Genomic DNA, 144,179 nt, shown 5'->3' on the forward strand with positions numbered 1-144,179 from the left:
AACCCGGACTCTAGAGGAAACCGTCCAAGTGAATCAAGAAGGAGTTCCGGGGCAGCATGAGCCAAGAGAAGATGGCCACTATAAACACTTTGCCGCGCCATGACGGGCTGGGGCCGACTACCATCCAGGCCTCAAGCAAGCCTACCAGCACTATAGGCATACACGAAAAAAAAAAAAAAGAAAATGATATATATATTACAAACTTTTCAAATTTTATCCCGAGAGCGACATTTTCCGCCTCTTCATGGCCAAGTAAAAGATTCCCATATTATTTTCATTTATACTGTGTCTGTATGTTTAAGGGAGATAGTATTAAGCTATGATGCATGATGCAACACTTAATTATAACAATATGTATGCTTAAGTTACAGTTAACCTTTATATGCACACACACACACACACACACACACACACACACATACACACTCATTGGATACAAGCAAGAGGGATTGGAGGAATTGGACAGAATAGTAGTGACAGAAGTGTGACAGAAGTGTGGTAAGACAGAATTGAAGAAATTGAAGAGGCGACTGGGAGAGACATCAAGAAATACAGTTTTTCCACACAGAAGCACAACAACATGGAGCGGACTTACTACCGTCAAACAGGCTAAACTATGATAAGACAGACATGGAAAACCTTGGGAGACTTTGAAATTTGGAATGGGATGAGTTACTGAGAAAAGAAATAAAGTACAGAAAAGTATGATCATCTTTATGGGAAGCCTATAACACTGGTGTAAAATAATATTACTTGTCATAATTTAGTTGAGTAAAGTTTTAATACCATTTAAATACAAAAGAAAAAGGATAGCGCAGAAGGCTAAAAAGGAAGAATCAAGAAACAAAAGACTTCAGAATGGTGAGAAATGAATGGCGAAAATATAAGGAAAAGAAAGAAGAAAGGGATATGAGAGGATATTGTGAAAAATAAAGAGAGAACAGCCCAAGTTGTTTTATAGATTTATAAATGGGAAGACTAAACCGAAAGAAACAATAGAAAAGACTGAGAGACAGGAATATGAAGTCAGCATTCGAGTAGCAGGGGGTTACTAAATAAGAAAATTCCAACCTGAAGTCTTTACCAAAGAAACAATATTTAATGCGCCACAAGAGAATGAAGCCAGAACATGATTATGGCAAAGAAAGTCCATGAAGAGGAAAAGAAATAGTGAGGACCGGATGGAGTTTTGATATATTTCAATGAGATGATTAATTCAATAATAAACATCATTAGATGCTCCAGTAACAAATTGTACGGTGCCCAATAGTGGAGAAGGGCTGGTGAATATATGGAAGGAAGATGAACAGACTACAGACCTTATCTGACAGATGTTTTGATATATTGAAAATAATAAAAAAGAAACCGTGGGATAATTTCTAGAAGAGCATAAGTTAATTACCAACTGAAGCAATATATGGATTTCAAAAGGTGATGTTTATGATTTTACTCAAAATATAGATGAAGAACTCAGGAAAGGATGGGTGGTTTATCCTAGATTTGAAAGGTAGCTGACAAAGTTCACCACACCACAAGACTATTATGGAAACTGGAAGGAAGATTGAAGGAAATATACTAGAAAAAATGGATGGCAAGCTACCTAACGGAAGGAGATGAGCGTCAAGACTCAAACTCCAGAATGGAGAAATGGCAAACTGAGTACCACAGGTTGTGTGCTGAAATAAATACTTCCTGGTATATGTAAATGACATGGCTGAAGGTTAATAGCTACATGACATTTGCTGACGACGCTAAGTGCAAAACATATAAGAAACAAAGAAGATTGTGAAATATTGCAGGAGCCTATAAGGCGATATGGATTGGAGATGGAATTTAATATGAAAATGTATTATGGAAATGGGTAAAGTGAAACAAGACCAGTCTGGATGCCCAAGGTAGGAAGTAATTGTCAAAAATTCATGAAGAGGCAGGAGTGAAATGGTGAGGTAAATGTTAACCCGAAGTCATATAAATCAGATGCAGGACACATAACTGGTGAAATATTGGGTAGCATTTAGCTACATGATAAAGGACATGATGAAGGCAATACTACCATTGATTAGACCAAAATTAGAATATATACGAAGTGATGTGAATTTACTTGAAGAAGCATATAAAAAACTAGAAAAGAATACAGAAGGGTGGCATCCAAAAAATGGTCCCAGAGTTGGAGGAAGTTAATATACGAGGAAAATTAAAATGAACTAACAGACAAAGAAGAGAAAGGGGCTAATCCAAATTTATAAATTATTAAACCAATAGATGAAGTAGATATTAGAAGAACTACTGCTAACAGAAGGAAACATAACAGAAATACAAGAGGACTGATAAAAAAAAATTGAGAAAGGGAGATGCTTAGAGACACAAGAAGTATGGCCCTGCAAAAGAAATGCAGAGGTTTGGAACAGTCTGAGCGAGACATTATCAGCGAGGGTGTGCAAAGCTTTAAGATAAGTTGGATAAATGCAGACACGGAGACAGGACCACACAGGCATAATGCCCAGGCCCTGTAAAACTAAAACTAGGTAAATAAAACTATGTAAATACACACACACACACACACACACACACACACACACACACACACACACACACACACACATGCATACGGACACACACACCAGGGTGGTTTGGGAATTCTATTTTCATCAGCTTCCCTGTCTATCCCCTGTACCTGTAGCACCAGTAGGCCCTCTTGGATGGCCCCAGCCCGTGTGGTCTTAGCCAGGTCTTTTCTCTGCCTCTGTAATTGGATAGTGGGAGTGTTTCCATGTGAATGACCCAATTATTAGCAGATGTCCCTTCACTGGTAGCCTGGCAGCACTTATACACTCAGGTCTCTCTCTCTGTGGATAGTGGAGTGTTTCCCATGTGGTGATACAATTGGCTGGATGTCCCACACTGGTAACCTGGTAACATACACTCCCAGGTCTCTCTGGCTCTATGGTGGATAGTGGAGTGTTTATGGTATTGGTATGCTGGTATATCACTGGTAGCCTGGTCACACATACACTCCCAGGGTCTTCCTCTGCCTCTGTGGTGGATGGTGTTTCCCATGTGGTATTGTTATGGATGTCCTTCTTTGTTAGCTTCAGTCACACCTCCCAGGATGCCCTCTGCCTCTGTGGTGGATAATTAGAGTGTTTCCCGGTGTGATAGTGTGCTGGATATCCCTTCACTGGCCTGTGCCACTCCCAGGTCTTTCTCTGTTCTCCTGTGGTGGATAGTGGAGTGTTTCCCATGGTATTAGTGTGCTGGATCCCCACTCAGGTGCAGGACTTAACATTTTTCATCATTGCATTGTAGCAGCCACTTTTGTTCCCTCCCACCAGCTTTTGATGTCTTCTTGAAATCACAGTCAAGGGGGTTAAAAATAGGCCTTTCTGACAAACTATTGCAATTTTATAACACTCTTATTTCCCTTATAGATTATTACATAGGTGAGAGTTAGGGAAGTTATAAAAAGGTTAATGGAGGGGGTCCAGGAAGGATTCAAATTTAAGAGATTTGGGTTTTAGGGAGGTTAGGTAAGGTTAGGTTATAGAGTTATGTGAACTTTATCTTTTAGAGTTCAAGGCAATAAAACAAAAAAGCATAAAAAACACTAGGTCCTCAACGTGAACCGAGAGAAGGAAACAACGGGGCATATTAGAAAAGTACGAGACTTACGTAGGTCAGTTGAAGTGTACTTATAATTTTAAAGCAAATCGCCTCGGCTGGTTGAAACCTTCACATAAAGAAGCTTCACCTTGTATGAATCAGACTTTGACATGTACGAACCCACATGGAAATAAAATTATCTGAATGCTTGAGTTAATGGCGTAATTAATGAGTGTAATTAGTAGCGAAGGGTGGGAAGGAGGGCATGTGAGGCTTGTAGCCGAACGACACTCACTGAAATATAAGTACTAATCAATCGCCGTTCAATGGAGGTCCTCCACTTGGAAAAAAACTTTGAAGCCATGTGGGTGTCATGCCTTATGTGTATTGTGAATTTTTGGGTATGTGTACTTATTGGAAACAGATATATATATGACTATGCAGAAATTTATTACATGTATGAGCATGTACATATCACAAATAAACAACTTGACCTGTTGAGGACTATGCAATTGGAACAATTTATGTGTCCATCATCTGAAATAAAACCTTAAAATATTAATCCATGTCATATGACTCCCAGTGATCTCTGTAACTTGGGCTCACTGTTACCTTGTGTAAACATAACATATTTATTAATGTATGTACATAAAGATTTGCATGTAACATGTAAACATAATCTTAAACCTAACTTTAAGGTAAACATGCATTAGAGAGTCAAACATGGGCATCAAGCTGCTGTCCCGCTGATGTACTTATGCCCTGCCTCCTGAAATGCATCATCCCTGTGACAATGTGCTTGTCATAATAAATTTGAAATTGGTTTCCCTTAGCCATCCCTACTTTACCATTATGCATTCAATTGGTACAGCCATAGCTTTGGCTTTGATGCCATGGCTGGCCTCACACTACCTGCTGTGAGGTGTTGGTGTTTTGCACCCCAGGCATAATAAGCGTAGTTCTAAGCCAACGTGCAATAGTGTCTTTAGACTGCTTTATGTGGTTTGATGAAACCCTTAGATATTTAATATCGGTGAGTTGGTGATTTGGTGTTCTTGTGGCTAATGGCAGCATTTCAAGGTTTCACACACACGCAAACTGGTGTCCTTTGGATAAGCCTGAAACCCAATGCTACGAATGTTGTAGCTAGGCCTACCCTGTAGGGAATTCCCCAAAGGCACAGAAATGAAGTCATCTCCTATAGTAATGCCATTTAATACCATGAAATTAAGCGTCCTGGCCACTCTAATGACGATAGCAGTGCACATCAACATCACGAGGATTTAATGTGACTTCTTTAAGTGACAGGTTTTTTCAGTAAATTTTTTATCGTTCTCAGTTTCTCTGCCAAAACAGGCTTAACATCCCAAGTTTCTGTGTACCTGGGTTTGATTTGGTCTCAAAATTGAACCTCACAGCGGATCACCAGAGGAACGTTTACCCTACAACCGTGACTACAATGCCCAATGAAGATAGAGCACCTCTTGCTGTGTTGATGCTGTCGCCCACGTTCGGTGGAATGTTTCCCGTTAAAAGTTTATTATTTCTGGTGCAGTGGGATTAACGGGATCAGTGCCATCTATGACAAAACTGGAATTTTCTTCTGATGTGTGGCTATGCTGCTTCTCTGTGCCAGGTTTCGGATGCCATAATGATTTCTGCGCCCTCTGCAGGTCGCCCTGTTCTCGTAGGATTCCCTGATAGAAGGCGCGCCATGAGACTCGTGTGTGTTTCAATAGCGGGTGGTTCACCTTGCCGTAGATGGTGCGTCAACACGTCTTCCCCATGATCAGACGAGGGGTGATCGACCAGCAACTGGAGGAGAGTGCCCATCCAAGGCTGCGAAGTCCATGATGGCACCACCATCCACCCTTTCGCTACCTCTGCTTTTAAGCACGGGCACCTAGTAATTAATGAAAACGGAGGAAAGATGTAACAAGTTGAAACTGGCGTATTTAATGAAGAACGCATCAAAATATTTTGCCTCTGGGTCTGGTTTCCACACCAGACGAACATAGCAATAATTCTGAAACCGTGAATCCAATGGAGGAGTACCAAACGCGAGATAACTCCTGAAGATATTTTTCACCCAGTTTCCATTCGTGTCTGTCATTAATTTGAAGCTATGTCTGCAGTAACGTTGTCTTTGCAATGTGTGCGAACTGGATGATCCACGAGTTGACTTACACCAGTCCCAAATTTCAATAGATGTGTTGTTGCAAGTTTGTGATTGAGAACCCCCCATTTCGTTGACACTACGATGACCGCTGATGGAGTATTGTCACAGAAAACCTTTATGTGCCTGTTTCTGGTTCAAGTGAATGTTTGCAGTGTCAGGAGAATGGCTTTGAGCTCGAGGCATTTATGTGTAATGTTTTCACTCCTTGACCAATTACCACTCACTGTCTGTTGGTCTGGGGCAGCCACCCAACTTCCTAGGCGAGATACATCGTGTACAATTCAATATCTGGTCCTGTTCTGAAGATTTGTCTGTCTGAATTGAAACGTTATTTATCCACCAATTCAAAATCTTCTCTCATGTCATTAGTGATAGTCATTTTTCCTGTTAAGTCACCTTTCTCTTCCCTTTAAAGGCAGCGTCTTTTGCTGCCTCTAATTCCTGTAATGAAACTTACCGGTTCCACTGCTTTAGAATTGCCTTCTAGCATGCCTATCACTAGCGCTACCCTCTGATGGTGTGTCGTTCTGCTCAGAAGGGCCTTACAACCTTGTCTTTATCCAGCCTGCAGTTCCAGAGCAGTAAATTTCCTTCTCTCCGAGTCAACATTACCCAAGTACTCTATATGCACTTCATGAGAATCGGACAATTTCTCTTCATTATTTCAAACCCCAAACTCCCCTCAACAAAGTGATTGTATCATTTGTACTTTCAGACAACATTTTGCCTTAAGATGATAAGCATGTCATCAATAAAACTGATCACCATGCTTCCTTCTTTCTTAGGTAGTGGGGTTTTGTTAATTTGTTGTTCAGTCTTGGCCCCTCTACCAAATTCATTGGCAAACATGTAAATTTATGTAAACAGTGCACCGGGCCAGGTGAAACAAAGAAATTTTGTTGTTCCTCTGCAGCCTTCACTGAAGTAGTAAACTGCCTAAGGTCCACTGAAGCCAAATAGTCTCACCCCGCATGAATAAGTTTGATTGCCTGCTCCATTCCATTTGAAATGTTTGTATGGGATGTAGGTTTAACTCTTTCAAATTAAGCAGGTCTGCTATTCACCATTTGGCTGTATCCAAGAATATGGGGAAATAATTTGATCGTCAGTCCTTTGAGTAACCCTGAATGACCTTGAGTTGCAGGCTTGCTAATTTCCTTAGAAATGCATTGTTGCTGTTCCTTATTAAATGGGTATTCAACCTCTTTAAAGTAAAAGATGTTCTATGTCCTCTACTTCTGATATTAAGGTGGCAATACTGAACAATGTCCAAAAACAAATGGGTCTTGTGTAAATTTCTGCCACTCAGAAACAAAAATAGTGCAGTCTACCTGCTTCAAAGTCCTTACTTGCCTCAGTACTGACCCAAACACTTATGCCCCCCCGGCCTTTCATTTTGGATCACCTCCCCTGCCTCCGCCTGGGTCGTTGATTGCCCTGTAGCCTGTCCTCAACCAAACCAAGGCTGAACTGGATGAGAAGCTCTGTTTGGTGCTACTCCAAAGAACTCCTCCGTCCTCCCCAAGTGTAAATAAAGACTTCTTGGTGGTAATCTTATTAGCCAAAACTACTCCCGCGTCTTCAATATTGCCAGCCGACTGTGACACGTCATCTCCAAAAGAGGAAGCGGAGTCATAGGCACCTGTCTGAGCAAAGTTGCAGTACACGGTTTATCTCCCGTTTCATGACCAACCGCCTTGCTAGAGTTGTTCCTGGTTTTGCATGGCCCAACAAGCAGTGCGCTGTTAATCATTCATTGCAAGCACCACAGCCCTCGTGATAGCTACCTTGTCAAGCACCCAAGGATTTTCAGCAATGTGGTCGCCGCTCTCAGGATGTCCTTGTTGTTGACTTTCTTTGGGCGACAGTCTGCTCCTTCCTAGCTATCTACTCTGAGGGCTTCAAACACCTGCGTGTTACATTCCACAGGTGCTTGAGTGCGTGACAGTTAGCCGGCCTCTTCACCCAAATGTCGTCCTCACAGATGTCCTTAGCGGTCCTCCCTCCCTCATGCCGTTGCTTGAACCACGTAATTCACCATGTCCACCAACCTGTGTGTCAATATCCTCCCATTTTAACTCCTGTGGATCCAAAGATTTGGCCCCAGCAGGAGAGCACTACTGCCTGGGGCAAACACTCTAATCTCCTGTCATCTCACTGCCTGAATCCATAAACCCTGAGAAAGAGGCCAGGAGGAGGAGACCTTGAAGACCCGGCACGCATCACGTGATGTACCACGCACCCTGGATTCCTACAGGAGCCACACACGAGGCAGGCTGCCTGTCCTCCTTTGGCTATTCCTTACCTCGTAGCTCGAAATGGCCTCCAGAAACCATATTTCAGGGGGCAGGTGGGGACAGAGAGGCGCAGCTGGCCGAGCACGCCTGTGGGGCCAGAAGTGGTTTATAGGTGCCTATCAGCAGTACAGGCACTTGCTACCACCATGACTGTTACCAAGGAGCATGTGGCCTCATCTCGTCCTGCGACGTTGAGCCCCCTGAGGGGCAAGGTATGGATTCCTCCTCGACTCCGAGAACGTGGCCAGTAGGGACATCTGTTGAGGGCCCCTTTGGGACTGATCAGACATGGCCGGCGGCCGGCGCAGCCTGCCAGATGCCTAACACAAATAGTCCTTGTAGCCCACAATATTGAAAACAGCCACTTGCAAGGCCCTGCCCGCTCCCCAACATGGGATGATGGGCAGGAGGCTCTAACTGCCTGCATGTGTACCTTTCGGTTGGTTGAAAACCTGGGGCCCTGCCAGCGTCCTTCCGGCGTGGCAACTGTGAAGCAACTAGTGCTGGCGGCGGCGCTGAGCTTTCTCATGTGGAAGTTCCTCAATGAACGGCAGTTGATGAAGTAAAATTGCAGTGAGGGGCGGAGTCTCTCAAACTTGTCTTTGGTCAGTGATTGTACCTGGCGAACAGCATCATGAGGGCCAAGACCAGGTTGGCAAACTGCTTCACACGCTCTGAAGACACAGAAACTGCTCAGCAGGACCGTAAGCGGGGCATCTCAACACTTCCCCATCATCACTCTCCAAAATTAAAAATTATCAGTGCATTCTAATGACGTGAGGTAATCCAGCTTGATGAGCAGTCGTGAGCAGCTTCATGTGGAAAGGAAGCATTGTAGTTTGAAAGGCTATAAGAAAATCCAGCTTTCCAGACAGACAACAAATTCCATGGTGGCTTCTTAGAGGAAGGATTAATTTGAGGCTATAAGAAAATAAACTTGAACAGACAACAGATCAAAAATAGACAAACTATGTAGAGGAAGCATTCAGTTGAAGGCTATGAAAATCAGCTTTCCAGACGGACAACAGATCAAAAATAGACAAACTATCAGACATCTTTTCCCCAGAACAAATTATATTACCCTGCCTCAGAGTCCCCGCCTGAGAGAGACATCTACTATGATCCAATAGTTTAAGCCTGTAAAGTGTGGCTATGCAATGATGGGTTCTGGTCTGATTCCTCCCTTCCCTTCCCTTCCATCCTTTATCTTTCTCTCCCTTCCTTCCTGTTCCTTTTCCCTTCCCTTCCTTCTTGACCTTCCTTCCTTCTTGACCCTTCCCTTCTCTTCCCTTTCTCCTTCTTCCTTCCTTTCCTCTCCTTCCTTCACCCTTTCCTCCTTCCCCTGTTCCCTTCCCTCCTCCCACCTCATCACTGGTTGGTCAAGTTACACACAAGCTCAGGAGGTGGAAGATGCACTGGTGAGGAGCTGGAAGACATCTGAGGGGCACCAGGCTCACCGATGGGCAGGAGGTACACGTGGGTTGCTCTGCGGAGAAAGTGCGCATCAAGTTACCTATTCAATTTTTGTTTTTTCAGAAGAACTATCTTACAAGCTACAGAAACCTTAGAGACAGAGAGACAGACAGGGTAAGTAAAGAGGAAATAGACATAAAGAGCAATAGTATCAAGACACCTCCTCACCTGATTAATTCCCTGGCCTCTTGCCGTCTATTATGGCAGCCGTGCGATGGCGGGCCTTTTTTTCTATACTTTTTGTTGCCCTTCAGGCCGTCTCCTTTGTTGTAGTAAATAAATAAATAAAGCTGCAGAAATCCAGAGGAGCCAGACACAGAGAAAATGGTAGCAAGAAGAAGAAAGAAATGAAAAGGAAAACTAAGACAAAGGAGAGGAAGAGAGAAATAGAAAAGAAAAGAATGAAAGGAAAACAGTGAAAAAAATAAGACGCAGAAGACAGAAAAGAGACAAAAGAAAATGAGAACAGAGGAAAATGAAACAGGGATAAGTGAAGAGAGAGGAAAGCAATACTACCAAAGAACGAACTAAGAGAAAATAAGTAGATAAAACAACCATTAGCACTAAGCTAGAAATCAGAGAAGCAATTTTAAACAGACAGACTGGCTAACATGACAGACACAGAGACACGAACCAGACACAGAGCACAGACAGACACAGGACACAGAAAAACAGAATTGAACAAAGACATAGATTGAACTGGAGAAAATAAACAGAAAAAACTAATATCACAGCTACAGAAATCCAGAGAGAAATTGAGGACGAACTTGAGAACTGAGAGACAGACAAACCAGACAGACAGAAAATGATAATAAAACATCAGAAGACAGGAACACACGGAGAAAATGAAACAGAGACAGACAAAAGACAAAGAGACCCAGACAGAGAGAGAGAGAGAAAATGAGAAGCAAATAAAACATCAGAGACACAGACATGAACAGACCCACATCAATTAAAAGCCACAACCAAGAATACGAGACAGAAAGACTTTGAACAAAAGAAAAAAGTGATTGCCCAACTCACCAATCAACTCAGGGACAGGGTTGAGGAGACCGTACTCAAGCCTCATAATGATGTCACCGTCTGGGTCCTGCTTGTCCTTCTGCAACACCATAACAGCAGGTAAAAAGTCCCAGGTCCGTCCTGCCACACCACCACACAGCCACACACACACCATACCCAGCTACTGCCACGCACCACATGACCACCACACCACCACCATACCCAGCCACACACACACCACCACCATACCAGCCACACCACCATACCACCACACCACACACCACCACACCACACCATGCAGCCACACCACCATACCACCACACACACACACACAACCACCATGCCAACACTGCACCACCAATACCACCATACCACCACACACACCATGCCCAGCCACCACACACATACCACACACCACACACCACACACACCATGTGGCCACACCACCATACACACCACACCACACCATGCCCATGCACACACACACACACACACACCATACCCAGCCACCACACCATGCCCACCACACACACACACCACACACATGTAGCCACACCACACACACACCAGCTGCCACACCAAACCCAGCCACTGCACCACACACACCACACCTGACACACCATGCCAGCCACACCACACACACACCATACCAGCCCACACACACCAGCCACCACACACACACACACACACACACCATTCACACCACACCATGTGCCCCACACACCACACATACAGCACCCTACAAACACACCCAGTCTGCCACACACCATGCTGTGCAACACACACCACATTACTCTCCCTTTTCCTTCATAGGTTCCTTCCCTTGCTCTGCCCTTTCCTTCCCTTCCCGTTCTTGGGCTGTCTTCCTTCCTCTTCCTCCACCTTCCTCTCCCTCCATCCTCTTCCCACACAGCAGGTCCATCTCTTCTGTGGCAGACACACTCAAGTGGATCTTGCCTTAGTTATATCATCCCTTGTCTTCCAAAGAGCTTTTTCCTAAACATCACACTTGAACTCTCTAAGGCCATGATGCCTGAAGACATGTCAGTTAGTGCCTGCTTCACACTAGACCTCTTCCCACACCCCACTCTTTCCCTCATGGCTTTACACCAGTGTGGCGCTGGTGTGTATCAAGGAGTACTCTTTGATTTTTATTCCTTACATTCATTCTTTACAGCAGTGTGTGTATGGTGTGTCTATCAAAGTCACTCTTCTGGATGAATTTTTCCCCTTCCTTGTTCATAGTTCACTTCACACCAGTGTGTAAAGAATTATTAATGTCAAGAGTTACCCCTTGTGGATGAATTGTTTCCCACATTCCTTACATTCATAGTTCTTCACCAGTGTGTGTAGATTGTGATATCTGAGGCCATGCCTTGTGGTTAGTCTTACACTCCCAGACACACTGACTTTCCTCTCTCCTTTGTTGCTGGAGTTGCCAGCAACCAGTTGCTTCATCTGGTGACCCACTGACCTCCACCCCCTGCAGCAGTCTGCTCTTGCTTGTCCTGGCCCTCATGCTGCTGTCCAGCCCTGCAGGTAGAGGCTGCCCCAACCTTAGTGGAAGCTGGGTCTTCATTGTTTATTTGTCCTCGTTCTTTCCTTCTCTTTTCGGCCAGCCACCGGCAACCTAGGGTCCGTGGTCGTGGTCGAGATGGTCGACTGCCCGTGAGAGCTCTGTAAAGTGAAGGAATCTCCAATAAGCATGATGGCTGGTAAAGAACATCAAGGTTCGAAGAATAAAATCCGTCTAGTAAGCAGGCGGAAGCAACAAAAACCAAGGATACTGCTGGGATCCTGGCATAACAAGCTGCTTTAGACTGAGGGACGGGGTGACTCAGCTGACAGGGCGAGACGATAGCGACGCAGATAAACAAAAACAGACACATGCCTGTAGTCTGTAAGGTTACACAGATGTTGGGGAAAGACAAGGCTCTAGGCTGTGAACTATGTGAAATGTGGCACCACATAAAGTGTGAGGAGGTCGAGGCAGTGTATAATTTCTGAGCAGCAATCAAGCAAGTAAGATTCACTGGTATTGTACCAAATGCGATATTGTTGCGGGGAAATTGTTCAAACAAGTAACCAACACATCCGAAGAGACAGGATAAAGTAGAAAGACGTATGGATGCTCTGGAAACTAAAACCACTGGAGGCCTTAGAGGAGATCAAAGATGATGCTGAAGAATCTGGAAGGAGGAAATTAGAGATGAGCATCAGGTCTCAAGTGAAATAAAGTGAGTTCAAATCTAGGATTGATGAAGTCAAGCAGAAAGTTGGGGAGGAAGTCAAAAGTGTGATTAATGAAGCAGTGGAAAGCAAAACAGTTGATATAAACGTAGTCGACACGAGGAACAAAAGTGAGTGCAGAGGTAAGAAGGAAGATTTGGCAAAATCTCTACAGGGATGTCTTTGGAAGACAGAGGCAGATTAAAGGTTTGCAGTGGAAGTCTAGTACTGAAGGAGCTACTAAGCTTGGGCTCCTCAATGCGCTCATAACAATGGTAAAGAACTGCTGGATAAAACTACCAATCAAGTAAAAAAATAGATTAGACAGGAAAATAAACATTGTCTTGTAGTGGTATCCCAGAGAAGGTGAAAGAGGGCAATAGCTTGGCAGGATTAGGGTCTGAAAAATTTTGAGCATGACAAGCTAATTTTCAGCAGAATTATGCAGTGAGATGGGCTTGACATGTTTGGACAGTGATATTGAGGAGATAAGACGAATTGGAAGATACAAGGAGAAATGAAGAACAGAGTAGCCTACCAAGGCTCATAGTGGTGTACTCTGAGAGGATCCTTGAAAGAAAGGATTATGAGACAGCTAAAGGTGAAATATTTAGGAAGGTTGGTGTGTCTCATGATATGACCATTGAGGAAAGGAAAGAGAGAGAAGGAACTCAGGGGAGCAAAAAAATGCCGGTTAGAAAAACGTCGAGGAGAAAGATTCGGGAAACTACCATGTTTAGGTCCAGTAAGTTTTGATAGTGTCTGTAATAGGTTAGGAGAAAGCTGAAAGTAACAATGTCAACAGAAGTAAAGTGACGGTTTGTGAGCGAAGGTAGAAGTGAGGTTGTAGATTTTGTATGCCCACATAGAGTAAGTGGGAATTGGAATGAAAAAAGAATGCAAAATAATTCTGAATGGTGAAGAACAAGAGGAGGTCAATGATGTTTACGTACCTTGGATCAGCAGTGTATGTAAGCAGCATGGTGGTATGGAGGGGAGAGATAAGAGAAAGGCGGCTGCGGGGAAGAAGGTGGTAGGGCCTTTGGGATGAATCATGAAATGGCAGAAGGTGAGACATGGAAGAAGAGAGATTGCTGGAGATACACAATAGGTACCAACCTCACATATGCAAGTGAAAAACATGGGCCTGGAAAATGAAAGTCAGAGGTCTAGAGTGCAGGTGGGAAATGAGTTATTTGAGGAGTGTCATAGGTGTGAGTAGAATGGATGGAATGAGTAGCTGAAAGTGTGTACGAGCATTTTGGAATGTACGTCACAGGGGTGAAGGAAGAAGTGTGGAGGGTGGGAAGAAGTGAAGGACAGACCTTAGCGGTTTGGCCACATGGAGGAATGGAGGAGATAAGATGACCAGAAGGGTGTAAGGAGATAGAGGAGAGGGAATGTTAGAGGACGACCTCCAGTGAAATGGAGTGGGATAGGGTGTAAGAGCACAAGTTGGGGAGAGAGGGGGGGAAAGATCTTTGAGAAACTTTGGAGCAGGCAAGGAGGGAGTGTCCTGATAGAGAAAAGTTGAAAGTTTCTGCCGTGGGCTATCCCTGGTGTGGGAGCCCTAGAGCAGGCGTCGATGAAATGATGAACGATGATGAAGAGGAAGTCCCTAGAGACCAGCATATACCGAAGAGTAAAAGTGGAGGGAAGGAGACAGAGGAACCACAATAATCCAAATAAAATATGTACATCTGGTCAAGTAAAAAGACTTTCATGTGTTACTTTGTAATGTCGATGTATTAAACTAATGATAAGATAGTGGAGCTAAGCAAAAAGTTGAAGAGTTACAGACACCCCCTCATGTGATAGCGTTACAGGAAGTCAAAACCAAAAAATCATCGTATTGATAGAGACATTATCAGGAGTATAATAACTTTGAAGGGTATGAGAGCATTGGGAAAAATTTGCACTTGAGGATAAGGAAGAGGACTGTTAGTATATATAAATAAGGATATAGCCTATGACATTATCCAGATGAAAGAGGAAGCTTGCAAGTATATAGAAGTTAAGATCAAATGTAAAAATGAGGAACTATTGACATTGCCCATTTATAGGGCCCAAAGTAGTGATAATGAAAATAACGAGAAAATACTGAAGTTACTACAAGAAAACTGAAGAAGGAATACAGTGCAAGGCACCACAAAATTATTGTTGATTTCAACTTGCCTAACAAGCAGAATGGGGACACTTCTAACATGCAAATCTGGGAGGACAGCCTTAGCCTGGAGTCTCTAGAAAGGTCCGGATTGTTTTTACACTCAGCACATACAGGAGAGAGATCACCAGATTCAGAGGACCAAAGCAAAGGGGAACATATTAGCTCTGGTATTCACTGATGATGACACACAACGTTGAGGGACTTAGAGACAACAAGCCCACTTGGGAAGTTAGCAACGCCGACAAGAATGTGTTAGTTGTAAATGTGATATAGAATCACAGGACAGGAAGTGCAAAGTAAAATTTATCTTTATGAAAAGCGGATTTTGGATCAATTAAAAAGGACTGTTATCAATTGATTGGGAATGTATACCTTGATACTCACGACATTACGTATGAAATGTGGAGGAGATTTAAGCCGAAGCTTACTAGAGGCTGTCAAAGTGTGTATTCCTCAAAGGGAATTCAGAGGTAAGATACACTCAGGAAGAGACAAATAAAGGCTTGGAAATAAACAGAAGACTGTGGCCAAAGATCAAGAAGAAAAAAACGATATTGAAATAGATTGAGAAGAATGTGCAGGATGGTGGCATACATGGGGTCAAGGGAATATATATACAAATGCAAGAGGATTACCGGGAGATTAAGTAATCAAATTTACAAAGGAGACTATAAATGCTATATGACACCGAGAAGATCTAGGCTGTTCAGAAATGTCCAAACAAAACCCTAAGGATATTCTGGAAGTACGTACAGTCAAAGACTAAGTCATCAGTGGGCGAATGACCTTATGCTGAAATACTGAAAAACAGCCAAAACACAAAGCGATTTAGAACAAAAAAGGCGAGGGAATTTTGGCGAACTTCTATAGTACTGTTTTTACCGAGGAACTGGATGGGATGACACCCAACGTTGATATTAAGAATGTTTCTTCCCTACCAGTCAGTAGAATTTACAGCGTGATGCTATAGAAAGAGTGATCGTGATAAAATGCAACGTCATAACTCCTTGTTACCGAGCCCAGAGGGGTTGCACCTTAATGCGATAAAAGAGGTGAAGTGGGAATAATTTCCGCCACCAGGAAGATATTCATGTTGTCGCTGCAGAGCAATGAGTTACCTGAAGACTGGAAAATCGCGAACATCACACCGATCTATAAGAAGGGCGACAGAAATGAACCAGGTAATTACAGACCTGTGAGTTTGACCTGTGTCATATGAAAAATAATGGAAACCATAATAACAGAAATTTTTTTAAAGCATTTGAAGAATTATCAACTACTCAGCAGAAAACAATACGGATTCATGACGGGCAGATCAACGGTGCTGCAGCTTATTACCGTGCTAGACAAATGGACGCAGTATCTGGATGAAGGTAGCGCTGTGGATGTTGCATATTGTGATTTTGTTAAAGCATTTGATAAAGTTCACATTGGAGATTAATTGAGAAAATAAAAGTTATAACATCAGGGCAACATTTTTAAACTGGATAGCAGCATTCTTGACAGAGAAAACACAGAGTTATAGTAAATGGAGAAGAATCAGACTGGCAAATGGTTACTAGTGGAGTGCCCCAAGGCTCAGTGCTTGGACCACTGTTGTTCATTATGTACATAAATGATCTACCAGATGTAGTACTCAACAGCGAATTATTTTTGTACGCTGACGATACAAAGGTCTTCAGACAAACTGGTAAGAGAGAGGACTGTGTTAGACTGCAGGAAGATCTCTACAGGATGCAACATTGGTCGGGGAAGTGGTTGTTGGAGTTCCACCCTGAAAAGTGCAGTGCTATGAGGCTAGGAACATCAAATGGCTGTTCGTCGACAATTGGGACCTCTTCTTTGGCAACGACGCCCTCTACGCCCGTGACGGGATACACTTGACGTTCAAGGGTGTTGAGGCTCTCTCAGACTCCCTTGAGCGAGCACTTGGTACCCTGAGGGATTTTTTAGTATAGGCGAGGGGGGAAGGAGTAATGGGAGCAATGGGAGGAGTAATGGAAGAGGACATCTAGCTCATAATACATCCAGGCAGCTTAGAAGATTTTTATAGGGGAGGGCGGGCTAAGAATCTTCTATACTAACAGCAGGAGCCTCAGAAACAAGATAGACTTACTAAGGGGTGAAGCTTGTTCAGAAAATTTTGACATAATAGCAATTACTGAGACATGAATAGACACTGCCAATAGAAATTTTAGATCAGAATTTGAAATAACGGGTTATCAGATGTTTCACAAAGACAGAAGGGGCAGAATGGGAGGCAGAGTTGCGCTATATGTTAAAGACTCACTTAAATGTTTAGTTGACAATTCAGTCAAAACTAACATGGATTCAGAATCAGTTCGGGTGGACGTTTACAAAGGGAAAGAAAAACTAACTCTAGGAGTTATGTACAGGCCACCCAGCCTTAACAGGCAGGACACGAGTATATTTCTACAGGAGATTGGCAGGGCGAGTAGGAGTAGAAATGTCTGCATAATGGGGGACTTTAATTATAGGAATATAGACTAGGAAGACCTAGTGGGTGACCTGGAAGCCGAGGACTTTCTTGAAGTTATACAAGATAATTTCCTTAAGCAGGTAGTTACTGAGCCTACCAGAGGAGATAACATATTAGACTTAGTCCTAACCAATAATGGGAACTTGCTACGTGAGTTGGAAGTGGGCGGAGAGTTAGGAAATAGTGACCACAGAACGATTCGTTTTAGCTTAGACTGGGCGGTAACCCGCGAACCAAACCCAGTGTTAGTGCCAGATTTCAGAAGAGCAAATTACGAGGGGCTTCGAAGACATCTTGAAGGGGTAAACTGGGATAATTTAGGGATTCATGAGGGCCAGAACTGCGGATTGGAGAGCCAGGAGAACCAGGTAGAAATGTCTTACAATAATTTAGTTAGAGTAATAGTAGAGGGGCAAGGACAGCATATACCACAGCGAATACTTAGAAAAGAAAACATTGACATGATCGAGGTTTATAAATGGATGAAGGGCTTTAATAAGGGAGACATTCAAAAGGTTTTGTTGGTAAAAGAACCGGGTAGGACACGAAGTAATGGGTTTAAACTGGATAAATTCAGATTCAACAGGGACACAGGCAAAAATTGGTTTACAAACAGGGTGCTGGATGAGTGGAATAGGCTTAGCAGTCACGTGGTGAGTGCCAATACAATTGTCACATTCAAATATAGACTAGATAAATTCATTGACAGCGATATTAGGTGGGGTTAGATACACACGGGACCTTAGGGTCAAAGGAGCTGCCTCTACAGAATGGACATCAACTTGCTAGAATCAGTTCAGAGGAGGATGACCAAGATGATTCAGGGGCTGAGGAACCTCCCATATCAAAATAGGCTGAAACATCTAAACTTACATTCACTAGAGAGCTGAAGAGTGTGGGAGATCTGATAGAAGTATTCAAATGGGTCAAGGGTTACAACAAAGGCGATATAAGTAAAGTACTGAGAATTAGCCAGCAGGATAGAACTCGCAGTAATGGATTTAAATTAGAAAAGTATAGATTTAGGGAGATATAGGCAAGCATTGGTTTAGTAATAGGGTGGTGGGGAATGGAATAGACTCAGCAATCACATAGTCAGTGCAGGGACGATAGCTTGTTTTATGAGTAGACTGGATAGGGTAAAGATTTTATTAGGCGTGCCAGTATCTCATAATCTACTTTAAGAAACCTCAGTATCTTCTTCATATATCTTTTCTACAAACCTTCAACAGTCATGGAATGCTTTGAAATCCAATTCAAGGACTTTTTTTACTCTTGAAAATAGGATAATGTTTACGGAAGGCGCGTCGCCTCCTGGTGCTGGCCGCGGCGACGCTCCAGCCGCCGCAGCCTTAAAATAGCTCGCAGAGGGTTTAGGGTCGGGGAGCATATTTAAACTACTCCAACCAAACTTTACGACCTACTAACGTAACTAATGTGACTTATTTCAGCGAGGAGGTATTTATTGCAACACCGGCTGCACCGTCGCCAGAGGAGGTGACGCGCTTCCGTAAACATTATCCCTGATTTCAAGAGAAAAAAGTCCTGGAAATGGATTTTGAAAGCGTTTCCAGGACTGTTGCAGTTTTGTAGACAAGATATGAAGAGATACTGATGTTTCAAGGTAATGAATACTGGCACGGACCTAAAACGAATCTTAACCCTGGATAGCTACATGGACGAGGACGACAGGTGGCAGTGAGGTGTGGGTGCAGTAGGGTGACGGGGTACTGGATGCGTGCCTAGTACCGCCGGTATAACGAGGATCAAGCCTCTACCTGTAACCCCTGTAACTACACCTCACCCATCGTGAGTAGTGGGGGGGATTCTGGAGCTGCCCTGTGTAGGCCACCCGGCCTCTTGCAGTTTCCCTATGTTCTTATGTTCTTATGAGTGGAGGGCGGCCTGTCTTGTGCAGGACAGCTTACCTACTTCTGCTGCATGAGAAGGTTAAGACTTCCCGGCGGTGGTGGAGGTGTTGTCCTGGCAGTGTTGGGCTGAGGTGTCGCTGGCCAGCAGGTCCCCAGCGCTGGCCTGTGGTGTGGAGCCTTCGTCGTCTTCTTCTTGTGGGGTGTTTTAGGGGGCTGGTTGTTGTTGTTGTTGTTTAGGGCCGCGGCGATCTAGTCGCTCACATGAGCCCTGGTGTCGTCCTGTGAGGGCTTCACAGGCGCGTCAGCTGCCCCGTCTTCCAAGGAAGGCGCAGGTGAGGCAGGCGTCATCAACAGGAACATTGTGGTTCTCAGCAGAAAGATCCTCCTCCCACTCTACTCAGCCCTGGTCCGCCTGGATCCTGATTACGGCGCCCAAGTGTGGTCCCCACACCAGATAGGAGACATTCAGACCCTAGAAAAGGTGCAGAGGAGGGCGACAAAGCTGGTCCCGGAACTGTCCCACCTTCCATATGAAGAAAGGTGCAGCCAACTCGGTATCCAGACACTCAAGGACAGAAGAACTCGGGGGGACATGAAAGAGACCTATAAGCACCTGCACGGCTTTGAAGATGTCCCCTACAACCAATTCTTCCACCTTAACACCAATAACCTCAGGGACACAGCCTTAAATTAGTGAGACCCGACCACTGGACAACCACCACCAAGGGAAATTGGTTTGATTAGAACCATCGACCACTGGAACGCCCTCCCTGAGAGCGTAGTAACAGCCCCACGATAGCCACTTTTTAAAGCACGATATGACAGACACATAAACAGACCCTAACACTGGCTGACTTGACATAGAGGTGGGGATCACTACAAGAAGTTCTCTTCTTATTTCCCCACTACCATTTCATAGGTAAGCATTCATAGGTAAGCGATGGGTGGACGCCTGCCGCCGCCAGCAGCGTGGGCAGGTCAAAGGTGGGCACGTTCAGGGCGCGGAGTTGGTGCCGGAGCAACACTCGCTGGGAGTGGTGGCGCGGGCAGTGCAGCAGCAGGTGCTCAATGGTGTCCTCGACGGTCCTGCACCAGGGGCAGTGAGGGTCGGGGACGAGGCGCAGGCGGTGGAGGTGAGCGCCGAGGCGTGTGTGGCCCAGCCGCCCAGGCGGAGGCGCGTCAAGGCCACGTCTAGGACGCGGGACTTTTTTCTCACCCACGGCTGTGGGGAGGAGTTGGTGCGGTATTGGCCCATGGTTGTGGTGCGGAGGGTGTTGGCGAGCGTGTCATCCCAGGAGGCGCGGCAGGTGCGGGAGATAAGGCATTTGGCCGTGGAGAGTGGTAGTGGGAGCGGCGTGATGTTTACCTCCGCAAGGGCCATCTTGGCGGCGGCGTCTGCTATAGTGTTGCCTCGTATGCCGGAGTGCGAGGGCACCCACTGCAGGGTGACCTCCCACCCCTCGGATGTCAGGAGGAGGAGGGCTCGCTGGATGGTGTGGGCTAGGGCCGTCGATGATGTTGGGTGGCGGGAGCGGAGGAGGTGGAGTGAGGAGAGGGAGTCAGTGTAAATGACAGCCTTGCCCTTGGTATGGGTAGTGTGAAGGTATGCGATGGCCTGGTGCAGGGCGTAGAGCTCAGCCGTCAGGACGTCTGTCTCTGGGGGTAGTCTCCACGTCCTGCAGGTGCTGGTGCTGGGGTCATATATGGCTGAGGCAGTGGAGGGGGGGAGCCATCGGTGAAGATTTTCAAGTGGTGGTGGTAGAGGGATCTGTCCATCTTGAGGAAGTGTGTGGCCGCCACGATGCTGGAGGTTGGTCTGTGTGGGAGGTCGTGGATGTACAGGGACATCGTGTGGGAGATATCTAGCCAGGGTGGGATAGGGGAGTGTGGGCTGATGGGTTGTGGTGGTGGTGGAGTGAGATGGAGTAGTAGGTGGACCAGTAATGCCCTCACAATCAGGGGTTGGTGGGCCGCGGGGAGCCAGACTGGAGCGTGCTGGTCGACTCCTGAGGTGCTGTAGAGCTCTGAGAGTGGGTGGGAAGGTGGCAGGCTCAAGATGCGGTGGTAGTGGTGGCTGGCACTTCTCTTCTGTGGGTGGCGAGCGGGGCGATGCCGCTTTCTGCATGGAGGGAGACAACTGGGGAGGACCTCATGGCCCCCATTGCGATCCTCAGTGCAGCGTTTTGGGTGGTGTCTAGCTTAGCTAGGTTGGAGGGGGCCGCTGCCCCATAGATGCTGCTGCCATATGATAGGCGCGCTCTGATGGTGGTGCAGTAGTATTGAAGGAGCATGTCTCGGCCTGCCCCCCAGCGAACACCTGCAAGCCTCTTCATGATGTCCAGGTGCTTGTTGCAGGAGGTGTGTAGGTATTCAATGTGGCTGGCCCAGGTGAGGCGAGGCCCATCCAGCCGCAGCCCCAGGAGGTTGTGTGTCCTGACATAGGGGACGGGTGTTCCATTTAGGGACACTGTAGGTGGTATTGGCAGTCTTTTGAGGGTGAAACACATAAGGGCGCTTTTGTGTGGATTGATGGTGAGGCCCCAGGTGGTCACCCAGGCTGCGATGGCTGTGGCAGCCTCCTGGAGGTGTTGTTGTGACTCCACCAGTGTCGGTGCCCTGCTTAGGATGGTTATGTCATCTGCAAACATGAGGAGGTGTGAGTGGGGAGGTACCTGGATGTCAGACATGAGTATGTTGAATAGCAAGGGGCTGAGGCAGAACCCTGTGGCACTCCTCTTCGGATGGGGTGTGGTGATGACTTGGAGGCTCCCACCGCCACCTGGAAGGAGCGGCCAGAGAGGAAGTCTCTAACCCAGGCAAGGGTAGTGCCAGTGATCCCCATGCCGGCCAGCTTGTACACGACTCCCTCGTGTGGCGATGTGTCGAAGGCCCCCTCCAGGTCCACAAAGAGGGCCGACATGACTTGTCGCTGGCGGTAAGTGTCACAGATGTGGAAGTCCATCTGCGCCAAGACATCCAGGGTGCTCCTGTGTGGTCGGAAGCCGCACTGCTCCCTCCTCAGCAGTCCTTCTCCTCCACCCACCAGGATAAACGGGTCGCAACCAGGCGCTCCAACAGCTTTCCAATGAATGATATGAGGGCAATTGGCCTATAAGCTGATGGCAGCGATGGGTCCTTGCCTGGGTTGAGTATAGGAATGATGGTGGCCATCTTCCAGCAGGAAGGGGAATCCTCCTGTCTGCCAGCTGATGTTGAGTATATGCAGGAGGTGGTCATGGATGTCGGGGGGGTGAGGTGAGGAGGAAGTCATACGGGATGATATCATGGCCTGCAGCTTTCCCTGGCCTTAGGGAGGCCATTGCTTGGGTTGCTTCAGTTGGGGTGAAGAGCTGGATGAGCTCTGGGATGCCCGGGGAGTTGACAGCGTTGACTATGGCGTTGTGGGTGTTCTGGGACGGATGGATGGTGGGTGTGGTGCCTATCCTTGTGTGGTAAAAATTGGCCAGGACTTCCGCCTTCTGCTGGTCATCTAACTGGGCATGGGTGTTATTGGTGATGGGAGGGGACTGGCGCACCTTCCTGCCTTCCATGGCATGCAGGAAGTCCCATGTCCTTTTGGTGGAAGTGGAGAATGAGAGGGAGGAGCAGTGGGTTCCCCATGCCTTCCTCTTGGCCTGGAGGATGGTCCTCCCACAGATGGCGTCGAGTCGTCGGTATTCCTGGCCTGCCAGAACGGTCGGTGTCTTGCGCCACTGGTTCCAGGCCCGGCGACGGGCTCTTACTGCCTGCTGACATGTGTCGTCCCACCATGCCTTCCCCGGACGGCGGGGGGTGCGGCGGGTAATGAGGTGGAATGCCGCTCGCCCAGCTCCCTCCAGTGTTTGGTGTAGGCCACTTGTTGCCTCCCCCAGTGGGCGGGTGGAGAGGTCAGGGGAGCAGTGTAGGGCCTGCTGGAATTTTGGCCACCCAGTCGCTGTTATTTTCCACCGTGGCAGGCATCCCGGGTGAGGCCTGGGGGTGACCTGGGGGAGAGAGGCTAAGATGGGAAGGTGGTCGCTCCCCATGTAAGGGCCCGTGGAAAACTCTAAAGTGTTGAGCGCCGGGTCACCGAGGAACAGGTCCAACACTGATGCTGCCCCTGTGTGGGGGTGGTACCTAGTTGCCAATCCTGGAGGGCTGAGGAGGCTCAGGTGCGGCGAACCCTGGAGGACCCGGAATAAGTTGTTGCCTGGGGTGTGCCTGTGGAGTGGAGGCAGGTTAGGGTCCCAGCAGTGGTGGTGGGCATTAAAGTTCCCCATGACTAGCAATGGGAGTGGGAGGGTAGAAAGGTAGTGTTCTAGCTCTTGATAGGTTGCTGCTCCACCTGGATTGTAGCACACTGCCACTGTGAGCCAGCCCCCATGGAGCCCTATCCTGGCGGCAGCTATCTCCAGGCAACCATCCGGCCACCTAGGAAGCCTGAGCTCTGAGTGTACCAGTTCCTCCCGGAGAGCAAGGAGGACTCCACCGCCTCGTCCCTGCTGGCGATCTTTCCTGATGATGGTGTACCCGGGTAAGGTGAGATGGAGATGGGGGGGGAGCCAGGTCTCACATAACCCAGCTACCGAGGGCAGTGTGTCCTTGAGGAAGATGTGGAGCTCCTGTGATTTGAAGGAGAGACCGGGCATTCCAGAGCATGAAGGAAAGAGCCATCACTGGAGGAGGGTAGACATTAACATGGAGACAGTGGGCCACAGGGACTTGAGTATGTCTATGAAAGACAGGCCCTGCTGGAAAAGATGGTAGCCCCTCGTGAGGAGGGTAAATAAACCTGGGATAAAATCGTCCCTGTTGGGAGGGGAGGAGGAGTAGTAGGTAGGTTGAGGCGGATCCTGCAGTGGGTGTACAGGCCTGGGGGGTCTGGCAGAGTGTGAGGGTGGATGGGTTGTATTGTGAGGGGGGCTTGTGATCGCTTGTGGGCTCAGCGTGTGAGCACTGGCGTCTGCCGAAGCCTCAGGCGATGAGTGTGGGCTCCTGTGGTGGGGGGGGGAAGGAGGGTGGTGAACTTCTACTTCGGCGGTGGTGTGGGTGATTCCGGTGTGGTGGCGTGGGGTGACTGTGGGGTGTCGATGTTGGTGCCGTCGTTGGTTGGGGCGCAGTGGGGTGAATGGTGCTGGGTTGTGGATGCTGGGCCAGGCCCTCCAGGTGCTCATCCTCCAAAGTCTCCAGGGGAGGCATACCTGTTGCCGGTGATGCAGGCGAAGGAGACCCCCTCCTGGACTGGTCTCGCTGGGAGTCGTGGGGGCTGCGTTGTTGGCCTAGGGGTAGGCCGGGGCCAGACCGGCCTAAGGTCCCGGAGTTGGTTGTTGGGCAATGTTGGCCTCATGGAGCGTCTTTCCTTCGTCCATCAGTCTGGTGTAGAGCTGCTGGGCCTCTGATGGGGGCATTTAATGGACCTGGTCCATGTGGGCCCCACACTGAAAACAGTGGTAAGGCTGGAGCAGGTGGAGTCCCCCTGCTTGGAGGGGTGGGGTCCGCTGCACCTAGCACAGCGCACTGGTAGCCGGCAGGTAATGGCGCTGTGTCCGATCTTTAGGCACACCGGACAGTGTAAGAGTGGGAGGAGGAAGGGCCTCGGCCAGAACGTGAGCCCAGAAATGGCGACCCTCTTAGGGATTATCCCTCTCACTTTGAGGCGTAGCCATTTCCCTGTGGTGGTCCTTGGGAGAAGGTGCGGTGGAATCCAGGCGAGTTCCAGACACTCACCTCCATCTAGGGTCTTGAATCCGGCCTGGATTTCTTCCATCGTGGTGTCTTCAGCCAGCGGCCCTACCCTGGCGTAGTTGTATTTGTCGTCTTCCTTCTCCGCTCTCCTGCAGGTAACCTCCCATTCTCCCAGGAGGAAGGAGGGCTTGGAGAGATCCGGAACCTTAAGTAGGTTGCGGGCAAAGACGACGATGACGAGGGCCGTACCGTTACCCAGGGCACGGGTTTCCCCTTCCAGGATATACTTCCCCACTGGAGAGGAGGTGAGGGCTTGCGACACCTTCCTGGGGTTGTTGAATATCTGCGCTCCATTCTTGGTCCGCAGGAGGAAGGATGCTCTGGTGTATGACGGCAAAGTTGGTGTAGCGGAAGGAGTAGGGGGCTGCTGGCCCGGCTGGGCCTCCGCCGGGGACGGGGACGTCTTCTGACGTTTGGCCTGCTGGTGGGGGTCCTCGCCAAGAGACGGGTCTGTCATGTTGACGTCTTCTAGGGTCTCGGCCTCGGTGTGGATGAGTTCTAGGGGCGGCCCACCTGACTGGCTGGCCATGGTGGAGGCCGTGTCGCCTCGCACAGCCGTGGAACTGAGCAGCTGGTAGCCGGCAGACAAGGAGAGATATCCTGCACGTCTACCTTGTGCGGCTGTCACGACCGCACTCAGGGGGCTGGTTGGGCAGGGCCAGAAGGGATGCGGCGTGTGCTCTCTTGCTCTTGCTGTACAGGTGACCCGTTGGAGAGTCAGGCCTTCGCATCGACACAACCTGTAAAAATAAAACAAAACAAGCAGTATCCATTACACATCTTCCAATTCCCTATTCCTTGCACACCACATCTTTTCCAGAAAACTCTTCATGGCTTCTATAATTCTATCATTTGCTTCATCACTCAGTCCCAGCAGCAGCAGCATCCATTCCCTCTCTGTTCCTGCAATCCTCCCATTCACATCCCAGCCCATCTCACTCAGTGCCACCCTCATCATCTCCGTCCTTTCTCTCCGGTACCTCCCACACACCAGTATCACATGCACGACAGTTTCATCCACACCCCTGTCACACATCTGACACACTTTGCTGCGGGACTCAGACCACCTGTAATTTCTTGCATTCACATTCATACACTGCGCGCGAGCTTGGAAGAGAAGATCACCACCCCCAGGCTTCCATCATACCAGCTGACACACTGCGGGGCTTCCTTTTCCCTGTACCACTCCAAAGTAGTCTTTCGCTCCATCGCATGCTTCCACCTCCTCAGACCGTCACCTTTCACTGCACTGTCTATCTCTCTCTTCCACTTTCTCGCATCCCATTCTAGATCCTCACTATTTCTGTCAGTCACCTTCCATTCAAAGAAACGCCTCCCTTCCTCTCTGCTCACCCACCTGACTCGCATACCACTGTCACCAACCATTCTCATGCAGTTCTTAATCCAAGGCAAGACAGACGGCCCCTGACCACAGGAAGGCCCCATGACGGCAACACACCTGCCCTGACGGCCCCATGCACACGCCTGCCCTGGCAGCCCCACACCTGCCCTGATGGCCCCACACCTGCCCTGACGGCCCCAATCCTGCCCTGATGGCCCCACACCTGCCCTGATGGCCCCACACCTGCCCTGATGGCCCCACACCTGCCCTGATGGCCCCACACCTGCCCTGACGGCCCCAATCCTGCCCTGATGGCCCCACACCTGCCCTGATGGCCCCAATCCTGCCCTGATGGCCCCACACCTGCCCTGATGGCCCTACACCTGCCCTGATGGCCCCACACCTGCCCTGACGGCCCCAATCTTGCCCTGATGGCCCCACACCTGCCCTGATGGCCCCACACCTGCCCTGATGGCCCCACACCTGCCCTGACGGCCCCAATCCTGCCCTGATGGCCCCACGCCTGCCCTGATGGACCCACACCTGCCCTGACGATCACACCTGCCCTGATGGCCCCACACTTGCCCTGATGGCCCCACACCTGCCCTGACGATCACACACCTGCCCTGATGGCCCCACACTTCCCCTGATGGCCCCACACTTCCCCTGATGTCCCCACACCTGCCCTGACGGCCCCACACCTGCCCTGACGATTGCACACTTGCCCTGACGATCGTATACTTGCCCTGACGATTGTATACTTGCCCTGATGGCCCCACACCTGCCCTGACGATCTCACACCTGCCGTGATGGCCCCACACCTAGCTGCCCTGACGATCGCACACTTGCCCTGATGGCCCAACACCTGCCCTGACAGTCCCACACCTGCCATGACGGCCCCACACCTGCCCTGATGCCCCCACACCTGCGCTGACGATCGCACACCTGCCCCGATGGCCCCACACCTGCCATGACCGCCCAACACGTACCTGCCCTGACAGTCACACACCTGCCATGACGGCCCCACACCTGCCTGGACAGCCACACCATACCATACCCAGCTGCACCACACACCACACCATACCCAGCCGTACCACACACCACACCATACCCAGCCGCACCACACACCACACCACACCATACCATACCCATCCGCACCACACACCACACTATACCATACCCATCCGCATAACACCACACCATACCCAGCCACACCACATTACCCTCCCTCTCCTTCCCTTCCCTTTCTCAGACTAGCTTTCCCTTCCCTTCCCTTTTCCTTCCTTGCTCTGCCTTCCCTTCCCTTTTCCTTCGATTCCCTTCCTTGCCTTTTCTTCCCTTCCCTACTGCAGCCTTGCCTTCCTCTCTCTTCCCTTCCTCTCCCTCCCATCCCCTTCCCTACCCTGGTCACTATAACTACTGTAGGCAGACACACTTCAGAAGTGGATCTTCATGTGCCTGGCAATGTCTCTCTTTGTCTTAAAGAGCTTTCCACAAACATCACACTTGAACTCTCTAAGGCCATAGTGCCTGAAGACATGTCGATCGAGTGCCTGCTTCACACTGAACCTCTTCCCGCACTCTTCACACTCATGACTTTTTACACCAGTGTGTGTAAGGGTGTGTGTATCAAGGTTACCCTTCTGGATGAATTTTTTCCCACATTCCTTACATTCATAGTTCTTCACACCAGTGTGTGTAAGGGTGTGTCTATCAAGGTCACTCTTCTGGATGAATTTTTTCCCACATTCCTTACATTCATAGTTCTTCACACCAGTGTGTGTAAGGGTGTGTGTATCAAGGGTACTCTTCAGGATGAATTTTTTCCCACATTCCTTACATTCATAGTTCTTCACACCAGTGTGTGTAAGGGTGTGTGTATCAAGGTGACTCTTCTGGATGAATAGTTTCCCACATTCCTTACATTCATAGTTCTTCACACCAGTGTGTGTAAGGGTGTGTGTATCAAGGTGACCCTTCAGGGTGAATAGTTTCCCACATTCCTTACATTCATAGTTCTTCACACCAGTGTGTGAAAGGGTGTGTGTATCAAGGTGACTCTTCTGGATGAATTGTTTCCCACATTCCTTACATTCATAGTTCTTCACACCAGTGTGTGTAAGGGTGTGATATCTGAGGCCTTGCCTTGTGGTTAATTCTTTTCCACACTCCAGACACACAAACTTCCTCTCTCCTTTGTTGCTGGAGTTGCCAGCAGCCAGTTGCTTCATCTGGTGACCACTGACCCTCCTGCCCCCTGCAGCAGTCTGCTCCTGCTTGTCCTGGCCACTCATGCTGCTGTCCAGCCCTGCAGATGAGGCGGCCCCAACCTTTGCGGAAGCTGAGTGTGTTGTTGTTGTCCTCGTTCTTTCCTTGTTCTCTTTTCCTCCACACACCGGCAGCCTAGGGTCCGTGGTCGTGGTCGAGGGTGGACGTGCCCGTGAGAGCTCTGTAAAAGTGAAGGAATTCTCCAATAGTAATATTGCCAGAAGAATGAATCGTTCGAAGAATAATCCGTCTAGTAAGCAGGCGGGCACAAAAACCAAGGATACTGTTGGATCTGGCAAAACAAGCCTTGCGGCTGGGGGCGGGGATGATCAGCTGACAGGGGCAGACGATAGCGACGCAGATAAACAAACAGACACATGCCCAGTCTGTAAGGTTAAGGTTGGTGAGGAAGACAAGGCTCTAGGCTGTGAACTATGTGAAATGTGGCACCACATAAAGTGTGAGGAGGTCACTGAGGCAGTGTATAATTTCCTGAGCAGCAATCAAGTAAGTAAGATTCACTGGTATTGTACCAAATGCGATATTGTTGCGGGGAAATTGTTCAAACAAGTAACCAACACATCCAAGAGACAGGATAAAGTAGAAAGACGTATGGATGCCCTGGAAACTAAAACCACTGAGGCCTTAGAGGAGATCAAGAGTGATGTCAAGAATCTGAAGGAGGAAATTAGAGATGATATCAGGTCTCAAGTGAACAGTGAGTTCAAATCTAGGATTGATGAAGTCAAGCAGAAAGTTGGGGAGGAAGTCAAGAGTGTGATTAATGAAGCAGTGGAAAGCAAAACAGTTGATATAACAGTTGACACGAGGAACAAAGCAAGGCGGATCCAGAAAATCAATTTTGGGGAGCCCGCTGGTAAAATTTCATAAGTTAGCGACAGCCTCAAACAGTGAAGACCAATGGATAGTGATGGCGGTTCTTTGCTTAAAATCCGCAGCTCCCGAGCAATCAACGTATATGTGACAAATGAATTTTTCTTGTATCTATATATGAAGTGCAATCAATATTAAGCTGGCAAGCAATAACAAGAAACAATTCAAATTGCACATCCGACCCGTAAAAAGGCAGATCTGAACAGGTAGAAATCATCACCATACGATCACTCGAAGAAAACTAAATGTTTATTTCGCTATGTAAGCAGCAAGGGTGATCATAATACAGGTCATATATAAATTACAAACCTGACCTTTACAAAAAAGAGCTAATATGTGAAATTAGACGCAGCTGAAGATAAAAAGGAATTCTTATAGGGCTTCTTTTACATGGGATTGAGGTAACACATTTGCAAAGATTGGCTGATCTAAAGAAATATATTTACAAATTCCCAAGTATTCAACAAGTGCCTCACCAAGCAAAGAGTAGTCGGGGGCTTTTTTCGCCGAATTTGCTTTTCACTCTCTCGACTGAAATGGGGATATCATGGTGGACACAGAGGAGGGCAAGCCCGTTCAGGCGCTCTTGGCCGACGGTACTCCTCAGATAGGTTTTCAGCCTTTTCAATGCTGAGAAAGACCTCTCTGCCTCCGCGTTGGAGACTGGAAGCGTCAACAGAGTTTTCAAGAGAATGGCGAGATTGGGGAACATGCTGATGCTGGCGTGTGCCTGGGCTTCTTTGATAGTTTGGAAGACCGGAACAGATAATGCCCAGCGCTCCGCTTCCACCTTCACGAGTGTCAGGGATTCAATGTCGAGCTCGTAGAGCTTTGCCACTTGAAGCACAACCGCATGCAACATCCGTTTCAGGGCCTTTGAGGAGTTGCTTGAGCTGAAGTGCGACAGGAACTGTGTCGTCACCGAACTTGGCTGAGGCCAAGACGTGGTCCACGAACGGAACGTACACCGCCCGGTGGTAGTACTCCTCAGCATTCTCGCACGGAACATTTGATCACTGGGTTTGTCGTCCACAGAGTCGTGGCACAGGGATGGTGATCATGGTTTCATGCAATGACCCCACCTCGACCAAAAGCTCTTCCGCTTTCATGTACACATCGTGAAAATGATTCTCCGCATCTGCTCTGAACTTGGCAAAAATGGTCTCGATGCCACGGCATCGGCTGACACCAGGTCGCCATCTTTTCTCTGAAGTTTGGCTCGGCTCGAGAGTATGTGCCAATATACACTCCACTACAACCAGTCCAACGAGAAAGCAGGAAACACGTATGGCGATGAGAAGGAGCCCAGCGGTGGCGTCAAGTTCCTCCTCGAGAAAAACAGCGATGACAGGCAGAAATTCAACGAAAACCATCATTCTGTCATGCCTCTCAATCCACCTGGTGGGGCACAGGGGAACAAGCTTTTCGCGCTTGGCCGAGGTAACCTTGACAACCTCTGTGAAGCGGAGAGAGCGCACACTCAAAGAATGAACGAATTTGTACACCTGGGTAAGTGTTGTACACCTGGGTCAGTGTTGTACACCTGGGTCAGTGTTGTACACCTGGGTCAGTGTTGTACACCTGGGTCAGTGTTGTACACCTGGGTCAGTGTTGTACACCTGGGTCAGGTTGTACACCTGGGTCAGTGTTGTACACCTGGGTCAGTGTTGTACACCTGGGTCAGTGTTGTACACCTGGGTCAGGTTGTACACCTGGGTCAGTGTTGTACACCTGGGTCAGTGTTGTACACCTGGGTCAGTGTTGTACACCTGGGTCAGGTTGTACACCTGGGTCAGTGTTGTACACCTGGGTCAGTGTTGTACACCTGGGTCAGGTTGTACACCTGGGTCAGTGTTGTACACCTGGGTCAGTGTTGTACACCTGGGTCAGTGTTGTACACCTGGGTCAGTGTTGTACACCTGGGTCAGGTTGTACACCTGGGTCAGTGTTGTACACCTGGGTCAGTGTTGTACACCTGGGTCAGGTTGTACACCTGGGTCAGGTTGTACACCTGGGTCAGTGTTGTACACCTGGGTCAGTGTTGTACACCTGGGTCAGGTTGTACACCTGGGTCAGGTTGTACACCTGGGTCAGTGTTGTACACCTGGGTCAGTGTTGTACACCTGGGTCAGGTTGTACACCTGGGTCAGTGTTTGAAGAGCGATCTTCACTTCCTTGACGTCACACGCCTTCGTCAGTACAAGATTCTGCCGGTGGCTAAAGCAGTGGATTGGCTTGGCCAGGGTGTACTTCTTCATGAGTACTGCGGCACACCCTTTGAATGTTCCCACCATGGCACTTGCTCCATCGAAACCAAGTCCCCTGCACTTGGCCATGTTCAATCCGAGGTCTTCAACGGTGCACAAAAGGAGCCAGGCTAAACCTTTACCGGTGAGGTCATGAGCACGCACAAAGGCAAGGAAGTCTTCCCTTATTTCCTCTTCCAAGTGCCGAATGATGATAGTGGCCTGCACTAAAATTCACTTTCTGCTTGCATGTGAGGAATGAGGTCGCACATATTTTTTCCTAGGCCTTTAAATCTTACTCTATAATATTCAATATATGATTCCAGAACTTAAATACTGAAAATAAATAAAGAAAATCCTGAGTTCTCCAGAAATGCAACAGAAAGGTACCAGTTTTCGTTTTGACTCTCTCAGAAAGTGGACATTTTAGCAGATGGGGGGGGGGGGGGGTCATCCAACACCCCCCGCCCGTCCCCCCCCATGGAACGGCGTACTACGGCCCTGTACAAGTATATAGATTGTTAGATGAGTGCGGGGCCATAAAAGCACATTGCCCATTGTGCCCTGGCCCTGCAGGAGTGAAAAATTACATCAGACACCGAAAAAATTTAAATCTTGCCTGAGCATCCCGTCCACCTCCGCATAGTAAAGCCCAAGGAACCATAGAGGAGGAATTTTTTAAAGTTTGGAGGACAGCGTCCAGAGCTATCTAGCGGCGGCCGGCTTCGCTCCCCAGCTCTCTAGCTTTTTAGGGGTATCTTAGATATATTTTATGTTTTCTCAATTCATGGGTATTTCAAATATTTTAGTTATCCTAATATTTTTTGGGGGGGGACCCGGGTCATCTGGCTCCCCACCCCCATATCCGTGCCTGCATATGCCTACAGCCGACGACACATTCTGTATTATACAGTAGAGCCCCATTTAGCGCGAGAATTAGGTGGATGAACGCGGTCGCGCTAACTGAATTCGCGCTAATTGAATAAAGTAACCAATATGAAAAAAGTTATTTGGTGCAGACGTGGGTCTGACTTTTGGGTTTGATAATTACTCAAAATACGCAGTCATCAGTTATCGAGACAAACTGGTAAAAGAGAGGACTGTGTTAGACTGCAGGAAGATCTCTACAGGATGCAACATTGGTCGGGGAAGTGGTTGTTGGAGTTCCACCCTGAAAAGTGCAGTGCTATGAGGCTAGGAACATCAAATGAAGAAAAGGTCACATGCAACATGAGGGAGGAGCTAAGGGACATCACAGTGGAAGAGGACCTGGGAGTTTGGACTGATTGAGCTGAAGTTTAAAGAACACCGTGCAAGGAAAATCAATAAGGCTAACGGATTGGTCGGACTGATCCGACGTACATTTGTGACACTGGATGAGTCAGAACTCAAGTTATTGTTTATTGCCTTAGTTCGACCACACCTAGAGTATGCAAACCAAGCCTGGTCCCCGAGCAAGAAGATGGACATTGAGGCAGTGGAGGCAGTTCAAAGAAGAGCCACCAAATTGGTACCAACCTTGAAGAACTTGTCATATCCAGAACCACTACAGAAATTAGGCCTCCCAACCCTGTCATACAGACGATCAAGAGGTGATATGATAGAATTGTTCAAGATCATGAATGGAGTGTACGACAGTGACATATGCAGCGGCCTCTTCATGGATCAAAATTATCAAGCTACACGGGGACATAGTAAGAAGATATATAAACAACGTGCCAGGTTAGATATAAGAAAATATTCATTCTGTAATAGAGTGGTGGATATCTGGAACGGCCTCCCTGAAGCAGTAGTGAGTGCACCATCAGTTAAAACCTTTGAAAATAGGTTGGATAAGGCATGGAGATCACAGAGACAAAAACTTGAGCACATGGTAGCCATTGATATTGGGCACGGGTCCAGACAACTCGACCACGGAGACCACCCGAACGGAGACACAGAGACCGGAGACACAGGCTTTGTTAGCCTCTTCCGGAATTCTCCTGTGAGTTTCTGTGACCGTCGGGTTCTTGTTGTTGGTGATAGTCAGGTTCGTTATGTTGACAGGTATTTTTGCTCCAAGGATAAGAACAGGACGAGGGTGTGTTTCCCAGGGGCAGGGGTGGGCCATATATCAGACAGGATTGAGGCGTGTATGGCAAGCGAGGGATCGAACCCCATTGTCTTTCTCAGCTGTGGCAGAAACGGTTTCTCGTGTGCCAAGCGAGGACCTTCTCAGGTGTTTTAGAGAATTGTTAGGCAGGATACGTGACGCTGGTGGGTCGCCAGTAGTGTGTGGCGTCCTGCCATGGCGATGGATGGCTGTCCAGGGCAATAGCAGTGAACAGCAGACTTGCTGAGCACTGCGAGCGCAATGGGTGGCTGTTCGTCGACAATTGGGACCTCTTCTTTGGCAACGACGCCCTCTACGCCCGTGACAGGATACACTTGACGTTCAAGGGTGTTGAGGCTCTCTCAGACTCCCTTGAGCGAGCACTTGGAACCCTGAGGGATTTTTTAGTATAGGCGAGGGGGGAAGGAGTAATGGGAGCAATGGGAGGAGTAATGGAAGAGGACATCTAGCTCATAATATAACCAGGCAGCTTAGAAGTAATTATAGGGGAGTAACAGAGGGCGGGCTAAGAATCTTCTATACTAACAGCAGGAGCCTCAGAAACAAGATAGACTTACTAAGGGGTGAAGCTTGTTCAGAAAATTTTGACATAATAGCGATCACTGAGACATGGATAGACACTGCCAATAGAAATTTTAGATCAGAATTTGAAATAACAGGTTATCAGATGTTTCACAAAGACAGAAGGGGCAGAAAGGGGGCGGAGTTGCGCTATATGTTAAAGACTCACTTAAATGTTTAGTTGACAATTCAGTCAAAGCTAACATGGATTCAGAATCAGTTTGGGTGGACGTTTACAAAGGGAAAGAAAAACTAACTCTAGGAGTTATGTACAGGCCACTCAGCCTTAACAGGCAGGACACGAGTATATTTCTACAGGAGATTGGCAGGGCGAGTAGGAGTAGAAATGTCTGCGTAATGGGGGACTTTATTTATAGGAATATAGACGGGGAAGACCTAGTGGGTGACCTGGAAGCCGAGGACTTTCTTGAAGTTATACAAGATAATTTCCTTAACCCGTAAGCTGCGGGACTGAGATTCTGAGTGCGTCGCCTAGTGCGGCTATATCAGCGAGAGATTGACCTTCAATAAATGATATCTAAGTTACATAAACGTGTCATAAATATTACAATAGCTCGAAATGTGTTGTATCCTGCATATTTCTTAGATTTTTCTATCACAAAAATGTTTTTCTGGCAGTATCTGAAGCCGCGGCGGAAACTTTTTGGCGCCTGTTTGAAAAGCCCGCTTCCAGAAGGCTTACAGCAGCTTACCGCTCAGCCGCCCAGAAGGCGTACAGCAGTTTGCGGGTTAAGCAGGTAGTTACTGAGCCTACCAGAGGAGATAACATATTAGACTTAGTCCTAACCAATAATGGGAACTTGCTACGTGAGTTGGAGGTGGGCGGAGAGTTAGGAAATAGTGACCACAGAACGGTTCGTTTTAGCTTAGACTGGGCGGTAACCATAGCTGGGCGTTATCGCGATACTTTATCGCAGATAACAAAATCGGATTATCGACCATCCGCTACTTATTTAAATATATATCGGTATCTTCGTTACTTTTGTAACCAAACTAGCTATAATCGCTACTTTTTTTCAGCCTCTCAGAAAAAAACGTTGTCTCCTCCCTACTGCGCATGCGTGGCCCGGTGTTGTATGAAAAAACTTCGGGGTATGAAATATCTTCGGTGATGAGAGTTCATACTTAGATCATGAAAATTAAAACACTAGGTTATTTTTTTATGCTACTCAAAAATCAATATATCATAGAGAAAAATCATTTAACTTTGCCCCAAAAATGATTATTCACTGCCTCAAATTTGATATTCCAAATTCGTTTGTGACCATGCCATGGTATTGAAGGCACCCGGTGTTGTGTTATTTGGTGTCCCATCGTCAAAAGCTGGCGCTTTTGTTTACAAACACTGGTCGAGATCTCGTGAACTGCGCATGCTCAGACCATTAAGTTTAGACCTGTACAGTCTCACAATGTTTTTTTAACCCATTAAGAGTTGTTGGAAAGCTGAATCAAACATACAGTACCACCATCCTCGCTGTTTCTAGAACGACGTACACTCTGTACATATAAATACAACTCGTACAGAGTGCCGTTCTAGTAACAGCGAGGACGGTGGTAGTGGTACTATATGTCTGATTCAGCCTTCCAGCAACTCCTTATTACGGTTTAAAAGCTTTGTGAGACTGTACAGGTCTACGCTTGCTGGTCTGAGCATGCACCGTTCATGAGAGACCAGTGTTTGTAAACAATTTTTGACGGTGGGGACGCCAAATAACACAACACCGGTTCAGGCATTTCTAGTATTACCGTCCATATGTACGTGTCAACGTGTGGTTTTAAGGTTCTGTAAGTTTCCTAAAATACAGATAACGAAAATTTGAATTCATCAATGTTCTATCTGAAATATCAATATAGTATCGTTTTTGCCTATCGGACTTATCGCTAGCTAGTATCGGAATTGTGGATTTATATCGGGTATCGGTTATCGCCTATATTTGTGTCTCTAGTTAACGAATATCGGTTATCGCCGTTAAGGTTTTTCATTATCAGTTATCGGGAATAAGGTTTTCTGTTATCGTGCCCAGCTATGGCGGTAACCAGCGAACCAAACCCAGTGTTAGTGCCAGATTTCAGAAGAGCAAATTACAAGGGGCTTCGAAGACATCTTGAAAGGGTAAACTGGGATAATTTAGGAATTCATGAGGGCCAGAACTGCAGATTGGAGAGCCAGGAGAACCAGGTAGAAATGTCTTACAATAATTTAGTTAGAGTAATAGTAGAGGGGCAATGACAGCATATACCACAGTGAACACTTAGAAAAGAAAACAATGATCCTAAGTGGATGACTCGTGGACTAAAACACGAGATCCATTTATCGAATATCGGTTATCACCGTTAAGGTTTTTCATTATCAGTTATCGGTTATCGGGAATAAGGTTTTCTGTTATCGTGCCCAGCTATGGTAGTGATGTTAGTAAATTTGCAGATGATACCAAGATTGGTAGAGTAATTGAGTCGGATCAGGACGCTAGTATTCTCCAGGGTGAACTCAACAGATTGTATGACTGGGTGGATAAATGGCAGATGGAGTTCAATGTAGGGAAGTGCAGTATTCTGACTGTAGGTAGGAACAACCCCTCACATAACTATTGCTTAAATGACACTCTCAAAAGCAGGTCTGGGTGCGAGAGGGATTTAGGGGTCTTAGTGAGCTCTGATCTCCGTCCAAGGGCACAATGCATTCAAGCTAGAAATCGAGCAAATAGGGTACTGGGATTTATTTCAAGGAGCGTAAGCAACAAAAGCCCCGAAGTCTTCCTCAAACTATATTTAGCATTAGTTAGACCTCATCTTGACTATGCGGTTCAGTTCTGGTCACCTTACTATAGAATGGATATCAAAATGTTAGAATCGGTGCAGAGGAGGATGACTAAGATGATTCAGGGGTTGAGAAACTTGCCATACGAGGGAAGACTCAAACAGTTAAACTTGCATTCTCTAGAAAGGCGAAGGGTGCATGGAGACATGATCGAGGTTTATAAATGGATGAAGGGCTTTAATAAAGGAGACATTCATAAGGTTTTGTTGGTAAGAGAACCGGGTAGGACACGAAGTAATGGGTTTAAACTGGATAAATTCAGATTCAACAGGGACACAGGCAAAAATTGGTTTACAAACAGGGTGGTGGATGAGTGGAATAGGCTTACCAGTCACGTGGTGAGTGCCAATACAATTGTCACATTCAAAAATAGACTAGATAAATTCATGGACAGCAATATTAGGTGGGGTTAGATACACGGGAGCTTAGGGTCAAAGGAGCTGCCTCTACAGAATGGACATCAACTTGCTAGAATCAGTTCAGAGGAGGATGACCAAGATGATTCAGGGGCTGAGGAACCTCCCATATCAAAATAGGCTGAAACATCTAAACTTACATTCACTAGAGAGCCGAAGAGTGCGGGGAGATCTGATAGAAGTATTCAAATGGGTCAAGGGTTACAATAAAGGCGATATAAGTAAAGTACTGAGAATTAGCCAGCAGGATAGAACTCGCAGTAATGGATTTAAATTAGAAAAGTATAGATTTAGGAGATATAGGCAAGCATTGGTTTAGTAATAGGGTGGTGGGGGAATGGAATAGACTCAGCAATCACATAGTTAGTGCAGGGACGATAGCTTGTTTTAAGAGTAGACTGGATAGGGTAAAGATTCGTATTAGGTCCGTGCCAGTATCTCATAATCTACTTTAAGAAACCTCAGTATCTCTTCATATATCTTTTCTACAAACATTCAACAGTCATGGAAACGCTTTGAAAATCCAATTTAAGGACTTTTTTTTTTACTCTTGAAAATAGGGGATAATGTTTACGGAAGCGCGTCGCCTCCTGGTGCTGGCCGCGGCGACGCTCCAGCCGCCGCAGCCGTAAAATAGCTCGCAGAGGGTTTAGGGTCGGGGAGCATATTTAAACTAGGTAAATCTTAAGAATCACCACTCCTGTTGAAGGTTTGTAGAAAAGATATATGAAGAGATACTGAGGTTTCTTAAAGTAGATTATGAGATACTGGCACGGACCTAATACGAATCGGTAAATCTTAAGAATCACCACTCCACCCCCTCCACCACCCCAGCCCCCCCAATCCCCCAAGACAAGCCTGGGGAACTGTGGGGAACCGGGGTATTGGGGGGGGGGAGCCCATATCACTGAAAAATGGCCTTCCAAAATTTCCCTAGAAAAATCCCTATATCAGGAAAAATTCCCTAGTCTCGAAAGTAAGGAAAATCCCTACCGTATACTGTATACTCACATGCGTGGGCTAATCGCTAACCAATCATACCATCGCTAACCACCCCAAAACAGCCCTGAACCATGACTCAAGGTCATCCGGGACTCGGGCTGAACAGGCCCAGGATATACCCGGCCCTCAGCACGGCAGCCGTTGGGCTGCGTGTTCTAAAAAAAATTAAAAAAAACACGCGTGGTGGACCTGGTCTCACATGCGTGGGCTAGTCGCTAACCAAGCATACCATCGCTAACCAAGCGTACCATCGCTAACCAAGCGTACCATCGCTAACCAAGCGTACCATCGCTAACCAAGCGTACCATCGCTAACCAAGCATACCAACGCTAACCAAGCGCACCGTTGCTAACCAAGCGTACCGTCGCTAACCAAACGTTTGTAGAAAAAAAATATATGAAGACCTAGTGATGCTTCATACGGCAGGTAATGAATGCGAGCTATTTTGCGGCGGCGGCATTAGCTCGATTAATCCCTTTAGGGAGCTGTGGTTTTGGTGGTCGTTAGCTCGATTAATCCCTGTAGGGAACAGTGGTTTTGGTGGTGGACGGCCAAATCACTGAAAAATGGGCTTTCAAAATGTCCCTACAAAAATCCCCAAAATCGGGAAAAATCCCTAGTCTCTAAAGAAAGGAAATTCCCTAACGTATACTCTTTTAATCTATTCCTATATAACGTAGCAGCCGCCGCAGCGGGTCTGTTGACGAGTGTAGGGCGTGCAATTGGATGGTCAGCGTAGTTGAACCCCCACCCCACCACCCCAATCGTAGTCGAGCAACTCTTGGGAAATGTCATGTTTCATAATTACATATGGTACAATACTGATGGTTAACCCGTCCACTTCTTGTAAGTTGATGCTAGATAATTTTTACCGAGTAGTTTAAGGTACAAAATAAAACAGATTTGTGACAGCTGTCATCCAGATCGAACTGACGCTCCTGCTGTTAATTGACGCGGGAGTGACTTACCGACTGCTACGTATGACCCTGGCCTCCATTTTACTCAAACTCCACTAAAAGTATCTCGCATTGAACAATATCCGTTTGTTTTCTGACACGTGCTTGTCACACCATATGTGACACATGACACGCCCGTGTCTTTGTTGGACCCGGTACTGGGATAGTAATCGGTCCTTTTGTCAACCTACATGCACACCAATAAAGAGGTTAAATACTCAGTTAACACTTACCGAAAGGTAAAGTAGACTGATATTTTGAGGGAGTGAGTGTCGGGCCTTCCATCCATTATGGCGGCTTGAAAACAACTGACTTCAGGAACCCACCGTTAGGTGCCGCCGCTGATACCCTCGCTTAGTAATATTTTACGAATGTATTAGAAAATACAAATAGCTGCGGCATTAGTTGCTTTAATATAGAGAAAAAAATAACGTAAAACTCTTAAAAGACCGTTTTTTTGTCCGAAATTGTTATAATCCATGCGCATTTTGGATATTACTGACTTAGGAACTAGTTTGTAGGGTGCACTGCAAGGCAGGTATGAGGCTCAGTCTGTGTATAGAGGCGGTTGTGAAACAATAACAATGGACTTAGAAAATCCAAGCCACCTAACTCTATAATTAAAGAGGCTTGCCCCCCTGGCCCCTCCCCAAGGTAAAACGTATACGAAAATGCATTATAATGATAATTCTTTCACGTGCTAAATTACTACGAATATTGGTTTGTAGTGGTTATTCTTAAGTTTTGCCGAAAGGATATATGAAGAGATACTGATGTTTCATAAGGTAGGTAATGAGATACTGGCACGGACCTAAAACGAATCTTAACCCTGGATAGCTACATGGACGAGGACGACAGGTGGCAGTGAGGTGGGTGCAGTAGGGTGACGGGGTACTGGATGCGTGCCTAGTACCGCCGGTATAACGAGGATCAAGCCTCTACCTGTAACCCCTGTAACTACACCTCACCCATCGTGAGTAGTGGGGGGGATTCTGGAGCTGCCCTGTGTAGGCCACCCGGCCTCTTGCAGTTTCCCTATGTTCTTATGTTCTTATGAGTGGAGGGCGGCCTGTCTTGTGCAGGACAGCTTACCTACTTCTGCTGCATGAGAAGGTTAAGACTTCCCGGCGGCGGTGGTGGAGGTGTTGTCCTGGCAGTGTTGGGGCTGAGGGTGTCGCTGGCCAGCAGGTCCCCAGCGCTGGCCCGTGGGTGTGGAGCCTTCGTCGTCTTCTTCTTCTGGGGTGTTTTAGGGGGCTGGTTGGGCAGGGCCAGAAGGGATGCTGCTCGGGCCTCGGCGCGTGCTGTTGTTGTCACCTGGCAGTGTTGCCAACTGGAACTTTCCGCTACACGCACGAGCCTCAAACACGCTACATTGGACCACAAACGATACAACTTGTAAATATATTTCCACATCAGACGAAATAATGTTATCTGCTGGTTACTGTATAGCCAGGTACCCAAGGCAACACGAATCTGGCAGTGCAGTGCATTATACGGGTATAAGGGTACGTAAGGTTGGGGGGGTCGTCATTTCCTGCGTACAATACACACACATGTTTTGGCAGCACAATGCCTTACACGGGTGTGTGTCATAGGTAAGGTTGGGGCGGAATTATGGGCAAGACAGACGGCCCCTGACCACAGGAAGGCCCCATGACGGCAACACACCTGCCCTGACGGCCCCATGCACACGCCTGCCCTGGCAGCCCCACACCTGCCCTGACAGTCCCACACCTGCCATGACGGCCCAATACCTGCCCTGACAGTCCCACACCTGCCATGACGGCCCCACACCTGCCATGGCAGTCCCACACCTGCCGTGACGGCCCAACACCTGCCCTGACAGTCCCACACCTGCCGTGACGGCCCAACACCTGCCCTGACAGTCCCACGCCTGCCCTGACAGTCCCACACCTGCCATGATGGCCCAACACCTGCCCTGACAGTCCCACACCTGCCATGATGGCTCCACACCTGCCATGACAGTCCCACACCTGCCATGACAGTCCCACACCTGCCATGATCGCTCACCACCTGCCATGATGGCCCAACACCTGCTCTAACAGTCCCACACCAGCAATGATGGCCCCACACCTGCTCTAACAGTCCCACACCAGCAATGATGGCCCCACACCTGCCATGACAATCGCGCGCACCTGCCCTGACAACCTCGATCACACCTGCCCTGACAGTCCCACACCTGCCATGACGGCCCCACACCTGCCCTGACGATCCCACACTTGCCCTGATCGACAGCCCCACACCTGCCTTGACAGTCCCACACCTGCCCTGACAGTCCCACACCTGCCTTGACAGCCCCACACCTGCCGTGATGTACGGCCCCACACCTGCCTTGACAACCCACACCTGCATTGACGTATGGCCCCACATATCTGCCCTCACAGTCCCACACCTGCCATGACGGCCCCACACCTGCCGTGACGATCCAACACCTCCCATGATGGGCCCACACCTACCGTGACGACCCCAAACCTGCACTGATGACACAACACCAGCCCTGACACACCCACACTTGCCTTGACGAGACCACACCTGCCCTGACAGCCCCAAACCTGCTCTGACAATCCCACACCTGCCCTGAAATCCTCACACCTGCTTTGAAAGCCCCACACCTGCCCTGACGATCCAACACCTTCCATGATGGCCCCACACCTACCCTGACGACCCCAAACCTGCACTGATGACACCACACCTGCCCTGACAGCCCCACACCTGGCCTGACAATCCCACACCTGCCCTGACATCCTCACACCTGCCCTGAAAATCCCACACCTGCCATGACAGCCCCACACCTGTCCTGACAATAATCCTTGATGGGCCCACACCTGCCCTGCCAACCCTACACCTGCTCTGATGACCCCACACCTGTACTGATGACCCCACATATCATTGCCCTATTTCGTGACAATCTATCGTCTGGTGCAGTGGTTCCCAATCTGGGGGGCATGCCTCCTTGGGGGGCGTGAGCTAGGTAAAGAGAGGGCGTGATTCCATCTGCCAAAAATTGCAGTTTTGCAAGAAATAAACACACACACACACACACACACACGAAGGAGTAACAAATGATGTGGGGCGTGAGGATTTCTTATAAATCAATAGGGGGCATCATGTGAAAAGTTTGGGAGCCACTGGTCTAGTGTCTTTATTTTTTTGGCATTAGCTTATGTGTCTCTATTCAGGGGAAGGGACAGTTAGTTCATGTATTATTTTCCCATTTCATAACATAATCTATCACCTTGCATCCATTTCTTTCCCAGTAGTTCTTTGTATTTTTCCAACAGTTTGTCATTTTCTTTTCAGTTCCTGTCCAAGAGATTTTGCCATAATTCAGAGGAAGGAGGAAGCACGCTGGTCTGTTGTGTTTCATCTCGTAATGTCCTTTTCGTAATTTCCAGCAGCAGCTTCCAATTATGTTTTCACTTTGTGTCACTTTGTATCTTCCAGAGGTTTGCGATTATGCTGTTACTTACTGTCTGGAAATGCTGCCTTCGTTGTGAGGATGGAAGAAGTAGCTACATATTATCCTCTGTATTAGTATAGCTACACACTATTATTCCATGATGTAATCTATTGCAATGTATCTTTTTGTACTTTCCAGCAGCCTGCAATCATGCCTTTCCTTCCTGTATTAATTGTGAGGATGGAAGAAGTAGCTACATATCATCCTCTGTATATACTATTAGAAGTAGCTACACTATTATCCCATATTGTAATCTATTGCAATGTATCTTTTTGTACTTTCCAGCAGCCTGCAATCATGCCCTTCCTTCCTGTATTAATTGTGAGGATGGAAGAAGTAGCTACATATCATCCTCAGTATGTACTATTAGAGGCAGGTACATACTTTCCATACTGTAATCTATCGTAATGTATTGTATTGTATTTTCCAGCAGCCTGCAATCATGCCCTTCCTTCCTGTCTTGATCTTCCAACACTCAGTTCTAAGCACACAAGCACATGTTATCTTATTCCACCCCTTTGTTCTTCCTCCCTTCCTCAGTATCTAACCTTTCCTTGTTGGTTTCCATGAATAAGTTTTTTCCTTATTGAGTATGTCTTCCTAATGTAACTATTGGTCTATGTTTTTTGTTTGTTTGTTCTAGTCCACACACACACACACACACACACACACACACATGCATACAGACACACACCAGAATTGGTTTGGGAATTCTATTTTCTCATCAGCTTCCTGTCTATCCCCTGTCTGCCTGTAGCACCAGTAGGCCCTCTTGGACGGCCCCAGCCCACTAGCGGAACAGGCGAATTTTATTTATAGTGGCTGCCGTGATGTGACTCCTGCTTCATTTACTGCCCTCAGCTGTTTCCTTTACCATAAAAAAAAATGTAGGCATACATTCAGGGGAGGCAGTGGCTGAGTGGTTAGCGTGCCAGCCTCGCATTCGGTGCGTTGTCCATGATGGTTCGAATCCGCCGCTAACCACCTGGGATTTTTCAGTCACCGCCGAGTGGCCTAAGACTACCCACATGCTGTCCTGAAGACCACCTATCAACCCAGACTCTAGAAGAAGCTCTGCAGCACAAGTGGAATCAAGAATGAGCTCCGGGGGGCAGCATGAGCCAATAATAATAATGGCACCACTATAAACAATTGCCTGTGCCATGACGGGCTAGGGCCGACCATCAGGCTCATATGGATTAGCCTACCGGCACTATAGGCCACATGTAAAAAAAAAAAAAAAAAAAAAAAAAAAAAAAAATCTAACTCTTCAAAATGCTATATGTATATATATTTCTAACTCGTCCGCTGCAATTGGCACGGATTTTGCCTTCACTGGTAGCCTGGTAACATAATTATACTCCCAGGCCTTTCTCTGCCTCTGTGGTGGATAGTGGAGTGTTTCCCATGTGGTATTGGCGTGCTGGATATCCCTTCACTGGTAGCCTGGTAACATATACTCACAGGACTTTCTCTGCCTCTGTGGTGGATAGTGGAGTGTTTCGCATGTGGTATTGGTGTGCTGGATATCCCTTCACTGGTAGCCTGGTAACATACACTCCCAGGTCTTTCTCTGCCTCTGTGGTGGATAGTGGAGTGTTTCCCATGTGGTATTGGTGTGCTGGATATCCCTTCACTGGTAGCCTGGTAACATACACTCCCAGGCCTTTCTCTGCCTCTCTGGTGGATAGTGGAGTGTTTCGCATGTGGTATTGGTGTGCTGGATATCCCTTCACTGGTAGCCTGGTCACTGGTAGCCTGGTAACATACACTCCCAGGTCTTTCTCTGCCTCTGTGGTGGATAGTGGAGTGTTCCTATGTGGTATTGGTGTGCTGGATATCCCTTCACTGGTAGCCTGGTAACATACACTCTCAGGTCTTTCTCTGCCTCTGTGGTGGATATTGGCGTGTTTCCCATGTGGTATTGGTGTGCTGGATATCCCTTCACTGGTAACCTGGTAACATACACTCCCAGGTCTTTCTCTGCCTCTGTGGTGGATAGTGGAGTGTTTCCCATGTGGTATTGGTGTGCTGCATATCCCTTCACTGGTAGCCTGGTAACATACACTCCCAGGTCTTTCTCTGCCTCTGTGGTGGATAGTGGAGTGTTCCCATGTGCTATTGGTGTGCTGGATATCCCTTCACTGGTAGCCTGGTAACATACACTCCCAGGTCTTTCTCTGCCTCTGTGGTGGATAGTGGAGTGTTCCCATGTGGTATTGGTGTGCTGGATATCCCTTCACTGGTAGCCTGGTAACATACACTCCCAGGTCTTTCCCTGCCTCTGTGGTGGATAGTGGAGTGTTCCCATGTGGTATTGGTGTGCTGGATATCCCTTCCCAAGGTGCAGAACTTTACATTTTTCATCATTGCATTGTAGCAGCCACTTTTTGTTCCACTCCTACAGCTTGGTGATGTCTTCTTGTAGGAAATCCACAGTCAAGGGGTTAAAAATAGGCCTTTCTGACAAACTGTTGCAATTTTTATAACACTCTTACTTCCCTTATAAGATTATATTACGTTGTTTGTCTGTCCACAACACAAGTCCTATAGCAATACTTCCTCTCCACAACACAAGTCCTACAGCAATACTTCCTCTCCACAACACATGTCCTACAGCAATACTTCCTCTCCACAACACAAGTCCTACAGCAATACTTCCTCTCCACAACACAAGTCCTACAGCAATACTTCCTCTCCACAACACAAGTCCTATAGCAATACTTCCTCTCCACAACACAAGTCCTACAGCAATACTTCCTCTCCACAACACATGTCCTACAGCAATACTTCCTCTCCACAACACAAGTCCTACAGCAATACTTCCTCCACAACACAAGTCCTACAGCAATACTTCCTCTCCACAACACATGTCCCACAGCAATACTTCCTCCACAACACAAGTCCTTCAGCAATACTTACTCTCCACAACACAAGTCCTACAGCAATACTTCCTCTCCACAACACAAGTCCTACAGCAATACTTCCTCTCCACAACACAAGTCCTACAGCAATACTTCCTCTCTGCAACACAAGTCCTACAGCAATATTTCCTCTCCACAACACAAGTCCTACAGCAATACTTCCTCTCCACAACACAAGTCCTACAGCAATACTTCCTCTCCACAACACAAGTCCTACAGCAATACTTCCTCTCCGCAACACAAGTCCTACAGCAATACTTCCTCTCCACAACACAAGTCCTATAGCAATACTTCCTCTCCACAACACAAGTCCTACAGCAATACTTCCTCTCCACAACACAAGTCCTACATTAATACTTCCTCTCCACAACACAAGTCCTATAGCAATACTTCCTCTCCACAACACAAGTCCTACAGCAATACTTCCTCTCCACAACACAAGTCCTACAGCAATACTTCCACAACACAAGTCCAACAGCAATACTTCCTCTCCACAACACAAGTCCTACAGCAATACTTCCTCTCCACAACACAAGTCCTGCAGCAATACTTCCTCTCCACAGCACAAGTCCTACAGCAATACTTCCTCTCCATAACACAAGTCCTACAGCAATACTTCCTCTCCACAGCACAAGTCCTACAGCAATACTTCCTCTCCATAACACAAGTCCTACAGCAATACTTCCTCTCCACAACACAAGTCCTACAGCAATACTTCCTCTCCACAACACAAGTCCTGCAGCAATACTTCCTCTCCATAACACAAGTCCTACAGCAATACTTCCTCTCCACAATACAAGTCCTACAACAATATAAGGATCGTAATGTTACGTCTACGTAAAGACGAGAAATAAGCAAACAGTGAGTGCTGGGCTGACGTAACCTTGCCTCGACGTACAGAGATCAAAGTGTGAATTGAAGTTACTTATAGAAACATCTCGTAAGTAAGGTTGACAAATTATATTCCATCGGTTTAAATAACGTAATCTTCCCTATACATACAGATCAAGGTAACATATGAAATGAAATGAGGTTATTTATACAAACATCTCGTAGGTAAGGTTGGCGTAACTTATATTTTGCTAGTTTAAAGGATGTAATCTTCCCTATACATACAGAGATCACTGTAACATACAACATATGAAATGAATTGAGGTTACTTAAACAAACATACCAGTGAATTGAGGTTACTTATACAAACATACCAGTGAATTGAGGTTACTTATACAAACATACCAGTGAATTGAGGTTACTTATACAAACACCTCGCAGGTTAAGGTTGACATAACTTATATATCGTTAGTTTAAGAGACGTAATCTTGCCTATACGTACAGAGATCAAAATAACATATCTCGAGGGTAGGATTCACGTAACTTGTATTTCATTAGTTTAAGGTTACGTATACTTACAATAACGTTGTAAAGAGGGAAAGAATAAAGGAAAGAAAGAAGGTGTGTTGAAAGGTCATCTTATCACCTACAAACACCTAGAGACAAACATTGGGGTGAGGGAGGGAGGGAAGGGTAGCACACACACACACACACACACACACACAAATGAAATTATAAACACCAACCAAACATCCTTTTTCGACCGTCCATGTTGAGAGAGGAGGAGGAGGAGGAGGAGGAGACGAGAGTAGACGTGGAGCCGCCAGCGATGGAGTTGGCGGCTGTTCCTCTGTCCTTCCCTTCGGCGGCTGCGGCGGGTGACTTCTTGGCTAGGGTAAGGGAGGATAGGTTAAGTTAGGAGATGTTAGGTAAGGCTAGGTGAGGTTAAGTTAGGGGAGGTCATGTAGTTTTATCTTTTAGAGTTCAAGGGCAATAAAACAAAAAAGGCATAAAAAACACTAGGTCCTGCCCCTGAACAGAGAGAAGGAAAAATGACAACGGGGCATAATTACCAGTGAGGGGGCGAGTCTCTCAAACTTGTCGCCCACCATCCAGTGATTGTACCTGGCGAACAGCATCATGAGGGCCAGGACCAGGTTGGCAAACTGCTTCACACGCTCTGAAAGACACAGAAACTGCTCAGCAAGGACTGTAGGCGGGCATCCTCAACACTTCCCCTCACATCAACTCTTTCCAAAGGCCAAGAAAAGGTATCAATTGCATTCTAATGATGTGAGGTAATCCAGCTTTCCAGACAGACAACAGATCAAAAATAGACAAACTATGTAGAGGAAGCATTAGTTTGAGAAGGCTATAAGAAAATCCAGCTTTCCAGACAGAGCAACAGATCAAAAATAGACAAACTATGTAGACATCTTTTCCAAAATTTCAAAATGGCGCACCTTCACCCTGCCTCGGAGTCCCCGCCTGGGGGGGGGGGGACCACTCTATATACTATGATCAATAGTTTTAAGCCTGTAAAGAATAACCATTGTATAAAATGGATATAAAGTTTCTGATTCTGATTCCTCTCCCTTCCCTTCCCTATCCTTTCCCTTTCCTTCCCTTCGGTTCCCTTTCCTTCCTTGACCTTCCCTTCCCTTTCCTTTCCTCTCTCTTCCCTTCCCTTCCTTGACCTTTCCTTCCCTTCCCTTCCCTTCCCTTCCCTTCTCTTCCCCTCCCTTTCTCAGCCTTCCCTTCCTTTCCTCTCCCTTCCCTTCCCTCACTCACCTCAGCACTGCTCTTCAGAGGGTTGGTCAAGTTATACACAAGCTCGGAGGAGTGGAAGATGCACTGGTGAGGAGGCTGGAAGACCACGAGGGGCGGCGCCAGGCTCACCATTAGGCTGGGGAGGTACACGTGTTCCCCCTTGTTGCTTGCTGTCACCTCAAGCCGGTTGATCTTGCCTATGATGACCGAACTGTTATTGCTGGAAAGTGAGGTTATGATAAGATTACAAGTGAAGTTTGAGGACTTGAAAAGAACTTGAGAACTTTGACGCAGCTTAACTTATCGCATCTTAACACACATTCGCATCCCATCCCCCTCAGAGCGAACTGTTATTGCTGGAAAGTGAGGTTAAGACAAGAGTTACAAGTGAAGTTTGAGGAATTGAACAGAGCTTGAGAACTTTGCGCAGCTTAACTGATCATACATTAGCATTCCATCCCCCTCAGAGCGAACTGTTATTCCTGGAAAGTGAGGTTAAGACAAGATTACAAGTGAAGTTTGAGGATGGAAGACTTGAACAGAGCTTGAGAACTTTGACACAGCTGAACCAATCGCATCTTAACACACATTCTCCTCCCATCCCCCTCGGACTCACCCATCCAGGAACGCCACCTCGGTCTGCATGTCCACTTTGCAAGCCTCCTCCTCGCACCCCTTGGCTATGCTCACCACCGTCTCCGCGCTGTTGAGAGCGTACGGGTCGGTGATGGGTTGCTCTGCGGAGAAAGTGCGCACCAGGTTACCTACTCAATTTGTTTTTCCAGAAGAGAGAGAGAGAGAGAGAGAGAGAGAGAGAGAGAGAGAGAGAGAGAGAGAGAGAGAGAGAGAGAGAGAGAGAGAGAGAGAGAGAGAGAGAGAGAGAGAGAGAGAGAGAGAGAGAGAGAGAGAGAGAGAGAGAGAGAGAGAGAGAGAGAGAGAGAGAGAGAGAGAGAGAGAGAGAGAGAGAGAGAGAGAGAGAGAGAGAGAGAGAGAGAGAGAGAGAGAGAGAGAGAGAGAGAGAGAGAGAGAGAGAGAGAGAGAGAGAGAGAGAGAGAGAGAGAGAGAGAGAGAGAGAGAGAGAGAGAGAGAGAGAGAGAGAGAGAGAGAGAGAGAGAGAGAGAGAGAGAGAGAGAGAGAGAGAGAGAGAGAGAGAGAGAGAGAGAGAGAGAGAGAGAGAGAGAGAGAGAGAGAGAGAGAGAGAGAGAGAGAGAGAGAGAGAGAGAGAGAGAAGAGAGAGAGAGAGAGAGAGAGAGAGAGAGAGAGAGAGAGAGAGAGAGAGAGAGAGAGAGAGAGAGAGAACTATCACTACAAGCTACAGAAACCCAGAGATAGAGACAGACAGAGACCAAATGAGAAGTAGACATAAAACAGCCATTATCAAGACACCTCTCCACCACAAATTGACCTCTCTCTTGGCCACTCTTTACTTTCGTCTATTATGGCAGCGGTGAGTAGCGGGCCTTTTTTTTCTATGCACTTTTTGTTGCCCTTGAGCCGTCTCCTTTGTTGTAAAAATAAATAAATAAATAAAAGCTACAGAAATCCAGAGAGCCAGACACAGAGAAAATGAGACAGCAAAAGGAAGAAGAAGAAATGAAAATGGAAAACTAAGACAAGGAGAGGAAGAGAGAAATGAAATAGGAAAAGAATGAAAGGAAAACGGTGAAAAATAAGACATAAGAACAGAAAGAGAACAAAAATGAGAACGGAGGAAAATGAAACAGGGATAAGTAGAGAAAGAGAAGGAAAGCAATACTACCAAAGAGACAGACACAGAGAAAATGAGAAGTAGATAAAACAACCATTAGCACTAAAAGCTACAGAAATCCAGAGAGAGACAGAGACAGACAAAGACAGAGACACAGAGACAGAGACAGACACAGAGACACAGACAGACACAGAAAATAAGATAAGTAGAAAAAACAACCATTAGCACTAAAAGCTACAGAAATCCAGAGACAGAGAAGCAGAGACAGACAAAGACACAGAGAGACAGACAGACAGACAGAGAGACAGAGAAAAACAGAGAGAGACAAAGACATAGAGACCCAGACAGACAGACTGAGAGAAAATGAGAGAATAAAACATGAGAGAAACAGAGACAGACAAAGAGAGACCCAGACAGACAGAGAGAGAAAATGAGAAGCAAATAAAACATCTAGAGACACATACATAGACAGACCCATCAATTAAAAGCCACAACCAGAGATAGAGACAGAAAGACATGCGAACAAAGAAAAAACAGGGTCGCCAACTCACCAATCAGCTCCAGGGACGAGGAGTTCAGGAGACCGTACTCAAGCCTCATAATGATGTCACCGTCCGGGTCCTGCTTGTCCTTCTGCAAACACCACCAACAGCGAGGTAAAAAGTCGCCGAGTCAAATCCTGCCACACCACACCACACCACACCCAGCCGCACCACACACCACACCACACCATACCCAGCTGCACCACACACCACACCACACCATACCCAGCCACACCACACACCACACCAAACCCAGCTGCACCACACACCACACCCAACCCACCCGCACCACACACCACACCAAACACAGCTGCACCACAAACCATACCCAGCCACACCACACCACACCAAACCCAGCTGCACCACACACCACACCATACCCAGCCCCACCACACCACACCACACCCAGCCACACCACACACCACACCACACACACACCACACCATACCCATCTGCACCACACACCACACCATACCCAGCCACACCATCCACACCATACCCACACCACACACCACACCCAGCCACACCACATTACCCTCCCTCTCCTTCCCTTTTCCTTCCTTGCTCTGCCTTCCTTCCCTTTTCCTTCCTTGATTCCCTTCCTTGCCTTTTCTTCCCTTCCCTACTGCAGCCTTGCCTTCCTCTCTCCTTCCTCTCCCGCCCATCCCCTTCCCTACCTTGGTCACTATAACTACTGTAGGCAGACACACTTCAGAAGTGGATCTTCATGTGCCTGGCAATGTCTCTCTTTGTCTTAAAGAGCTTTCCACAAACATCACACTTGAACTCTCTAAGGCCATAGTGCCTGAAGACATGTCGATTGAGTGCCTGCTTCACACTGAACCTCTTCCCGCACTCTTCACACTCATGACTTTTTACACCAGTGTGTGTAAGGGTGTGTGTATCAAGGGTACTCTTCAGGCTGAATTTTTTCCCACATTCCTTACATTCATAGTTCTTCACACCAGTGTGTGTAAGGGTGTGTCTATCAAGGGTACTCTTCCGGATGAATTTTTCCCCACATTCCTTACATTCATAGTTCTTCACACCAGTGTGTGTAAGGGTGTGTGTATCAAGGTGACTCTTCTGGATGAATAGTTTCCCACATTCCTTACATTCATAGTTCTTCACACCAGTGTGTGTAAGGGTGTGTGTATCAAGGTGACTCTTCTGGATGAATAGTTTCCCACATTCCTTACATTCATAGTTCTTCACACCAGTGTGTGTAAGGGTGTGTCTATCAAGGGTACTCTTCTGGATGAATAGTTTCCCACATTCCTTACATTCATAGTTCTTCACACCAGTGTGTGTAAGGGTGTGATATCTGAGGCCATGCCTTGTGGTTAATTCTTTTCCACACTCCAGACACACAAACTTCCTCTCTCCTTTGTTGCTGGAGTTGCCAGCAGCAAGTTGCTTCATCTGGTGACCACTGACCCTCCTGCCCCCTGCAGCAGTCTGCTCCTGCTTGTCCTGGCCACTCATGCTGCTGTCCAGCCCTGCAGGTGAGGCGGCCCCAACCTTTGCGGAAGCTGAGTGTGTTGTTGTTGTCCTCGTTCTTTCCTTGTTCTCTTTTCCTCCACACACCGGCAGCCTAGGGTCCGTGGTCGTGGTCGAGGGTGGACGTGCCCGTGAGAGCTCTGTAAAAGTGAAGGAATTCTCCAATAGTAATATTGCCAGAAGAATGAATCGTTCGAAGAATAATCCGTCTAGTAAGCAGGCAGGTACAAAAACCAAGGATACTGTTGGATCTGGCAAAACAAGCCTTGCGGCTGGGGGCGAGGATGATCAGCTGACAGGGGCAGACGATAGCGACGCAGATAAACAAACAGACACATGCCCAGTCTGTAAGGTTAAGGTTGGTGAGGAAGACAAGGCTCTAGGCTGTGAACTATGTGAAATGTGGCACCACATAAAGTGTGAGGAGGTCACTGAGGCAGTGTATAATTTCCTGAGCAGCAATCAAGTAAGTAAGATTCACTGGTATTGTACCAAATGCGATATTGTTGCGGGGAAATTGTTCAAACAAGTAACCAACACATCCAAGAGACAGGATAAAGTAGAAAGACGTATGGATGCCCTGGAAACTAAAACCACTGAGGCCTTAGAGGAGATCAAGAGTGATGTCAAGAGTCTGAAGGAGGAAATTAGAGATGATATCAGGTCTCAAGTGAACAGTGAGTTCAAATCTAGGATTGATGAAGTCAAGCAGAAAGTTGGGGAGGAAGTCAAGAGTGTGATTAATGAAGCAGTGGAAAGCAAAACAGTTGATATAACAGTCGACACGAGGAACAAAGCAGGGCGGATCCAGAAAATCAATTTTGGGGAGCCCGCTGGTAAAATTTCATAAGTTAGCGACAGCCTCAAACAGTGAAGACCAATGGATAGTGATGGCGGTTCTTTGCTTAAAATCCGCAGCTCCCGAGCAATCAACGTATATGTGACAAATGAATTTTTCTTGTATCTATATATGAAGTGCAATCAATATTAAGCTGGCAAGCAATAACAAGAAACAATTCAAATTGCACATCCGACCCGTAAAAAGGCAGATCTGAACAGGTAGAAATCATCACCATACGATCACTCGAAGAAAACTAAATGTTTATTTCGATATGTAAGCAGCAAGGGTGATCATAATACAGGTCATATATAAATTACAAACCTGACCTTTACAAAAAAGAGCTAATATGTGAAATTAGACGCAGCTGAAGATAAAAAGGAATTCTTATAGGGCTTCTTTTACATGGGATTGAGGTAACACATTTGCAAAGATTGGCTGATCTAAAGAAATATATTTACAAATTCCCAAGTATTCAACAAGTGCCTCACTAAGCAAAGAGTAGTCGGGGGCTTTTTTCGCCGAATTTGCTTTTCACTCTCTCGACTGAAATGGGGATATCATGGTGGACACAGAGGAGGGCAAGCCCGTTCAGGCGCTCTTGGCCGACGGTACTCCTCAGATAGGTTTTCAGCCTTTTCTTCAAGAGAAAGACCTCTCTGCCTCCGCGTTGGAGACTGGAAGCGTCAACAGAGTTTTCAAGAGAATGGCGAGATTGGGGAACATGCTGATGCTGGCGTGTGCCTGGGGTTCTTTGATAGTTTGGAAGACCGGAACAGATAATGCCCAGCGCTCCGCTTCCGCCTTCACGAGTGTCAGGGATTCAATGTCGAGCTCGTAGAGCTTTGCCACTTGAAGCACAACCGCATGCAACATCCGTTTCAGGGCCTTTGAGGAGTTGCTTGAGCTGAAGTGCGACAGGAACTGTGTCGTCACCGAACTTGGCTGAGGCCAAGACGTGGTCCACGAACGGAACGTACACCGCCCGGCGGTAGTACTCCTCAGCATTCTCGCACGGAACATTTGATCACTAGGTTTGTCGTCCACAGAGTCGTGGCACAGGGATGGTGTCATGCGATGACCCCACCTCGACCAAAAGCTCTTCCGCTTTCATGAACACGTCATGAAAATGATTCTCCGCATCTGCTCTGAACTTGGCAAAAATGGTCTCGATGCCACGGCATCGGCTGACACCAGGTCACCATCTTTTCTCTGAAGTTTGGCTCGGCTCGAGAGTATGTGCCAATATACACTCCACTACAACCAGTCCAACGAGAAAGCAGGAAACACGTATGGCGATGAGAAGGAGCCCAGCGGTGGCGTCAAGTTCCTCCTCGAGAAAAACAGCGATGACAGGCAGAAATTCAACGAAAACCATCACTCAGTCATGCCTCTCAATCCACCTGGTGGGGCACAGGGGAACAAGCTTTTCGCGCTTGGCCGAGGTAAGCTTGACAACCTCTGTGAAGCGGAGAGAGCGCACATTCAAAGAATGAACGAATTTGTACATCTGGGTCAGTGTTGTACACCTGGGTCAGGTTGTACACCTGGGTCAGTGTTGTACACCTGGGTCAGGTTGTACACCTGGGTCAGTGTTGTACACCTGGGTCAGTGTTGTACACCTGGGTCAGGTTGTACACCTGGGTCAGTGTTGTACACCTGGGTCAGTGTTGTACACCTGGGTCAGGTTGTACACCTGGGTCAGTGTTGTACACCTGGGTCAGTGTTGTACACCTGGGTCAGTGTTGTACACCTGGGTCAGTGTTGTACACCTGGGTCAGTGTTGTACACCTGGGTCAGGTTGTACACCTGGGTCAGTGTTGTACACCTGGGTCAGTGTTGTACACCTGGATCAGGTTGTACACCTGGGTCAGTGTTGTACACCTGGGTCAGGTTGTACACCTGGGTCAGGTTGTATACCTGGGTCAGGTTGTACACCTGGGTCAGGTTGTACACCTGGGTCAGGTTGTACACCTGGGTCAGGTTGTACACCTGGGTCAGGTTGTACACCTGGGTCAGTGTTTGAAGAGCGATCTTCACTTCCTTGACGTCACACGCCTTCGTCAGTACAAGATTCTGCCGGTGGCTAAAGCAGTGGATTGGCTTGGCCAGGGTGTACTTCTTCATGAGTACTGCGGCACACCCTTTGAATGTTCCCACCATGGCACTTGCTCCATCGAAACCAAGTCCCCTGCACTTGGCCATGTTCAATCCGAGGTCTTCAACGGTGCACAAAAGGAGCCAGGCTAAACCTTTACCGGTGAGGTCATGAGCACGCACAAAGGCAAGGAAGTCTTCCCTTATTTCCTCTTCCAAGTGCTGAATGATGATAGTGGCCTGCACTAAAATTCACTTTCTGCTTGCATGTGAGGAATGAGGTCACAAAGATTTTTTCCTAGGCCTTTAAATCTTACTCTATAATATTCAATATATGATTCCGGAACTTAAATACTGAAAATAAATAAAGAAAATCCTGAGTTCTCCAGAAATGCAACAGAAAGGTACCAGTTTTCGTTTTGACTCTCTCAGAAAGTGGACATTTTAGCAGATGGGGTCGTCCAACACCCCCAGCCCCTCCCCCCCTTGGAACGGCGTACTACGGCCCTGTACGAGTATGTAGATTGTTAGATGAGTGCGGGGCCATAAAAGCACATTGCCCATTGTGCCCTGGCCCTGCAGGAGTGAAAAATTACATCAGACACCGAAAAAATTTAAATCTTGCCTGAGCATCCTGTCCACCTCCGCATAGTAAAGCCCAAGGAACCATAGAGGAGGATTTTTTTAAAGTTTGGAGGACAGCGTCCAGAGCTATCTAGCGGCGGCCGGCTTCGCTCCCCAGCTCTCTAGCTTTTTAGGGGTATCTTAGATATATTTTATGTTTTCTCAATTCATGGGTATTTCAAATATTTTAGTTATCCTAATATTTTTTTTGGGGGGCCCGGGTCATCTGGCTCCCCACCCCCATATCCGTGCCTGCATATGCCTACAGCCGACGACACATTCTGTATTATACAGTAGAGCCCCATTTAGCGCGAGAATTAGGTGGATGAACGCGGTCGCGCTAACTGAATTTGCGCTAATTGAATAAAGTAACCAATATGAAAAAAGTTATTTGGTGCAGACGTGGGTCTGACTTTTGGGTTTGATAATTACTCAAAATACGCAGTCATCAGTTATCGAGACAAACTGGTAAAAGAGAGGACTGTGTTAGACTGCAGGAAGATCTCTACAGGATGCAACATTGGTCGGGGATGTGGTTGTTGGAGTTCCACCCTGAAAAGTGCAGTGCTATGAGGCTAGGAACATCAAATGAAGAAAAGGTCACATGCAACATGAGGGAGGAGCTAAGGGACATCACAGTGGAAGAGGACCTGGGAGTTTGGACTGATTGCGAGCTGAAGTTTAAAGAACACCGTGCAAGGAAAATCAATAAGGCTAAAGGATTGGTCGGACTGATCCGACGTACATTTGTGACACTGGATGAGTCAGAACTCATTTGGTACTAAATCCGCCATTGTGGTCGCAAGTGCTGCCCCGTGCGATGTTCAAAAAACGTACTAGACGCCATCTTGTGCCCCTCAGCCTGACTGCTCGGGAGCGGGGCTAGATCCGACCAGTTTCCGTCCTAACCCGTCGCCATTGAAGAAGTGTTTCCGCCTCATCCACATCTCCACCTCTATACACAATATAAGGTACGTGTTTGAGCTCCTACCTTTGTATAGCTTTACATTAAGGTGGCAAGAGTCACATGAAGGACAATTACGATGATACGTGGGCTGGTTATGGAGAAATAAGGTTGGGCTCATGAGGCAGTGATGTGGGTTGTTTTCATCAATATTTCTTAATCCCATGGAGTTCTTAAAGCTTCCATGCATATGAATATTGTTGTTTGAGCGTAGCAAGAGTCACATGAAGGACAATTACGATGATACGTGGGCTGGTTATGGAGAAATAAGGTTGGGCTCATGAGGCAGTGATGTGGGTTGTTTTTATCAATATTTCTTAATCCCATGGAGTTCTTAAAGCTTCCATGCATATGAATAGCGTTGTTTGAGCGTAGCAAGAGTCACTGGGGCTGGGAAGGGCAGGGTGTTGTTCTACTTAATTCTAGTAATGTGGTTATTTCTGTGTTTCACAGATGGAGTATGTTGCGGTATACGTTTTCAATCGCAGACTGCGCAGAGAAAGGAGATATCGGGACCCACTTGACCCACTACACGTTAGTGATGAACATCTGTTGCGGGTGTATAGATTTCCCCGTCAAGAAATCATCAGGCTCTGTGATGAGCTGCGTCCCCACCTGGAAAGGAGAACCAGGAGGGCACATGCACTCCCAACTCACACCCAGGTTCTGGCTGCACTAAGGTTTTTTGCAAGTGGCAGCTTCCAAACTGTTATTGGAGACACTGTTGGAATGGACCAATCAAGTGTTAGTAGGGCCATTGACAAAGTAACTCAAGTACTTTGTGTAAAGGCCAGTCAAGAGATAAAGATGCCAACCACAGCAATAGATATCAACAGAGCTATGCAGGACTTCAGACGCACTGGTAACTTTCCAAGAGTGATAGGTGCCATTGATGGAACCCACATTCGCATCAAGGCCCCAGAGGAAAATGAAGAGATTTATGTCAACCGGAAACAATTCCACTCCCTAAATATACAGGCTGTGGGTGACACCAACAACAAGATCATCAGCTACGACACCAGTTACCCAGGGAGCACACATGATTCCTTCATATGGAGACACTGTGCCCTTAAGCAGCGGTTCCTTGCTGGTCATTTTGGAGATGCTCTTTAATAGGTATGTTTCCTTATATATTCCATGTAATTCTATCAAATTACCTGTGCTTTCGTACCACATGCCTACATGTTCAGATTTTTGCCTGCATAGAAGAAACCTCATAATTGTATATCATATCTTGTGATTACATGTTAATGAATGTTAACCTTCTAGACATGTCATATTGTTATGATAACAAAACTCTTAGTAGAACTGCATATGACATTAAAAATTTTAACATAGTTTCATGCATTTCGTAGTGGAAAGACTGTCTCACATAACACTACATTGTCAATGCCACATCATGTTACTCATCAAGCTCGTCTATACATGATGTCAACAGTAAATGGTATTATTATGAGGGTCTGGCAGTTCAACAACTTTCTTAGTGATTACAAGCAGCCAGCCACAGTTGGGTTACCATCAGTACAAAAGTAAGAAAATATCACTGCAATTTTGTAGCATTATTGACAACACCAAGGCACAGCTACCCATACTCAAATTGTTCCTACGTAAATGAATAATGAATTAATGAATTTTCCATTTCACAGGAGACAGTGGGTATCCTCTGGAGCCATTCCTGATGACCCCAGTTGTACACCCGACAACACCTGGGGAGGAACGCTACAACCAGAGCCATCGAAGGACAAGATGCATTGTTGAGCGGACGTTTGGGATCCTCAAGTCAAGGTTCAGGTGCCTTCACGAGTCAGGAGGAAGTTTGCAGTACGACCCCGAGAAGACAATGAAGATTGCGACTTCTTGCATGCTCCTGCACAACTACTGTGTGGATCGTCGCATTCCCTATGTTGGTGATCTTGTGCAAGAAGAAGAAGTACCAGTTCAGCCTGTGAGAGACAACAGACAGGTTCCTGGTCAAGTTGTCAGGCAGGAAATTATTAGAAACTTCTTTTCCTGAGTATAGGTAGGCATATATGTAGACCTTGCAGTTATTAATAGATTGCTTTCATATGTAAATGTGCAGAACTCACAGTTGGAGCATAAGAATAAAACAAGAAACCATAATGACCACATGCTCATCTTTCTTGATCTGAATTTGTTAATTATTATTAATATCTAATTAATATCAGCTTACACCTGCAGATTGCGTATGGTGCACCGGTGGCCGAGTGGTCAGCGTGTGTACGATCCAGAGGACTGTACACCCATTGCAAGACGCTGAGAGAATTCAGCCATGGACACTTGGTGGAGGGTTACCAACATGCTGCCCAGATCTTCAGTCAACCTAAACTTCTGCATCTTTGATCAAGAGAGGCACCAGGGGCTAACACTTCCTCACCACTAATTCTCATCACCTAGTTTGATACCCTAATTGTCCCTCTCACATACCTTATACATTTCAGCACTCTGTACTCTTGACTTGCTTATCATCCTCTTCAACTCTTTAATTGTTGGCCATTTCTCTGCTTCATATAACATAACTAACCTCACATATGCACAGTAGCCATTTAACTTGTTCCTTAACCATGTGTTTCAGAATGTGTGTACGTGGTGATCCATAGGACTCGTTTCCCACCGCAAGACGCTGAGAGTTTCAGCCATGGACATGTGGTGGAGGGTTACCAACATGCTGCCCAGCAGATCTTCGGTCAACCCTAACTTCAGCGTCTTCGGTCAAGAGGTTCACCACCTCCACACCACACAGTCTCATCACCTAGTTTGGTACCCTACTTGTCCATCTCACATACCCCATGTATCTCAGCATTCTGCACTCTTGCCCAGGGAGTGCGGATATTGATTAGTGATGAACCAGGTTGGCGAGGAATGTTTATGGAGGAATGGGAAGGTGCTCATTGCTGGTAAAACTAAAACCCATTTCAATGAAATAACATTCTGATGAACCCCAGCAGTGAGGTAGTCAATTTACCGGCAAAGGCACAACAACCCTTAATCATATTAAAAGCATATGACTGACCTGTGTGATTATCTTCCTGTGTTTATGACTGTAATTATTTATCCTATGTACTGTAATGACTGTTGTGCTAACTGAAGCTGTACTGTTCATACCACAGGTTAATCAAATTAAAAGCATATGGGTCACTGCGTAATGTGTGATTACTTTTTTCTATAATTATGATTTCTTTTTACCTACAAGAAAGTAACATACCTTCTTGTATAATGGCTTGCTGGAATGCGTACACTTGTCCAGAAAGGCCATTTTGAATCTCTTTAGAAACACCAAAAACTTTTAAAATATTCATTTTACTGTCAATGAACAATGTTACATACACAAACAAAAATAAAGGGTGTAAATTGCTCAAAAGAGCAAGCGTATATATACGTACTAAACACTTCCCTAAGGGTACGTGTATATATATATATATATATATATATATATATATATATATATATATATATATATATATATATACATATATATATATACACACACACACTAAACACTGAACGGGTTAAGCAAAGGAAGCAGCTCGAGGGCAAGGGCACAAAAAAATAAAACCAAATACAAATCACTGCTCCAATAAAGAGTTAAGAGGAGAGGACAATTTGTGGGTGTCCTGATCAATATTCTCCTCTTGAAATAGTGTGTTGTAGGCAGGAGGAAAAACAGATGAAGGAAGATTGCTCCAGAGTTTACCAGTGTAAGGGTTGAAAGAGTGAAAATGCTACTGGTTAACTATTGCATAAGGGATTTATTTCGACAATAAAGGGATGAGCTCCCACCAGGGGATGGCCACGGCAGACGAGTTTCAATCTCTCCAGACACTACCTTTCTTTCTCAAAGTGTCAAGTACCTTTCACCCTCTCCCTAACGTACTCTTGCACCCTATCTCCATTTCACTGGAGATTTTCTCTAACATTCCCTCCCTCTCACTCACATATCATAGACTCTTACCCTCCTCACTTCGCTCCATGTGACCAAACCACTTTAAAGTCTGCCCTTCACTTCTTCCCCTCATCCCCATGACCTATTCCAAAACGCTCATACACACTTGCATTACTCATTGCAGCCATTCTAGTCACACCACAAGCACTTCTCAAAAAACTCCTTTCCACTGCCTGCATTCTAGACCTATTGACTTTCATGTTTCACTAGCATATGTGAGGGTTGGTACTATTACTGTATTTCTCAAATCCCTCTTTACCTCCATGCTCACACTTCTGCCATTCATGATACGTCCCAAAGACTCTACCACCCTTCTTCCTTGCAATGCCCTTTCTCTTGTCTCTCCCTCCATACCCCAATGCTTGCACATAACTAATCCAAGGTATTTACACTCATCATTCAAAATTATTTTGCATTTATTTTCACATAAAAATAATCATTCTCTACCTCAATTGCCTTATCCCACCCATGAAACCAAATTAAATACATATTTGTACCTTTAGTTGCACATATGAGTCTGGTATGAGATGAAACGGGAGCAAATAACATCAGTACCAAAGGTCTTTACTAAATATCACAGTTGAGATGAACGAATAGACCCAAAACAGGGTTTGCATACAATGTATACAAAACCTACATCAATATTGCACATTAAATAGCTTGTCCTGTTTGAACAGTGTCCAGTAGCAGTGGCACAACTTACAAGTAACTGTGCCATGCATAGTTCTGACAATAGTGTGCATGATAAAAAGACTACCACAGCCTATCACAGGAGTTGCAGATATCACATGCAAATGTAACACAATATATTGACTAGGTGACATGAATGACACATGTATATCACAATGATTCCCAATATCACACATACATAATGCATAAATATATTCAATGGCTATTTGTGTTTGTGACATGAACGACACACATGGATATCACAGTGATTATTCCAAAGCTTTTGACTTCACATTATAAAAATATAACAGTTCTCTTTATTATCCACATTATAAAAATATAACTGTTCTCTCACTTATCCTACCTGTGAAACATAAGTAAATACATATTTGTACCTTTACTTGCGAGCAATTAACATCAGCACCAAAGTTCTGTACTCCATAACACAATATATTGACTAGGTGACATGAATGACACATGTATATCACAGTGATTCCCAATATCACACATACATAATGCATAAATATATTCAATGGCTATTTGTGTTTGTGACATGAACGACACACATGTATATCACAGTGATTATTCCAAAGCTTTTGACTTCACATTATAAAAATATAACCGTTCTCTTACTTATCCACATTATAAAAATATAACTGTTCCTCCTTCAAGGTGTAGGAGTTCTGTAGGCTTTGCTCGTCACCCGTCACTGACGGTGGGCTCGCCCAATGTGAAGGCATCGGGAAAGTCCACCGCACAGTTGGGTCTTTGGCTAGTCGGGGGATAAATCCCCTGGCTACCCAGAGTACGTCAATGGACCGTATTGGCTATCCGGCGGTGACTCGGAGACAGGTACTGTTTTGACTTAACTCGGTTCCTCTTTTCTAGTTTGGAAAAAAATAATAATGGCTGTCGTTTGGAGCCTTATGTCCAAACGTAGTACCTGCTGATAGAAAAAAAATGCATTTATGCTCTGCTGGTAAGGTTTTAAGGTTTGCGTCTGTGTGTGGTGTGTGTGACCACTGAGGGCGAATGTGACGCCACAGTCTCCTGAGCGGCCCAAACGGGCAAAACACAGCTTGGGAGGTTTCGTATTTTTTTGCCCAGCAGCTTAAAAATGATTGAACTTGCTGTTGAATAATTGCTAGTTGAAGTACCTGTAGCTATTTTGACCTCTGGCCTTAAGATAAGAGATTTACAGACATCCTCTCCAGCGAGAGGGCGTCTGTAAACACTTATCTTAAGACCAGAGGTCAAAATAGCTACGAACAATTATTTGACAGCAAGTTAAATCATTTTTAAGCTACTGGAGAGCAAAATAAAGCCCTGGGCAAAAAAAAATACGAAACCTCCCAAGCTGTGTTTTGTCCATTTGGGCCGCTCAGGAGACTGCAGCCTGCGGCACATTCGCCCCTCACTGGTCACACACACCACACACAGACGCAAGCCTTAAAATCTGACCAGCAAAGGGTAAATCCTTTTTTTTTTCTACCAGCAGGTACCACATTTGGCTCCAAACGACAGCCAGTATTATTTTTTTCTGAAATAGAAAAAAGGAACTGAGTTAAGTCAAAACAGTACTTGTCTCCGAGTCGCCGCCGGATAGCCAATACGGTCCATTGCAGAGACCTCAAGTTGTCAAACATGAGGTCTCTGCAGGCGGGTGCTGCAGATAAACATGCACATTACTGTGGCAGTTTACCTGCAGCACACCGTATAGCAGCTGCAATCTCTGAACCAGCGCGAGCAATTGCTTGCTCCAGCCTGTCGGTCATCCTCTCCACCGAAGTGTTGAGTGTCTTCTGCACTTCAAACATCTGCTCCAGCAGGTTAATGTCCTGTGCAGGATGTTGTGCAGTTCTCCGGTGGCTGGCTGGGCGGGTGGGAGTGTGGCTGGCTGGGCAGGTGGGAGTGTGGCTGGCTGGGCGGGTGGGAGTGTGGCTGGCTGGGTGGGAGTGTGGCTGGCTGGGCAGGTGGGAGTGTGGATGGCTGGGCAGGTGGGAGTGTGGATTTCTTGTCGGTTGGGAGTGTTGCTGGCTGGGCAGGTGGGAGTGTGTCTGGCTGGGAGGGTCGGAGTGGCTGGCTGGGCGGGTGGGAGTGTGGCTGGCTGGGCGGGCATAGGGGGTGGGCCGTTGAGGGCCTGGGCCTTGATGCCTGTATTTGGGTGCCCATAAATGCCCCATATAAATGGTCATTAAGGGCCGCAGGCATAACCTCGGAGGTGGGCTGCACCTGCCTCCACTCCTCTTCCTCCTCCTCCTCCTCTGCAGGTGTTGCAGCATCCTGGTATTCTGTAAGGAAATCACAACATATAAATGCTGTACAGCGGTATTATTAAACCATTGCTAAGTTCCTACACCCTCCCGGGAGCCTTGAGGAATCTATGCCTCCTAGTGCCTAGATACTAAATATCATAAATTAAATTAACATTTACTGTAGAATTAAGACTAAAAATATATAACAAGTATTAGGTCTATTTCAAATGTGAAACTTGCTCCTAACGTATTGTTTTTTTAGGTTGTAAATGTATATTACAACAATATAACTAATGTGTATACATTTTGACTTTCTGGTGTACACTGTGTAGTTAACACAAGATAGTGTATGTGTAGTTAGTATTACACATAACAATATTCAATGGTTAATCGTTATCATTCAGTAAGAATCATATTTCTGATCATAACGCAAATATATTTTTGTCTCACCCTGTGTCAGTGCCAATTGGTCCGGGTTTGGAATCCCACGATGGCCCATGATGGCCTCCACAGGAATTAAGCCCAGCACAATTTCTTCCGCCACTGAATAATGTGTCTTTTGTGCTGGGCCGCCACCTGAGAAGAAAGGAAAATGATGAATGGTAACATTTAGCAGGCAGTTTATATGACGTTAACATCATCCCCCTGACTACCTTACACTGTTAATAGAGAGGGAGATATTTGCCCGAAAAATTTGGCTTGGTTAGTATCGGCACATATCAAAGAATAAAAAACATATTTTGTATATCATAATGCTCTCCAGTGATAATCTATCAACATACCTGTTCCTTTTTGATAGTGAAGGTCCTTCGCCCTTTTCCTCTTGACGTCGGACTTGATGTGTTTGAATTTGGTTTTAACTTCATCGATGTCGCGGTGAACCCGCCCCACTGTATTTACAGCTTCTTGGACCTCTGCCCAGGCTGCCAATTTTGTAGAATGGGTCGTCCCCGCAGACAATTTACCAAAAAGGATGCTGTAATTGTCACGGATGGCCGTGACCATTGCCAACACTTCAGCCTCAGAGAAGTTGGCCTTACGGGGTTTCTTCCCCTCCATTCCTGAAAGTGGTGTAACATGTAATTAGTATGCAGTACCTAAACTTTTCCCACAAACATGTTACTCCTTCTATCATCCTTCTGACTCCTTCCTAGCTGGGATGGAAATTTTTGGGCTCAGCTCTGACTACAATAACCACTAGACCACGGAGGCTATAATCACATTTTCTTGCCACAGCACTACCAAACCTAACACTGAGTATGTAATCTGTTTTAGGCTTTCTTTCTAACACAACTTGTTCATATTGTAATTAAATGCATGCATAGCACTGTACTGCCTTATTTGATATGTACATTCTTTTACACAATTTCAAATATTAATTAGCTGACATAAAATCATAAAAATAATCTCAACACTGTATGACCCATTGGATTATCCAACTATTTGATTAAATTAATTTAAAGGTATTAAATAGCTGACATGTGAGAGGAGGCGAGAGGTGTTGAGTGTGTGGCAAAGCGTGGGGTTGGGCTCACCCCGCACCCGCCAGTTTCTCGTGGAAATACTCTGCCATACCCTGCTCTATCTATAATATACACAGAACACTAAAGTAGCATGTGCACTGAAGTCTCATCAATCCCCCTTTTGTAGTGTGGCAATTTCCCTGATGGGTGAGCCTCCCATAACTCCCTCTGCTACATCGCATACTATGTAAACGTGTTTTACCTCCCATCTAGAGATCTCAAAACTCTATGTAGCGCCTGACTCTTCCTATTCAACATGAACGCATTGCCTACTTACTATGGCAGTTTCCAGCAAGGTAGTCAGCTCTTCAACCAATATGTATTGTATTAGTAAACCACATTTTAGCTAGGCTGTACCAACTTGGGGAAATGCTTACCTTTTGTGTCTTCTTGAGGAAGGGGCAAGTGAGGCGCAGATGGTCACGTCACGTCCAGGGAGAGGAGTTGGAGCAACAGTTGGAGCTGGGAAGAGCAGGGCAGAGCTGGATGAGTTGGGGCTGGGAAGAGTAGGTTGTGTTGGGGCCTTGAAGGCAGGACAGGGCAGGGTGTGTTGAGCCTTGGAAGGGCAGGGCGGGGCAGGGTGTTGGGGCTTGGAAGGGCAGGGTGTTGGGGCTTGGAAGGGCAGGGTGTGGCAGGGTGTTGGGGCTTGGAAGGGCAGGGTGGACCCAGAGCAGGGAGGGGCGGTAATCTCTGGTGAGGTCACTAGTCAGGTCAGTAGCTTGGAGGGTGAGTACAATAGTCTGGTCAGGGAGATTAAATTAGGACAGAAACAGTTTATACCTCACAGGGAAGTCAGGTCAACAGGTAATTACCCGAGATGGATGAACTTTTCCCCAGGGTAATAAAGGAATGTGAAACAGAGATAAGTGGGCAGTTAACAGAAGTATTTAGGAAGTCACTAGACATAGAACATATTAACTCTAAATTACTTTATTCTACTTACAGCAATATAAATATAAATATTTATTTCACTTATATACGTATAAGTCAATATATTTTATAACTAGTCTTTACTTAGTGCAATCAACACACATTCCAGCAGCGGCTTAATAGTTTTAGTGTTCTGCTGGCGTGTTGGCACTTGTGGGGTTCCCTTCTCGTGGAACCCGTCTAGGTAAGACAGGGGTGGTGCCTGTTTCATGGAGGCAGGCACACTTTATTCCAATATTTAAGAAGGGAGACAAATCTTCTATGGAGAACTATAGGCCGATTAGTTTGACGTCAGTTATAGGTAAAATGATTGAGTCAATAATAGCTGATAGTATTAGGGACCATATAGACAGACATATTTTAATTCATGACTCACAGCATGGGTTTACTGAAGGAAAGTCGTGCCTTACTAATCTTATATCCTTTTACAATAGAGTATACGGGCAGCTGACAATGATGAGAGCTATGATGTGGTTTATCTTGATTTTAGTAAGGCCTTCGATAAGGTACCTCACCAGAGACTGTTAAATAAAGTCAGGGCTCATGGGATAAGAGGGTCCAGTGTAGGCCACCCGGCCTCTTGCAGTTTCCCTATGTTCTTATGTTCTTTTTATGTTGGGGCTTGGAAGGGCAGGGTCTGGCAGGGTGTTGGGGCTTGGAAGGGCAGGGTGTGGCAGGATGTTGGGGCTTGGAAGGGCAGGGGGTGGCATGGTGCTGGGGCTTGAAAGGCAGGGTGTGGCAGGGTTTTGGGGCTTGGAAGGGCAGGGTGTGGCAGGGTGTTGGGGCTTGGAAGGGCAGGGTGTGGCAGGGTGTTGGGGCTTGGAAGGGCAGGGTGTGGCAGGGTGTTGGGGCTTGGAAGGGCAGGGTGTGGCATCTGACTCCGACCAATATTTCATTAGTTTTCTACATTATGGCTAGTCTGTACGAACTAGGGGAAATACTTACTGTTTGCGTCTTCTTGAGGATGGGCCAAGTGAGGCGCGGATGACTGGTGTGAGGAGTGGTCGGGCTCTGCGAGGTCAGGTGTTGCCACTGAAACAGTCGGTGGAAGAATGGAAGGAAGTAGGGAAGCGTAGCAAGTGGTCTGGCTAGACGGCCCCGCACCAAATGCCCAAGTTTCCATCGTTTGTTTACAAACACCTTCCTCGATCCTGATTGGCTGTCTTCTTTGTTTCAGTGATTTCCATTGGTTGCAATCACATCAGCTGGTGAGCTGCCGGCCCTCTACCGCCTCACTCATGAACCTTAGGGCTAACCCTTAGCACCCCGCTGCGACCGCGCTGTGCATCGCTGCGGAGGACGGTACTAGCGGGGAGCTAACTTGCCACGCGACCCGTGACTTACAACCGTCTCCGGGGCTAAGTTACCACCCCTTTGAGTATCCCCGCCAACTACAGAAATTAGGCCTCCCAACCCTGTCATACAGACGATCAAGAGGTGATATGATAGAATTGTTCAAGATCATGAATGGAGTGTACGACAGTGACATATGCAGCGGCCTCTTCATGGATCAAAATTATCAAGCTACACGGGGACATAGTAAGAAGATATATAAACAACGTGCCAGGTTAGATATAAGAAAATATTCATTCTGTAATAGAGTGGTGGATATCTGGAACGGCCTCCCTGAAGCAGTAGTGAGTGCACCATCAGTTAAAACCTTTGAAAATAGGTTGGATAAGGCATGGAGATCACAGAGACAAAAACTTGACCACATGGTAGCCATTGATATTGGGCACGGGTCCAGACAACTCGACCACGGAGACCACCCGAACGGAGACGCAGAGACCGGAGACACAGGCTTTGTTAGCCTCTTCCGGAATTCTCCTGTGAGTTTCTGTGACCGTCGGGTTCTTGTTGTTGGTGATAGTCAGGTTCGTTATGTTGACAGGTATTTTTGCTCCAAGGATAAGAACAGGACGAGGGTGTGTTTCCCAGGGGCAGGGGTGGGCCATATATCAGACAGGACTGAGGCGTGTATGGCAAGCGAGGGATCGAACCCCATTGTCTTTCTCAGCTGTGGCAGAAACGGTTTCTCGTGTGCCAAGCGAGGACCTTCTCAGGTGTTTTAGAGAATTGTTAGGCAGGATACGTGACGCTGGTGGGTCGCCAGTAGTGTGTGGCGTCCTGCCAAGGAGGGGCGTTGGCGATGGATGGCTGTCCAGGGCGATAGCAGTGAACAGCAGACTTGCTGAGCACTGCGAGCGCAATGGGTGGCTGTTCGTCGACAATTGGGACCTCTTTTTTGGCAACGACGCCCTCTACGCCCGTGACAGGATACACTTGACGTTCAAGGGTGTTGAGGCTCTCTCAGACTCCTTGAGCGAGCACTTGGAACCCTGAGGGATTTTTTAGTATAGGCGAGGGGGGAAGGAGTAATGGGAGCAATGGGAGGAGTAATGGAAGAGGACATCTAGCTCATAATATAACCAGGCAGCTTAGAAGTAATTATAGGGGAGTAACAGAGGGCGGGCTAAGAATCTTCTATACTAACAGCAGGAGCCTCAGAAACAAGATAGACTTACTAAGGGGTGAAGCTTGTTCAGAAAATTTTGACATAATAGCGATCACTGAGACATGGATAGACACTGCCAATAGAAATTTTAGATCAGAATTTGAAATAACAGGTTATCAGATGTTTCACAAAGACAGAAGGGGCAGAAAGGGAGCGGAGTTGCGCTATATGTTAAAGACTCACTTAAATGTTTAGTTGACAATTTAGTCAAAGCTAACATGGATTCAGAATCAGTTTGGGTGGACGTTTACAAAGGGAAAGAAAAACTAACTCTAGGAGTTATGTACAGGCCACTCAGCCTTAACAGGCAGGACACGAGTATATTTCTACAGGAGATTGGCAGGGCGAGTAGGAGTAGAAATGTCTGCGTAATGGGGGACTTTATTTATAGGAGTATAGACTGGGAAGACCTAGTGGGTGACCTGGAAGCCGAGGACTTTCTTGAAGTTATACAAGATAATTTCCTTAAGCAGGTAGTTACTGAGCCTACCAGAGGAGATAACATATTAGACTTAGTCCTAACTAATAATGGGAACTTGCTACGTGAGTTGGAGGTGGGCGGAGAGTTAGGAAATAGTGACCACAGAACGGTTCGTTTTAGCTTAGACTGGGCGGTAACCATAGCTGGGCGTTATCGCGATACTTTATCGCAGATAACAAAATCGGATTATCGACCATCCGCTACTTATTTAAATATATATCGGTATCTTCGTTACTTTTGTAACCAAACTAGCTATAATCGCTACTTTTTTTCAGCCTCTCAGAAAAAACGTTGTCTCCTCCCTACTGCGCATGCGTGGCCCGGTGTTGTATGAAAAAACTTCGGGGTATGAAATATCTTAGGTGATGATATTTCATACTTAGATCATGAAAATTAAAACACTAGGTTATTTTTTTATGCTATTCAAAAATCAATATATCATAGAGAAAAAACATTTAACTTTGCCCCAAAATGATTATTCACTGCCTCAAATTTCATATTCCATATTCGTTTGTGACCATGCCATGGTATTGATATTTGGTGTTGTGTTATTTGGTGTCCCATCGTCAAAAGCTGGCGCTTTTGTTTACAAACACTGGTGGAGATCTCGTGAACTGCGCATGCTCAGACCATTAAGTTTAGACCTGTACAGTCTCACAATGTTTTTTTAACCCATTAAGAGTTGTTGGAAAGCTGAATCAAACATACAGTACCACCATCCTCGCTGTTTCTAGAACGACGTACACTCTGTACATATAAATACAACTCGTACAGAGTGCCGTTCTAGTAACAGCGAGGACGGTGGTAGTGGTACTATATGTCTGATTCAGCCTTCCAGCAACTCTTTATTACGGTTTAAAAGCTTTGTGAGACTGTACAGGTCTACGCTTGCTGGTCTGAGCATGGACCGTTCATGAGAGACCAGTGTTTGTAAACAATTTTTGACGGTGGGGACGCCAAATAACACAACACCGGTTCAGGCATTTCTAGTATATTACCGTCCATATGTACGTGTCAACGTGTGGTTTTAAGGTTCTGTAAGTTTCCTAAAATACAGATAACGAAAATTTGAATTCATCAATGTTCTATCTGAAATATCAATATAGTATCGTTTTTGCCTATCGGACTTATCGCTAGCTAGTATCGGAATTGTGGATTTATATCGGTTATCGGTTATCGCCTATATTTGTGTCTCTAGTTAACAAATATCGGTTATCGCCGTTAAGGTTTTTCATTATCAGTTATCGGGAATAAGGTTTTCTGTTATCGTGCCCAGCTATGGCGGTAACCAGCGAACCAAACCCAGTGTTAGTGCCAGATTTCAGAAGAGCAAATTACAAGGGGCTTCGAAGACATCTTGAAAGGGTAAACTGGGATAATTTAGGAATTCATGAGGGCCAGAACTGCAGATTGGAGAGCCAGGAGAACCAGGTAGAAATGTCTTACAATAATTTAGTTAGAGTAATAGTAGAGGGGCAATGACAGCATATACCACAGTGAACACTTAGAAAAGAAAACAATGATCTTAAGTGGATGACTCGTGGACTAAAACACGAGATCCATTTATCGAATATCGGTTATCACCGTTAAGGTTTTTCATTATCAGTTATCGGTTATCGGGAATAAGGTTTTCTGTTATCGTGCCCAGCTATGGTAGTGATGTTAGTAAATTTGCAGATGATACCAAGATTGGTAGAGTAATTGAGTCGGATCAGGACGCTAGTATTCTCCAGGGTGAACTCAACAGATTGTATGACTGGGTGGATAAATGGCATATGGAGTTCAATGTAGGGAAGTGCAGTATTCTGAGTGTAGGTTGGAGCAACCCCTCACATAACTATTGCTTAAATGACACTCTCAAAAGCAGGTCTGGGTGCGAGAGGGATTTAGGGGTCTTAGTGAGCTCTGATCTCCGTCCAAGGGCACAATGCATTCAAGCTAGAAATCGAGCAAATAGGGTACTGGGATTTATTTCAAGGAGCGAAGGCAACAAAAGCCCCGAAGTCTTCCTCAAACTATATTTAGCATTAGTTAGACCTCATCTTGACTATGCGGTTCAGTTCTGGCCACCTTACTATAGAATGGATATCAAAATGTTAGAATCGGTGCAGAGGAGGATGACTAAGATGATTCAGGGGTTGAGAAACTTGCCATTCGCTATTTCTTGCATACCACACCTTTTCCAGAAAACTCTTCATGGCTTCTATAATTCTATCATTTGCTTCATCACTCAGTCCCAGCAGCAGCAGCATCCATTCCCTCTCTGTTCCTGCAATCCTCCCATTCACATCCCAGCCCATCTCACTCAGTGCCTCACTCAGACCGTCACCTTTCACTGCACTGTCTATCTCTCTCTTCCACTTTCTCGCATCCCATTCTAGATCCTCACTGTTGCTGTCAGTCATTTTCCATTCAAAGAAACGCCTCCCTTCCTCTCTGCTCACCCACCTGACTCGCATACCACTGTCACCAACCATTCTCATGCAGTTCTTAATCCATTTGCTCTCATGCACACTCCACAAGTAAACCTTCCAGCCAGCCTCGCGTCATCCATTCGTTCCAGTCTGACTTTGTATCTAAGGGTAGCCTTCCTAAATCTTTCCCTAAGGTGCTCCACCCCATATATCACCCCTCAAAGCTTCCACCGCCGCATACCTTGGTGCATTCAAAGCTAACGTGTCACCTGGCAGCGTTGCCAACTGGAACTTTATAATTCCGCTACACACACGAACCTCAAACACGCTACATTGGACCACAAACGAATCGTTTAGGTCCAATGTATCGTTTGAAACGATACAACTTGTAAATATATTTCCACATCAGACGAAATAATGTTATCTGCTGGTTACTGTATAGCCAGGTACCCAAGGCAACACGAATCTGGCAGTGCAGTGCATTATACGGGTATAAGGGTACGTAAGGTTGGGGGGGTCGTCATTTCCTGCGTACAATACACACACATGTTTTGGCAGCACAATGCCTTACACGGGTGTGTGTCATAGGTAAGGTTGGGGCGGAATTATGGGCAAGACAGACGGCCCCTGACCACAGGAAGGTACCATGACGGCAACACACCTGCCCTGACGGCCCCATGCACACGCCTGCCCTGGCAGCCCCACACCTGCCCTGATGGCCCCACACCTGCCCTGATGGCCCCACACCTGCCCTGACGGCCCCAATCCTGCCCTGATGGCCCCACACCTGCCCTGACGATCACACACCTGCCCTGATGGCCCCACACTTGCCCTGATGGCCCCACACCTGCCCTGATGGCCCCACACTTCCCCTGATGGCCCCACACCTGCCCTGACAGTCACACACCTGCCATGACCGCCCAACACCTGCCCTGACAGTCACACACCTGCCCTGACGATCACACCTGCCCTGATGGCCTAACACTTGCCCTGATGGCCCCACACCTGCCCTGACGATCACACACCTGCCCTGATGGCCCCACACTTCCCCTGATGGCCCCACACCTGCCCTGACGGCCCCACACCTGCCCTGACGATTGCACACTTGCCCTGACGATCGTATACTTGCCCTGACGATTGTATACTTGCCCTGATGGCCCCACACCTAGCTGCCCTGACGATCGCACACTTGCCCTGACGGCCCAACACCTGCCCTGACAGTCCCACACCTGCCATGACGGCCCCACACTTGCCCTGATGCCCCACACCTGCCCTGACGATCACACACCTGCCCTGATGGCCCCACACTTCCCCTGATGGCCCCACACCTGCCCTGACGGCCCCACACCTGCCCTGACGATTGCACACTTGCCCTGACGATCGTATACTTGCCCTGACGATTGTATACTTGCCCTGATGGCCCCACACCTGCCCTGACGATCTCACACCTGCCGTGATGTCCCCACACCTAGCTGCCCTGACGTTCGCACACCTGCCCGGATGGCCCCACACCTGCCCTGACAGTCACACACCTGCCATGACCGCCCAACACGTACCTGCCCTGACAGTCACACACCTGCCATGACGGCCCCACACCTGCCTGGACAGTCCCACACCTGCCATGACGGCCCAACACCGCCACACCGGCCCTCTCGATCGCACACTTGCCCTGACGGCCCAACACCTGCCCTGACAGTCCCACACCTGCCGTGACGGCCCAACACCTGCCCTGACAGTCCCACACCTGCCATGACGGCCCCACACCTGCCCTGACTGTCCCACACCTGCCATGATGGCCCAACACCTGCCATGATGGCCCCACACCTGCCCTGACTGTCCCACACCTGCCATGACGGCCCAATACCTGCCCTGACAGTCCCACACCTGCCATGACGGCCCCACACCTGCCATGACAGTCCCACACCTGCCGTGACGGCCCAACACCTGCCCTGACAGTCCCACACCTGCCGTGATGGCCCAACACCTGGCCTGACAGTCCCACGCCTGCCCTGACAGTCCCACACCTGCCATGATGTCCCAACACCTGCACTGACAGTCCCACACCTGCCATGATGGCCCCACACCTGCCATGACAGTCCCACACCTGCCATGATCGCTCACCACCTGCCATGATGGCCCAACACCTGCTCTAACAGTCCCACACCAGCAATGATGGCCCCACACCTGCCATGACAATCGCGCGCACCTGCCCTGACAACCTCGATCACACCTGCCCTGACAGTCCCACACCTGCCATGACGGCCCATACCTGCCCTGACGATCCCACACTTGCCCTGACCGACAGCCCCACACCTGCCTTGACAGTCCCACACCTGCCCTGACAGTCCCACACCTGCCTTGACAGCCCCACACCTGCCGTGATGTACGGCCCCACACCTGCATTGACGTATGGCCCCACATCTGCCCTCACAGTCCCACACCTGCCATGACGGCCCCACACCTGCCGTGACGATCCAACACCTCCCATGATGGGCCCACACCTACCGTGACAACCCCAAACCTGCACTGACGACACAACACCAGCCCTGACACACCCACACTTGCCTTGACGAGACCACACCTGCCCTGACAGCCCCAAACCTGCTCTGACAATCCCACACCTGCCCTGACATTGTCACACCTGCTTTGAAAGCCCCACACCTGCCCTGACGATCCAACACCTTCCATGATGGCCCCACACCTACCCTGACGACCCTAAACCTGCACTGATGACACCACACCTGCCCTGACAGCCCCACACCTGGCCTGACAAGCCCACACCAGCCCTGACATCCTCACACCTGCCCTGAAAGCCCCACACCTGCCATGACAGCCCCACACCTGTCCTGACAATAATCCTTGATGGGCCCACGCCTGCCCTGCCAACCCTATACCTGCTCTGATGACCCCACACCTGTACTGATGACCCCACATATCATTGCCCTATTTCGTGACAATCTATCGTCTGGTGCAGTGGTTCCCAATCTGGGGGGCATGCCTCCTTGGGGGGCGTGAGCTAGGTAAAGAGAGGGCGTGATTCCATCTGCCATAAATTGCAGTTTTGCAAGAAATAAACCCACACACACACATGAAGGAGTAACAAATGATGTGGGTGTGAGGATTTCTTATAAATCAATAGGGGGCATCATGTGAAAAGTTTGGGAGCCACTGGTCTAGTGTCTTTATTTCCTTGGCATTGGCTTATGTGTGTCTATTCAGGGGAAGGGACAGTTAGTTCACGTATTATTTCCCCATTTCGTAACATAATCTATCACCTTGCGTCCATTTCTTTCCCAGTAGTTCTTTGTATTTTTCCAGCAGTTTGTCATTTTCTTTTCTGTTCCTGTCCAAGAGATTTTGCCATAATTCAGAGGAAGGAGGAAGCACGCTGGTCTGTTGTGTTTCATCTCGTAATGTCCTTTTCGTAATTTCCAGCAGCAGCTTCCAATTATGTTTTCACTTTGTGTCACTTTGTATCTTCCAGAGGTTTGCGATTATGCTGTTACTTACTGTCTGGAAATGCTGCCTTCGTTGTGAGGATGGAAGAAGTAGCTACATATTATCCTCTGTATTAGTATAGCTACACACTATTATTCCATGATGTAATCTATTGCAATGTATCTTTTTGTACTTTCCAGCAGCCTGCAATCATGCCTTTCCTTCCTGTATTAATTGTGAGGATGGAAGAAGTAGCTATATATCATCCTCTGTATATACTATTAGAAGTAGCTACACTATTATCCCATATTGTAATCTATTGCAATGTATCTTTTTGTACTTTCCAGCAGCCTGCAATCATGCCTTTCCTTCCTGTATTAATTGTGAGGATGGAAGAAGTAGCTACATATCATCCTCTGTATATACTATTAGAAGTAACTACACTATTATTCCATATTGTAATCTATTGCAATGTATCTTTTTGTACTTTCCAGCAGCCTGCAATCATGCCCTTCCTTCCTGTATTAATTGTGAGGATGGAAGAAGTAGCTACATATCATCCTCAGTATGTACTATTAGAGGTAGGTACATACTTTCCATACTGTAATCTATCGTAATGTATTGTATTGTATTTTCCAGCAGCCTGCAATCATGCCCTTCCTTCCTGTCTTGATCTTCCAACACTCAGTTCTAAGCACACAAGCACAGTTATCTTATTCCACCCCTTTGTTCTTCCTCCCTTCCTCAGTATCTAACCTTTCCTTGTTGGTTTCCATGCATAAGTTTTTTCCTTATTGAGTATGTCTTCCTAATGTAACTATTGGTCTATGTTTTTTGTTTGTTTGTTCTAGTCCACACACACACACACACACACACACACACACACATGCATACAGACACACACCAGAATTGGTTTGGGAATTCTATTTTCTCATCAGCTTCCTGTCTACCCCTGTCTGCCTGTAGAACCAGAAGGCCCTCTTGGACGGCCCCAGCCCATTAGCGGAACGGGCGAATTTTATTTATAGTGGCTGCCGTGATGTGACTCCTGCTTCATTTACTGCCCTCAGCTGTTTATTTTACCATAGAAAAAAATGTAGGCATACATTCAGGGGAGGCAGTGGCTGAGTGGTTAGCGTGCCAGCCTCGCATTCGGTGCGTTGTCCATGATGGTTCGAATCCGCCGCTAACCACCTGGGATTTTTCAGTCACCGCCAAGTGGCCTAAGACTACCCACATGCTGTCCTGAAGACCACCTATCAACCCAGACTCTAGAAGAAGCTCTGCAGCACAAGTGGAATCAAGAATGAGCTCCGGGGGGCAGCATGAGCCAATAATAATAATGGCACCACTATAAACAATTGCCTGCGCCATGACGGGCTAGGGCCGACCATCAGGCTCACATGGATTAGCCTACCGGCGCTGTAGGCCACATGTAAGAAAAAAAAAAAAAAAAAAAAACTTCAAAATGTCGTATGTATATATATTTCTTAACCCGTCCGCTGCAATTGGCACGGCTTTTGCCTTCACTGGTAACCTGGTAACATAATTATACTCCCAGGCCTTTCTCTGCCTCTGTGGTTGATAGTGGAGTGTTTCCCATGTGGTACTGGCATGGTGGATATCCCTTCACTGGTAGCCTTATAACATACACTCCCAGGCCTTTCTCTGCCTCTGTGGTGGATAGTGGAGTGTTTCCCATGTGGTATTGGTGTGCTGGATATCCCTTCGCTGGTAGCCTGGTAACATACACTCCTAGGCCTTTCTCTGCCTCTATGGTGGATAGTGGAGTGTTTCCCATGTGGTATTGGTGTGCTGGATATCCCTTCACTGGTAGCCTGGTAACATACACTCCCAGGCCATTCTCTGCCTCTGTGGTGGATAGTGGAGTGTTTCCCATGTGGTATTTGTGTGCTGGATATCCCTTCACTGGTAGCCTGGTACCATAATTATACTCCCAGGCCTTTCTCTGCCTCTGTGGTGGATAGTGGAGTGTTACCCATGTGGTATTGGTGTGCTGGATATCCCTTCACTGGTAGCCTGGTAACATATAATCCCAGGTCTTTCTCTGCCTCTGTGGTGGATAGTGGAGTGTTTCCCATGTGGTATTGGTATGTTGGATATCCATTCACTGGTAGCCTGGTAACATACACTTCCAGGTCTTTCTCTGCCTCTGTGGTGGATAGTCGAGTGTTACCCATGTGGTATTGGTGTGCTGGATATCCATTCACTGGTAGCCTGGTAACATACACTCCCAGGTCTTTCTCTGCCTCTGTGGTGGATAGTGGAGTGTTTCCTATGTGGTATTTGTGTGCTGGATATCCCCTCACTGGTAGCCTGGTAACATACACTCCCAGGTCTTTATCTGCCTCTGTGGTGGATATTGGCGTGTTTCCCATGTGGTATTGGTGTGCTGGATATCCCTTCACTGGTAGCCTGGTAACATACACTCCCAGGTCTTTCTCTGCCTCTGTGGTGGATATTGGCGTGTTTCCCATGTGGTATTGGTGTGCTGGATATCCCTTCACTGGTAGCCTGGTAACATACACTCCCAGGTCTTTCTCTGCCTCTGTGGTGGATAGTGGAGTGTTACCAATGTGGTATTGGTGTGCTGGATATCCATTCACTGGTAGCCTGGTAACATACACTCCCAGGTCTTTCTCTGCCTCTGTGGTGGATAGTGGAGTGTTTCTCATGTGGTATTGGTGTGCTGGATATCCCTTCACTGGTAGCCTGGTAACATACACTCCCAGGCCTTTCTCTGCCTCTGTGGTGGATAGTGGAGTGTTTCCCATGTGGTATTGGTGTGCTGGATATTCCTTTAGTGGTAGCTTGGTAACATACACTCCCAGGTCTTTCTCTGCCTCTGTGGTGGATATTGGAGTGTTTCCCATGTGGTATTGGTGTGCTAGATATCCCTTCACTGGTAGTCTGGTAGCATACACTCCCAGGTCTTTCTCTGCCTCTGTGGTGGATAGTGGAGTGTTACCCATGTGGTATTGGTGTGCTGGATATCCATTCACTGGTAGCCTGGTAACATACACTCCCAGGTCTTTCTCTGCCTCTGTGGTGGATATTGGCGTGTTTCCCATGTGGTATTGGTGTGCTGGATATTCTTTCAGTGGTAGCCTGGTAACATACACTCCCAGGTCTTTCTCTGCCTCTGTGGTGGATAGTGGAGTGTTTCCCATGTGGATTTGGTGTGCTGGATATCCCTTCACTGGTAGCCTGGTAACATACACTCCACGGTCTTTCTCTGCCTCTGTGGTGGATAGTGGAGTGTTTCCCATGTGGATTTGGTGTGCTGGATATCCCTTCACTGGTAGCCTGGTAACATACACTCCACGGTCTTTTTCTGCCTCTGTGGTGGATAGTGAAGTGTTTCCCATGTGGTATTGGTGAGCTGGATATCCCTTCACTGGTAGCCTGGTAACATACACTCCCAGGTCTTTCTCTACTTCTGTGGTGGATATTGGAGTGTTTCCCATGTGGTATTGGTGTGCTGGATATCCCTTCACTGGTAGCCTGGTAACATACACTCCCAGGTCTTTCTCTGCCTCTGTGGTGGATAGTGGAGTGTTTCCCATGTAGTATTGGTGAGCTGGATATCCCTTCACAGGTAGCCTGGTAACATATAATCCCAGGTCTTTCTCTGCCTCTGTGGTGGATAGTGGAGTGTTTCCCATGTGGTATTGGTATGTTGGATATCCCTTCACTGGTAGCCTGGTAACATACACTCCCAGGTCTTTCTCTGCCTCTGTGGTGGATATTGGAGTGTTTCCCATGTGGTATTGGTGTGCTGGATATCCCTTCAGTGGCAGCCTGGTAACATACACTCCCAGGTCTTTCTCTGCCTCTGTGGTGGATAGTAGAGCGTTTCCCATGTGGTATTGGTGTGCTGGATATCCCTTCACTGGTAGCCTGGCAACATACACTCCCAGGTCTTTCTCTGCCTCTGTGGTGGATATTGGTGTGTTTCCCATGTGGTATTGGTGTTGGATATCCCTTCAGTGGTAGCCTGGTAACATACACTCCCAGGTCTTTCTCTGCCTCTGTGGTGGATAGTGGAGTGTTTCTCATGTGGTATTGGTGTGCTGGATATCCCTTCAGTGTTAGCCTGGTAACATACACTCCCAGGTCTTTCTCTGCCTCTGTGGTGGATAGTGGAGTGTTTCCCATGCGGTATTGGTGTGCTGGATATCCCTTCACTGGTAGCCTGGTAACATACACTCCCAGGTCTTTCTCTGCCTCTGTGGTGGATAGTGGAGTGTTTCCCATGTGGTATTGGTGTGCTGGATATCCCTTCACTGGTAGCCTGGTAACATACACTCCCAGGTCTTTCTCTCCCTCTGTGGTGGATAGTGGAGTGTTTCCCATGTGGTATTGGTGTGCTGGATATCCCCTCCCAAGGTTCAGAACTTTACATTTTTCCTCATTGCATTGTAGCAGCCACTTTTTGTTCCACTCCTATATCTTTTTGATGTCTTCTTGTAGGAAATCCATAGTGAAGGGGTTAAAAATAGGCCTTTCTGACAAACTGTTGCAATTTTTATAACACTCTTACTTCCCTTATAAGATTATATTACGTTGTTTGTCTGTCCACAACACAAGTCCTATAGCAATACTTCCTCTCCACAACACAAGTCCTACAGCAATACTTCCTCTCCACAACACAAGTCCTACAGCAATACTTCCTCTCCACAACACAAGTCCTACAGCAATACTTCCTCTCCACAACACAAGTCCTACAGCAATACTTCCTCTCCACAACACAAGTCCTACAGCAATACTTCCTCTCCACAACACAAGTCCTACAGCAATACTTCCTCTATACAACACAAGTCCTAAAGAAATACTTCCTCCCACCAACACAAGTCCTATAGCAATATTCCTCTCCACAACACAAGTCCTACAGCAATACTTCTTCTCCACAACACAAGTCCTACAACAATACAAGGATCGTAATGTTACGTCTACGTAAAGACGAGAAATAAGCAAACAGTGAGTGCTGGGCTGACGTAACCTTGCCTCGACGTACAGAGATCAAAGTGTGAATTGAAGTTACTTATACAAACATCTCGTAAGTAAGGTTGACAAATTATATTCCATCAGTTTAAATGACATAATCTTCCCTATACATACAGATCAAGGTAACATATGAAATGAAATGAGGTTACTTATACAAACATCTCGTAGGTAAGGTTGGCGTAACTTATATTGTGGTAGTTTAAATGACATAATCTTCTGTATACGTACAGGTCAAAGTAACATACGACATACGAGTTAATTGAGGTTACTTATACAAACATACCAGTGAATTGAGGTTACTTATACAAACATACCAGTGAATTGAGGTTACTTATACAAACATACCAGTGAATTGAGGTTACTTAAACAAACATACCAGTGAATTGAGGTTACTTATACAAACATACCAGTGAATTGAGGTTACTTATACAAACATGCCAGTGAATTGAGGTTACTTATACAAACACCTCGCAGGTTAAGGTTGACATAACTTATATATCGTTAGTTTAAGAGACGTAATCTTGCCTATACGTACAGAGATCAAAATAACATATCTCGAGGGTAGGGTTCACGTAACTTGTATTTCATTAGTTTAAGGTTACGTATACTTACAATAACATCGTAAAGAGGGAAAGAATAAAGGAAAGAAAGAAGGTGTGTTGAAAGGTCATCTTATCGCCTACAAACACCTAGAGACAAACATTGGGGTGAGGGAGGGAGGGAAGGGTAGCACACACACACACACACACACACACACACACACACACACACACACACACACACACAAATGAAATTATAAACACCAACCCACATACCCCAATCAAACACCTCCACACTAAACATCCTTTTTCGACCGTCCATGTTGAGAGAGGAGGAGGAGGCGGAGGAGGAGGAGACGAGAGTAGACGTGGAGCCGCCAGCGATGGAGTTGGCGGCTGTTCCTCCGTCCTTCCCTTCGGCGGCTGCGGCGGGTGACTTCTTGGCTAGGGTAAGGGAGGATAGGTTAAGTTAGGAGACATTAGGTAAGGCTAGGTGAGGTTAAGTTAGGGGAGGTCATGTAGTTTTATCTTTTAGGGTTCAAGGGCAATAAAACAAAAAAGGCATAAAAAACACTAGGTCCTGCCCCTGACCAGAGAGAAGGAAAAATGACAACGGGGCATAATTACCAGTGAGGGGGCGAGTCTCTCAAACTTGTCGCCCACCATCCAGTGATTGTACCTGGCGAACAGCATCATGAGAGCCAGGACCAGGTTGGCAAACTGCTTCACACACTCTGAAAGACACAGAAACTGCTCAGCAAGGACTGTAGGCGGGCATCCTCAACACTTCCCCTCACATCAACTCTTTCCAAAGGCCAAGAAAAGGTATCAATTGCATTCTAATGACATGAGGTAATCCAGCTTTCCAGACAGAGCAACAGATCAAAAATAGACAAACTATGTAGAGGAAGCATTAGTTTGAGAAGGCTATAAGAAAATCCAGCTTTCCAGACAGACAACAGATCAAAAATAGACAAACTATGTAGAGGAAGCATTAGTTTGAGAAGGCTATAAGAAAATCCAGCTTTCCAGACAGACAACAGATCAAAAATAGACAAACTATGTAGAGGAAGCATTAGTTTGAGAAGGCTATAAGAAAATCCAGCTTTCCAGACAGACAACAGATCAAAATAGACAAACTATGTAGACATCTTTTCCAAAATTTCAAAATGGCGCACCTACACCCTGCCTCGGAGTCCCTGCCTGGGGGACCACTCTATATACTATGATCGATAGTTTTAAGCCTGTAAAGAATAACCATTGTATAAAATGGAAATAAAGTTTCTGATTCTGATTCCTCTCCCTTCCTTCCCTATCCATTCCTTTCCCTTTCCATCCCTTCCGTTCCCTTCCTTGACCGTCCCTTCCCTTCTCCTCTCTTCAATTTCCTTTCCTCTCTCTTCCCTTTCTTTCCCTTCCCTTTCCTTCCTTGACCTTCCCTTCTGTTCCTTGACCTTCCCTTCTCTTCCCTTCCCTTCCTTGACCTTACTTTCACTTCCCTTTCCTTCCTTGACCTTCCCTTCTCTTCCCTTCCCTTTCTCAGCCTTCCCTTCCTTTCCTCTCCCTTCCCTTCCGTTCCCTTCCCTCACTCACCTCAGCACTGCTCTTCAGAGGGTTGGTCAAGTTATACACAAGCTCGGAGGAGTGGAAGATGCACTGGTGAGGAGGCTGGAAGACCACGAGGGCGGCCAGGCTCACCATTAGGCTGGGGAGGTACACGTGTTCCCCTTGGTGCTTGCTGTCACCTCAAGCCGGTTGATCTTGCCTATGATGACCGAACTGTTATTGCTGGAAAGTGAGGTTAAGATAAGATTACAAGTGAAGTTTGAGGACTTGAACAGAGCTTGAGAACTTTGACACAGCTTAACTGATCGCATCTTAACACACATTCGCATCCCATCCCCCTCGGACCAAACTGTTATTCCTGGAAAGTGAGGTTAAGACAAGAGAAAGTTTGAGGATGGAAGGCTTGAACAGAGCTTCATAACTTTGACGCAGCTTAACTGCTGGCATCTTAACTGACATTAGCATTCCATAACCCGCAGAATGAACTGTTATTGCTGGAAAGTGAGGTTAAGACAAGATTACAAGTGAAGTTTGAGGATGGAAGACTTGAACAGAGCTTGAGAACTTTGACACAGCTGAACCAATCGCATCTTAACACACATTCTCCTCCCATCCCCCTCGGACTCACCCATCCAGGAACGCCACCTCGGTCTGCATGTCCACTTTGCACACCTCCTCCTTGCACCCCTTGGCTATGCTCACCACCATCTCCGCGCTGTTGAGAGCGTACGGGTTGAGAGAGAGAGAGAGAGAGAGAGAGAGAGAGAGAGAGAGAGAGAGAGAGAGAGAGAACTATCACTACAAGCTACAGAAACCCAGAGACAGAGACAGACAGAGACCAAATGAGAAGTAGACATAAAACAGCCATTATCAAGACACCTCTCCACCACAAATTGACCTCTCTCTTGGCCACTCTTTACTTTCGTCTATTATGGCAGCGGTGAGTAGCGGGCCTTTTTTTTCTATGCACTTTTTGTTGCCCTTGAGCCGTCTCCTTTGTTGTAAAAATAAATAAAAGCTACAGAAATCCAGAGAGAGACAGAGACAGACAAAGACACAGAGAGACAGACACACAGACAGAGAGAGAAAATGAGAAGCAAATAAAACATCAAGAGAGACAGAGACACACAGGGAGGGAAAATGAGAGAAAAACAGAGACAAAGACATAGAGAGACCCAGACAGAGAGAGAGAAAATGAGAAGCAAATTAATAAAACAACCAGACACACAGACATAGACAGACCCATCAATTAAAAGCCACAACCAGAGATAGAGACAGAGAGACATGCGAACAAAGAAAAAACAGGGTCGCCAACTCACCAATCAGCTCCAGGGACGAGGAGTTCAGGAGACCGTACTCAAGCCTCATAATGATGTCACCGTCCGGGTCCTGCTTGTCCTTCTGCAAACACCACCAACAGCGAGGAAAAAAAGTCCCCGAGTCAAATCCTACCACACCACACATCACACCACACCATACCCAGCCACACCACACCATACCCAGCCGCACCACACACCACACCACACCATACCCAGCCACACCACACACCACACCAAACCCAGCTGCACCACACACCACACCCAGCCGCACGACACACCACACCACACCATACCCAGCCGCACCACACACCACACCACACCATACCCAGCCGCACCACACACCACACCACACCAAACCCAGCCGCACCACACACCACACCACACCACACCACACCATACCCAGCCACACCACACACCACACCACACCATACCCAGCCGCACCACACACCACACCACACCATACCCAGCCCCACCACACCACACCACACCCAGCCGCACCACACACCACACCACACCACACCATACCCAGCCCCACCACACCACACCACACCCAGCCGCACCACACACCACACCCAGCCTCACCACACACCACACCACACCACACCCAGCCCCACCACACACCACACCATACCCAGCCGCACCACACACCACACCATACCCAGCCACACCACAAACCACACCCAGTCACACCACACACCATACACCATACCCAGTCACACCACACCACACCCAGCCACACCACATTACTCTCCCTTTTCCTTCCTTGGGATTTCCTTCCCTTGCTCTGCCTTCCCTTTCCTTCCCTTCCCGTTCTTGGGCTAGCCTTCCCTTCCCTACTGCAGCCTTGCCTTCCTCTCTCTTCCCTTCCTCTCCCTCCCATCCCCTTCCCTACCTTGGTCACTATAACTACTGTAGGCAGACACACTTCAGAAGTGGATCTTCATGTGCCTGGCAATGTCTCTCTTTGTCTTAAAGAGCTTTCCACAAACATCACACTTGAACTCTCTAAGGCCATAGTGCCTGAAGACGTGTTCATTGAGTGTCTGCTTCACACTGAACCTCTTCCCACACTCTTCACACTCATGACTTTTTACACCAGTGTGTGTAAGGGTGTGTGTATCAAGGTGACTCTTCAGGATGAATAGTTTCCCACATTCCTTACATTCATAGTTCTTCACACCAGTGTGTGTAAGGGTGTGTGTATCAAGGGTACTCTTCCGGATGAATTTTTTCCCACATTCCTTACATTCATAGTTCTTCACACCAGTGTGTGTAAGGGTGTGTGTATCAAGGTGACCCTTCAGGGTGAATAGTTTCCCACATTCCTTACATTCATAGTTCTTCACACCAGTGTGTGTAAGGGTGTGTCTATCAAGGTGACCCTTCAGGGTGAATAGTTTCCCACATTCCTTACATTCATAGTTCTTCACACCAGTGTGTGTAAGGGTGTGTCTATCAAGGGTACTCTTCTGGATGAATAGTTTCCCACATTCCTTACATTCATACTTCTTCACACCAGTGTGTGTAAAGGTGTGATATCTGAGGCCTCCCCTTGTGATTAATTCTTTTCCACACTCCAGACACACAAACTTCCTCTCTCCTTTGTTGCTGGAGTTGCCAGCAGCAAGTTGCTTCATCTGGTGACCACTGACCCTCCTGCCCCCTGCAGCAGTCTGCTCCTGCTTGTCCTGGCCACTCATGCTGCTGTCCAGCCCTGCAGATGAGGCGGCCCCAACCTTTGCAGCGGCTGAGTGTGTTGTTGTTGTCCTCGTTCTTTCCTTGTTCTCTTTTCCTCCACACACCGGCGGCCTAGGGTCCGTGGTCGTGGTCGAGGGTGGACGTGCCCGTGAGAGCTCTGTAAAAGTGAAGGAATTCTCCAATAGTAATATTGCCAGAAGAATGAATCGTTCCAAGAATAATCCGTCTAGTAAGCAGGCGGGCACAAAAACCAAGGATACTGTTGGATCTGGCAAAACAAGCCTTGCTGCTGGGGGCGGGGATGATCAGCTGACAGGGGCAGACGATAGCGACAAGAGATAAACAAACAGACACATGCCCAGTCTGTAAGGTTAAGGTTGGTGAGGAAGACAAGGCTCTAGGCTGTGAACTATGTGAAATGTGGCACCACATAAAGTGTGAGGAGGTCACTGAGGCAGTGTATAATTTCCTGAGCAGCAATCAAGTAAGTAAGATTCACTGGTATTGTACCAAATGCGATATTGTTTCTGGGAAATTGTTCAAACAAGTAACCAACACATCCAAGAGACAGGATAAAGTAGAAAGACGTATGGATGCCCTGGAAACTAAAACCACTGAGGCCTTAGAGGAGATCAAGAGTGATGTCAAGAATCTGAAGGAGGAAATTAGAGATGATATCAGGTCTCAAGTGAACAGTGAGTTCAAATCTAGGATTGATGAAGTCAAGCAGAAAGTTGGGGAGGAAGTCAAGAGTGTGATTAATGAAGCAGTGGAAAGCAAAACAGTTGATATAACAGTCGACACGAGGAACAAAGCAGGGCGGATCCAGAAAATCAATTTTGGGGAGCCCGCTGGTAAAATTTCATAAGTTAGCGACAGCCTCAAACAGTGAAGACCAATGGATAGTGATGGCGGTTCTTTGCTTAAAATCCGCAGCTCCCGAGCAATCAATGTATATGTGACAAATGAATTTTTCTTGTATCTATTTATGAAGTGCAATCAATATTAAGCTGGCAAGCAATAACAAGAAACAATTCAAATTGCACATCCGACCCGTAAAAAGGCAGATCTGAACAGGTAGAAATCATCACCATACGATCACTCGAAGAAAACTAAATGTTTATTTCGCTATGTAAGCAGCAAGGGTGATCATAATACAGGTCATATATAAATTACAAACCTGACCTTTACAAAAAAGAGCTATTATGTGAAATTAGACGCAGCTGAAGATAAAAAGGAATTCTTATAGGGCTTCTTTTACATGGGATTGAGGTAACACATTTGCAAAGATTGGCTGAAGTGCGACAGGCACTGTGTCGTCACCGAACCGACTCATCAACTCAGCCAAGATGTGGTCCACGAACGGAATGTACACCGCCCGGCGGTAGTACTCCTCAGCATTCTCGCACGGAACATTTGATCGCTGGGTCTGTCGTCCACAGAGTCGTGGCACAGGGATGGTGTCATGCGATGACCCCACCTCGACCAAAAGTTCTTCCGCTTTCGTGAACACGTCGTGAAAATGATTCTCCGCATCTGCTCTGAACTTGGCAAAAATGGTCTTGATGCCACGGCATCGGCTGACACCAGGTCGCCATCTTTCCTCTGAAGTTTGGCTCGGCTCGAGAGTATGTGCCAATATACACTCCACTACAACCAGTCCAACGAGAAAGCAGGAAACACGTATGGCGATGAGAAGGAGCCCAGCAGTGGCGTCAAGTTCCTCCTCGAGAAAAACAGCGATGACAGGCAGAAATTCAACGAAAACCATCATTCTGTCATGCCTCTCAATCCACCTGGTGGGGCACAGGGGAACAAGCGTTTCGCGCTTGGCCGAGGTAACCTTGACAACCTCTGTGAAGCGGAGAGAGCGCATATTTGAAGGATGAACGAAGTTGTACACCTGGGTCAGTGTTGTACACCTGGGTCAGTGTTGTACACCTGGGTCAGGTTGTACACCTGGGTCAGTGTTGTACACCTGGGTCAGTGTTGTACACCTGGGTCAGTGTTGTACACCTGGGTCAGGTTGTACACCTGGGTCAGTGTTGTACACCTGGGTCAGGTTGTACACCTGGGTCAGTGTTGTACACCTAGGTCAGGTTGTACACCTGGGTCAGGTTGTACACCTAGGTCAGTGTTGTACACCTGGGTCAGTGTTGTACACCTGGGTCAGTGTTGTACACCTGGGTCAGGTTGTACACCTGGGTCAGTGTTGTACACCTGGGTCAGTGTTGTACACCTGGGTCAGTGTTGTACACCTAGGTCAGGTTGTACACCTGGGTCAGGTTGTACACCTGGGTCAGTGTTGTACACCTGGGTCAGGTTGTACACCTGGGTCAGTGTTGTACACCTGGGTCAGGTTGTACACCTGGGTCAGTGTTGTACACCTGGGTCAGTGTTGTACACCTGGGTCAGTGTTGTACATTTTTTACCACAGGGTCAGGGTTGTACACCTGGGTCAGTGTTGTACACCTGGGTCAGTGTTGTACACCTGGGTCAGTGTTGTACACCTGGGTCAGTGTTGTACACCTGGGTCAGTGTTGTACACCTGGGTCAGTGTTGTACACCTGGGTCAGTGTTGTACACCTGGGTCAGTGTTGTACACCTGGGTCAGTGTTGTACACCTGGGTCAGGTTGTACACCTGGGTCAGTGTTGTACACCTGGGTCAGTGTTGTACACCTGGGTCAGGTTGTACACCTGGGTCAGTGTTTGAAGAGCGATCTTCACTTCCTTGACGTCACACGCCTTCGTCAGTACAAGATTCTGCCGGTGGCTAAAGCAGTGGATTGGCTTGGCCAGGGTGTACTTCTTCATGAGTACTGCGGCACACCCTTTGAATGTTCCCACCATGGCACTTGCTCCATCGAAACCAAGTCCCCTGCACTTGGCCATGTTCAATCCGAGGTCTTCAACGGTGCGCAAAAGGAGCCAGGCTAAACCTTTACCGGTGAGGTCATGAGCACGCACAAAGGCAAGGAAGTCTTCCCTTATTTCCTCTTCCAAGTGCTGAATGATGATAGTGGCCTGCACTAAAATTCACTTTCTGCTTGCATGTGAGGAATGAGGTCACAAAGATTTTTTCCTAGGCCTTTAAATCTTACTCTATAATATTCAATATATGATTCCGGAACTTAAATACTGAAAATAAATAAAGAAAATCCTGAGTTCTCCAGAAATGCAACAGAAAGGTACCAGTTTTCGTTTGACTCTCCCAGAAAGTGGACATTTTAGCAGATGGGGGGCATCCAACACTCCCAGCCCCTCCCCCCCCCCTAGGTACGGCGTACTACGGCCCTGTACGAGTATATAGATTGTTAGATGAGTGCGGGGCCATAAGAGCGCGGTGCCCATTGTGCCCTGGCCCTGCAGGAGTGAAAAATTACATCAGACACCGAAAAAATTTAAATCTTGCCTGAGCATCCCGTCCACCTCCGCATAGTAAAGCCCAAGGAACCACAGAGGAGGAATTTTTTAAAGTTTGGAGGACAGCGTCCAGAGCTATCTAGCGGCGGCTGGCTTCGCTCCCCAGCTCTCTAGCTTCTTAGGGGTATCTTAAATATATTTTATGTTTTCTCAATTCATGGGTATTTCAAATATTTTAGTTATCCTAATATTTTTTGGGGGGGGGCCCGGGTCATCTGGCTCCCCACCCCCATATCCGTGCCTGCATATGCCTACAGCCGACGACACATTCTGTATTATACAGTAGAGCCCCATTTAGCGAGAATTAGGTGGATGAACGGTCGCGCTAACTGAATTCGCTAATTGAATAAAGTAACCAATATGAAAAAGTTATTTGGTGCAGACGTGGGTCTGACTTTTGGGTTTGATAATTACTCAAAATACGCAGTCATCAGTTATCGAGACAAACTGGTAAGAGAGGACTGTGTTAGACTGCAGGAAGATCTCTACAGGATGCAACATTGGTCGGGAAGTGGTTGTTGGAGTTCCACCCTGAAAAGTGCAGTGCTATGAGGCTAGGAACATCAAATGAAGAAAAGGTCACATGCAACATGAGGGAGGAGCTAAGGGACTACTTAGATCATCAAAATTAAAACACTAGGTTATTTTTATGTTACTCAAAAAGGAATATATTAAAGAGAAAATCATTTAACTTTGCCCCAGAATGATTATTCACTGCCTCAAATTTGATATTCCATATTCGTTTGTGAGCATGCCATGGTATTGAAGGCACCGTGTTTGTGTTATTTGGTGTCCCATCGTCAAAAGCTGGCTTTTGTTTACAAACACTGGTCTCGTGAACTGCATGCTCCGACCAGTAAGTGTAGACCTGTACAGTCTCACAAAGCTTTTTAACACAGTAAGAGTTGCTGGAAAGCTGAATTAAACATAGATCACCACCATCCTCGCTGTTTCTAGATCGACACTCTGTACATATAAATACAACTCGTACAGATCGAGTGTCGTTCTAGAAACAGCGAGGATGGTGGTTGTGGTATTGTATGTCTGATTCAGCCTTCCAGCAACTCTTAATTACGGTTTAAAGCTTTGTGAGACTGTACAGGTTCACGCTTGCTGGTCTGAGCATGCGCAGTTCACGAGCCAGTGTTTGTAAACAAAAGCGCCAGCTTTTGACGGTGGGGACGCCAAATAACACAACACCGTTCAAGTTGCTTCTAGTATTACCGTCCATATGTACGTGTCAACGTGTGGTTTTCAGGTTTTGTAAGTTTTCTAAAATACGGATCATGAAAATTTGAATTCATCTATGTTTTTTATTTGAAATATCAATATAGTATCGTTTTCGCCTATCGGACTTATCACAAGCTAGTATCGGAATTGTGGATTTATATCGGGTATCGGTTATCGCCTATATTTGTGTCTCCATTTAACGAATATCGGTTATCACCGTTAAGGTTTTTCATTATCAGTTATCGGTTATCGGGAATAAGGTTTTCTGTTATCGTGCCCAGCTATGGTAGTGATGTTAGTAAATTTGCAGATGATACCAAGATTGGTATAGTAATTGAGTCGGATCAGGATGCTAGTATTCTCCAGGGTGAACTCAACAGATTGTATGACTGGGTGGATAAATGGCAGATGGAGTTCAATGTAGGGAAGTGCAGTATTCTGACTGTAGGTAGGAACAACCCCTCACATAACTATTGCTTAAATGACACTCTCAAAAGCAGGTCTGGGTGCGAGAGGGATTTAGGGGTCTTAGTGAGCTCTGATCTCCGTCCAAGGGCACAATGCATTCAAGCTAGATATCGAGCAAATAGGGTACTGGGATTTATTTCAAGGAGCGTAAGCAACAAAAGCCCCGAAGTCTTCCTCAAACTATATTTAGCATTAGTTAGACCTCATCTTGACTATGCGGTTCAGTTCTGGTCACCTTACTATAGAATGGATATCAAAATGTTAGAATTGGTGCAGAGGAGGATGACTAAGATGATTCAGGGGTTGAGAAACTTGCCATACGAGGGAAGACTCAAACAGTTAAACTTGCATTCTCTAGAAAGGCGAAGGGTGCATGGAGACATGATCGAGGTTTATAAATGGATGAAGGGCTTTAATAAAGGAGACATTCATAAGGTTTTGTTGGTAAGAGAACCGGGTAGGACACGAAGTAATGGGTTTAAACTGGATAAATTCAGATTCAACAGGGACACAGGCAAAAATTGGTTTACAAACAGGTTGCTGGATGAGTGGAATAGGCTTAGCAGTCACGTGGTGAGTGCCAATACAATTGTCACATTCAAAAATAGACTAGATAAATTCATGGACAGCGATATTAGGTGGGGTTAGATACACGGGACCTTAGGGTCAAAGGAGCTGCCTCTACAGAATGGACATCAACTTGCTAGACTCAGTTCAGAGGAGGATGACCAAGATGATTCAGGGGCTGAGGAACCTCCCATATCAAAATAGGCTGAAACATCTAAACTTACATTCACTAGAGAGCCGAAGAGTGCGGGGAGATCTGATAGAAGTATTCAAATGGGTCAAGGGTTACAACAAAGGCGATATAAGTAAAGTACTGAGAATTAGCCAGCAGGATAGAACTCGCAGTAATGGATTTAAATTAGAAAAGTATAGATTTAGGAAATATAGGCAAGCATTGGTTTAGTAATAGGGTGGTGGGGGAATAGAATAGACTCAGCAATCACATAGTTAGTGCAGGGACGATAGCTTGTTTTAAGAGTAGACTGGATAGGGTAAAGATTCGTATTAGGTCCGTGCCAGTATCTCATAATCTACTTTAAGAAACCTCAATATCTCTTCATATATCTTTTCTACAAACATTCAACAGTCATGGAAACGCTTTGAAAATCCAATTTAAGGACTTTTTTTTTACTCTTGAAAATAGGGGATAATGTTTACGGAAGCGTAAGCCCCCTGGTGCTGGGTGGGCGACGCCTTGACGCTCCAGCCGCCGCAGCCGTAAAATAGCTCGCAGAGGGTTTAGGGTCGGGGAGCATATTTAAACTACTCCAACCAAACGGTAAATCTTGAGAATCACCACTCCACCCCCTCCACCACCCCAGCCCCCCCAATCCCCCAAGACAAGCCTGGGGAACTGTGGGGAACCGGGGTATTGGGGGGGGGGAGCCCATATCACTGAAAAATGGCCTTCCAAAATTTCCCTAGAAAAATCCCTAAATCAGAAAAAATTCCCTAGTCTCGAAAGTAAGGAAAATCCCTACCGTATACTGTATACTCACATGCGTGGGCTAATCGCTAACCAATCATACCATCGCTAACCACCCCAAAACAGCCCTGAGCCATGACTCAAGGTCATCCAGGACTCGGGCTGAACAGGCCCAGGCTATACCCGGCCCTCAGCACAGCAGCCGTTGGGCTGCGTGTTCTAAAAAAATAAAATAACCACGCGTGGTGGACCTGGTCTCACATGCATGGGCTAGTCGCTAACCAAGCATACCATCGCTAACCAAGCGTACCATCGCTAACCAAGCGTACCATCGCTAACCAAGCGTACCATCGCTAACCAAGCGCACCGTTGCTAACCAAGCGTACCGTCGCTAACCAAACGTTTGTAGAAAAAAAATATATGAAGACCTAGTGATGCTTCATACGGCAGGTAATGAATGCGAGCTATTTTGCGGCGGCGGCGTTAGCTCGATTAATCCCTTTAGGGAGCTGTGGTTTTGGTGGTCGTTAGCTCGATTAATCCCTGTAGGGAACAGTGGTTTTGGTGGTGGACGGCCAAATCACTGAAAAATGGGCTTTCAAAATGTCCCTACAAAAATCCCCAAAATCGGGAAAAATCCCTAGTCTCTAAAGAAAGGAAATTCCCTAACGTATACTCTTTTAATCTATTCCTATATAGCGTAGCAGCCGCCGCAGCGGGTCTGTTGACGAGTGTAGGGCGTGCAATTGGATGGTCAGCGTAGTTGAACCCCCACCCCACCACCCCAATCGTAGTCGAGCAACTCTTGGGAAATGTCATGTTTCATAATTACATATGGTACAATACTGATGGTTAACCCGTCCACGTCTTGTTAGTTGATTCTAGATAATTTTACCGAGTAGTTTAAGGTACAAAATAAAACAGATTTGTGACAGCTGTCATCCAGATCGAACTGACGCTCCTGCTGTTAATTGACGCGGGAGTGACTTACCGACTGCTACGTATGACCCTGGCCTCCATTTTACTCAACCTCCACTAAAAGTATCTCGCATTGAACAATATCCGTTTGTTTTCTGACACGTGCTTGTCACACCATGTGACACATGACACGCCCGTGTCTTTGTTGGACCCGGTACTGGGATAGTAATCGATCCTTTTGTCATCCTACATGCACACCAATAAAGAGGTTAAATACTCAGTTAACACTTACCGAAAGGTAAAGTAGACTGATATTTTGAGGGAGTGAGTGTCGGGCCTTCCATCCATTATGGCGGCTTGAAAACAACTGACTTCAGGAACCCACCGTTAGGTGCCGCCGCTGATACCCTCGCGTAGTAACATTTTACGAATGTATTAGAAAATACAAATAGCTGCGGCATTAGTTGCTTTAATATAGAAAAAAAAATAACGTAAAACTCTTAAAAGACCGTTTTTTTGTCCGAAATTGTTATAATCCATGCGCATTTTGGATATTACTGACTTAGGAACTAGTTTGTAGGGTGCACTGGAAGGCAGGTATGAGGCTCAGTCTGTGTATAGAGGCGGTTGTGAAACAATAACAATGGACTTAGAAAATCCAAGCCACCTAACTCTATAATTAAAGAGGCTTGCCCCCCTGGCCCCTCCCCAAGGTAAAACGTTAGGGTTGCACCGATAAGCAGTTGGGCCGATTACCGATTACCGATTAATCGGTTGCCAATAATCGGCCGATACCGATTAATCGGCCGATTACTTTGAAATTGTAAATGAGATTAATATTAATATTATTACTGGAGTGGATACTGATATCACAAAGTTAGAGACATACCTCTACTCTCATGTTTACAACTTTGTTTACTGGGCAGCTGTCATCTTTTGTATGGAGAGCAAATACTTCTTGTAATTTGTTACTTATGATTTGGCAACATCCTGATTTTAATGTTAAAATTTGTCAGTTTTCTCGTTCTTGTGGTGATCGTACGTATATACAGATGCTACTAGAAATGGTAGTGTACAGAGAGTTTATCAATCTCTCACGTCTTGTTCTGATTTACTGTGTTTTACACTGTGTTAGCTTAATTCTAATCTAAAAACACGCTTGTTCTAATTTTTCTATTAGTATACTATAAAATATGCAGAATGATTACGTATATATTAATTTGATTAAATAATAGCTTTGTGTAGCTACAATGATGAAAAAGTTACATAAATATTGTCCATCAATTAGGTAAAACTGAAAATGGTATGAGGGTATCATACGAACTCTGTAACAGAACGTGTCCAGTACCAGTACGGTGAGCATCAATGACCACCGGGCACCGTCTGCCTGTGAGTGTGCAGTCAGTGTGTCTTAGTATGTTGCCTTTGATACGTAAGCTGGTGATGTTCCACTTATTTTTTTCTAAACTGTCTGACTATAAACGTTCAGAAAAGTTTTGTGGGGACGATCGAATGAGTAGTATTTCATATTATTAATTCAAATGTAATTTGAATTGTCTAATGTACATTTGCATATTAACTTGTTTGTAATAAATGCTGTGGAAAGGTGTGTCAAGAGTTTTGGTAACATCACCATCCTTATATCAATATTAATGATATTGTGTTATGTACATTGCACCATAAAAGAGAGAAAAAAAAATTGATAATCGGCCCGATTAATCGGCCAAAAGGCCGATTACCGATTAATCGGCAAAATGGCCGATAAGGCCGATTACCGATTACCTGCCGATTAATCGGTGCAACCCTATAAAACGTATACGAAAATGCATTATAATGATAATTCTTTCACGTGCTAAATTACTACGAATATTGGTTTGTAGTGGTTATTCTTAAGTTTTGCCGAAAATATATATGAAGAGATACTGATGTTTCATAAGGTAGGTAATGAGATACTGGCACGGACCTAAAACGAATCTTAACCCTGGATAGCTACATGGACGAGGACGACAGGTGGCAGTGAGGTGTGGGTGCAGTAGGGTGACGGGGTACTGGATGCGTGCCTAGTACCGCCGGTATAACGAGGATCAAGCCTCTACCTGTAACCCCTGTAACTACACCTCACCCATCGTGAGTAGTGGGGGGGATTCTGGAGCTGCCCTGTGTAGGCCACCCGGCCTCTTGCAGTTTCCCTATGTTCTTATGTTCTTATGAGTGGAGGGCGGCCTGTCTTGTGCAGGACAGCTTACCTACTTCTGCTGCATGAGAAGGTTAAGACTTCCCGGCGGCGGTGGTGGAGGTGTTGTCCTGGCAGTGTTGGGGCTGAGGGTGTCGCTGGCCAGCAGGTCCCCAGCGCTGGCCCGTGGGTGTGGAGCCTTCGTCGTCTTCTTCTTCTGGGGTGTTTTAGGGGGCTGGTTGGGCAGGGCCAGAAGGGATGCTGCTCGGGCCTCGGCGCGTGCTGTTGTCGTCACCTGGCAGTGTTGCCAACTGGAACTTTCCGCTACACGCACGAGCCTCAAACACGCTACATTGGACCACAAACGATACAAATTGTAAATATATTTCCACATCAGACGAAATAATGTTATCTGCTGGTTACTGTATAGCCAGGTACCCAAGGCAACACGAATCTGGCAGTGCAGTGCATTATACGGGTATAAGGGTACGTAAGGTTGGGGGGGTCATTTTCTGCGTACAATACACACACATGTTTTGGCAGCACAATGCCTTACACGGGTGTGTGTCATAGGTAAGGTTGGGGCGGAATTATGGGCAAGACAGACGGCCCCTGACCACAGGAAGGCACCATGACGGCAACACACCTGCCCTGACAGTCCCACACCTGCCCTGACAGTCCCACACCTGCCATGACGGCCCCACACCTGCCCTGACAGTCCCACACCTGCCCTGACAGTCCCACACCTGCCATGACGGCCCCACACCTGCCCTGATGCCCCCACACCTGCGCTGACGATCGCACACCTGCCCCGATGGCCCCACACCTGCCCTGACAGTCGCACACCTGCCATGACCGCCCAACACGTACCTCCCCTGACAGTCACACACCTGCCATGACGGCCCCACACCTGCCATGACGGCCCTACACGGCCACACCTGCCCTCACGATCGCACACTTGCCCTGACGGCCCAACACCTGCCCTGACAGTTCCACACCTGCCGTGACGGCCCAACACCTGCCCTGACAGTCCCACACCTACCGTGACGGCCCAACACCTGCCCTGACAGTCCCACACCTGCCATGACGGCCCCACACCTGCCCTGACTGTCCCACACCTGCCAAGACGGCCCAACACCTGCCCTGACAGTCCCACACCTGCCATGATGCCCCCACATCCGCCCTGACTGTCCCACACCTGCCATGACGGCCCAATACCTGCCCTGACAGTCCCACACCTGCCATGACGGCCCCACAATTGCCATGGCAGTCCCACACCTGCCGTGACGGCCCAACACCTGCCCTGACAGTCCCACACCTGCCGTGACGGCCCAACACCTGCCCTGACAGTCCCACACCTGCCATGATGGCCCAACACCTGCCCTGACAGTCCCACACCTGCCATGATGGCCCCACACCTGCCATGACAGTCCCACACATGCCATGATCGGTCACCACCTGCCATGATGGCCCAACACCTGCTCTAACAGTCCCACACCAGCAATGATGGCCCCACACCTGCTCTAACAGTCCCACACCAGCAATGATGGCCCCACACCTGCCATGACAATCGCGCGCACCTGCCCTGACAACCTCGATCACACCTGCCCTGACAGTCCCACACCTGCCATGACGGCCCCACACCTGCCCTGACGATCCCACACTTGCCCTGATCGACAGCCCCACACCTGCCTTGACAGTCCCACACCTGCCCTGACAGTCCCACACCTGCCTTGACAGCCCCACACCTGCCGTGATGTACGGCCCCACACCTGCCTTGACAACCCACACCTGCATTGACGTATGGCCCCACATATCTGCCCTCACAGTCCCACACCTGCCATGACGGCCCCACACCTGCCGTGACGATCCAACACCTCCCATGATGGGCCCACACCTACCGTGACGACCCCAAACCTGCACTGATGACACAACACCAGCCCTGACACACCCACACTTGCCTTGACGAGACCACACCTGCCCTGACAGCCCCAAACCTGCTCTGACAATCCCACACCTGCCCTGAAATCCTCACACCTGCTTTGAAAGCCCCACACCTGCCCTGACGATCCAACACCTTCCATGATGGCCCCACACCTACCCTGACGACCCCAAACCTGCACTGATGACACCACACCTGCCCTGACAGCCCCACACCTGGCCTGACAATCCCACACCTGCCCTGACATCCTCACACCTGCCCTGAAAATCCCACACCTGCCATGACAGCCCCACACCTGTCCTGACAATAATCCTTGATGGGCCCACACCTGCCCTGCCAACCCTACACCTGCTCTGATGACCCCACACCTGTACTGATGACCCCACATATCATTGCCCTATTTCGTGACAATCTATCGTCTGGTGCAGTGGTTCCCAATCTGGGGGGCGTGAGCTAGGTAAAGAGAGGGCGTGATTCCATCTCCCAAAAATTGCAGTTTTGCAAGAAATAAACACACACACACACACACACACACACACGAAGGAGTAACAAATGATGTGGGGCGTGAGGATTTCTTATAAATCAATAGGGGGCATCATGTGAAAAGTTTGGGAGCCACTGGTCTAGTGTCTTTATTTTTTTGGCATTAGCTTATGTGTCTCTATTCAGGGGAAGGGACAGTTAGTTCATGTATTATTTTCCCATTTCATAACATAATCTATCACCTTGCATCCATTTCTTTCCCAGTAGTTCTTTGTATTTTTCCAACAGTTTGTCATTTTCTTTTCAGTTCCTGTCCAAGAGATTTTGTCATAATTCAGAGGAAGGAGGAAGCACGCTGGTCTGTTGTGTTTCATCTCGTAATGTCCTTTTCGTAATTTCCAGCAGCAGCTTCCAATTATGTTTTCACTTTGTGTCACTTTGTATCTTCCAGAGGTTTGCGATTATGCTGTTACTTACTGTCTGGAAATGCTGCCTTCGTTGTGAGGATGGAAGAAGTAGCTACATATTATCCTCTGTATTAGTATAGCTACACACTATTATTCCATGATGTAATCTATTGCAATGTATCTTTTTGTACTTTCCAGCAGCCTGCAATCATGCCTTTCCTTCCTGTATTAATTGTGAGGATGGAAGAAGTAGCTACATATCATCCTCTGTATATACTATTAGAAGTAGCTACACTATTATCCCATATTGTAATCTATTGCAATGTATCTTTTTGTACTTTCCAGCAGCCTGCAATCATGCCCTTCCTTCCTGTATTAATTGTGAGGATGGAAGAAGTAGCTACATATCATCCTCAGTATGTACTATTAGAGGCAGGTACATACTTTCCATACTGTAATCTATCGTAATGTATTGTATTGTATTTTCCAGCAGCCTGCAATCATCCCCTTCCTTCCTGTCTTGATCTTCCAACACTCAGTTCTAAGCACACAAGCACATGTTATCTTATTCCACCCCTTTGTTCTTCCTCCCTTCCTCAGTATCTAACCTTTCCTTGTTGGTTTCCATGAATAAGTTTTTTCCTTTTTGAGTATGTCTTCCTAATGTAACTATTGGTCTATGTTTTTGTTTGTTTGTTCTAGTCCACACACACACACACACACACACACACACACACACACACATACAGACACACACCAGAATTGGTTTGGGAATTCTATTTTCTCATCAGCTTCCTGTCTATCCCCTGTCTGCCTGTAGCACCAGTAGGCCCTCTTGGACGGCCCCAGCCCATTAGCGGTCTTAGCCAGGTCTTTCTCTGCCTCTGTGGTGGATAGTGGAGTGTTTCCCATGTGGTATTGGTGTGCTGGATATCCCTTCACTGGTAGCCTGGTAACATACACTCCCAGGTCTTTCTCTGCCTCTGTGGTGGATAGTGGAGTGTTTCCCATGTGGTATTGGTGTGCTGGATATCCCTTCACTGGTAGCCTGGTAACATACACTCCCAGGTCTTTCTCTGCCTCTGTGGTGGATAGTGGAGTGTTTCCCATGTGGTATTGGTGTGCTGCATATCCCTTCACTGGTAGGCTGGTAACATACACTCCCAGCTCTTTCTCTGCCTCTGTGGTGGATAGTGGAGTGTTTCCCATGTGGTACTGGTGTGCTGGATATCCCTTCACTGGTAGCCTGGTAACATACACTCCCAGGTCTTTCTCTGCCTCTGTGGTGGATAGTGGAGTGTTTCCCATGTGGTATTGGTGTGCTGGATATTCCTTCACTGGTAGCCTGGTAACATACACTCCCAGGTCTTTCTCTGCTTCTGTGGTGGATAGTGGAGTGTTTCCCATGTGGTATTGGTGTGCTGGATATCCCCTCACTGGTAGCCTGGTTATATACACTCCCAGGTCTTTCTCTGCCTCTATGGTGGATAATGCAGTGTTTCCCATGTGGTACTGGTGTGCTGGATATCCCTTCATTGGTAGCCTGGTAACATACACTCCCAGGTCTTTCTCTGCCTCTGTGGTGGATAGTGGAGTGTTTCCCATGTGGTATTGGTGTGCTGGATATCCCTTCACTGGTAGCCTGGTCACATACACTCCCAGGTCTTTCTCTGCCTCTGTGGTGGATAGTGGAGTGTTTCCCATGTGGTATTGGTGTGCTGGAGATCCCTTAACTGGTAGCCTGGTAACATACACTCCCAGGTCTTTCTCTGCCTCTGTGGTGGATAGTGGAGTGTTTCCCATGTGGTATTGGTGTGCTGGATATCCCTTCACTGGTAGCCTGGTAACATACACTCCCAGGTCTTTCTCTGCCTCTGTGGTGGATAGTGGAGTGTTTCCCACGTGGTATTGGTGTGCTGGATATCCCCTCCCAAGGTGCAGGACTTTACATTTTTCATCATTGCATTGTAGTAGCCACTTTTTGTTCCACTCCTATAGCTTGGTGATGTCTTCTTGTAGGAAATCCACAGTCAAGGGGTTAAAAATAGGCCTTTCTGACAAACTGTTGCAATTTTTATAACACTCTTATTTCCCTTATAAGATTACATTACGTCGTTTGTCTGGTGGAGAACAGTTTTGATTCTTCGCAGAGACAAACAAAGGGAAACAATTCAAAGTGTTTTTATTCCTCTTAATAATGAACAAATACTTGACTTCTGGGCTGCCAACGGAGTAATGGATTGTTTCATCTTTAGGGCGAACAAAGAAATTAGCGCCTGAATGTTCAAACGCTGTATTAGCCTTCGTCAAGAACACTGTGGCTGACTTGTCTTTGCTGGTTCGTTAATGTGTTGACTTCACTCTGAAAATCCAGGACTTCTAGCTAACAACTCCATCTCAAAATTAGAAGCAAAGTCACACCAGCCACAGAGCTTGATACTACTACCATGCTTGAAAAACCCAGCGTACATGACTAAACGATATATGTACGTACCTCCTTGAGACGACAAGTAATATATGGAGCCGACAAGTCCTACAGCAATACTCCTCTCACACAACCAGTCTCCTAACAATACTTCCTCTCCACAACACAAGTCCTACAGCAATACTTCCTCTCCACAACACAAGTCCTACAGCAATACTTCCTCTCCACAACACAAGTCCTACAGCAATACTTCCTCTCCACAACACAAGTCCTACAGCAATACTTCCTCTCCACGGAAGAACTTAAGCAATATATTCTCCACATCACAAGTCCTACAGCAATACTTCCTCTCCACAACACAAGTCCTACAGCAATACTTCCTCTCCACAACACAAGTCCTACAGCAATACTTCCTCTCATCAACACAAGTCCTACAGCAATACTTCCTCTCCACAACACAAGTCCTACAGCAATACTTCCTCTCCACAACACAAGTCCTACAGCAATACTTCCTCTCCACAACACAAGTCCTACAACAATACAAGGATCGTAATGTTACGTCTACGTAAAGACGAGAAATAAGCAAACAGTGAGTGCTGGGATGACGTAACCTTGCCTCAACGTACAGAGATCAAAGTGTGAATTGAGGTTACTTATACAAACATCTCGCAGGTTAAGGTTGACATACCTTATATATCGTTAGTTTAAGAGACGTAATCTTGCCTATACGTACAGAGATCAAAATAACATATCTCGAGGGTAGGGTTCACGTAACTTGTATTTCATTAGTTTAAGGTTACGTATACTTACAATAACGTCGTAAAGAGGGAAAGAATAAAGGAAAGAAAGAAGGTGTGTTGAAAGGTCATCTTATCGCCTACAAACACCTAGAGACAAACATTGGGGTGAGGGAGGGAGGGAAGGGTAGCACACACACACACACACACACACACACACACACACACACACACACACACACACACACACACACACACACAAATGAAATTATAAACACCAACCCACATACCCCAATCAAACACCTCCACACTAAACATCCTTTTTCGACCGTCCATGTTGAGAGAGGAGGAGGAGGAGGAGGAGGAGACGAGAGTAGACGTGGAGCCGCCAGCGATGGAGTTGGGGGCTGTTCTTGTGTGAGAATGACTTCATTTTTTTTTTCTCAAAATTTCTCTCCAATATTAGGGTGCGTCTTCCAAGACGCAGTGTCTTGTAAGCCGTACAATACGGTATATTTTGCTAGTTTAAACGACATAATCTTCTCTATACGTACAGATCAAAGTAACATACGACATACCAGTGAATTGAGGTTACTTATACAAACAGGGTAGCACACACACACACACACACACACACACACACACACACACAAATGAAAATAAAAACACTGAACCACAAACCCCAATCAAACACCACACTAAACATCCTCCTTCGACCGTCCATGTTGAGAGGAGGAGGAGGAGGAGGAGGAGGAGGAGGAGGAGGAGGGCGAGGAGGAGGAGGAGGAGGAGGAGACGAGAGTAGATGTGGAGCCGCCAGCGATGGAGTTGGGGGCTGTTCCTCCGTCCTTCCCTTCGGCGGCTGCGGCGGGTGACTTCTTGGCCGCTGCCGCCGCCTTGTCCATCTTCTCCTTCCGGTGGATTTGGTACTCAGCGATGAGCCAGCAGGTTAGCATGAAGAACACCTGGGGGGGGAGGGGAGGGGAGGTTACAGGGGTTAGGTTAAGGTAGGCTAGGGTAAGGGAGGATAGGTTAAGTTAGGAGAGGTTAGGTAAGGTTAGGTGAGGTTAAGGGAGGTTATAAAAGGTTAAGGGAGGTCAGGTAAGGTTATGTTAGGGGAGGTCATGTAGTTTTATCTTTTAGGGTTCAAGGGCAATAAAACAAAAAAGGCATAAAAAACACTAGGTCCTGCCCCTGAACAGAGAGAAGGAAAAATGACAACGGGGCATAATTACCAGTGAGGGGGCGAGTCTCTCAAACTTGTCGCCCACCATCCAGTGATTGTACCTGGCGAACAGCATCATGAGGGCCAGGACCAGGTTGGCAAACTGCTTCACACGCTCTGAAAGACACAGAAACTGCTCAGCAAGGACTGTAGGCGGGCATCCTCAACACTTCCCCTCACATCAACTCTTTCCAAAGGCCAAGAAAAGGTATCAATTGCATTCTAATGACGTGAGGTAATCCAGCTTTCCAGACAGAGCAACAGATCAAAAATAGACAAACTATGTAGAGGAAGCATTAGTTTGAGAAGGCTATAAGAAAATCCAGCTTTCCAGACAGACAACAGATCAAAAATAGACAAACTATGTAGAGGAAGCATTAGTTTGAGAAGGCTATAAGAAAATCCAGCTTTCCAGACAGACAACAGATCAAAAATAGACAAACTATGTAGACATCTTTTCCCAAAATTCAAAATGGCGCACCTTCACCCTGCCTCAGAGTCTCCGCCTGGGCGGGGGGACCACTCTATATACTATGATCGATAGTTTTAAGCCTGTAAAGAATAACCATTGTATAAAATGGAAATAAAGTTTCTGATACTGATTTCTCTCCCTTCCCTTCCCTATCCTTTCCCTATCCATCCCTTCCCTTCCCTTCCGATCCCTTTCCTTCCCTTTCCTTTCCTCTCTCTTCCCTTCCCTTCCTTGACCTTTCCTTCCCTTCCCTTCCTTGACCTTCCCTTCCCTTCCCTTCTCTTCCCCTCCCTTTCTCAGCCTTCCCTTCCTTTCCTCTCCCTTCCCTTCCCTCACTCACCTCATCACTGGTTGGTCAAGTTATACACAAGCTCGGAGGAGTGGAAGATGAACTGGTGAGGAGGCTGGAAGACCACGAGGGGCGGCGCCAGGCTCACCATTAGGCTGGGGAGGTACACGTGTTCCCCCTTGTTGCTTGCTGTCACCTCAAGCCGGTTGATCTTGCCTATGACGACCGAACTGTTATTGCTGGAAAGTGAGGTTAAGAGAAGAGTTACAAATGAAGTTTGAGGATGGAAGACTTGAACAGAGCTTGAGACTTTGATGCAGCTTAACTGATGGCATCTTAACACACATTAGCATCCCATCGCCCTCGGACCAAACTGTTATTGCTGGAAAGTGAGGTTAAGACAAGATTACAAGTGAAGTTTGAGGATGGAAGACTTGAACAGAGCTTGAGAACTTTGACGCAGCTGAACCAATCGCATCTTAACACACATTCTCCTCCCATCCCCCTCGGACTCACCCATCCAGGAACGCCACCTCGGTCTGCATGTCCACTTTGCAAGCCTCCTCCTCGCACCCCTTGGCTATGTTCACCACCGTCTCCGCGCTGTTGAGAGCGTACGGGTCGGTGATGGGTTGCTCTGCGGAGAAAGTGCGCACCAGGTTACCTACTCAATTTGTTTTTCCAGAAGAGAGAGAGAGAGAGAGAGAGAGAGAGAGAGAGAGAGAGAGAGAGAGAGAGAGAGAGAGAGAGAGAGAGAGAGAGAGAGAGAGAGAGAGAGAACTATCACTACAAGCTACAGAAACCCAGAGACAGAGACCAAATGAGAAGTAGACATAAAACAGCCATTATCAAGACACCTCTCCACCACAAATTGACGTCTCTCTTGGCCACTCTTTACTTTCGTCTATTATGGCAGCGGTGAGTAGCGGGCCTTTTTTTTCTATGCACTTTTTGTTGCCCTTGAGCCGTCTCCTTTGTTGTAAAAATAAATAAATAAATAAAAGCTACAGAAATCCAGAGAGCCAGACACAGAGAAAATGAGACAGCAAAAGGAAGAAGAAGAAATGAAAAGGGAAAACTAAGACAAGGAGAGGAAGAGAGAAATAAAAAGGAAAAGAATGAAAGGAAAACGGTGAAAAAATAAGACAAAAAGAGAGAAGAAAATGAGAACGGAAAAATGAAACAGGGAAAGGAGAAAGAGAAGGAAAGCAATACTACCAAAGAGACAGACACAGAGAAAATGAGAAGTAGATAAAACAACCATTAGCACTAAAAGCTACAGAAAAGAGAGAGAGACAGAGACAGACAAAGACAGACACAGAGACACAAACAGAGACAGACAAAGACATAGACAGACACAGAGAAAATAAAACAGAAAAACAACCATCATGACTAAAAGCTACAGAAATCCAGAGAGAGACAGAGACAGACAAAGACACAGAGAGACAGACAGAGAAAATGAGAAGCAAATAAAACATCCAGAGAGACAGAGACACACAGGAGAGAAAATGAGAGAAAACAGAGACAGACAAAGACAAAGAGACCCAGACAGAGAGAGAGAAAATGAGAAGCAAATAAAACATCCAGAGAGACAGACATAGACAGACCCATCAATTAAAAGCCACAACCAGAGATAGAGACAGAGAGACATGCGAACAAAAGAAAACAGGGTCGCCAACTCACCAATCAGCTCCAGGGACGAGGAGTTCAGGAGACCGTACTCAAGCCTCATAATGATGTCACCGTCCGGGTCCTGCTTGTCCTTCTGCAAACACCACCAACAGCGAGGTAAAAACACCCACACACACACCACCACACACCAGCCACACACCACCCACCACACCAAACCCAGCACACCACACACCACACCCACCACACACCCACACCACCACCACACACACCCACCAACCCCACCACACACACCACACACCACACACACCCACCACCACACCACACCTCTCCACACCACACCACACCACTCCACACACCCACACACACCACCACACACACACCCACACACACCACACACACACACACCCCATACCCCACACACACCCACCACACACCACACCACACACCACCCCACCCACACACACCACCACACACCACACACCACACACCACACCACACACACCACACCATACCCAGCCACACCACATACCACCCAGTCAAATCCTGCCACACCACACCACACCCAGCCACACCACATTACCACTCCCTTTCCTTCCCTTTTCTTCCCTTCCTTTTCCTTCCTTGGGATTTCCTTCCCTTCCTCTGCCTTCCCTTCCTTCCCTTCCCATTCTTGGGCTAGCCTCCCTTCCCTTTGCCTTCCTCTTCCTCCCTTCCTCTTCCTCCCCTTCCTCTCCCTCCCATCCCCTTCCCTACCTTGGTCACTATAACTACTGTAGGCAGACACACTTCAGAAGTGGATCTTCATGTGCTTGGCAATGTCACCCCTTGTCTTAAAGAGCTTTCCACAAACATCACACTTGAACTCTCTAAGGCCATAGTGCCTGAAGACATGTCGATTGAGTGCCTGCTTCACACTGAACCTCTTCCCGCACTCTTCACACTCATGACTTTTTACACCAGTGTGTGTAAGGGTGTGTGTATCAAGGTGACTCTTCAGGATGAATTTTTTCCCACATTCCTTACATTCATAGTTCTTCACACCAGTGTGTGTAAGGGTGTGTGTATCAAGGTGACTCTTCAGGATGAATTTTTTCCCACATTCCTTACATTCATAGTTCTTCACACCAGTGTGTGTAAGGGTGTGTGTATCAAGGTGACCCTTCAGGATGAATTGTTTCCCACATTCCTTACATTCATAGTTCTTCACACCAGTGTGTGTAAGGGTGTGTGTATCAAGGTGACTCTTCCGGATGAATTTTTTCCCACATTCCTTACATTCATAGTTCTTCACACCAGTGTGTGTAAGGGTGTGTGTATCAAGGTGACTCTTCCGGATGAATTTTTTCCCACATTCCTTACATTCATAGTTCTTCACACCAGTGTGTGTAAGGGTGTGTCTATCAAGGTGACTCTTCAGGATGAATTTTTTCCCACATTCCTTACATTCATAGTTCTTCACACAAGTGTGTGTAAGGATGTGATATCTGAGGCCTTGCCTTGTGGTTAATTCTTTTCCACACTCCAGACACATAAACTTCCTCTCTCCTTTGTTGCTGGAGTTGCCAGCAGCCAGTTGCTTCATCTGGTGACCACTGACCCTCCTGCCCCCTGCAGCAGTCTGCTCCTGCTTGTCCTGGCCACTCATGCTGCTGTCCAGCCCTGCAGGTGAGGCGGCCCCAACCTTTGCGGAAGCTGAGTGTGTTGTTGTTGTCCTCGTTCTTTCCTTGTTGTCTTTTCCTCCTAGGGCCTAGGGTCCATGGTCGTGGTCGAGGGTGGACGTGCCCGTGAGAGCTCTGTAAAAGTGAAGGAATTCTCCAATAGTAATATTGCCAGAAGAATGAATCGTTCGAAGAATAATCCGTCTAGTAAGAAGGCGGGCACAAAAACCAAGGATACTGTTGGATCTGGCAAAACAAGCCTTGCGGCTGGGGGCGGGGATGATCAGCTGACAGGGGCAGACGATAGCGACGCAGATAAACAAACAGACACATGCCCAGTCTGTAAGGTTAAGGTTGGTGAGGAAGACAAGGCTCTAGGCTGTGAACTATGTGAAATGTGGCACCACATAAAGTGTGAGGAGGTCACTGAGGCAGTGTATAATTTCCTGAGCAGCAATCAAGTAAGTAAGATTCACTGGTATTGTACCAAATGCGATATTGTTGCGGGGAAATTGTTCAAACAAGTAACCAACACATCCAAGAGACAGGATAAAGTAGAAAGACGTATGGATGCCCTGGAAACTAAAACCACTGAGGCCTTAGAGGAGATCAAGAGTGATGTCAAGAGTCTGAAGGAGGAAATTAGAGATGATATCAGGTCTCAAGTGAACAGTGAGTTCAAATCTAGGATTGATGAAGTCAAGCAGAAAGTTGGGGAGGAAGTCAAGAGTGTGATTAATGAAGCAGTGGAAAGCAAAACAGTTGATATAACAGTTGACACGAGGAACAAAGCAAGGCGGATCCAGAAAATCAATTTTGGGGAGCCCGCTGGTAAAATTTCATAAGTTAGCGACAGCCTCAAACAGTGAAGATCAATGGATAGTGATGGCAGTTCTTTGCTTAAAATCCGCAGCTCCCGAGCAATCAACGTATATGTGACAAATGAATTTTTCTTGTATCTATATATGAAGTGCAATCAATATTAAGCTGGCAAGCAATAACAAGAAACAATTCAAATTGCACATCCGACCCGTAAAAAGGCAGATCTGAACAGGTAGAAATCATCACCATACGATCACTCGAAGAAAACTAAATGTTTATTTCGATATGTAAGCAGCAAGGGTGATCATAATACAGGTCATATATAAATTACAAACCTGACCTTTACAAAAAAGAGCTATTATGTGAAATTAGACGCAGCTGAAGATAAAAAGGAATTCTTATAGGGCTTCTTTTACATGGGATTGAGGTAACACATTTGCAAAGATTGGCTGATCTAAAGAAATATATTTACAAATTCCCAAGTATTCAACAAGTGCCTCACTAAGCAAAGAGTAGTCGGGGGCTTTTTTCGCCGAATTTGCTTCTCACTCTCTCGATTGAAATGGGGATATCATGGTGGACACAGAGGAGGGCAAGCCTGTTCAGGCGCTCTTGGCCGACGGTACTCCTCAGATGCTGGTGCTGGCGTGTGCCTGGGCTTCTTTGATCGTTTGGAAGACCGGAACAGATAATGCCCAGCGCTCCACTTCTACCTTCACGAGTGTCAGGGATTCAATGTCGAGCTCGTAGAGCTTCGCCACTTGAAGCACAACCGCACGCAACATCCGTTTCTGGGCCTTTGAGGAGTTGCTTGAGCTGAAGTGCGACAGGCACTGTGTCGTCACCGAACCGACTCTTCAACTCAGCCAAGATGTGGTCCACGAACGGAATGTACACCGCCCGGCGGTAGTACTCCTCAGCATTCTCGCACGGAACATTTGATCGCTGGGTCTGTCGTCCACAGAGTTGTGGCACAGGGATGGTGTCATGCGATGACCCCACCTCGACCAAAAGCTCTTCCGCTTTCGTGAACACGTCGTGAAAATGATTCTCCGCATCTGCTCTGAACTTGGCAAAAATGGTCTTGATGCCACGGCATCGGCTGACACCAGGTCGCCATCTTTCCTCTGAAGTTTGGCTCGGCTCGAGAGTATGTGCCAATATACACTCCACTACAACCAGTCCAACGAGAAAGCAGGAAACACGTATGGCGATGAGAAGGAGCCCAGCGGTGGCGTCAAGTTCCTCATCGAGAAAAACAGCGATGACAGGCAGAAATTCAACGAAAACCATCATTCTGTCATGCCTCTCAATCCACCTGGTGGGGCACAGGGGAACAAGCTTTTCGCGCTTGGCCGAGGTAACCTTGACAACCTCTGTGAAGCGGAGAGAGCGCATATTTGAAGGATGAACGAAGTTGTACACCTGGGTCAGTGTTGTACACCTGGGTCAGTGTTGTACACCTGGGTCAGTGTTGTACACCTGGGTCAGTGTTGTACACCTGGGTCAGTGTTGTACACCTGGGTCAACAACCTGGGTCAGTGTTGTACACCTGGGTCAGTGTTGTACACCTGGGTCAGGTTGTACACCTGGGTCAGGTTGTACACCTGGGTCAGTGTTGTACACCTGGGTCAGTGTTGTACACCTGGGTCAGGTTGTACACCTGGGTCAGGTTGTACACCTGGGTCAGTGTTGCACACCTGGGTCAGTGTTGTACACCTGGGTCAGGTTGTACACCTGGGTCAGTGTTGTACACCTGGGTCAGTGTTGTACACCTGGGTCAGTGTTGTACACCTGGGTCAGTGTTGTACACCTGGGTCAGTGTTGTACACCTGGGTCAGGTTGTACACCTGGGTCAGTGTTGTACACCTGGGTCAGTGTTGTACACCTGGGTCAGTGTTGTACACCTGGGTCAGTGTTGTACACCTGGGTCAGGTTGTACACCTGGGTCAGTGTTTGAAGAGCGATCTTCACTTCCTTGACGTCACACGCCTTCGTCAGTACAAGATTCTGTCGGTGGCTAAAGCAGTGGATTGGCTTGGCCAGGGTGTACTTCTTCATGAGTACTGCGGCACACCCTTTGAATGTTCCCACCATGGCACTTGCTCCATCGAAACCAAGTCCCCTGCACTTGGCCATGTTCAATCCGAGGTCTTCAACGGTGCGCAAAAGGAGCCAGGCTAAACCTTTACCGGTGAGGTCATGAGCACGCACAAAGGCAAGGAAGTCTTCCCTTATTTCCTCTTCCAAGTGCCGAATGATGATAGTGGCCTGCACTAAAATTCACTTTCTGCTTGCATGTGAGGAATGAGGTCACAAAGATTTTTTCCTAGGCCTTTAAATCTTACTCTATAATATTCAATATATGATTCCGGAACTTAAATACTGAAAATAAATAAAGAAAATCCTGAGTTCTCCAGAAATGCAACAGAAAGGTACCAGTTTTCGTTTTGACTCTCTCAGAAAGTGTACATTTTAGCAGATGGGGGTCGTCCAACACCCCAGCCCCTCCCCTAGGTACGGCGTACTACGGCCCTGTACGAGTATATAGATTGTTAGATGAGTGCGGGGCCATAAGAGCGCGGTGCCCGTTGTGCCCTGGCCCTGCAGGAGAGTGAAAAATTACATCAGACACCGAAAAATTCTTGCCTGAGCATCCCGTCCACCTCCGCATAGTAAAGCCCAAGGAACCAATAGAGGAGGAGTTTTTAAAGTTTGGAGGACAGCGTCCAGAGCTATCTAGCGGCGGCCGGTTTCGCTTCCCAGCTCTCTAGCTTTTTAGGGGTATCTTAAATATATTTTATGTTTTCTCAATTCATGGGTATTTCAAATATTTTAGCTATCCTAATATTTTTTTAGGGGGGCCGGTCATCTGGCTCCCCACCCCAATATACGTGCCTGCAAATGCCTACAGCCGACGACACATTCTGTATTATACAGTAGAGCCCCATTTAGCGAGAATTAGGTGGATGAACGCGGTCGCGCTAACTGAATTCGCGCTAATTGAATAAAGTAACCAATATGAAAAAGTTATTTGGTGCAGACGTGGGTCTGACTTTTGGGTTTGATAATTACTCAAAATACGCAGTCATCAGTTATCGAGACAAACTGGTAAGAGAGAGGACTGTGTTAGACTGCAGGAAGATCTCTACAGGATGCAACATTGGTCGGGGAAGTGGTTGTTGGAGTTCCACCCTGAAAAGTGCAGTGCTATGAGGCTAGGAACATCAAATGAAGAAAAGGTCACATGCAACATGAGGGAGGAGCTAAGGGACATCACAGTGGAAAAGGACCTGGGAGTTTGGACTGATTGCGAGCTGAAGTTTAAAGAACACCGTGCAAGGAAAATCAATAAGGCTAACGGATTGGTCGGACTGATCCGACGTACATTTGTGACACTGGATGAGTCAGAACTCAAGTTATTGTTTATTGCCTTAGTTCGACCACACCTAGAGTATGCAAACTAAGTCTGGTCCCCGAGCAAGAAGATGGACATTGAGGCAGTGGAGGCAGTTCAAAGAAGAGCCACCAAATTGGTACCAACCTTGAAGAACTTGTCATATCCAGAACCACTACAGAAATTAGGCCTCCCAACCCTGTCATACAGACGATCAAGAGGTGATATGATAGAATTGTTCAAGATCATGAATGGAGTGTACGACAGTGACATATGCAGCGGCCTCTTCATGGATCAAAATTATCAAGCTACACGGGGACATAGTAAGAAGATATATAAACAACGTGCCAGGTTAGATATAAGAAAATATTCATTCTGTAATAGAGTGGTGGATATCTGGAACGGCCTCCCTGAAGCAGTAGTGAGTGCACCATCAGTTAAAACCTTTGAAAATAGGTTGGATAAGGCATGGAGATCAGAGACAAAAACTTGAGCACATGGTAGCCATTGATATTGGGCACGGGTCCAGACAACTCGACCACGGAGACCACCCGAACGGAGACACAGAGACCGGAGACACAGGCTTTGTTAGCCTCTTCTGGAATTCTTCTGTGAGTTTCTGTGACCGTCGGGTTCTTATTGTTGGTGATAGTCAGGTTCGTTATGTTGACAGGTATTTTTGCTCCAAGGATAAGAACAGGACGAGGGTGTGTTTCACAGGGGGGTGGTCCATATATCAGACAGGATTGAGGCGTGTATTGCAAGCGAGGGATCGAACCCCATTGTCTTTCTCAGCTGTGGCGGAAACGGTTTCTCGTGTGCCAAGTGAGGACCTTCTCAGGCGTTTTAGAGAATTGTTAGGCAGGATACGTGACGCTGGTGGGTCGCCAGTAGTGTGTGGCATTCTGCCAAGGAGGGGCGTTGGCGATGGATGGCTGTCCAGGGCGATAGCAGTGAACAGCAGACTTGCTGAGCACTGCGAGCGCAATGGGTGGCTGTTCGTCGACAATTGGGACCTCTTTTGCAACGACGCCTCTACGCCCGTGACAGGATACACTTGACGTTCAAGGGTGTTGAGGCTCTCAGACTCCCTTGAGCGAGCACATGGTACCCTGAGGGATTTTTTAGTATAGGCGAGGGGGGAAGGAGTAATGGGAGCAATGGGAGGAGTAATGGAAGAGGACATCTAGCTCATAATATAACCAGGCAGCTTAGAAGTAATTATAGGGGAGTAACAGAGGGCGGGCTAAGAATCTTCTATACTAACAGCAGGAGCCTCAGAAACAAGATAGACTTACTAAGGGGTGAAGCTTGTTCAGAAAATTTTGACATAATAGCGATCACTGAGACATGGATAGACACTGCCAATAGAAATTTAACATCAGAATTTGAAATAACGGGTTATCAGATGTTTCACAAAGACAGAAGGGGCAGAAAGGGAGGCGGAGTTGCGCTATATGTTAAAGACTCACTTAAATGTTTAGATGACAATTCAGTCAAAACTAACATGGATTCAGAATCAGTTTGGGTGGACGTTTACAAAGGAAAGAAAAACAAACTCTAGGAGTTATGTAGGCCACCCAGCCTTAACAGGCAGGACACGAGTATATTACTACAGGAGATTGGCAGGCGAGTAGGAGTAGAAATGTCTGCGTAATGGGGGACTTTATTTATAGGAATATAGACTGGGAAGACCTAGTGGGTGACCTGGAAGCCGAGGACTTTCTTGATGTTATACAAGATAATTTCCTGAAGCAGTTAGTTACTGAGCCTACCAGAGGAGATAACATATTAGACTTAGTCCTAACCAATAATGGGAACTTGCTACGTGAGTTGGAGGTGGGCGGAGAGTTAGGAAATAGAGACCACAGAACGGTTTGTTTTAGCTTAGACTGGGCGGTAACCATAGCTGGGCGTTATCGCGATACTTTATCGCAGATAACAAAATCGGATTATCGACCATCCGCTACTTATTTAAATATATATCGATATCTTCGTTACTTTTGTAACCCAACTAACTATAATCGCTACTTTTTTCAGCCTCTCAGAAAAACGTTGTCTCCTCCCTACTGCATGCGTGGCCCGGTGTTGTATGAAAAAACTTCGGGGTATGAAATATCTTCGGTGATGAGAGTTCATACTTAGATCATGAAAATTAAAACACTAGGTTATTTTTTTATGCTACTCAAAAATCAATATATCATAGAGAAAAATCATTTAACTTTGCCCCCAAAATGATTATTCACTGCCTCAAATTTGATATTCCATATTCGTTTGTGACCATGCCATGGTATTGAAGGCACCCAGTGTTGTGTAATTTGGTGTCCCATCGTCAAAAGCTGGCGCTCTTGTTTACAAACACTGGTCGAGATCTCGTGAACTGTGCATGCTCAGACCATTAAGTGTAGACCTGTACAGTCTCACAATGTTTTTTTTAACCCATTAAGAGTTGTTGGAAAGCTGAATGAAACATACAGTACCACCATCCTCGCTGTTTCTAGAACGACGTACACTCTGTACATATAAATACAACTCGTACAGAGTGCCGTTCTAGTGACAGCGAGGACGGTGGTAGTGGTACTATATGTCTGATTCAGCCTTCCAGCAACTCTTTATTATGGTTTAAAAGCTTTGTGAGACTGTACAGGTCTACGCTTGCTGGTTTGAGCATGCACCGTTCATGAGAGACCAGTGTTTATAAACAATTTTTGACGGTGGGGACGCCAAATAACACAACACCGGTTCAGGCATTTCTAGTATTACCGTCCATATGTACGTGTCAACGTGTGGTTTTAAGGTTCTGTAAGTTTCCTAAAATACAGATAACGAAAATTTGAATTCATCAATGTTCTATCTGAAATATCAATATAGTATCGTTTTTGCCTATCGGACTTATCGCTAGCTAGTATCAGAATTGTGGATTTATATCGGGTATTGGTTATCACCTATATCTGTGTCTCCAGTTGACAAATATCGGTTACCACCGATAAGGTTTTCCATTATCAGTTATCGGCTATCGGGAATAAGGTTTTCTGTTATCGTGCCCAGCTATGGCGGTAACCAGCGTACCAAACCCAGTGTTAGTGCCAGATTTCAGAAGAGCAAATTACAAGGGCTTGAAGACATCTTGAAAGGGTAAATGGGATAATTTAGGAATTCATGAGGGCCAGAACTGCAGATTGGAGAGCCAGGAGAACCAGGTAGAAATGTCTTACAATAATTTAGTTAGAGTTATAGTAGAGGGCAAGGACAGAATATACCACAGTGAACACTTAGAAAAAGAAAACAATGATCCTATGGATGACTCGTGGACTAAACGAATCCATTGGGGCTTCGAAGACATCTTGAAAGGTAAACTAGATAATTTAGAATTCATGAGGCCAGAACTGTGATTGAGAGCCAGGAGAACCAGGTAGAAATGTCTTACAATAATTTAGTTAGAGTAATAGTAGAGGGCAATGACACCATATACCACAGTGAACACTTAGAAAAAAAACAATGATCCTAAGTGGATGACTCGTGGACTAAAACACTAGATCCATTTATCGAATATCGGTTATCACCGTTAAGGTTTTCATTATCAGTTATCGGTTATCGGGAATAAGGTTTTTGTTATCGTGCCCAGCTATGGTAGTGATGTTAGTAAATTTGCAGATGATACCAAGATTGGTAGAGTGAATTGAGTCGGATCAGGACGCTAGTATTCTCCAGGGTGAACCCAACAGATTGTATGACTGGGTGGATAAATGGCAGATGGAGTTCAATGTAGGGAAGTGCAGTATTCTGAGTGTAGAACAACCCTCACATAACTATTGCTTAAATGACACTCTCAAAAGCAGGTCTGGGTGCGAGAGGTTTAGGGGTCTTAGTGAGCTCTGATCTCCGTCCAAGGGCACAATGCAATACCAAGCTAGAAATCGAGCAAATAGGGTGCTGGGATTTATTTCAAGGAGCGTAAGCAAAGCCTGAAGTCTTCCTCAAACTATATTTAGCATTAGTTAGACCTCATCTTGACTATGCGGTTCAGTTCTAGTCACCTTACTATAGAATGGATATCAAAATGTTAGAATCGGTGCAGAGGAGGATGACTAAGATGATTCAGGGGTTGAGAACTTGCCACATACGAGGAAGACTCAAACAGTTAAACTTGCATTCTCTAGAAAGGTGAAGGGTGCATGGAGACATGATCGAGGTTTATAAATGGATGAAGGGCTTTAATAAAGGAGACATTCATAAGGTTTTGTTGGTAAGAACCGTAGGACATGAAGTAATGGGTTTAAACTGGATAAATTCAGATTCAACAGGGACACAGGCAAAAATTGGTTTACAAACAGGGTGCTGGATGAGTGGAATAGGCTTACCAGTCACGTGGTGAGTGCCAATACAATTGTCACATTCAAAATAGACTAGATAAATTCATGGACAACGATATTAGGTGGGGTTAGATACACTGCAGAGGGAGCTTAGGGTCCAAAGGAGCTGCCTCTACAGAATGGACATCAACTTGCTAGAATCAGTTCAGAGGAGGATGACCAAGATGATTCAGGGGCTGAGGAACCTCCCATATCAAAATAGGCTGAAACATCTAAACTTACATTCACTAGAGAGCCGAAGGTGTGGGGAGATCTGATAGAAGTATTCAAAATGGGTCAAGGGTTACAACAAAGGCGATATAAGTAAAGTACTGAGAATTAGCCAGCAGGATAGAACTCGCAGTAATGGATTTAAATTAGAAAAGTATAGATTTAGGAGATATAGGCAAGCATTGGTTTAGTAATAGGTGGTGGAATGGAATAGACTCAGCAATCACATAGTTAGTGCAGGGACGATAGCTTGTTTTATGAGTAGACTGGATAGGTAAGATTTGTATTAGGTCCGTGCCAGTATCTCATAATCTACTTTAAGAAATCTCAGTATCTCTTCATATATCTTTTCTACAAACCTTCAACAGTCATGGAAACGCTTTGAAAATCCAATTCAAGGACTTTTTTTTTACTCTTGTAAATAGGGGATAATGTTTACGGAAGCGCGTCGCCTCCTGGTGCTGGCCGCGGCGACGCTCCAGCCGCCGCAGCCGTAAAATAGCTCGCAGAGGGTTTAGGGTCGGGGAGCATATTTAAACTACTCCAACCAAACTTTAGGACCTACTAACGGGGGGCTGCGCCCCCCTCGACCCCCCTACACACGTATATGTGACTTATTTCAGCGAGGAGGTATTTATCGCAACACCGGCTGCACCGTTGCCAGAGGAGGCGACGCGCTTCCGTAAACATTATCCCCTATTTTCAAGAGTAAAAAAAAAAGTCCTTGAATTGGATTTTCAAAGCGTTTCCATGACTGTTGAAGGTTTGTAGAGAAGATATATGAAGAGATACTGATGTTTCATAAGGTAGGTAATGAGATACTGGCACGGACCTAAAACGAATCTTAACCATGGATTTAAATTAGAAAAGTATAGATTTAGGAGAGATATAGGCAAGCATTGGTTTAGTAATAGGGTGGTGGGGGAATGGAATAGACTCAGCAATCACATAGTTAGTGCAGGGACAGTGGCTTGTTTTAAGAGTAGACTGGATAGCTACATGGACGAGGACGACAGGTGGCAGTGAGGTGTGGGTGCAGTAGGGTGACGGGGTACTGGATGCGTGCCTAGTACCGCCGGTATAACGAGGATCAAGCCTCTACCTGTAACCCCTGTAACTACACCTCACCCATCGTGAGTAGTGGGGGGGATTCTGGAGCTGCCCTGTGTAGGCCACCCGGCCTCTTGCAGTTTCCCTATGTTCTTATGTTCTTATGAGTGGAGGGCGGCCTGTCTTGTGCAGGACAGCTTACCTACTTCTGCTGCATGAGAAGGTTAAGACTTCCCGGCGGCGGTGGTGGAGGTGTTGTCCTGGCAGTGTTGGGGCTGAGGGTGTCGCTGGCCAGCAGGTCCCCAGCGCTGGCCCGTGGGTGTGGAGCCTGCGTCGTCTTCTTCTTCTGGGGTGTTTTAGGGGGCTGGTTGGGCAGGGCCAGAAGGGATGCTGCTCGGGCCTCGGCGCGTGCTGTTGTTGTCACCTGGCAGTGTTGCCAACTGGAACTTTCCGCTACACGCACGACCCTCAAACACGCTACATTGGACCACAAACGATACAAATTGTAAATATATTTCCACATCAGACGAAATAATGTTATCTGCTGGTTACTGTATAGCCAGGTACCCAAGGCATCTTTTCTCGTGAATAATAACTTATTAGATTCTAATCAGTTTGGCTTCCGTACGTAAGGCTCACTCAGTTGATGATCAGCTCCTTCTAACATATGATGACGCCACCTGCTGGCTTGATCAGGGGCATATGGTCGACCTTATACTATTTGACTTTAGTAAATCATAACATTATGATCAGTAAGCTCTCCCACATCGGTATAGGGGATCCCTTACTCTCTTGGATACACGGATTTCTGAACGGTAGAATATTGAGGTTGTGGTTGGGGGTTCTGAGAGTGATTCTACGCATGTAACTAGTGGAGTTCCCCAAGGGTCTGTCCTTGGACCAACCCTTTTTCTCATTTATATTAACTTTGTGGCTCACGATCTGACCTGTAAATACAAAATTTTCGCTGATGATCTGAAAATATACCAAAAGATAAATAAGACTACGCCTTCTCTTACAATGTTAGATCTTGCTTCTGTGCAGAGAGATGTAGACCTACTGGTGTCACGTGCGGAATCGTGGGGCTCAGGCTCAACTCGGACAAGACCCGTGTTCTTAGGTTCTGCCGAGGATCTGCTCCAAATCTTGGCCCGTACTCCGGCTACTATATTAGAGGAAATCCTTTACAGTTTGTGCAGTCTGCATCAGATTTAGGGGTTCAAGTTGATACTTCATTGAAGTTTCATCTCCACATACGCTCTCTTGCAAATAAAGCTGCAGGAATTTCGTCGAATTTACTTAAGAGCACAGTTAACCGTGAGCCTGAGTTTATGAAATCTCTTCTCACCTCTCATATCGATCCGTCCTGTGCAGGAATTTTGTTCAGTTGTATGGCACATAGGGTATGTAGGTGATACTGACATGCTTGAGAGGGTCCAGCGACGATGGACCAAGGAGATTGTTGGACTTTCGCATCTTGACTATGCCTCCCGACTGGATGCCTTGGGTCTCTTCGCTGTGCATGGCAGAATGCTTAGAGCTGACATAGTCAAGGTCTGGAAGATTCTCAATGGCCTCTCTCCTGTGCAATCCTCTGAGTTATTTTCCCTCCAGACATCATCTAGGACCCGTGGAAATTCACACAGATTATTTCTACCCCACAGCAACACAGAAATACGTGCGATACTTCTCAGTCCGAGTGATTGCTTTTGGAATAGCCTGCCAGACACAGTTATCCTGTCAACATCCTTAACTGTATTTAAGAAAACTGGCAGAGTACCTTGGTCAAAGGCTATACGAATTTTAACCCTACGTACTGTTGTGCTGGAAGCTTCCCCCGTCCATGGGCCTCTAGAAGGCTCCGGAGGAGCGAGCAGGGGAGGGGAGCAAGGCAGGCCGTCCGCGCCCGCCCTGCAGGGGCATGACCCAGACGCCAGGCGGGAAGTGTTGCCAACTCGCATATATTTTTGCTACATGTTCTTGTATGATCTAAAATATACTGTAACATTCTAGACTTTACTGTTCTGGATATATATAGGAGAAGAGGGCGAGAGAGTCCCAGTCCGAGTCATAGTAAGCTAGTGGCCAGTGAAGAGTCAAGAGTGAAGTGTACTACTAAGGAAGAATATTAAACTACAGAAGTTGTGCAGTGTTTACATATCTCCCTTCCACGGAGTCTTGCGACGGCGACACGGAACCCAAGTAATACGTCCGGCTTAACAATAGTTTCAGTGTTAAGAGTAATTACACAAATATGTATTCTGCTGGTGTGTAGGCACTTGTGGGGTTCCCTTCTCGTGGAACCCGTCTAGGTAGGTAAGGCAACACGAATCTGGCAGTGCAGTGTATAAGGGTAAGGCTGGGGGGTTGTCATATCCTACGTACAATACACACACTTGTTTTGGCAGCACAATGCATTACACTCTCTGGACACATGCACTCTATCATCCATATGGAAGAGGTCCTTGATTGTGCCAATCTTTAAGAAGGGGATTAGACATGATCCTTTAAATTATAGACCAGTATCGCTGTCATCAGTCTGTGTGAAATCTCTTGAGCGTATATTATGTAAATTTATTTTTGATTATGCCACAAGTAATAACATTTTGTGTAATGAGCAGTTTGGTTTTCGTCCAGGCAGATCCACAGAGGACCAGCTGCTGCGGACATACAATGATGTTACTTGTGCCATGGACCAGGGTAAAAATGTTGATCTCATTCTTTTTGACTTTTCTAAGGCCTTCGACACTGTATGTCATGACATTTTGTTGGATAAGCTTAGGAAATTGGGTATTACAGGCAAGCTTTTGGGCTGGATAAGGGAGTTTTTAAAATCTCGGGTTATGAATGTTGTAGTCGATCGTCAGTTGAGTCGTCCTTGCGATGTGGTCAGTGGAGTGCCCCAGGGTTCAGTTCTTGGTCCACTTCTATTTCTTCTATATATTAACTTTCTTACTCATGACATTAGTTCCCATACAAAAAATTTTGCTGATGACCTTAAATTGTATATTTCAATTGAGACTAACTGTGTGCATACTGCTCACCAAAACATGGCTTCTTGTCAAAGAGATATTGATAATCTTTACAAAGTTGCATTGTCTTGGGGTTTATCCATGAACATTAATAAATGTGTAGTTGTCAAATTCCAGAGGCGGACCGTGGACTTGTCGGGTTTACCGGCATCTGGTATGTATTATCTAAATGGCATTCCTATTCCAGTTAAAGATTCTGCAATGGACCTTGGGGTTAATGTCGATTTTTCCTTGAAATTTCACCAGCACGTACGTCGTCCAGAAAGCAGGTGGCATGGCTCAAAATCTACTTCAATCTACAGTTAACCGCGATGCTACCTTTCTTGTCCCTATTTATGTGTCGCACATTCGGCCTTTACTTGAATATTGTTCAGCTGTGTGGAATCTGGGATATATTACTGATCTCAACTCACTTGAGTCAGTGTAGAGACGTTGGACCAGGAACATTAGAGGTATGAAGCATCTAAGTTATTCCCAGAGACTGAAGGCTTTGGACTTGTACTCTGTCCATGGTCGGCTGCTACGACATGACATGGTGAAGTATTGGCAAATATTTCACGGTTTCTGTGCTATTGCCCCCGAGGACAGGGGCGTCATTTGGGGGTCTTGGGGGGGGCAGTTGCCCCCCCCCAAGACTCAAGTTGCCCCCCCCCCAAGCCTCAGTTTGCTCCCCCTACCAGCGAAGCCTCAAGAAGTATATATATATATATATATATATATATATATATATATATATATATATATATATATATATATATATATAAAGAGAGAGAGAGAGAGAGAGAGAGAGAGAGAGAGAGAGAGAGAGAGAGAGAGAGAGAGAGAGAGAGAGAGAGAGTTCTTGTTTTGCTCTTGCTGTACAGGTGACCCGTTGGAGAGTCAGGCCTTCTCATCGGCACACCCTGTAAAAATAAAACAACAGTATACATTACAAATCTTCCAATTCCCTATTTCTTGCACACCACATCTTTCCCAGAAAACTCTTCATGGCTTCTATAATTCTATCATTTGCTTCATCACTCAGTCCCAGCAGCAGCAGCATCCAATCCTCCCATTCACATCCCAGCCCATCTCACTCTGTGCCACCCTCATCATCTCTGTCCTTTCTCTCCGGTACCTCCCACACACCAGTATCACATGCACGACAGTTTCATCCACACCCCTGTCACACATCTGACACCCGTTGCTGCGGGACTCAGCCCACCGGGACTTTCGTGCATTCACATTCATACACTGCGCGCGAGCTTGGAAGAGAAGATCACCACCACCCAGGCTTCCATCATACCAGCTGACACGCTGCGGGGCTTCCTTTTCCCTGTACCACTCCAAAGTAGTCTTTCGCTCCATCACATGCTTCCAGCTCCTCAGACCGTCACCTTTCACTGCACTGTCTATCTCTTTCTTCCACTTTCTCACATTCCATTCTAGACCCTCACTATTTCTGTTAGACACCAACAATTCCAAGAAACGCCTCCATTCCTATCTGCTCACCCACCTGAAACTCATATAACACTCTCACCAACCATTCTCATGCAGTTTTTAATCCATTTGCTCTCATGCACACTCCACAAGTAAACCTTCCGTGCCAATCTCGCGTCATCCATTCGTTCCAGTCTGACTTTGTATCTAAGGGTAGCCTTCCTAAATCTTTCCCTAAAGGTACTCCACCCCATATCACCCCTCAATGCTTCCACCGCTGCATACCTTGGTGCATTCAAAGCTAACCTACCGATCCTATTTTGCCCTACTTCCAATTTATCCATTTCCAACTCACTCCATGTAATCACCTCCATCCCATACATCACACTCGGCACTGCTACACTCTTCCACACCTCTCTCAGCACATCATACTTACATGCTCTCATTCTTGCCGCACTTCCCAGACGGCCCACCCATTGATTAACTAGGCTAATCTTCTCATTCTTTGTCCTTTCACATCCGCTCGGACTCATCCATACACCCAGGTACTTGTATGCATCTGTTTGCCCTAGCTCTGTGTCTCTAGCCTCCAGGTCCTATTTCTCTCATCTTCTGCCCCATTCACAACCATTATCTGACTTTTCTCACTACTATATTTCACTCCAAAATCTCTCCCATACTCATTTACCACATCTAATAGTTCCTGCAGTTCCTCCGCTGACTCACTACTGACTACCAAATCATCTGCATACAGAAGCACAGTTACCCTGTCTTCTCCCACTTTTACTCCTGCATTCTTTCTCCTCTGGCTGCCAACTCCTCAGTGTACAGACTGAAGAGAGTTGGAGACAGGATGCAGCCTGCCTAACACCTCTTTCCTCCTCACCCACTCTGTCTCTAATGCTCCTAACCTATACCTGGCTCTTGTATCCACATACATGCTCAATGATCTGCACTATCTTATCCTCAAACCTACTTTCTCCAGTACCTTGCACATCACCTCCCTGTTCACTCTATCATACGCTTTCTCAATATCAAGAAACCCAAGATACAACGGACTTCCATTCTTCCTTTTCCTCTCTATCATCTCATTTACCACATACCTATTGTCCTCTGCTCTCCTGTCTGTGCGAAAACCATTCTGCTCCTCACCCAGCACTCTCTCTCTTTCAATCCACTTACACAGCCTTTCATTCAATACAGCACAGAAAATCTTTCCCACCGTATTCGCCAGGGCTATCGGCCTATAATTCTTCAGCTCTTTCTTACTCTTATGTCCTCCCTTGCGTATCAGAATCACACTGCATTCGTTCCATTCCCGAGGCACTCTCATTTTCCCATACACAGTTGAACAGCTTAGTCATCCTGTCTATCACCACCTCACCTCCATTCTTATACAATTCATACGGGATCTCATCCAGCCCTGCTGCCTTGCAATTCTTCTGCTTCTTCAAACATACCTCGACTTCCTCTCTGCAAATTCTCTCATTCAGCTCATCCGCATCCTTCCTCTCAAGCGTTACACATCCCTCTCTCACCTCAAAAACTTCACCCAACCCTCCAATCTCTTCCCAGAAACCTTTCATACACTCTTTCATTCTATCTGTGTTCCTGATATCCTCACCATTTACTTTCAGGCACTCCACGGTTTCACTATCAGTCACACTCTCACCTCAAGAATTTATACCATTCCGCCCACCTTCTAGGCCTTTTCTTTCAGAGCCTCAATCACACTCCTCTCACACCTGACCTTGGCCTCCCTAATCTTCCATTTAGTGACCCTCTGTTGCCTTACATACTCTGACCATGTATTCTGATATTCATTCTCTGCACCTCAACGTTTTCATGTCTCTCTTTCCTCAGTCTCCTACAAACCTTATTCAGCCTCTTCTTTCGCCCTTCCTAGCATCCCTGATTTCCCCATTCCACCACGGCTTGTACTTTCTCTTCCTTCCATTCGTACTCAAGTACCCAATCCGTCGAGTTGCGGCTCTCCTTACATTCCCTACAAACTCACTATTGGCTCCATCCACGTCACGCACACTTCCATTCATCCAGTCTAATTCCTCAGGTCTACCTGAAGTCTTCCCATCTAACATCCTCAACCTCCATTTCTTTCTTCTCTCTTCACTTCACCTTCATTCCTAGCATACAGGTCACATTCCACCACCATCATATTTTGGTCAGACACCACATCAATCATTCCGTCCTCATCTATCCACATACGAGACACACATTCGCGCATTCTCCCATTTACCAGTACATAATCAATCGCAGACTCCTGATCTCGCACTCCACGTCACACGTCCCTCAGCCATCGTCACATTCAAGTTTTCCAGATTCATTTCATCCACAAACTCATCCAGCATTTCCCCATTCCAGTTCATTCTCTCCCAAGCACACCCACATGTGCATTCATATCTCCCATGACCATAACTTTCTCTCCGGCATACCCCTCACAACTTTCCTCACCACGCCATACTTCTCTGTTCTCCCTCACGGCTCTCTCACCTTCCACCGTCATGTACACCACAACCACTATCAACCTTTCAGACTAACCCTTGGCATTCACACACTCCACTTTCACTGCTAGCACATCTTCACTGTCTGCACTGGTCCCTACATTTACTTCTTCTACTCTGAAGCCCTTACTTTCCTGTGGAGTAGGGCTACGCCTCCTCCCCGTGTATTCTGCTTCTTTCTGCCTTCCCAATCATAGCAAACACTTCCCCATCCACACACGTCATCTCTTAACTGAGTCTCAGTCACACCAACTAGATCAAACTTCCACTCATCCAGCTCTTTACTCATGTCATCCAGCTTACCAGTGCCCCATCCTCTCACATTTATACATCCAATGTTCATACAGTTCATACGCTTCATTGCCTGGTTGGTGGTTTCTCTTCCTGCTCTCAGCGCCTCAAGCATTCACACACTGGACGGACCTAGCATTCCTCCACTCCCTCAGCCTCCTGCCCATCCTCTCGTGTCCTGACTGGTTCAGGTGGACCCCATCTACAGTGAAGTCCAGCCCTTCCCAGCACACCATCAAATCTACAAAGCTAACATTCCCTTTCTTACCCCTCAGCCACTCCACCTTCAGCTGTAGCAGTGCCTCTTGAGTCTAACGTCTGTCCTCTGCCTCACTCTCTCATACCTCTCCCCTCTCTGGGGCGCCTCATAACCCAACCACTGCCACACTCACATTCTTACCCTCTACTGCCTTCACTGCTTCTACCACCTCTCTTACTGTGTCTTCCGTGCCAACATTCTCTAAATCATTCCCACCACCCTGAATGATCAAGTGTTGGTGATACAGTGAATTCTACTGTACCCAACGGTTATGTTTCTCGCAAGACACCTAACTCCTCCAGGACAACACCACAAAACCACAACCACTTACCACCAATACAGGCAGGCTTTCCTCAGAAGCCTCCCAGAGTTGCAAACGATAATCCTAACAGGCCTGATAGTAATACCTATTTGTAATCACTGTAGAGGCACTTACCTTTAGAAGGGCTTCAAAAGAAGTGGTCTCTTGAAGTCTCATCCTAGAGGAGTCCCAGTCCTCGAGACTAGCGGTATAAATCAGCACTGCCATGAGTTAATGTTGGAGCGAGTGTTGAGTTGCTGTCAGCTGAATAGCTGTTGATGGAGTGGCCCGAAACCAACCACGCGGGTCTGAAGAGGTATTTTGCATTTCCAGATGGCGTGGCTTGATTGTTAAATTATCCTTGCTCTTTAATAATAATTCCGCAAGGGCAATCATTATTTCATGAAAGGAACACTGAACTATTGTTATTCCTTTCATGGTAAATGTGTTTAGTCTTCAGGCAGTGAATAAGGTGATTCTTCCAATATCTCGGTCTGGGAGTGGTGAGCGAGGTATTTAAGTACCATCAAGGCTTAATTGAGCTCAGACGATACTCTTTAGTTGGCTTGAACTCTCGGCCGAGACTGGTTCCATAAGGGAAATAGTTAATTTATCTCAACTTGGTTAACTGACCTAATTCCTAACATATTCCTCAGAGGAGATTGGCATTCCCAAATCACAATCAACCGCTCAGAAAATTATTTATTTATTTATTTATTTAAAGATAAGAAATGGGGACTAACCTTAGTAAGAGAAAAAGAGTTAAATGCAACCAAGGGGGGTTGAGATCGCTGCACATCTCATCCAAATAGACTTGCCCTTACCCTTAGGGATCCAGTACCCTAGTCCTCACCTTGTAGGAAGGTGTAGCATTTTTACTAATCATCCTCACCTGGGAAGGTGTAGCATATTTTTTTAATCAATCCTCACCTGGAAGGTGTAGCATATTTTTTACCCTGGTTATTCTAACTACTACCCAAAATTAATTATAAAGTCTTCAGCCTTAGTAGGTGAAGTATTGAAACAACCAAGATATTTACAAGTAATCTAAATTATCCCTAAACATTTTGTTAAACCGCTCTGTAGCCTTTCTTTAATGAGGCGCCCGACATGATCACCGCTTACCTGGGTGGGGTCGGCATTATTGTGGGAGGCCCCCTTGTCATATACCAAATCTCTACCTGGATGAGTTATAGAGCTCCAGCGGATAAAGGTTATATAGAATGAAATTCTACAGCTCCATTACCATGTTTGACCTTGACTGTTCTTACTTTATTGTCCAATCCCTTAATAATTTGCAAGACAGTGCCCATTAACCAAAAGGGTCTGGGTTTATTTAAAGATTTAATTAGAATGATATCTCCTATTTTAATTTAGTTTTCCCAAGTTGACTGATATAGATTTCTGCTATGTTCTCTTAATCTGAGTAGATAACTCTCATACCACAACTTTTTGAAGCTTTCTAATACTTCTTTTTGCACTTCAAGTCTTTTCTAAAGAGGGCTGGCTCTGGTCATCGACCCACACTTCCTCATCCCCCCTCAATACGAGAGATGGGTTCCCATTAAGTTTCAAAAAGGAGTTAGGTGTTCTAACCTCCAAGCTTGAACTGGATCTGTAGGTCAAAGGTCTAGAATTTATGGCCAACTGAATGCTTGACAAGGATGTTTACATCTCAAAATATGTCAACTTGGCCCTTCCGACTACTTTATACAAACAATTCTTGGGCACCCTTATTAACCTTTCCCAAGCAGAGCCTACCCATGCTGAATATAAGGGAATTCTCACATGCTTGATGTTAATTCTCTCCAGTTCTTCTTGAACTTCTTTGGATTGTAGGGAGTTTTCTAAAATGTTGCCACCTTTTAAGAAGGCTTTACATTATCACTGTACAGGTAATAGGAATAGAATATAGGTTACAAAATCTATGAAAGGCTAACAGAAAATTCTTGTGGACATGTCAGGTAATAATTCAAAGTGAACAGCTCTAATATTAAGACAAGTGAACACCAAAACCTAAATCTTGACTGACTGATCATTAAGTTCATCTTTGACCCATAAATGGCCAGTATAATCTACCCCGACGTGTTGAAAAGGTTTATTTAGGTTCATGTGATGCTTAGGCATATCTGTGAATTTTTGGTACTTAAATGCCACGGCATTATACTTTTTACATACATTACAAGAGCTTAGTGTGCTCTTGACTGCCATCCTACCCTTAGGGATCCAGTACCCTTGTTCCCTTAAATGATTGAAGGTAGTTCCAATGCCTAAATGTTGCATTTTGTTATGACAGTCATTTATTATCAATGTAGTTAACCTGTGCTCCTTAGGGAGTAACATTGGTGATTTATGTCATACTTGAAGTATTGACACTTACTTATCCTGCCTTTGGACCTCATAATGCCTCTTTCATCTAGAAATAAGTTGAGGTTAGATACCAGAGGAGGAATATTTTTTTCATTTGCATTATTTGGATTGTTCAAGAAATTCAGTTCATTCTGGAAACACTCAGTTTGGAGCCACCTTTACCCAATACTCTAAGGCTTTCTTTTTAGGATCACAATCCTTTATTTTATTTAGAAATTTATAGGTAAGCTGTGCACCTCAACAAGCCCTCAAAGGAAGAGTATTTATTTATATTTATTACTCCTGTATTTACTTTGGGCGGTTGAGAGGTACAAGCAGTGCATATTTTGCCTTTTGAGAAGGCTGTGCTCAACAAAGGGTATTGAGGCCACAGTTGGTAATCATTAGTGCCACTGTGGTCCCTCCAGCCAGAACTTCATTTTATCTAGATATTTACTATAAGATAACCCTTTGGTTAGCATATCTGCTGGGTTCTCTTCAGTGTGTACATAGTGGCATGCTACTGGTAACTTGGAATTTCTTACTTATTTCAGTCTTCAGGCCATCAGCTTCTAACACTCTATTTTTTCAAGAAATGGATTTTTACTTTAGTATCCTTAGTTAAGCCAATTAGCACCACCTGAGCATCCACACAGATATTTATAAATTGAATTTGGATGTGTTGATAAGTCTCTAAAATTGTAGGTAAGCATTTGAAAGCTAATATCACACCCATAAGCTCTAGAGTGGGGATGCTGTGTTCATTTCTCTTGTTTAATGGAGCTACCTCAGACTTAGAGTGTAGGTATGTATTCTACCCTCTCCATCTAGAGCGTAGGCAACAAAGCCATACGCTTCAACGGAACTGTCATAAAAAATATGTAGCCCATATGTGTTTAGCACATTTAGAGCTTTTCTATGAAAAGACACTTCTCACAGCATCTCAAACTCTCTACATAATTTTTTCTTCTCAGTACAGATCTCTTCAGGAAGGTTCGTCCCAGCCTCCTTCTAGTTTCCATATTGTTCTCATTAATAATTTTCTCTTATGGTTACAGGTAGAGCCAAATTCAAAGGATCAAATAGTATGGAAGTTTGAGAAAGGACTTGTCTTTTGTGTTTGCCTCTGGATTTATTTTCCATGGAGCTATGCTCAGGGAATCCTGCTGAACATTATATCTGCACCCCTAGCACCTTTTCTTCTTCGCTTGAGTGTTATACTAATCTTCCATCACTTTCCATCTGTTCTCTCAATTCAGTTGAATTGGAATTCCAAGATCTTAAGGTAAATCCGCCTGCCTTCAATCTCTCATATGCCAGATTGTATAATTCCTTCATTTCTTTAATTTCATTTCCTGTTACCAATAGATTATATACAAAAAAATTATTTGCCAATATTTTGCCTAAATTTGTCATCAGGAAATGAACTTGCATGATGTTTCATCACATAGTGCAAGATGAATGGGAAGAGGTGAACCCAAACACTATGGTCTTGAACCTGTAGGTGACCAATTTGTTACCTTTGCCCTTTTTCCAAAAGAAGCATAACCTATTTTGGTCTACTTCATTTTTAATTTAATAATCAAAAATTCTTTTTTTACATCACTGAGCATGACTGATTTATTGGCGCGAAAATAGAAAAGTAATTGAAGAATGTTATTCATTAAATCCACACCTGGGTAGGCAGCCTCATTAAGAGAAGGTAATTCCTTCTTGGTTTTAAAGAACAATTGAACACAGGCCTTATTTTAGTTGTTACTTGTTCTTCCATTTTGATGACAGGTCTACGAGGTATCCAAATCTTTTGATGGTACTGAGAAGGGTTTACTTCAATTTCTTCAGTTATGCCGCCAGCCAGCTGTTGGTCAAATACAGCTGATACTTTTCTAGTAACCCCTTTCTTTTTAAGTGGTCCAGAGTCCGGTCCAACACGTTATGCAACAGAATGATTTGAAGGAACAGAATCTATTTTGTCTGAATACCATGGCAACTCAATATTATAATGACCCTCTTTGAAAGTAATACCATCTTCAAACTGCTTTATTTGTTCGCTTTCTAGGGACACTCGGTCTTGATCAGTGGTTTTAATTCCTAAGGACTCGAGGCTAAAGAGATGTTCCAGTCCATTGTCCACTTCTGTGTCCTCTAGAAGGTGTTCAAGTGATTGAAATATGATTTTATAGGGTCCAAAACGGCATTAACCATTGTTTAAGTTTTGTTGCATAGGTTTTTCTCATCCTTTTTTGTTAGGAGACGCATAACAAATTGCTGTTCTGCTGGACTTAAAAAGTTAAATACTTTTCGAATTGGAGCTACTTTGTTGTGCATATCTATACATTTAACTCCTAATTTCTCTTGACAGGACACTGATGACATAGACTGTAGAATGTCAATGCCTAGCAACATTTAAACTTGGATAGTTTCATGGTTCTTGGCCTCAGAAGTGTTCATCCAACAATTTTATGTTATTTTCCTTGAATTTGCAAAATGACTGCGTTCATCCCTGAACGTAAAAAATTAATATCCAAGGTCTTGTCCACCAATAAGGGAGCAAAAGTGAATCGATCTTCTAATTTAATCCCTGTAGCCATTTGTTTGAAGCTTTTTGTTTCTGCACCAATGTAGGTTCCAACATCGCAATCCAGGGAAAACAAATTATTCACATCTGGGCAAAGGTCTTTGGCAGCGGTTTCAAATATATGATCTTTGGCTTCCGTATCAACAAGGCACCTAACCTTTCTACTCTTTCTGCCATTCTTTAAAGTTAAAGTCATTGTTGGCAGCAATTGGCAAGAGTCAAAACTTCTTTGTGCCAGGCACAAGCTTATATTTGTCTTGTTGAGGTTTAGCCTTATCTTCTTGTCGCCAAGGGACACAAGGGTGTAATATGTTCTGACCGACAGACTCTCCATTTGTATCTAAGTTTACCCTGTTTGCCATAACAGCTGTTCTCATCGTGCCCCGAACCAGCACACCTGGTACACATAGATAATTCTTTTAGTCAGGCAATTTTGGCCTCCAAGTTGGTAAAGTTCGAGCATTGGCCCAAAGAATGCCCACCAGCCCCACATAACTTACAAGTTAATTCTGTGGAGAAGGATTTGTAATTCTGGAGGTACCTTTGGGGCTTGGTTTTCTGGCCTTCATTGGCGGTTTGTTTTCAACTGAGGAAGGCTTATTGTTGCCTTTATTAAAATTCTTAGGAGTAGGTAGGAAGACACCTACTGAACGGCCGTGAGCTACTCCCCGTGAGGATATATGGGAAGCGAGGAGGGTGCTGAAGCCCTTCAAAGACCCTTCCCATGTCCTAACTAACCATTTCTCTTTGTCTCATCAACACCAGAGAGCAGTTCAGCATGCTCTCAAAGACAGTTCCTCTCTTTTCTACACCACACTACATTCACACAACACACACACCTTTTCCCAAAATTCAAATTCAAAATGGCTAACGAAAAACACTGCCTCGAGTCCCCGCCTGAGGAGGGGACCATTCCCCAGGAGGACTCCCTTCTGGCTGCCGGCTTGAGAGGTGTCTTGATAACTCCTCGAACCTCTTTCTTATCAATTTCTGCAACATTCGCGGTCTTCGTTCTAATTTTCATTCTGTGGAACACCATCTCCTCCTCTAAACCTCACCTTCTCTTCATCACCGAAACACAGGTTTCTGAGGCTACTGACAGCAATCTGTACTCTGTTCCCTCCTACTATATCTATCCTCAATTTCAATCCAAAGCTGGATGTTGCGCCACGTGCACAACAACAGCACCTGGTCTCGTGCCCACGCCCTTGACTCTACTGAATTTTCCACCATCTGGCTAATACTTTATTATCATTATATTACTTAATACATATGTGTTGTTTATGTCTCACCTAACTCTACTAACTATGTAAAATTCTTTGACCCACTTTCCCTTCGCTGAAATCTCCATCTTGGGAGATTTCAATGTTCACCACCAGCTTTGGCTTTCATCCTTTTTCACTGACCAGCCTGGTGAACAAGCCTACAACTTTGCTCTCCTCCACGACCTAGAGCAGTTGGTTCAGCACCCTACACGTATTCCCGACCGTCTTGGAGACAGGCCCAATATTCTAGACTTCTTCCTTACCTCTAATCCTTCTGCTTACTCTGTCAAACTGTTCTCTCCGTTGGGCTCCTCCGATCATAACCTTATTTCTGTATCCTGTACATCCTCTGGACCCGCCGAAGAGGCGATGCTTCTGGCATTTTGCTTCAGCTCGGTGGGACGACCTGAAGATGTACTTTTTAGATTTCCCGTGGAATGATTACTGCTTCCAGGAGAGAGACCGCTCAGCGCATCACAGAGGTGATTGTCTCTGGAATGGAGGCATACATTCCACGTACTTTCTCTACTCCTCATGCTAAAAAGCCTTGGTTTAATCACGCTTGTTCTCGTGCTATAAATGATAGAGAGGCAGCTCACAAAAGGTTCCAGAGCCTTCGAACTCACACTAACTTTGACCTTTACATTTCTGCCCGGAATCATGCCAAATCTATTCTCCGACTTACCAAAACTTATTTTATTAATAGAAAATGTCAACACCTTGCTTCTTCTAATTTTTCCCATGACTTCTGGCAATCGAGCCAAAAAATCTCCTCCAATTTCACTTCTTCCTCTTTCCCTCCTCTCCTTAACCCTGACGGCAGCAACGCCGTCTCATCTATCTCTAAGGCTGAACTCTTCGCTCAAACTTTCTGTCAGAACTCCACCATGGACGATTCTGGGCACATTCCTCCTATTCATTCCCCCTCTGACTCCTTTATCTCTGTTATTAAGATTCTTCATAATGATGTTTTCTTTGCCCTCTTTGCCCTCACTCTTAGAAGGCTTGTGGACCTGAAGAAGTGCCTCTTATTGTCCTTAATAAAACTGTGCTTCCGTGCTGACACACTGCCTGGTCAAACTCTTTCTTCTCTGCCTATCAACATCTACTTTTCTTTCCTGCTGGAAGTACGCCTTTGTACAGCCTGTCCCTAAGAAGGGTGACCGTTTGAATCCCTCGAACTGCCGCCCTATAGCTTTATTTTCCTGTCTATCTAAAGCTTTTGAATCAATCCTCAACCGGAAGATTCAAAAGCACCTTTCCACTTCTGACCTTCTATCTGATCGCCAGTACTGGCGATCTTCTTGCTCTCTTAACTGACTCTTAGTCATCCTCTCTTAGCCGTTTCGGTGAAACTTTCTCAGTTGCGCTAGACATATCGAAAGCTTTCGATAGAGTCTGGCACAAGTCTTTGCTTTCTAAACTGCCCTCTTTCGGATTCTATCCCTCTCTCTGTTCCTTTATCTCCAGTTTCCTTTCCGGCCGTTCTATCTCTGTGGTGGTAGACGGTCACTGCTCTTCCCCTAAATCTATCAACAGTGACGTTCCACAGGGCACTGTCCTATCACCCACTCTCTTCCTGTTATTCATCAATGATCTTCTTTCCATAACAAACCGTCCTGTCCACTCATACGCCGACGACTCCACTCTGCATTATTCAACTTCTTTCAATAGAAGACCATCACATCAGGAAGTACACGACTCCAGACTGGAGACTGCAGAACGCTTAACCTCAGACCTTGCTATCATTTCCGATTGGGGCAGAAGGAACCTTGTGTCCTTCAATGCTTCAAAAACTCAATTTCTCCACCTATCAACTCGACACAATCTTCCAAACACCTATCCCTTATTCTTCGACAACACTCAGCTGTCACCTTCTTTAACGCTAAACATCCTCGGTCTATCCTTAACTCAAAATCTCAACTGGAAACTTCATATCTCCTCTCTTGCTAAATCAGCTTTCTCGTGGTTGGGCGTTCTGTATCGTCTCCGCCAGTTCTTCTCCCCCGAGAAGTTGCTATCCACATACAGGGGCCTTGTCCGCCCTCGTATGGAGTATGCATCTCACGTGTGGAGGGGCTCCACTCACACAGCTCTTTTGGACAGAGTGGAGTTTAAGGCTCTTCGTCTCATCAGCTCTCCTCCTCCAACTGATAGTCTTCTTCCTCTTAAATTCCGCCGCGATGTTGCCTCTCTTTCTATCTTCTATCGATATTTCCACGCTGACTGCTCTTCTGAACTTGCTAAATGTATGCCTCCCCTCCTCCTGTGGCCCCGCTGCACACGACTTTCTACTCATGCTCATTCCTACACTGTCCAAACCCGTTATGCAAGAGTTAACCACCAGCTTCGCTCTTTTATCCCTCACGCTGGAAAACTCTGGAACAATCTTCCTTCATCTGTATTTCCTCGTGCCTACGACCTGAACCCTTTGAAGAGGAGGGTATCAGGACTCCTCTCCTACCAAAATTGATCTTTCTTTCGGCCATCTCTTTTAATTCTTTTTTGGGAGCAGCGAGTAGCGGGCGTTTTTTGTTTTTTTGTTTTGTTTTTTTTTTGTGGGCTTGTGCTGCCGCCTTTGTTGTAAAAAGGAAAAAGTTTTGCTCAGAGTGGTGAGAACTCTGTGATAATTTTCAAAGATTTCAGTTATGGTGGATAACTCTTGGATAGAAGATGAATGAATTCCCTTTTTACTGTTGCTGGCAATTTGTCAAAGATGATATGGCTGATAAGGGAATGCCCAGTTGAGTCTGGTTCCAGAGAGTTAAGGCCATGTGCCTTTATCTCGGCTAAATAGGCCCTTATCTCATTTAAGAAAATCTTGGTGGAAGTATATTCAGGGTCAAATGAAGAGCTAGGATAAGATTTCATTATATTCTTGTAAGTTTCATCAATAATGAATTCATTGTCTAAAAATTCTTTCTCCAGCATTTGGATTGCTGTTTTGTAATTAGCATCTGTTATGGATAAATGTTTCACTACTGAGAGAGCATAATCTCTCAAATAGCCAATTAAATAGGCTAGTTTGGTAGCATCAGTCAGATGCTTTCTCGTCCCAATCACATTATTAAATTGGTTAAAAAAGGTATTAAAAGCAAACTTGTCCTTCTCCTTTCCCGAAAATGTTCCACAATTCAATGGAGGAGGCTTACCTTCACTAAAATTCATCTCTGACAAACTGCATAAGATTCTGTGAAGTAATATCACTTTGAGCACCTCTTAAATCCTGATCCTTATTTAGCTCAACATACTGATCTAATTATGTTTCAATCTGTAGTGAGAAATTCATTTGATCTTCCAACTCTGAGGCATAGTAAGTTTCATCCTTACTTTCAAGGTCTGTTTGATCCATTACTTTATTTATTCTGTCATCATAGTGTCTCACTTGTACCATTTCTAATTCTATTTTATTGGTCAAGCTCTTACTTAGGGAGGGTGTCAAGGAATCTGTTTGAGTTAATTCTTTCAATTGTTTAAGAAGGAGTGTTATTTTTCTTTTAAAGATTCCCCTGCTCCTTTTCAGGGTCTTAATTATCTCTTGGGGAACAGAGTCTTTAACTACTCCTTGGGTGGCTGCTTCGTTAAAGTTCGTTAAAGCTCACTATTCTCAACCTCAGACCGTAGACGTGGGAGCGGCAGTAGTAATACAAGATGATGAGGACGGCGAGGCTCCTCTCACTGTCTCTTCTAGACAGACAGAGTCAGTGCATGACGTGACGTTGGGAGAAAAGTTAGCCCAGAGGAGAGGGAACAATTAGCATCGTTGCTAGAGGGTTATGCAGAGGTTTTTCTGATAAACCTAGAATTGCTCGGGTACCAGAGTATCGAATCGAGTTGACGAGCCAGGAGCCTGTCAGACAAAGGCCTTACCAGATTCCTTTACGACTAGTAGACGCCGTAAAAGGCGAAATCAGTGAAATGGAGGCCGTGGGTATCATAGAGAGATCAAATTCCCCCTACTGCAGCCCCATGGTAGGCGTAAGGAAGAAAGAAGGAGGAATTAGGATTTGCGGCGATTATCAAAAGTAAACGCAGGACGCTGTGAGACGCTTGTGCCAATGTCTGATCCTCAAGCCATATTTGCTACTCTGGCTGAATCTAGAATTTTTCTAAGATAGACCTGACGAAAGGGTTTTTCCAGATTCCTCTGAGTAAGGAGAATTGTAAGGTGACAGCTTTAGTACACCTGGGGCATGTATCAGTATACCCTTCGGGATGACCAACTCGCCAGCAGCTTTTAACAAAGTCATGCGCGAGGTCATGAGAGGTATGGAAGGAGGAGCTTTTCGTGGATGTATTAATTCACTCACCCACATTCAGGCAGCATTTAGAGACCCTCAGGTTAGTGTTGGAGCGGCTTTGGCGCTACAACCTGACCATTAAGCCCAGTAAGTGCTTGATTGGGCACGAAAAGGTGCCATTCTTAGGACATGTCATTGGTGAAGGACAGCATGGGTGCCAGATGGATAAAATAGAAAAGGTTAGAAATGCTCCACGTCCTCAGACCAAAACTCAGGTTAAGTCATTCTTGGGGTTAGCTGGATATTACCGGGATTATATCCCCAATAGCGCTGTCATTGCTGCCCCTCTGCATGAATTGTTGAGAAAACATGCACCCAATAAGGTACTATGGACGGGCGCTCAAGAGGAAACCTTCGCGACACTTAAGAGCATGTTATGCAAAGAGCCCATTTTGCAGCTGCCTGATTTCAATAAGCAGTTCATTCTATGCACCGATGCATCACAGGAGGGCATTGGTGCCGTGTTGATGCAAGAGAGTAATAATCAGGTGTTTCCTATAAAATATTACAGCAGGAAGTTGCATCCAGCTGAGAGAAACTACTCTACGGTAGAAAAAAACTAACTAACTAACTGATGCGTTGGGCGTTGTATCTTCAGCAGTTTCAGTTCACTGTAAAGTACGTAAAGGGACAAGCCAATGTTGGGGCGGATTTCTTCTCGCGTCTGGTAGCAGAGTAAGATGATCAAAGTGGACAGATTAGGTGGCTCGGAGACTTTATATTCGGATCTTGGGACCTCAAGATTCACCTGAGTCGAGGAACCAAGTGACGAAAGTGTTCAGATTAGGTGGTTTGGAGGAGACAGGAGCGGTCAATTCTGTGGGTGGTGGAGTCTTAAATGCAACCCTGGAAAAGCTGGTTTGGCCGAAAGTTTTGCGGCATGCTTAAAAATTAAGTTGCATGGTATGGTGCATGGTGTGATAATGTAGGAAAAATTAGGCAGTTAGCCAGGAATTTATACAATAAGTTACACCATTTTACACCTACCTACATCTACTCCACATCTGTCCCACCTACACTGTGTATACATACATAACACCACTTACATATTGTGAATAATTGTGGCGAAGTTCGCCAAGCCTGCTCTAAAAGGTACTGGCGCCTCGCTATGGAGTTTTCCCTCTAGTTTAAGTATTAACGTAAATGTTGAAGTTTTTCACTCACAGGCGAACCGTCAATTACCTGAGCAGAGGTTAACTGACATACACCACAGTAAGAGAGGGTGTGTGAAAAAGTGTGAGAATGTACTGTCAGGAACATGCTAATTTGTAGGTGCAGTTGTAGGGTGTTGGCAGCGTATCACAGTAAAAAACTTTTCTCTGAGGACAAAAGTTTTCTTAAAGGGGGAGCAAAATGTCATGATTTCATTATTCAAGGAATAGCCCGTGGAAAAATACCGCGGAAGTCCCCGCCATTTTGATTAAGAGAGCTGGAAGTAGTCACAGGACAGGCGGGAAAACTAGATGGCGGGAACAGTGCGCTATTTCAAATCATATTCGTTATTACTGCCAAAGCTGAGCTATGTGTGGGATGCATGACCCACTAATACCTAGTGCATGGTGTTAGGTTATTAATAAATAATAATCCATAGCCGTAGGGCGTTTAGCGTGTGTTACACAGAAAACGAGATGTCACTGTGGCGAGAGCTGGCATCTTGACCGCGGCCGGGGCGCTGAGCATTGTGGGTCTTGCCGCTCCCCGCCGCCATCTTCCAACCAGACTCCAACGCAACTAGACGCCCTAACCATCCTTCCGTGCCACGTGTCCATCGTGGTGGTTTTCCTGCCTTTGTTGTATCCACAAGTCCAGAGTGACTGTGTGCTGCAGGCAAGGGGAGCCGTTGGAAGGTAAGGAGGGCACGGCGTGTTGCAGAAAGGAACGAGAGGACCGAAGAAGGACTCCAGGGCTCCAGACCACGAGGTAGATCAGGTGTGGCTCCCGCTTCGCCCACCTACAGTTAAGTAATCTATTTGCATAGGATGCTTTAAGATAGATAGCTAGGTTGCTGTGTGCCTGGGATTAATGAATTATTTCTTAATTTCCAGCAAGTTTCTTTAAATAAACTTAAGAGCAGGTCTCATCTGGTCTTTGCTTAACCTATGGTAGTGTGACTGGTCATATCTATAAATAATAAGTGACTAGGAGGGGCTGTGAGTCTGAGAACTCTATATTCAGATATTTTGTTTTATATTTTTTATTGCTGAGAATTTATGGGATTTTCAGAAGTCCAGACCTTTCAAGGGGAACCAGTCACTACGGCCCTCAACCACTACGGCCCCAGTCACTTCGGCCCTAGTCACTACGGCCCTAGTTACTACAGCCTCTCTCACCGTCAACCCTAGTCACTGCGGCCCCAGGCACTATGGCCTCCCAAGATGTTAACTTAAATATAAGAACTACAGTGAGAGAGAGAAACCACATGTCATTTCATAACCAAGGAAAGGAATATAGAATCATACATGTATATATTACCAAAAGTGTATAAATCATATGTTGTCTATGTATATGTCTAAAGAATTCAATAAACCACTTGTTTGTATATTTGTGTTGTTTGTCTCAGTCCAACTCCTCCTGAATATCTCATCCAGGCCTCACAGAGAGAGAGAGAGAAATTGACATGTGGTCTCTCTCTCTCTCTCTAATAAACAGAGAGAGAGAGAGAGAGAGAGAGAGAGAGAGAGAGAATAAAAGATGATATTCTCACGATCACTAGCAATTATACACTTAGTTCCGAGCCTCTATTTTTGGGTGACGGGTTAATATTCATCTGCTTCGCTGCTTTGCTTACAAGTCATGAAGATCCAGTTCTGTTATCATTCTCCATCATGGAATATCCCTGTGTGGTTTGCGCGAGTGAAGTTCGGCCTCGTCAGCATGCCATTCAGTGCGCTAACTGTGAGTGCTGGCAACACAGGAAGTGTAACACCGGGATTTCCTACAAGGATTATCGTTCCATGGTGAAAGGGGAGCTACACATGCACTGGATCTGCATCACATGTTCAGAAGTAGAAGGTAAATTTTATGTTTTTATTATACTATAGTGAAAAACAAGTTGGAGGAGGAGGAAGCGGTAGTTTATCAGAACATCGTCCCTATGGCTGAAAGCACACCTTTGGAAGCTTTACCTCTTGATGACGTTAGCACCCGACCAGTAGATAATGAAGGTGAGTTTTTATTATTATTATTATTATTATTATTATTATTATTATTATGATTATGATCATCATTATTATTATTATTATTATTATTAAAATGTTACTGATGTTGTTAGGGATGGTATTGATGTTATTAGTGATGATACTGATGTTGTACAGATCTGTTGGAGACGGAGGAAGGGGGAGTTTTGGAGGAGGTAGGATCTATCCCGGACATCAGCACCCGACCAGCCTTGCCAGAGGAATATGAAGAAAGTATTCTACCTGATGACATTATTGATGAAGTTCCAGGTATAGGGGATGAATTAATAAACTCTTATAAGATCGTTGAAGGTGGTACGAGAAGAGGAAATGCCCTCCTTGTAGATTCCTTTGGTTATACCTATAACCAAAAGGCCACAAGGAAGAAGAAAAATCCAACTGGTAAAGTAACTTGGCGCTGTAGTGTGAGAAACAAGATGCTAACATGTCCTGCTACTGTCCTTCAGAATGGCTCCATTTTCACCGGAGGATCTCATCATCATGTTCACGAACCCCAACAAGGTGCTACTTTTAAGGCTGAAGTCATTGCTACTGCAAAGGCCTTAGCCAAAGAGAAGGTTAACATTTTTTCGTACGCTTCTTCTTTAGTGGATCGTGCTAGAACTGCCACAGAAGGGGATGATGCAGCCTGTTTAAATACAGTTAACATAGCACGGTCTCTAAATCGCCTTAGACAGGGTGACAGACCTGATGAACCAGATAATTTGAACTTTGAATTGGATGACAATTACATCCCAAAAGAGTTCCTTCAGAAGGATATTGCTATAACTGGTGGCCGACACTTAATATTCGCTACTTCTGAACAACTTGCTTTACTCAAGAATGCAAGGACGTGGTACGTGGATGCTACATTTCGTGTAGTACGCAAGCCATTCTATCAATTATTTGGCATCCATGCATTCGTGAAAGGAATAGAAGGAAATATAAAACAAGTACCTCTAGTATTTACCCTCATGTCGGGGAAAAGAAAAAAAGATTATAAGAAAGTTTTTAAGGTTATTTTAGACATACTACAGGAGTGCAAAGTAGAGAAATTGGTTTTAGATTTTGAAGTTGCTGTATAGTCGGCTGTCAGGACATTACTCCCGATAGTAAAATTGCAAGGATGCTCGTTCCATTGGAATCAAGCCATTTGGAGAAAAATCCAAGAAGTAGGACTGGCTGCACCATACATGAATCATCGCCCAACTAAGGATTTCATAAGGCAGCTCATGGCACTTCCTTTCCTCCCTGAAGAACACATAAAAACAACATTTGAACAGGTTGAATTATGAGTGCCTCCTGGACCACTTAAAATTCTAATGGATTATATTAAAGAAACTTGGATCAATGGATTCTGGGCGCCAAGTGACTGGACTGTATTCGGGCAGAGTATCCGGACTAACAATGACGTAGAGGGATACCACAGAAAGTTGAATGGTATGGCAGGCAGCTCTCATATTCCATTTTATGTTTTAGTGCCATTACTGTACAAAGAAGCAAAAAATGTAACTGTAGAGGTCCGTCTTGTCAAGGATGGTAAACACACACGTCACCAGCGCCGTCAGTTTAGAACAGTGCAAGGCAAAATATTTGCCCTATGGAAACGGTATGAAGACCATGAAATTACCACCAATCACCTCTTAAAAGCATGTTCGAAGTTATGTACAAATGGACCTTCCCAATAAATGGTGTTTTATGTATTATATCATAGGTTTTAAATGCTGTTTTATACATACTATATATTAGATATTACATCACAAGTTTTAAACCTAAATATATGTATACTGTATCAGATTCCCTATATGTGTTGTACGACTAGGATTTGTACAGTTTGTATGAACCATATACATTCTGGTTATATAGCTATTTCTGTGTTAAATATATTTTTCTTTTATCAACATGTCTTACTGCAATTATTTCCTATTAATGCAAGCAGGAAAGAATACCAGTTTTCATTAAAAATACTTTCTAATGATGGCCGAAGTGACTGGGGTGGTTGGTCTGAGTCGGCCGAAGTGACTAGGGGTTGGTGCCGTAGTGACTCATGTTGGGGCCGTAGTGACTAGGGTCAGAGGCCGAAGTGACTGGGGCCGTAGTGGTTGAGGGCCGTAGTGACTGGCAACCCTTTCAAGAACCCCACAATAGAAGCAAGCTCAATATTGAAACAAACAATCTGAAAGGGTTTGATTAATAGGGGTGGTTTCAATTAAAAGGGCAATTATAAAAAAAAGACCCTTAACTGTACAAGGAGGCAGTCCCGGACTGGCTAGTTGGCCCTCAATTACCACTAGCTATTCAACTGAATAATGCTTCGGGCATCTGGGGGGTCAACTATTTACTGCCGGTGTTCAAGGGCATATTTCAGGCCACCCAAGATTGCATCCCTGTAGTACGTACCTCACCAAACCAGTTCCTCGCAAGTGAACAACACCCCTGTGATACCGAGGGTGGTCGAGGAGGAAGGGTCGAAGTACCATTAAGCTACTCATAACACCTGATATCTGAACCCGTTTGCTAGAACCAACTCGCGATCCCAACTCCTCAACCGAGACAGATCACGTATACGTAAGAATGACCAAACAGTAACAATTTCATCTTAACTTTATACTGCCTCAGGGGATGAACTAACAAAGCTGTACTCGTTGCTAAGTTCAACTGAATCCAGCAAAGAGCAGCTGATGTAGTTACTCACTTCATTTGAAAATATGGGCTTCTTTTGGAAATATGTTGTAATACAGTGAATTCACCGTACCCAACGGTTATGTTTCTCGCAAGACACCTAACTCCTCCAGGACAACACCACAAAACCACAATCACTTACCACCAATACAGGGGTGCAGGCTTTCCCCGCAAGCGCCTCCCAGAGTTGCAACGATAATCCTAACAGGCTTGATAGTAATACCTATTTGTAATAACTGTAGGAGGGCACTTATCTTTAGAAGGGGTTTCAAAAGAAGTGGTCTCTTGAAGTCTCGTCCTAGAGGAGTCCTGTAGTCCTCGAGACTAAGTATAAATCAGCACTGTCGCGAGTTAATGTTGGAGCCGCGAGCGATGAGTTGTTGTCAGCTGAATAGCTGTTGATGGAGTGGCCCGGAAACCAACCACGTGGGTCTCAAGAGGTATTTTGAATTTCCCTCGCCAGATGGCGTGGCTTTCGATCGGTTAAATTATCCTTGCTCTTTGATAATAATTCCACAAGGGCAATTATTTATTATTTCATGAAAGGAAACACTGAACTATTGTTATTCCTTTCATGGTAAATATGTGTTTAGTCTTCAGGTAGTGAATAAGGTGATTCTGTCTCGGTCTGGGAGCCGGCGAGCGAGGTATTTAAGTACCATCCAAGGCTTATTTGAGCTCAGACGATACTCTTAGTTGGCTTGAACTCTCGGCCCGAGACTAGTTCCATAAGGGAAATAGTTAATTTGTCTAATCCCCTGGTTAACTGACCTAATTCCTAACACAAGAGGCCATCCCTAAGCTCTCCTGCCTTCTCCTCAACCTTCCTCCTCACTTCTCCAATCCTGGCACCACTCAAGCTCTCTTCTTCTTCTTCTTCTTGGGTTTTTTATGGGGCTATACTATAACCACACTAAACGTGCGGTTGTGGGCGGAGTAAGCGTATGGGGTCCCTTGTACAGCCTTGCCGCGTGTCTCCCAGCCCGCGATGTAGAAATGTTCTAATTTAAGTAAAACCATGGCAAATGTGATCAGCAAATATGCATACAGATTTAATCTTAGTATTATAACGTATGGAAGAACAGTTAACTTATTATGGATAAGATATTTGTAAGCATACAAAGAAACGTGGCATACATATTTTACAATGTTGCTAAAAAAATGCTATACTTATTATTGAGTTTTCCTTACGTTTTGGGATGGGTAAGGGGTTTCACAATTATATTTAGATTATATCGTGAAGGAATGTACGTTGAAATAAGCTGACATAAGTATGAAAAAAAACATTAAAATCCTCGGGGCGGTAACACTCCCAGACACGCCCGCCATCCACACAGGTGGAGAGGTCAGGTGACTCCACTTAGGTCAATCGGCGTCCTTGACCAGACACGATCGATATGGCTGCTCCACCAACACTCTCCCAGAATCTACATTGCCAAACAAAACAAGTTATCTTCAATGTTCGCCAGTATTTTGAACAGGAAGCAGAATGGAAGCACTCTTGAAGCCCTGTCAAAGGTTACTCGTCGCACAGCTGCAGCATCTCATGTCAGCGAAAGAACTGTGGAAAAGATTAACAAAAAAGCGAGAGAAAATGTAGAGAATCGCGCTCCCAGGTTTACATCTCCCAAGAAAAGGCAGAGATCAAAACCCATCATGGACTTCTTTGATAACTTTAATGAAGGTGTACTGCACAGAACAGTTTTGCAGTTCTGCGCAAGAAAAGAAATCCCCACACTCGAAAAAATTCATGAAGAAGTAAAGAACAACCTCTCATATCCTGGCAGGAATTAAGAGAGAGAAAAAGGGAGAGAGAGAGAGAGAGAGAGAGAGAGAGAGAGAGAGAGAGAGAGAGAGAGAGAGCGAGAGAGAGAGAGAAGGAGAGAAGGAGGAAGAAAGGAATGTACAAAGGAGGAATTAAGAGAGAGAGAGAGAGAGAGAGAGAGAGAGAGAGAGAGAGAGAGAGAGAGAGAGAGAGAGAGAGAGAGAGAGAGAGAGAGAGAGAGAGAGAGAAGGAGAGAAGGAGGAAGAAAGGAATGTACAAAGGAGAAATTAAGAGAGAGAGAGAGAGAGAGAGAGAGAGAGAGAGAGAGAGAGAGAGAGAGAGAGAGAGAGAGAGAGAGAGAGAGAGAGAGAGAGAGAGAGAGAGAGAGAGAGAGAGAGATTTACATAGATTTACATAGAAAATCAGACCACACAGACCCCATGGTCCAGACTAGGTGGTCTGTCCTTAAACCTAAGTGATTTTACATTAATCAGATGGCTCCAAAACGTTGCTTTTCTACTCTAGTTAATATCAAGTTCAAGGAAGTGACGGTCGAGCTTGTTTTTAAAGGAGTCAATCGTGTTACACTGGACCACTGAAGGTGGGAGCTTATTTCATTTTCGCACTACAACGTTGGTGAAGAAAAATTTGGTGCAGTCTGAATTTACTTGTCTACATTTGAGTTTTGTGCCATTGTTCCTCGTTCGCAAAGTGTCATCGATCATAAACAATTTTGTTCTGTCTACATTCGTGAAACCATTAAGTATTTTAAAACATTCGATCAGTTTTCCTCGGAGGCGACGTTTCTCAAGAGAGAACATGTTAAGCGTGGAAAGCCTTTCTTCGTAGGATTTGTTGCGCAAGGAAGGGATCATTTTTGTTGCTCGACGCTGAACACCTTCTAGTTTAGCAATGTCCTTTGCATGGTGGGGAGACCAAAACTGTACCGCATATTCCAAGTGGGGTCTGACTAAACTACTGTAGAGCGGAAGTATTACATTTTTATTCTTGAATAAAAAGTTTCTTTTAATGAAGCCCAACATTCTGTTCGGCTGCATCGATGCATTGATGTGAGAATTTGAGATTAGACGCGATTTTAATCCCCAGGTCCTTAACGCATTGAACGCTTGTGAGTTTAACGCCGCGTATTTCGTAATCAAACTTCTTTTTTTTTTTCCAACTTGAAGGACCAGGCACTTGTCTACGTTAAAGGGCATCTCCCATTTATCCGACCAAGCTGAAATTTTGTGCAAATCCTCTTGGAGGCTTTGCCTGTCTTCGTCAGTGAGAACCGAGTTACCAATCTTTGTGTCGTCTGCATATTTACTAATGCGATTATTGAGTCCAACATCCACGTCGTTGATGTAAATAATGAAGAGCACTTGGCCAAGAACCGAGCCCTGAGGGACGCCACTAGTGACCGGCGCCCACTCTGAGTTAAATCCGTCAATCACAACTCTTTGTTGTCTGTTGCTCAACCAATTCGCGATCCATTGGTTTACTTGACCGTCAGTGCCTATTTGCTTTAATTTATAAAGTAATTTATGATGTGGGACTTTATCAAACGCTTTCTGGAAATCAAGATAGACTACGTCCACTGATTTGGTTACGTCATAAATTGAGAAGAGATCGTTATAAAAGGTCAGTAGGTTTGACAGGCAGGATCTTTTGTTACGGAAGCCATGTTGTGAATCCCCAATTAAGGAGTGGCTTTCGAGGTAACTCACAATTTTGTCTCTAATTATGCTCTCGAGTAGCTTACCTACAATTGAAGCTAGACTAATGGGTAGGTAGTTACCTGGTATTTTTTTGTCTCCTTTCTTAAAAATCGGTGTCACGTTAGCCTTTTTCCAATCCGAAGGGACGATGCCTTGTCGCAAGGACATATTGAATACGATAGTGAGGGAGGAGAGTATTTCGCTCTTTGTTTCTTTAAGCAGTATGGGATATACTTTGTCGGGTCCGGGACTTTTATTTGTTTTAAGTGAATGGAGAGCTTTAAGGACTTCATCGGTTATTTCAAAATTAGGCAATGCATGCTCGAGATTTACAATAGTACTGGTGTTGGTGGTAGCGAGAGGAAGACTGTTAGTATTAAACACCGAGGAAAAGTAATTG

At 46.0% G+C, this 144,179-nt stretch overlaps 3 protein-coding genes and 2 long non-coding RNA genes across 35 annotated transcripts; 2 read left to right on the forward strand and 3 right to left on the reverse strand.

Annotated features, from left to right (window-relative positions):
• Window positions 1–8,721: 8,721 nt before the first annotated feature.
• LOC126982398 (zinc finger homeobox protein 4-like) lies at window positions 8,722–105,750 on the reverse strand. 26 transcript variants are annotated; one of them, XM_050834436.1, is made up of 8 exons: window positions 95,073–95,309; window positions 52,373–52,575; window positions 50,945–51,026; window positions 49,302–49,422; window positions 48,707–48,905; window positions 47,989–48,040; window positions 40,772–41,046; window positions 28,368–28,833 (listed from the first exon to the last, which is right to left on the reverse strand). In XM_050834436.1, the coding sequence occupies exons 2-6, from the start codon at window positions 52,418–52,420 to the stop codon at window positions 48,008–48,010; spliced, it is 483 nt and encodes a 160-aa protein (XP_050690393.1). In that variant the 5' UTR covers window positions 52,421–52,575; window positions 95,073–95,309; the 3' UTR covers window positions 28,368–28,833; window positions 40,772–41,046; window positions 47,989–48,007. The 26 variants fall into 26 exon arrangements, 21 of the variants coding, with proteins under 21 accessions (XP_050690399.1, XP_050690404.1, XP_050690396.1 ...); XM_050834443.1 differs by having other exon boundaries at window positions 52,219–52,575; XR_007735167.1 differs by lacking the exons at window positions 47,989–48,040; window positions 48,707–48,905; window positions 49,302–49,422; window positions 50,945–51,026; window positions 52,373–52,575 and adding exons at window positions 80,988–81,155; window positions 81,339–81,445; window positions 83,597–83,678; window positions 84,489–85,451 and having other exon boundaries at window positions 28,365–28,833.
• LOC126982403 (uncharacterized) lies at window positions 63,726–68,290 on the reverse strand. The gene is made up of 5 exons (XR_007735173.1): window positions 67,242–68,290; window positions 65,744–65,828; window positions 64,626–64,904; window positions 64,294–64,419; window positions 63,726–63,879 (listed from the first exon to the last, which is right to left on the reverse strand). It is a non-coding gene; the product is annotated as an uncharacterized LOC126982403 (long non-coding RNA).
• LOC126982401 (uncharacterized) lies at window positions 78,701–79,966 on the forward strand. Its single transcript, XR_007735171.1, has 2 exons — window positions 78,701–78,887; window positions 79,381–79,966. It is a non-coding gene; the product is annotated as an uncharacterized LOC126982401 (long non-coding RNA).
• On the forward strand, window positions 96,299–100,356 carry LOC126982395 (uncharacterized). Of its 4 annotated transcripts, XR_007735163.1 has the most exons (3): window positions 96,299–99,196; window positions 99,395–99,493; window positions 99,593–100,356. XR_007735163.1 is itself a non-coding variant. In XM_050834430.1 (2 exons), exons 1-2 carry the CDS (start codon window positions 98,742–98,744, stop codon window positions 99,909–99,911), a joined length of 972 nt encoding a protein of 323 aa, XP_050690387.1. In that variant the 5' UTR covers window positions 96,300–98,741; the 3' UTR covers window positions 99,912–100,356. The 4 variants fall into 4 exon arrangements, 1 of the variants encoding a protein (XP_050690387.1); XR_007735164.1 differs by lacking the exon at window positions 99,395–99,493 and having other exon boundaries at window positions 99,494–100,356; XR_007735165.1 differs by lacking the exon at window positions 99,395–99,493.
• LOC126982396 (uncharacterized) lies at window positions 101,185–117,623 on the reverse strand. Of its 3 annotated transcripts, none has more exons than XM_050834433.1 (7): window positions 116,324–117,623; window positions 106,209–106,404; window positions 104,663–104,744; window positions 103,496–103,616; window positions 103,128–103,218; window positions 102,229–102,335; window positions 101,185–101,958 (listed from the first exon to the last, which is right to left on the reverse strand). In XM_050834433.1, the coding sequence occupies exons 2-6, from the start codon at window positions 106,254–106,256 to the stop codon at window positions 102,327–102,329; spliced, it is 351 nt and encodes a 116-aa protein (XP_050690390.1). In that variant the 5' UTR covers window positions 106,257–106,404; window positions 116,324–117,623; the 3' UTR covers window positions 101,185–101,958; window positions 102,229–102,326. The 3 variants fall into 3 exon arrangements, with proteins under 3 accessions (XP_050690390.1, XP_050690389.1, XP_050690388.1); XM_050834432.1 differs by having other exon boundaries at window positions 103,031–103,218; XM_050834431.1 differs by lacking the exons at window positions 103,128–103,218; window positions 103,496–103,616.
• Between the last annotated feature and the right edge of the window lie 26,556 nt (window positions 117,624–144,179).

Source organism: Eriocheir sinensis, chromosome 50, assembly GCF_024679095.1.
Source record: "Eriocheir sinensis breed Jianghai 21 chromosome 50, ASM2467909v1, whole genome shotgun sequence".
Taxonomy (NCBI): Eukaryota; Metazoa; Arthropoda; class Malacostraca; order Decapoda; family Varunidae; genus Eriocheir; species Eriocheir sinensis.

Excerpts from the sequence above, each read along its gene's own strand:
- LOC126982398 (XM_050834436.1), bottom strand. The coding sequence starts at position 52,420 with ATGAGTGGCCAGGACAAGCAGGAGCAGACTGCTGCAGGGGGCAGGAGG. Across the intron at positions 51,027-52,372 it reads CTGCTGCAGGGGGCAGGAGG|AAGGACAAGCAGGACCCGGA; the intron begins GTCAGTGGTCAC and ends TGGTGTTTGCAG. Across the intron at positions 48,906-49,301 it reads GAGGTGGCGTTCCTGGATGG|CAATAACAGTTCGGTCATCA; the intron begins GTGAGTCCGAGG and ends CTCACTTTCCAG.
- LOC126982395 (XM_050834430.1), top strand. The coding sequence starts at position 98,742 with ATGTGGTATTGGTGTGCTGGATATCCCTTCACTGGTAGCCTGGTAACA. Across the intron at positions 99,197-99,394 it reads CTGGTAACATACACTCCCAG|GTCTTTCTCTGCCTCTGTGG; the intron begins GTCTTTCTCTGC and ends ATACACTCCCAG.
- LOC126982396 (XM_050834431.1), bottom strand. The coding sequence starts at position 106,256 with ATGAGTGGCCAGGACAAGCAGGAGCAGACTGCTGCAGGGGGCAGGAGG. Across the intron at positions 102,336-104,662 it reads CTCGTCCCTGGAGCTGATTG|AGCGTGTGAAGCAGTTTGCC; the intron begins GTGAGTTGGCGA and ends TGTGTCTTTCAG. Across the intron at positions 101,959-102,228 it reads AGAGACTCGCCCCCTCACTG|GTGTTCTTCATGCTAACCTG; the intron begins GTAATTATGCCC and ends CTCCCCCCCCAG.